This window comes from Capra hircus, chromosome 5 (genome assembly GCF_001704415.2).
Source record: "Capra hircus breed San Clemente chromosome 5, ASM170441v1, whole genome shotgun sequence".
NCBI lineage: Eukaryota > Metazoa > Chordata > Mammalia > Artiodactyla > Bovidae > Capra > Capra hircus.
Window position 1 is genome coordinate 76,729,566 of NC_030812.1, and position 144,179 is coordinate 76,873,744.

Sequence of the window (144,179 nt, forward strand, 5' to 3'; positions counted from 1 at the left end):
ATCCCTGCTTATTGGAGAACTCGATCAACTACTGTGAATGGGCTATCTTCCCTAAATCCTGTTTTTGAAATAACCCCTCAATTTGTGTGTATTGTAGCCAATGACGTAGAAATTACTTTTACATATTAGTTCAATTCAGTCACTCAGTCGTGTCTGATTCTTTGTGACCCCATGAACTGCAGCACACCAGGCCTCCCTGTCCATCACCAACTCCCGGAGTTCACCCAAACTCATCTCTATCGAGTCGGTGATGCCATCCAGCCATCTCATCCTCTGTCATTCCCTTCTCCTCCTGCCCCCAATCCCTCCAAGCATCAGAGTCTTTTCCAATGAGCCAACTCTTCGCATGAGGTGGCCAGAGTACTGGAGTTTCAGCCTCAGCATCATTCCTTCCAAAGAAATCCCAGGGCTGATCTCCTTCAGAATGGACTGGTTGGATCTCCTTGCAGTCCAAGGGACTCTCAAGAGTCTTCTCCAACACCACAGTTCAAAAGCATCAATTCTTCGGTGCTCAGCCTTCTTCACAGTCCAATTTCATATCCATACATGACTACTGGAAAAACCATAGCCTTGACTAGATGGACCTTAGTTGCCAAAGTAATGTCTCTGGTTTTGAATATACTATCTAGGTTGGTCATAACTTTTCTTCCAAGGAGTAAGCGTCTTTTAATTTCATGGCTGCAATCACCATCTGCAGTGATTTTGGAGCCCCTCCCAAAATAAAATCTGACACTGTTTCCACTGTTTCCCCATCTATTTCCCATGAAGTGATGGGACCAGATGCCATGATCTTCGTTTTCTGAATGTTGAGCTTTAAGCCAACTTTTACTCTCCTCTTTCACTTTCATCAAGAGGCTTTTTAGTTCCTCTTCACTTTCTGTCATAAGGGTGGTGTTATCTGCATATCTGAGGTTATTGATATTTCTCCCGGCAGTCTTGATCCCAGCTGTGCTTCTTCCAGCCCAGCGTTTCTCATGATGTATTCTGCATATAAGTTAAATAAGCAGGGTGACAATATACAGCCTTGAGGTACTCCTTTTCCTATTTGGAACCAGTCTGTTGTTCCATGTCCAGTTCTAACTGTTGTTTCCTGACCTGCATACAGATTTCTCAAGAGGCAGGTCAGGGGGTCTGGTATTCCCATCTCTTTCAGAATTTTCCACAGTTTATTGTGATCCACACAGTCAAAGGCTTTGGCATAGTCAATAAAGCAGAAATAGATGTTTCTCTGGAACTCTCTTCCTATTTCCATGATCCAGCAGATGTTGGCAATTTGTCTCTGGTTCCTCTGCCTTTTCTAAAACCAGCTGGAACATCAGGAAGTTCACGGTCATGTATTGCTGAAGGCTGGCTTGGAGAATTTGGAGCATTACTTTACTAGCATGTGAGATGAGTGCAACTGTGCAGTAGTTTGAGCATTCTTTGGCATTGCCTTTCTTAGGCATTGGAATGAAAACTGACCTTATCCAGTCCTGTGGCCACTGCTGAATTTTCCAAACTTGCTGGCATGTTGAGTGCAGCACTTTCATAGCATCCGCTTTCAGGATTTTAAATAGCTCTACTGGAATTCCATCACCGCTACTCGCTTTGTTCGTTGTGATGCTTTCTAAGGCCCACTTGACTTCACATTCCAGGATGTCTGGCTATAGGTGAGTGATCACACCATCATGATTATCTGGGTCATGAAGATTTGTTTTGTACAGTTCTTCTTGTATTCTTGCCACCCCTTTTTAATATCTTCTGCTTCTGTTAGGTCCATACCATTTCTGTCCTTTATCGAGCCCATCTTTGCATGAAATGTTCCCTTGGTATCTCTAATTTTCTTGAAGTGATCTCTAGTCTTTTCCATTCTGTTGTTTTCATCTATTTCTTTGCATTGATCACTGAAGAAGGCTTTCTTATCTCTCCTTGCTATTTTTTGGAACTCTGCATTCAGATGCTTATATCTTTCCTTTTCACCTTTGCTTTTTGCTTCTCTTCTTTTCACAACTATTTGTAAGGCCTACTCAGACAGCGATTTTGCTTTTTTGCCTTTCTTTTCCATGGGGATGGTCTTGATCCCTGTCTCCTGTACAACGTCATGAACCTCTGTCCATAGTTCGTCAGGTACTCTATCAGATCTAGGCCCTTAAATCTATTTCTCACTTCCACTGTATAATCATAAGGGATTTGATTTAGGTCATACCTGAATGGTCTAGCGGTTTTCCCTACTTTCTTCAATTTAAATCTGAATTTGGCATTAAGGAGTTCATGATCTGAGTCACAGTCAGCTCCTGGTCTTGTTTTCGTTGACTGTATAGAGCTTCTCCATCTTTGGCTGCAAAGAATAGAATCAATCTGATTTCGGTGTTGACCATCTGGTGATGTCTTCTCTTGTGTTATTGGAAGAGGGTGTTTGCTATGACCAGTGCGTTTTCTTGGCAAAACTCTATTAGTCTTTGCCCTGCTTCATTCCACATTCCAAGACCAAATTTGCCTGTTACTCCAGATGTTTCTTGACTTCCTACTTTTGCATTCCAGTCCTCTATAATGAAAAGGACATCTTTTTGGGTGTTAGTTCTAAAAGGCCTTGTAGGTCTTCATAGAACCCTTCAATATCAGCTTCTTCAGCGTTACTGGTTGGGGCATAGACTTGGATTACTGTGATATTGAATGGTTTGCCTTGCAAATAAACAGAGATCATTCTGTTATTTTAGGAACCCCTTTTCTCAGATGCCTAACACACGTTGATCATTTATATTGGAAGTGATAGTAGTGTGAAAGTGTTAGTCGCTCAGTCATGTCCAACTCTTCATGACCCCTCATGGACCATAGCTCTCCACACTCCTCTGTATGAAATTTCTCATGTAAGAATGCTGGAGTGGGTAGCCATTCCCTTCTCCAGGGAATCTTCCTGAGTTAGGGATCAAACCCAGGTCTCCTGCATTGCAGCGGATTCTTTACCATCTGAGCTACCAGGGAAGCCCTGATATTGGAAGGGTATCACCTATTTATTTTTTCTTATTCCCCCATGAGAACTCTGGTATTGTGAACTCAAATGTTATTCCCTACTCTTTCTGTTCCCAATATTAGCTTCTCCTTAAGTAAGATTTTGCAGGGAATCAAAGAGTCGCAAAATTTATTGATAAACATAATTGTATCTTGATAGAACATTCTGTTATTACTACTATTGCTGCAAATATGTTAATAGATGTAGGAGCTGATATACAAAAACAAATTTCTCTTTCATGGGATTTTTTCTTTACTAAATCCCCTATTGCTCAAAAATTGTTTTCTGCATTGTTTAACCCATACATGTTTCTTTGATCACTGTTTCTATTGACTATCTAGAACTGCTATTAATATTTGATTTATAGAATTAAGAAGACTGCTCATTTTATTTTGCTTCATTCCTGTGCTCTACAGCCTAAACAATTTTGAGGCTGACTGTTAGGAAATTAACATGGAGGAAGTTGTGTTCAGGCTTCAGAAGTAGGAAAGCAGGCCTCTGACCTGTCTGGACACTGCTGGGATTCTGTGTCTGCCTGCAAGCTCAGCAAGTCAGAAGGCATTTTAGATAAGAAAGGGAGTAGGTCTGGGAACTCTTGAGTCCCTGGAGGTCTGGCCAACACCACAGGGTCTAAGTTTTATAACTCACAAGTTCAAACAAATAACATTATAATGTTGTTTAAAGAAAGTAAAATCAATCCCTCCCCTACAATGGGCAGAAGCCAGAAGGCTGATAATTAAGATTCCCCAAACATCAGTCCAGAGAAGGCAATGGCAACCCACTCCAGTACTCTTGCCTGGAAAATCCCATGGGTGGAGGAGCCTGGTGGGCCACAGTCCAGGGGGTCGCGAAGAGTCAGACACGACTGAACAACTTCACTTTCACTTTTCACTTTCATGCATTGGAGAAGGAAATGGCAACCCACTCCAGTATTCTTGCCTGGAGAATCCCAGGGACGGGGGAGCCTGGCAGGATGCCATCTCTGGGGTCGTACAGAGTAGGACATGACTGAAGCGACTTAGCAGCAGCAAACATCAGTCATCCTGTTACCTCACCACTGACCAATCAGAAAAAATTTCCTCAAGCTGATCACACACCTGCTGCCCTCATCCTCTGTGGGGCCCTAAATGGGAAACCTTAAAAAAGATGGGTTAGCTTTGCTGTTGGAAACTAAGATGGCGCCTGGCGGAAGAGATAGGGGCGTGGTCTATGTTACAATTTTTGATTGGCTCTCTTGATTTCTGTGCATGTGGACAGCGTGTGAGCACCATAGACTCCTGTTATAATGAAGGCACATGACGATTTGACCTTTAACGTGATTGGTGCAACTATGGCATATTACGATTTGACCTTTAATGTGATTGGTGCAACTATGGAAAGTCCCTCGCAAAAACCCCCTTACTTGTCTATATAAACCAAGAGTTTGTGGCAATAAAGCGGAACTGCTTAGACTGAACGCCTGTCGTGTCTGATTGTCTCTTGCTCGCAGAGGGGCTGGGTTGGCGGACAGCAGGCTCACCTCTCCTCGGGACCCCTTGGCTTTGGTGAGGGAAGTTCCACTGCCTCTCTCTTTCTGTGGAGCGCCCCCCACAATCCTCTACTGTTGTTTAGTTGCCAAGTTGTGTCTGACTCTTTTGCGACCCCATGGGCTATAGCCCACTAGGCTACTCTGTCCATGGGATTTCCCAGGCAAGAATACTGGAATGGGTTGCCATTTCCTTCTCTAGGGGATCTCTTCAACCCAGGGATCAAATTCATGTCTTTGGCATTGGCGGCAGATTCTTCATCACTGAGCCACCTGGGAAGCCCACCCTCACCCTCAGGGTTGTCTTTAAGAACTCTTGCCTGAAAGCCATGAGGGAAATTCTGATGTTTGGCAAACCAGCTGCCTGCTTTCCTTGCTTGGAGCCTTGTACTTTCTCTCACCACAGTCCACTGTGGGTAGATTGGCTTGGCTTCAGGTAGGATGAGCAAGAGCCCAGTTCGATTCAGTGAGAAAGTATGTCCCACAAAAACAAAAATGTGTATACTATTAATATCTCACCCTTCATAGAAAAAGTTTGCCTATTTCTTCCTTTATACTTGCCTCTCACCACTCTCCATTGTAGCAACCCCAAACTGTTTGCAGTCCCTAACAGACTATGTTTTTCTCTCTGATCTGCTCTCCTCTCCCACCCCTCCAGGGTGTTTCAATAAAACTAACTCCATTTTAGCATTTAACAGTTATTTTGATTTCCCTTTTATTTGTCTGGTTCAAGTGTTCACCACTGAATTCTTAACACCCAGCACAATTCTTGCCCTCCTTCAGCACTGGTAAAAGTGTGGTGATTGAATAAGCAGCATCTTGAAGAAATGAACAATACTGTCTTCCAACTTCCAAAAGTCTGCAAAAGGAAGACATATAAATGACAAATTAATTTACAAAGAAGAATTGAAAAGTAGCAAGTACTCTGCAGTATAACCAAGTAGAGAGAATTCCACCAAGTGAAAGTTTCCCCTTTAGAATTCTTTCTGATTTGAACACAAGCCCCCTCTATGATGAAATTCTTACTGAGCTTTTTGCAGTCATGTGGTGTTCTCATCTGTAAAATAAAGCTAAATAATTCCAATTACCAAGGGAACATTTCTGCATAGATGGGCACAATAAAGGACAGAAATGGTGTGAACCTAACAGAAGCAGAACATATTAGGAAGAGGTGGCAAGAATACACAGAACTATACAAAAAAGATCTTCATGATGCAGATAACCACGATGGTGTGATCACTCAGCTAGAGCCAGACATCCTGGGGTGCAAAGTCAAGTGGGCTTTAAGAAGTATCACTACGAACAAAGCTAGTGGAGGTGATGGAATTCCAACTGAGCTATTTCAAATCCTAAAATATGATGCTGTGAGAGTGCTGCATTCAATATGCCAGCAAATTTGGAAAACTCAGCAATGGCCACAGGACTGGAAAAGGTCAGTTTTCATTTCAATCCCAAAGAAGGGCAATGGCAAGAATGTGCAAACTACTATACAATTGCACTCATTTCAAATGCTAGCAAGATCATGCTCATAATCCTTCAAGCCAGGCTTCAACAGTATGTGAACCAAGAACTTCCAGATGTACGTTAGATTTAGAAAAGGCAGAGGAATCAGAGATCAAATTGCCAATGTTTGCTGGATCATAGAAAAAGCAAGAGAATTCCAGGAAAACATCCCCTTCTGCTTCACTGACTATGCTAAAGCCTTTAACTGTGGATCACAACAAACTGTGGAAAACTCTTAAAGAGATGGGAATACCAGACCACCTTACCTGTCTCCTGAGAAATCTGTACGCAGGTCAAGAAGCAACGGTTATAACTGGACATGGAACAACAACTGGTTCAAAATCGGGAAAGAAGTACGTCAAGGCTGTATATTGTCATCCTGCTTATTTAACTTATATGCAGAGTACACGATATGAAATGCCCAGCTGGATGAACCACAAGGTGGAATCAAAATTGCATGGAATCAAAATTGCATCAATAATCTCAGATATGGAAATGACACCTCCCTTATGGAAGAAAAGGAAGAGGAGCTAAAGAGACTCTTGATGAAGGTGAAAGTGGAGAGTGAAAAAGCTAACTTAAAATCAGCATTCAAAAAACTAAGATCATGGCATCCAGCCCCATCACTTCATGGCAAATAGATGCGGAAAAAATGGAAACAGTTCAGTTCAGTTCAGCGGCTGAGTCACATCTGACTTTTTGTGACCCCATGGACTGCAGTACGCCAGGCTTCCCTGGCTGACTGGATTGACTGGTTTGATTTCTCTTGGGCTCCAAAATCACTGTGGACGGTGCTGGCAGCCATGAAATGAAGAGACACTTGCTCCTTGGAAGAAAAGCTATGACATACCTAGAGAGTGTATTAATAAGTAGAGACATCACTTTGCCCACAAACTTCCATACAGTCAAAGCTATGGTTTTTCCCGTAGTCATGTATGGATGTGAGAGTTGGACCATGAAGAAGGCTGAGCACCAAGGAGTTGATGCTTTCGACCTGTGGTGTTGGGAAAGACTCTTGAGAGTCCTTTGAACAGCAGCAGATCAAACCAGTCAATCCTAAAGGAAATCAATCCTGATTATTCATTGGAAGGACTGATGCTGAAGCTGAAGCTGAAGCTCCAATACTTTGGCCGCCTGATGCAAAGAGCCAACTCATTGGAAAAGACCTTGATGCTGGAAAGATAAAAGGCAGGAGAAGAAGGGGGCGAGAGAGGATGAGATGATTGGATGGCATCACCGATTCAATGGACATGAGTTTGAGCAAGCTCCGAGAGATGGTGAAGGACAGGGAAGCCTGGCGATCTGCAGTCCATGGGGTCGCAAAGAGTTGGACACAACTTGACTAACAGCAACAAATTCCGATTTCACAGGATTAAAAGAATATGGTTAATTTTTTATTATTTTTGGTTATGCTGGGTCTTTGTTGCTGCATGCAGGCTTTCACTAGTTGCAGTAGTGAGTAAGAGGCTACTCTTCCTTGTAGTGGCTTCTCTTCTGGAGCACAGGCTCTAGTAAAATAGACTTCAGTAGTTGTGGCTCACGGGTTTAGTTACTCTGACGCCTGTGGAATCCTCCTCGACCAAGGATTAAACCCATGCCCCCTGCATTGACAGGCTGATTCTTATCCACGGTACCATCAGGGACGACCAGAGTATGGTTAACTATTGAAAACAAGCAGTTCAGTGCTCACTTTCTTATAGGAAGTGCTCGACAAACGTCACTCTCCAGTCCTCTAAAACACGCCCTTTGACGGTCATGGTTTCTGTATCTAAGAGGGTCTCTGGTGTGCATCCAGTAACGCTGGGCCCAGCATGGAATGCACCCCTGTAGTAACAGCGGCCACGCGTAGAGCCGCGAGGTTCCAGGAGGTACTAGGAGAGGTCCGGCGCCGGGCTAGCCCACCAGGGGCTACCGCCCGAGCCGCGCCAGAGGGACTGCAGAATGACAGCTCACGCAGTCCTTCTCAGAGCCCAAGACTTCCCTCTGGTTTATCACACTGTCTCTCCGGCGCAGCGTCCAGGGTTCCGCCCAGAAGGGGCTACGCGATCCCTCTGTAGTCGCGAGCGCGCCGGCGCCCGTCACCGGAAGAGGCGGGTGACGTCACGAGGGACTACGCTTTGCGCTGGAGGCGGGAGTTGACAGGCGGTCTCTGGCTAAATCTCCGCGGCCCCGGGACCGTGGAAGAGGCTCCGAAGGGCGGCCGCGATGCCCAGCCCCCAGCGGGTCAGTCAGCTCCTGGATCTGTGAGTCCGCCCCGGCCTGCCTTCCTCTCGCCCCGCCCCGGCACAGCCCGCGCCCGCCACCCGTCACGGCACCCCATCCCCGCCCCCTTCCTGCCTCCCATCGAGGAGGTCCACAGGCTGTTTCTGCTCCTGGGTCCGTGATTTGTCCTATCCTGGCTGAGAAAAATCGTGCCAAGTGGGCTGCCCGGCAGGCTTGCCCCTCTGTCCCCCGATAGGTGTCCGAACTCAGCCTTGACAGCTCCTCGCCCAGGCGATTCCTGGCAGTGGCCTGTCTCTGGCGGGAGCTAAAAGCCTTAGTAAAAACAAAACACTGGATGGAGCTCTCAAAAGCCTTCAGCAGAGTTACACCCAGTTGCTGTAATGGGGATAATTATTGATTCTTGGACGCAGCGCTTAAATCCCTGATTGCGCTTGCTGGGTTCAGCACCCTGGTCTACCATTCTCCAGCTGTATGACTATGGGAGAGTAGCTTAACCTTACAAAGTTGGTATAATAACAGCTACCTGTCTGATGGCGTTATGTGCTGTGCTTAGTCGCTCAGTCGTGTCTGACTCTACGACCACATGGACTGTAGCCAGCCAGGCTCCTCTGTCCATGGGGATTTTCTATGCCTGTAAAATATTCGTATCAAGTTACGGTCTCTGAAATTTCTTTTACTACTAGGCAGTCTTCTAAGGATTTAGGTTTAAATTTACTCCTCCCTGTAACGCTATGGCCTGTAACTGCCTAGTATTAAAAGAAATCTCAGAGAGCTTAACTTGATATGAATATTTTATAGGCATGTCATTATAGGATGGCTTATAAAGTGAGCATAAGGAAGTTCTTTAACCTTTGCAATGGTTTAGGACATTAGGAGTTTACAGATGGTAGGAGATTGGTTTAAAGTGATTACTTTAGGCTATTTTAAGAAGACGATTTAAGTTGATTGTCAGAGGCATTTACAAGAAATAAGTTTCACTTATGTTCATGATATAAACTAGATTTGGTTTTGCTTATGTGACTTAACTGGTTTGGTCACCTTGAGGGATTTTTCAAGCCTCATCTCGATTTATTTTATTTTAAAAAAATCCCCAACTTTCAGTCATTCTCTCAGCAAGCTAAGCGTGAACCAATATAGTGTTACTCTCACTACTCCTTCAATGTAGGCATTGGGATGGATGGTTTTGTAATTGCCCTTACCGGCAGTTGCACAGTCACCCTGGACACTGGCAGTAGGATCTTTGTGTTCTTCCAGTTGTCTAACACTAATGGATAACATTTGATGTGTGAGTAGCCACTGAAGACATTTAGAACTCTAGAGAGGATACAATGCGTTAAGGAGGCTAAGATGATGACTATCCGGAGAATAATAGCCAGGTATTGAAAAGGATTCTCCAGAGCAGAGATTTCCAACTAAATAATCAAGAGAAGTGTGTGTGTGTTAAGTCACCTAAGTCATGTCTGACTCTTTGCGACCCTATGGACTGTAGCCTGCCAGGGTCCACTGTACATGGAGTTCTCAAGGCAAGAATACTGGAGTGGGTTGGCGTTTCCTTTTTCAGGAGATCTTCCTGATCCAGGGATTGAACCCGTATTTCAGAAGTGTTGCCAATTTGTTGAAAGATTGGCATCTAGTCTTTCAGATCTTTTTGGTATATTAACATAGAAACTTTTTTTTTTAAACCAGTTATGCTGTTAACGAATCACAAGTCCATGTGCCCAGTGAGGGCTATCAATACTAAAACATTAGAGTTTGAAACAGAGATTTATTATAGATTCATACAAGGAGATGGGTGGTTCATGCCCTAAGAATCCCAAAGTTACTGAAAGCTCTCAGCAAGCCCCTTTAAAAGTAAAAGGTGAGGGGGGACGGGGGTGTGGTTAGTTGTTACAAACATTTTGTGTAAGATCCTTTGCTCTTGAGGTCAGGTGATGGTCAGGTAACATTCCTGTAAATCTCCACCAAATGAATGTTATTCTGTGTCTTGACAAGAAAGGGCAGGATCCCAAAGCACAGCTTTCACCCTCCAAGAGCCCAGGAGGCAGATCTCAGTTGGCAGTTCTCTCAGGGCCAGGTTCCCACATCCTGCCCAGATGTCATCTCTGAGGGAGCCAGGCACTCAACCCCACTGACCCTCAGTCTCCTCAAGCCACCTAGATGGGGAGACCAGGTTCAAGGCCTGGGCCAAGGCTAGTGGAGGGCCTTAGTAAGGGCTCTGGAGCCCTATAGAATAACACAGTTCTTAGTGTGTTCCGTGGGCGCTCCAGCTCACCTGCTGGCCCAAGACTAAGTGAGCTGGAGGGCCTCCTTTCAGGAGAAGGCCTGAATCTGCCTCTTACCTCACTATTCACCTAATGACCACCACACCAATGACCTTTGGGTAAATCACTTCCCTAATGGTCCCTCATTGACAGTTACTTGTGGACAGGGCCCACTGGGGCACTGAGCAATGACTGAGCAAGACCTGTTGCCTAGTAACAGAGTGCAGAGTAGTGAGGCACAGCAATGGCTGCCTGCTAAGGGCTGTGCTCATCTTGCTGTCTTACAATAGTACATGTACCTCCATCTTGGGTAGTTAGGGTGTCTAAGGCTATGCAGTTGTCTAAAACAACTCTGGCTAAAGAATTTCTAGATTCTTGCTGTGATTATAGAGTTTTTCAGAGGATAAGGTCTCTCTTAGTGAGATTTAAGTGCAATTTTTTGTTGGTGTCTTTTCCAATAAACTGAGTCTCTAGATTTTAATATATGAGGCATTGTCTTGTTTAAGAAGCAGACCACAGAAAGCTTTATGGAGCTGGTGGAAATAAGCCTTTTAGTATTACATTAATGTCTTATAGTACTGAACTATGTCATGGTTACTTAGGATGGGATTAACATGAAGATGCCTTATTTTAGGAAGTGGTATGATAGGTAAGCTCCCATGTAAGTAAGCTTCCATATGGTATAAGCAATCAGTTAGTTAATAAGTATTACTGTGGAAACAAACGAAAGGCAAAGATTAAAGATTAGTTGGAGCAAAGTATAAGTGTAGTTGTTGAGCCTAGAGAGCAGCCAGTCAAGAAAATTTTTGGAGCTGAGCTTAGATTTTTAGATGGTGGAATGAAGATGGCAGTTTTAAACTGATAGATTTTCCTGGTTTGCGGTTTGAATGTCAGTGATGATGTCATCAGGTGTTCTGAAGTAAGTATGAAGGTTGTTTTTTTGTCTATGCATGATCCATTATGGTGAATTTTCTGAAGTCTATATTAAGACCTATAGCTTTATCTTGTAGGGTTTGAGGAAAAGAACAGTTTAAGTTTTAATTTCAAGTCAGAAGGGTGGGAGAAAGTTGAAAATATTAGTTTGGAGAGTTGTAATCAGATTTTAGAGAAAACCGCAAGAGTTCAGGATCCAGTCCAGTTTACAGTTAGAAAAAAAAACCCAAAGAAAATAAGCAGGACTAGAATTTGATTATGGGTATGCCAAAGTTTTCTGTTTAAACATAATTTTTCTTTCTATAGTCACTTTTACCAAAGTAATTTGTTTGTAAAATAAGTCTAGTCTCTTTAAACCTGACTTGTTATTTACATAAGTACAGCAAGAATAGATTTTATGTGCATTCTCAAATATGATATTCCAATCAAAGCTTTGGTAATATCCAAGGGCTTTTATTGACTCTATAGAGTTAACTTTAGGAACTTCTCTGGTGGTCCAGTGGTTAAGAATCCACCTTCCAATACAGTGGACCCAGATCCAGTCCCTGGTAAGGAAGTAAGATCCCACAGGCCCTAGGGCAAATAAGCCCCCATATACCACCACTGTGGAGCCTGCTATCTCTGGAGCCTGTGTGGCAACAAAAGCTCCCTCATGCCAACAAAAGATCCCTCGTGCGACGACTAAGACCCGTCACAGCCAAAAACAAACAAACAAACACATATATATATATATATATATATATATATATATTTTAAAGTCAACTTTAGATACTTAAAACTGACTTAACAAGGAAACTCAGGTTACATCTTTAAAAGCCTCTTTTTGCTAAGAAGCCAAGTGAAGGACTTAGCAGTTATGTCCTATTACAGGGAAAACAAATTCTTATTGAATTTATGCAAATATCTATTGCCATGAAAATAGGAATAGTCAATAACAGGGTTTTTAAATTTTGTTTTAATTCTGAAGGAATCAGATAAGGAGAGAAAGAAAAATGTTTCATTTTTGTTTATAGAAGTATACCAAATTGTAGGTTTAGATAATTTAGAAGGAGAGGGAAAAAAAAGATTTTTAAATCTGGAAAACAAGCATTAAATAACAACGTTTCAAGAAAGGTCATAAAAGTTAGTTATTTTCATCAGTTCATTTGGGCCCTTGGCATTAATCTTTATTTTCCCTAATCTTGGGTTAGCAGTTTTATGAATTAAGCAGTTTCTCCATTAGAGTTCTAGAAATTCTTACTCAGTTTACTGGTATGATCATAAAGTTATCAGAAAGCTATATTCTAGAGTACTTGTCAGGGTCCTTTCTGTGACTCTTCACAAAGACAAAGCATTCTGGCCTATCAGTTCAGTTCAGTCGCTCAGTCGTGTCCGACTCTTTGCGACCCCACGATTCGCAGCACGCCAGGCCTCCCTGTCCATCACCAACTCCCGGAGTTCACCCAGACTCATGTGCATCGAGTCGGTGATGCCATCCAGCCATCTCATCCTCTGTCGTCCCCTTCTCCTCGTGCCCCCAATCCCTCCCAGCATCAGGGTCTTTTCCAGTGAGTCAACTCTTTGCATGAGGTGGCCAAAGTACTGGAGTTTCAGCCTCAGCGTCAGTCCTTCCAATGAACACCCACGACTGATCTCCTTTAGAATGGACTGGTTGGACTTCCTTACAGTCCAAGGGACTCTCAAGAATCTTCTCCAACACAGTTCAAAAGCATCAATTCTTTGGTGCTCAGCTTTCTTCACATCCATACATGACGATCCAACTCTCACATCCATACATGACCACAGGAAAAACCATAGCCTTGACTAGACGGACCTTTGTTGGCAAAGTAATATCTCTGCTTTTGAATATGCCATCTAGATTGGTCATAACTTTCCTTCCAAGGAGTGTCTTTTAATTTCATGGCTGCAGTCACCATCTGCAGTGATTTTGGAGCCCCCCAAAATAAAGTGTGACACTCTTTCCACTGTTTCCCCATCTATTTCTCATGAAGCGATAGGACCAGATGCCATGATCTTCGTTTTCTGAATGTTGAGCTTTAAGCCAACTTTTTCACTCTCCTCTTTCACTTTCATCAAGAGGCTTTTTAGTTCCTCTTTACTTTCTGCCATAAGGATGGTGTCATCTGCATAACAGGTTATTGATATTTCTCCTGGAAATCTTGATTCCAGCTTGTGCTTCATCCAGCCCAGTGTTTCTCATGATGTATTCTGCATAGAAGTTAAATAAGCAGGGTGACAATATACAGCCTTGAGGTACTCCTTTTCCTATTTGGAACCAGTAGTTGTTCTGGCCTATAGTTGATTGTAAATGCTTTCCAAGAAGAATTAAGAGTAGAACAATAACTCTCTGTGAATGACAAAAGACTTAAAAATAGCCATGGTTAAAGACCTGATGAGAGTTCCCTATTTAAAAAAATGATAAAATTGTCAGATAAATTCAGTTATTTCTATGACGTACAATATTTTAAGATGACTGATAACATTATACTAGGATGGGTCAGATTTCTAAGAATTTCATGTAATTTCTGGAATACATATTAATAACATTTTGCTGTTGTTCAGTCACTCAGTTGTGTCTGACTCTGCAACCCATGGTCTGTAGCACACCAGGCTTCCCTGTCCATCAGCCATTCCTGGAGCTTGCTCAAACTCTTGTCCATCGAGTCGGTGATGGCATCCAACCATCTAATCCTCTGTTGTCCCCTTCTCCTCCCACCTTCAATCTTTCCCAGCATCAGGGTCTTTTCCAATGAGTTGACTCTGCATCAGGTGGCCAAACTATTGGAGCTACAGCTTCAGCATCAGTCCTTACAATGAATAATCAGGATTGGTTTCCTTTAGGATTGACTGGTTTGATCTCCTTGCAGTCCAAGGGATTCTCAAGAGTCTTCTCCAACCCCACAGTTCAAAAGCATAAATTCTTCTGTGCTCAGCCTTCTTTATGGTCCAACTCTCACATCCCATACATGACTACTGGAAAAACCATAGCTTTGATTAGACGGACCTTTGTCAGCAAAGTAATGTCTCTGCTTTTGAGTATGCTGTTTAGGTTGGTCATACCTTTTCTTCCAAGGAGCAAGTGTCTTTTAATTTTATGGTGGGAGTCATCATGTGCAGTGATTTTGGATCCCAAAAAAATTAAGTCTCACTGTTTCCATTGTTTCCCCATCTACTTGCCATGAAGTGATGGGATCAGATACCATGATCTTAGTTTTTTAAATGTTAAGTTTTAAGCCAAGTTTTTCACTCTCCTCTTTTATTTTCATCAAGAGGCTCTTTAGAGAACCCCATGAACCCCATGAACAGTATGAAAATTCAGACAAAAATTAGTGTAAAATAAATAATTTTTTTCTTTGTAAAACCAAAAAGCCTTACCTTTTGTAATGTTGCAAAGGTTCAGTTTTCCTAACTAATTACAGACCTGATAAAGATAACATGAAGCATAGGAAATTATTTTGCTAAGACACAGAATCTTTATTTTTTTTTACTATAAATTTATTTATTTTAATTGGAGGCTAATTACCTTACAATATTGTATTGGTTTTGCCATACATTGACATGAATCCACCACAGGTATACATGTGTTCCCCATCCTGAACCCCCCTCCCACCTCCCTCCCCATACCATCCCTCTGGGTCATCCTAATGCACCAGCCCCAAGCATCCTGTATCATGCATTGAACCTGGACTGGTGATTCGTTTCACATATGATATTATACATGTTTCAATGCCATTCTCCCAAATCATCCCACCCTTGCCCTCTCCCACAGAATCCAAAAGACTGTTCTATACATCTGTGTCTCTATTGCTGTCTTGCATACAGGGTTATCGTTACCATCTTTCTAAATTCCATATATACATTAGTATACTGTATTGGTGTTTTTCTTTCTGGCTTACTTCACTCTGTATAATAGGCTCCAGTTTCATCCACCTCCTTGGAACTGATTCCAATGTATTCTTTTTAACGGCTGAGTAATACTCCATTGTGTATATGTACCACAGCTTTCTTATCCATTCATCTGCTGATAGACATCTAGGTTGCTTCCATGTCCTGGCTATTATAAACAGTGCTGCGATGAACATTGGGGTACACGTGTCTCTTTCAATTCTGGTTTCCTCAGTGTGTATGCCCAGCAGTGGGATTGCTGGGTCATAATGCAGTTCTATTTGCAGTTTTTTAAGGAATCTCCACACTGTTCTCCATAGAGGCTGTACTAGTTTGCATTCCCACCAACAGTGTAATAGGGTTCCCTTTTCTCCACACCCTCTCCAGCATTTATTGCTAGTAGACTTTTGGATCACAACCATTCTGACTGGCGTGAAATGGTACCTCATTGTGGTTTTGATTTGCATTTCTCTGATAATGAGTGATGTTGAACATCTTTTCATGTGTTTGTTAGCCATCTGTATGACTTCTTTGGAGAAATGTCTGTTTAGTTTGTTGGCCCATTTTTTGACTATGTCATTTATTTTTCTGGAATTGAGCTGAAGGAGTTGCTTGTATATTTTTGAGATTAGTTGTTTATCAGTTGCTTCATTTGCTATTATTTTCTCCCATTCTGAAGGCTGTCTTTTCACCTTGCTTATAGTTTTCTTTGTTGTGCAGAAGCTTTTAATTTTAATGAGGTTCCATTTGTTTATTTTTGCTTTTATTTCCAATATTCTGGGAGGTGGGTCATAGAGGATCCTGCTGTGGTTTATGTCAGAGAGTGTTTTGCCTATGTTCTCCTCTAGGAGTTTTATAGTTTCTGGTCTTATGTTTAGATCTTTAATCCATTTTGAGTTTTTGTGTATGGTGTTAGGTAGTGTTTAGTTTCATTCTTTTACAAGTGGTTGACCAGCTTTCCCAGCACCACTTGTTAAAGAGATTGTCTTTTCTCCATTGTATATTCTTGCCTCCTTTGTCAAAGATAAGATGTCCATAGGTGCATGGATTTATCTCTGGGCTTTCTATTTTGTTCCATTGATCTATATTTCTGTCTTTGTGCCAGTACCATACTGTCTTGATGACTGTGGCTTTGTAGTAGAGCCTGAAGTCAGGCAGGTTGATTCTTCCAGTTCCATTCTTCTTTCTCAAGATTGCTTTGGCTATTCGAGGTTCTTTTTTATTTCCATACAAATTGTGGAGTTATTTGTTCTAGCTCTGTGAAAAATACCGTTGGTAGCTTGATAGGGATTGCATTGAATCTATAGATTGCTTTGGGTAGTATACTCATTTTCACTATATTGATTCTTCCGATCCATGAACATGGTATATTTCTTCATCTATTAGTGTCCTCTTTGATTTCTTCACCAGTGTTTTATAGTTTTCTATATATAGGTCTTTAGTTTCTTTAGGTCGATATATTCCTAAGTATTCTTTTCGTTGCAATGGTGAATGGAATTGTTTCCTTAATTTCTCTTTCTATTTTCTCATTATTATTGTATAGGAATGCAAGGGATTTCTGTGTGTTGATTTTATATCCTGAAACTTTACTATATTCATTGATTAGTTCTAGTAATTTTCTGGTGGAGTCTTTAGGGTTTTCTATGTAGAGGATCATGTCATCTGCAAACGGTGAGAGTTTTACTTCTTCTTTTCCAATTTGGATTCCTTTTATTTCTTTCTCTGCTCTGATTGCTATGGCCAAAACTTCCAAAACTATGTTGAATAGTAGTGGTGAAAGTGGGCACCCTTGTCTTGTTCCTGACTTTAGGGGAAATGCTTTCAATTTTTCACCATTGAGGATAATGTTTGCTGTGGGTTTGTCATATATAGCTTTTATTATGTTGAGGTATGTTCCTTCTATTCCTGCTTTCTGGAGAGTTTTTATCATAAATGATGTTGAATTTTGTCAAAGGCTTTCTCTGCATCTATTGAGATAATCATATGGCTTTCATTTTTTAGTTTGTTAATGTGGTGTATTACACTGATTGATTTGCGGATATTGAAGAATCCTTGCATCCTTGGGATAAAGCCCACTTGGTCATGGTGTATGATCTTTTTAATGTGTTGTTGGATTCTGATTGCTAGAATTTTGTTAAGGATTTTTCCATCTATGTTCATCAGTGATATTGGCCTGTAGTTTTCTTTTTTTGTGGCATCTTTGTCAGATTTTGGTATTAGGGTGATGGTGGCCTCATAGAATGTGTTTGGAAGTTTACCTTCCTCTGCAATTTTCTGGAAGAGTTTGAGTAGGATAGGTGTTAGCTCTTCTCGAAAGTTTTGGTAGAATTCAGCTGTGAAGCCATCTGGACCTGGGCTTTTGTTTGCTGGAAGATTTCTGATTACAGTCTCAATTTCCGTGCTTGTGATGGGTCTGTTAAGATTTTCTATTTCTTCCTGGTTCAGTTTTGGAAAGTTGTACTTTTCTAAGAATTTGTCCATTTCTTCCAAGTTGTCCATTTTATTGGCATATAATTGCTGATAGTAGTCTCTTACAATCCTTTGTATTTCTGTGTTGTCTGTTGTGATCTCTCCATTTTCATTTCTAATTTTATTGATTTGATTTTTCTCCCTTTGTTTCTTGATGAGTCTGGCTAATGGTTTGTCAATTTTATTTATCCTTTCAAAGAACCAGCTTTTGGCTTTGTTGATTTTTGCTGTGGTCTTTTTTGTTTCTTTTGCATTTATTTCTGCACTAATTTTTAAGATTTCTTTCCTTCTGCTAACTCTGGGGTTCTCCATTTCTTTTTTTTTTCTAGTTGCTTTAGGTGTAGAATTAGGTTATTTATTTGACTTTTTTCTTGTTTCTTGATGTATGCCTGTATTGCTATGAACCTTCCCCTTAGCACTGCTTTTACAGTGTCCCACAGGTTTTGGGTTGTTGTGTTTTCATTTTCATTCATTTCTATGCATATTTTGATTTCTTTTTTTATTTCTTCTGTGATTTGTTGGTTATTCAGTAGCATGTTGTTCAGCCTCCATATATTGGAATTTTTAATAGTTTTTCTCCTGTAATTGAGATCTAATCTTACTGCATCATGGTCAGAAAAGATGCTTGGAATGATTTCAGTTTTTTTGAATTTACCAAGGCTAGATTATGGCCCAGGATGTGATCTATCCTGGTGAAGGTTCTGTGTGTGCTTGAGAAAAAGGTGAAATTCATTGTTTTGGGGTGAAATGGCCTATAGATATCAATTGTATCATTTAAAGTTTGTGTTTCCTTGTTAATTTTCTGTTTAATTGATCTATCCATAGGTGTGAGTGGGGTTATTAAAGTCTCCCCCTATTATTGTGTTATTGTTAATTTCCCCTTTCATACTTGTTAGCATTTGTCTTACATATTGTGGTGCTCCTATGTTGAGTGCATATATATTTATAATTGTTATATCTTATTTTTGGATTGATCCTTTGATCATTATGTGGTGTCCTTCTTTGTCTCTTTTCACAGCCTTTGTTTTAAAGTCTATTTTCTCTGATATGAGTATTGCTACTCCTGTTTTCTTTTCGTCTCTATTTGCATGGAATATCTTTTTCCAGCCCTTCACTTGCAGTCTGTATGTGTCCCCTGTTTTGAGGTGGGTCTCTTGTAGACAACATATATAGGGGTCTTGTTTTTGTGTCCATTCGGCCAGTCTTTGTCTTTTGGTTGGGGCTCAACCCATTTAAGTTTAAGGTAATTATTGATAAGTATGATCCCGTTGCCATTTACTTTATTGTTTTGGGTTTGAGTTCATACATGCTTTTTGTGTTTCCTGTCTAGAGAAGATCCTTTAGCATTTGTTGGAGAGCTGGTTTGGTGGTGCTGATGAATTCTCTCAGTTTTTGCTTGTCTGTAAAGCTTTTGATTTCTCCTTCATATTTGAATGAGATCCTTGCTGGGTACAGTAATCTGGGCTGTAGTTTATTTTCTTTCATCACTTTAAGTATGTCCTGCCATTGCCTCCTGGCCTGAAGAGTTTCTATTGAAAGATCATCTCTTATCCTTATGGGAATCCCCTGTGTGTTTTTTGTTGTTTTTCCCTTGCTGCTTTTAATATTTGTTCTTTGTGTTTGATCTTTGTTAATTTGATTAATATGTGTCTTGGGGTGTTTCACCTTGGGTTTATCCTGTTTGGGACTCTCTGGGTTTCTTGGACTTGGTTGATTATATCCTTCCCCATTTTAGGGAAGTTTTCAACTATTATCTCCTCAAGTATTTTCTCATGGTCTTTGTTTTTGTCTTCTTCTGGGACTCCTATGATTTGAATGTTGGGGCATTTAACACTGTCCTGGAGGTCTCTGAGATTGTCCTCATTTCTTTTAACTTGGTTTTCTTTTTTCCTTTCTGATTCATTTATTTCTACTATTCTATCTTCTACTTCACTAATCCTATCTTCTGCCTCCGTTATTCTACTGTTTGTTCCCTCCAGAGTGTTTTTTATCTCATTTATTGCATTATTCATTATATACTGACTCTTTTTTATTTCTTCTAGGTCCTTGTTAAACCTTTCTTGCATCTTCTCAATCCTTGTCTCCAGACTATTTATCTGTGATTCTATTTTGGTTTCAAGATTTTGGATCATTTTCACTATCATTATTCAGAATTATTTATCAGGTAGATTCCCTATCTTTTCCTCTTTTGTTTGGTTTGGTGGGCATTTATCCTGTTCCTTTACCTGCTTGGTATTCCTTTGTCTCTTCATCCTGTTTATATTGCTGTTTGTGGGGTGGCCTTTCTGTATTCTGGCGGTGTGTGGGGTTCTCTTTATTGTGGTTTCCTCACTGCATGTGGCTTATCAAGGTTTCCTGGTTAGGGAAGCTTGTGTCAGTGTTCTGGTGGGTGGAGCTGGATTTCTTCTCTCTGGAGTGCAATGAAGTGTCCAGTAATGACTTATGAGATGCCAGTGGGTTTGGAGTGACTTTGGGCAGCCTGTATATTGAAGCTCAGGGCTGTGTTCCTGTGTTGCTGGAGAATTTGCATGGTATGTCTTGCTCTGGAACTTGTTGGCCCTTGGGTGGTACTTGGTTTCAGTGTAGGTGTGGAGGCATTTGATGAGCTCCTGTCAATTTATGTTCCCTGGAATCAGGAGTTTTCTTGTGTTCTCAGGATTTGGACTTAAGCCTCCTGCTTCTGGTTTTCAGTCTTATTTTTACAGTAACCTCTAGACCTCTCCATCTATACAGCACCCTTGATAAGACATCTAGGTTAAAGATGAAAAATTTCTCCACAGTGAGGGACACCCAGAGAGCTTCCCAGAGTTACATGGAGAAGAGAAGAAGGAGGAGGGAGATAGAGGTGACCAGGATGAGATGAGGTGGAATCCAAAGATGAGAGAGCAAGCTAGCCAGTAATTACTTCCTTATGTGTGCTCCACAGTCTGGACCACTCAGAGATGTTCATGGAGTTATACAGAGAAGAGAAGAGGGAGGAAGGAGACAGGTGGCCAGGAGGATAAAGGGGGGAATCAAAAGAAGAGAGACAGATCCAGCCAGTAATCAGTTCCCTAAGTGTTCTCCACTGTCTGGAACACACACAGAGATTCACAGAGTTGGGTAGAGAAGAGAAGGGGGAGGGAGGAGATAGAGGTGACCTGGTGGAGAAAAAGGAGAGTCCAAAGGGGGAGAGAGCAGTCAAGCCAGTAATCTCGCTCCCGAGTAAAAATGGGTACTGAAGATTGGGTTCTTAAAGGTACAAAATTGATAACAAATACCAAAAAGCAAAGATTAAAAATCTAGAGTAGAGGTTGGATTTTCAAAAATACAATATTAAAGGAAAGAAAAAAAGGAAAAAAAAGTCACAAAAATTATTAAAAAATATATATAAATGAAGTTTGCTTTAAAAAATAGGGTCTCTTTTTTTTTTGCGAAGTAATAGTAGGGTATAAAAATGAAAATTAAAGGAGTAATAGAGGACTTAAAAATTTTTAAAATAATGATAGTAAAAATATATCTAGGACTTTCTCTGGTGGTGTTGTGGGCAGTGTGGGGTCAGTTCATTTTTAGCTAGTTCCTTGATCCAGCTTATATTTCTCAAGATCTATAGGCCCCTTCCTATGTAGTCGGTACTAACTACAGGATTGTAATCTATTGCACCTGTCACTTCCAAGACATTTCCCTCTGTTTTAGCTTCTTCTGTTTGCTGGTCTCTTCAGTGTCTGATTTCCTCCCTGACACAGGGGGCCGTGGTGGACACTTTTTTAGGCTCACTTGTTCGGTCACACTGTGGGGAGGGAGGGACGCTGCAAACAAATAACACTGGCGTGTGCTCGCAATGTCTCAGCCACACTGGGCCTGCCCCCGCTCATGGCACGTGTGCCCTCCCTGCCCACACTGTTCAGGCTCTAGGTTGCTCCACTGGGAAGCATCCAAGGCCAGCCCTGGGCTGCATGCACCTCCCAGGTCTAAGCTGCTCAGGTTCACGCGCTGGGGTAGTCCTTAGAGGCACAGACTTGGTTGGGCTTGCGTTTTGTGCCCTCCCCAGGTCCGAGCAGCTCAGGTGATGAGGTGTTTAGCGAGCACGGTCGCTGTGACTTATCACCTCCCCCATCCCTGCCGCTGGGTTTTCCAGAGGTACAACCGGCACACCTTCTCAGGTGGATGTTGAAATCCAGAACCCCAAAAAGTCTTAGTTAGCAAAGAAGCCTGCTTGCAGTTTTGTAGATAATGTCTCTCTGGGGCTGTGATTGCCCCCTTCCAGCTCTGGCTGCTGGTCACCAAAGAGGGGTGGTCTGCAGCCAGCTGTCTCTGTTCAGTCCTTTGTTCTGTGAGTGGGCCTGACAGTGTGTTACATTAGGGCTTTCGCATGGTAGGTATCCCACAGTCTGGTTTGCTCGCCCAAGTTAGTTCCCTCAGATTGCCCTCAGGGCATTCAGGCCCGGTCCTTACTCTAAGCAATGCAGCCCGCACCTCCCTGCCCAGCCTCTGCTTGCTAGTGGTGGGTGCAGGCATCTGCGCTGCTTCTCTACTGGGGGGGAATTACCGTTGGGCACGTGATCTGTGGGTTTTAATTATTTATTTATTTTTCCTCCCAGTTATGTTGCCCTCTGTGGTTCCAAGGTTCGCCACAGACTCAGCAGTGAGAGTGTTTCCTGGTGTTTGGAAACTTCTCTCTTTTTAAGACTCCCTTCCCGGGACGGAGCTCCCATCCCTACCTCTTCTGTCTCTCTTTTTGTCTTTTATATTTTTTCCTACCTCCTTTCAAAGACAGTAGGTGCCTGATATCCTCTGCCGGCATTCAGAAGTTGTTTTGTGGAGTTCACTCAGCGTTTAAATATTCTTTTGATGAATTTGTTGGGGAGAAAGTGGTCTCCCCATCCTGTTCCTCCACCATCTTAGGACTGCCCCCCAGAATCTTTAGTTTCTAGATAGATTACACAAAAGGTAAAGAAAAACCTTTTATAATATTAAGAGTAGATGAGTAATCTACTTTTTAACACAGGGGGCAGGGTACCTCCAATTTGTATCAGTTTATTACTGAGCTCATTTTTAAAACTCTTATAAGTAAATCTATTTAAGTTTAGCTAAATTCCACCTTTCAACATAAAATTTATAAACAAGCAACTTTCTATATTCATTTAGACTTTGTATTAGTCCTTTTGCTCATTTTGGAGTAATCAGTAATTTTACTTTACAAAGTTACTGTATAAAATTACTCCCTTTCTTTCCATAACAAAAACACAACCTGTATTCTTTACATATTCTTCCCTGATAGCTCAGTTGGTAAAGAATCCACCTGTGATGGGGAGACCCCAGTTCAATTCCTGGGTCAGGAAGATGCCCTGGAGAAGGGATAGGCTACCTACTCCAGTCTTTTGGGGCTTCCCTGGTGGCTCCATTGGTAAAGAATCTGCCTGCAGTACAGGAGACTTGGGTTTGATTTCTTGGTCAGGAAGATCCCCTGGAGAAGGAAGCAGCTACCCACTCCAGTCTGGCCTGGAGAATTCCATGGACAGAGGAGCCTGGCAGGCCACCATCGGTGGGGTCTCAAAGAGTTGGACACAACTGATCGACTTTCACTTTCATATAGAAATACATCCCATTTCTCTCTCATACCTTGTATACAAAGTTGTTTTCTTTCATTTTTGTTTCTAGTATTTATTTTTATATATGATTATAAAATTTAACTTTTATTAACATTTATTTTCCAGTGGAAACTCAGAAGCATGCAGTTGTTGAACTGTCTATCATATAGCAGCATCCTGTAGTAGATTAGCAAATTCATGAATACATAATTACAAAACATATTTTTAGAGACATGTTTTTTTTACAGTACAACTTTTTCTCACAGTTTCATTGAGAAATAATTGACATGCAGCACTGTGTAAGTTTAAAATATACTGCATAATGACTTGACTGACATATACAGTAAGTTCAGTGAATTATCTGTCATCTTATATAGATACAAAATAAAATAGAAAAAAAAACATTTTTCTCATGATGAGAATTCTTAGGAATTATTCTCATAACAACTTTTATATGTGACATACAGTGTTAATTGTATTTGCCATGTTGTACATTCCATCCCTAGCACCTATTTGTCCTATAACTGCAAGTTTGTACCTTAAAGATTAATGCCTTCATTCAATTCCCCCTGCTTCTGGTAATCACAAATCTGATATCTTTCTATAAATTTGTTTTTTGTTTTTAAATTATACTTGTCCTACAACACTGTATTAGTTCCTGTTACACAAAATAGTGATTCAGTATTTCTACACAGTTCAAAGTAATAACCACAATAAATCTAGTTATAATATCTTACCATATAAAGATATTTTATAGTTATTGATTATATTCTATACACTATGTATTTCATACCCATGACTCATTTATTTTTCAACTAGAAGTTTATACCTCTTAATCCCCCTCATCTATTTCTTCCTCACCCCATCCCCTCCCCTCTGGCAGCCATCTGTTTGTTCTCTATATCTGTAGCTATAACTGTTTTGTTATGTTCAGTTTTGTTTTTTAGATTTCACATATAAGTGAAATTACATAGTATTTGTCTTTGTCTGACTTATCTCACTTAAGCATCATGCCTTCTAGGCCCATTCATATTGTCGCAAATGGCTATATTTCATTCTTTTTAATGGCTGAGTAATAGTCCATTTTGTAATATATATCACATTTTTATCCATTCATCTCTTGATGAGTGCTTAGATTGCATCCATATCTTTATTATAAGTAATGCTGCATTGAATGTAGTGTAGTATATATCTTTTTAGTTTTTGTTTTCTAAAGATAAATACTTAGGAGTGGGATTGCTGGATCACATGGTGGTTCTATTTTTAACATTTTGAGGAATCTCCATACTGTTTTCTATAGTGGCTGCACCAATTTACATTCTCACCAGCAGTGCACAGGGCTTCCCTTTTCTTCACATCCTTGTCAACACTTGTTACTTCTCTTTTTGATAATGTCCATTCTAACAGGTGTGAGTTGATATCTCATGGTTTTGATTCGTATTTCCTTGATAATTAGTGAAATGATCATCTCTTCAGGTGCCTCTTGGCCATCTGTGTGTCTTCTTTGGGAATGTATCTATTCCGGTCCTCTGCTCATTTTTTAAGTTGTTTGTTTTTTAATGTTGAAATGGATGAATTCTTTATATATTTTGGATATTAACCCCTTATCAGTTATATTGTTTGCAAATATCTTTATATTCACTAGGTGGCCTTTTGTTTTGTTGATAGTTTCCTTCACTCTGCAAAACCTTATTAGTTTAATTTAGTCTCATTTGTTTATGTTTGCTTTTGTTTCCCTTGCCTGAGGAGAAATAACCCTACAAGTACTGCTAGGACCAGTGTCAGAGAGCTTAACTACCTATGTTTTATTCTAGGATTTTTATGGTTTCAGGCCTTTCATCAAAGTCTTTAACCCAGTTTGAGTTTATTTTTATATATGGTATGAGAAATGTTCTAATTTTATTTCTTTAAATGTAACTGTTTAATTTTCCCAGGAATGCTTATTGAAGAGACAGTCTTTTCCTCACTGTATATTCTTGCCCCTATGTCATAGTTTAACTGACCAAAAATGTTTATTTCTGGACTTTGTATTCTGTTCCATTTAACCTAATGTGTCTGCTTTTGTGCCAATACAATACTGTTTTGATTTCTGTAGCTTTGTAGTACAGTATGAAATCAGGAAGCATGATGCTTCCATCTGTGTCCTTCTTACTCAAGGTTGTTTTGGCTGTTGAGGGGTCTTTTGTGTTTCCATACAGATTGTCAGATTATTTTTTGTAGTTCTCTGTAAAATGCCAGTGGTGTTTTGATAGGAATTGCATAGAATCTGTAGATGGCCTTGAGTAGTATGATCATTGCAACAATATTAATTCTTTCAGTTCATGAAAACAGTATATCTTTTCATCTATTTGTATCATCTTCAATTTCTTTCATCAGTGCTTTATAGTTTTCTAAGTACAAATCTTTTACCTCCTTAGTTATATTTATTCCTAGGTATTTTATTCTTTTTGATGTAGTTGAACATGGGATTTTTTTTTTAATTCCTCTGTCTGGTAGTTCATTGTTAATATACAGAAATGCAACAGATTTCTGTATATCGTATCCTGCAAGTTTACTGAATTCACTGATCAAATATGGTGTTTTAGATGGTGGCTTTGGGATTTTCTATGTATAGTACCATGTCATCTGCAAACAATGATGGTTTTAATTCTTCCCTTCTTATGTTGATTCCTTTTATTTCTTTTTCTTTTATTCTTTTTATTTATTCTTTTTATTCTTTTTTATTTATTTCTTTTATTTCTTTTTCTTTTCTTTTCTGCTGTGGCTTGGACTTACAATACTACATTGAATAGAATTGGTGAGAGTGGTATCCTTGTCTTGTTCCTTGTTTTAGAGGAATTGCCTTCAACTTTTCACTGTTAAATATGATGTTAGATGTGGGCTTGTCATATATGGCCTTTATTATGTTATGGTACATTACTTCTATACCAACTTTGTTGAGAGTTTTTATCATAAATAGATGTTGAATTTTGTCAAAAGTTTTTATACATTTATTGAGATGATGATATTTTTCTTCAGTATGTTAATGTGGTATAACTCATTAATTTCTTTGTGGATATTGAACTATTCAAGGATGAGATTGATTCATCCCATCCCTGATGACTCTTTTAATGTACTGTTGAATTCAGCTTGCTAATATTTTGATGAGGATTTTCACATTTATGTTCATCAGTGATGTTGGCCTGTAATTTTCTTTTTTGTGATATGTTTGTCTGGTTTGGGTATCAGATTGATGATATTCACTCACAGAATGAGTTTGGAAGTGTTCCTTGGTCTGCAATTTTCTGGATTTATTTGGGAGGAACAAATAAACTTATTAACCTTTTTCCTAAATTTCTGGTAGAATTCACTTATAAAGCCATCTGGTCCTGAAGTTTTGTTTGTTGGGGGATTTTTAAATTACTGATTCAATTTAATTCAGATTTATAACTGGCCTGTTCACATTTTCTATTGTGTAATTTTTTTAATCTGCAAGAGGCATGTTTATTACTCAACCTCAGTAGAGACTTCTCCAGTTGTCCAGTGGTTAAGAATCTGCCTCCCAATTCAGGGGAGTTGAGTTCAATCCCTTGTTGGGAAACTAAGATTCCACGTGCTGCAGGGAAATTGATCTTGCACACCACAACTAGAGAGAAGCCCTCACACTGCAATGAAGAGCCTTTGTGCCACCAGCAAGATCCCAAGTATTGCAACTAAGATCCAACATAACTAAAAATAATATAATAATAATAAATATTTTTTTAAAATTAAAAAAGAAAGCAATTGTAAAAATTAAAAAGCCAAAAGTAGGTAAAAATTAATGTTTCAGTATATTATCATATTTAGAATTGGTCTAGAAAAGCTATGATAGGTAATGAATATCCATCATTTAATTTAACTTAGTATAAACTTTTATCTTGCATCTATTTAATCTACTTGTTTTTAATAAGTATGCTTGGCCTTAAACATTAAACAGCTAATAATCATCTTATATTGTTTTTCTTGCTGACAAATTTTGTAGCATAGAAATAGCACAAACTTCTTTGACTATTACCTTGGTAGAAATGGTTGTGTGTTTACATTATATTTCATATTGACAACCCTGAGGACAAGCCTGTTTTATTAAACTGATACATTTAAGTTGGCTTTTATTTAGCAAAGTTTATTCCAGATAATACAAACTTGAAAAACATGTGGGTTAGTCTCTATAATTTACATAAGTGCTTATTTTCCTTTAAGTAGATTAAATAGAGCTCTTTAAAAATTTTCACATAACATACATGAATTTGTGTATACATGCATCTATATGCATAAATAGACACAGATCATATAACTTTCATTTTAAAAATTTAGCCATGCATCAGGTACAATAATATAAAGCTTAAAAAAAAAATAGCTGAATCCAAATTGTTTCTGACAGATGGAATAAATTAAGGTTACCTGCTTATGGCCAGAGTTTTACCAAAATTTTTCTGTCTGTGTGCTGTAATGATTCTTTTAGGGAAGCTATTTTTGGGGTCATTTTGTCTTTTAGAAGTTTTTGCCTACCATTGTCTCTGAGAAGTTTGGGATATTCTTTTTTTAAGGGTGTCACTAAGATGAACTATCATATCTAAATTAAAGATTCCCCAAAGTGGCTACTGCAAATCCAGTTATCCTTCATAAAGTTCACCTATTTTTTCAAAAAGTCTCAAGATCTTGGTCTGTGATTTGGACCAGGTAGAACCCATCTTCACCTTAGATTCTCTAGGACATCTTAACTCTGAAGGGTACGGTTTTTGAACAGCTGTTCTGAAACCAGGGGATTACTCCTCCCAACCCCCCACTTTTTGATCAGGGTTGGGTACTTACCAAAAAGTTTCAGTAACAGTTCTTAGTAAAATTGGAGAGCTCAACACAAAAGGTAGTGATGCTTGGATCCAAGAGAGATTTACCATGAAACTCCATGGTCAGTGAGAAAATAGTGAGCATAATGAACTCTATTAGTACTGGCACTTGTTTACTCACCACGCCCTTGACTAATTAGGGGTTGTCTATAGGTCCCACTTCTGACACCAAAAACTGTCAGAACAAAATAAAGAGAGATTTATTTGTTATGAATATTTTTTTGAATGAGGAAGAAGCTATTCATGAACAGAGACTTCAACTGAAAGTGGTTAGAAGTTGAGTTATGTAGTTACAGGATGGTTTATAAAGTGAGAATGAGGAAGTCATTTAACATTTACAATGATTGGCTATTACAGTGGAAGTTTACAGATGACAGGAATTTGGTTAAAAATGTTTATCTTATACTATTTTGGAAGATGATTTAAGTTTTACCTATTGTTATCAGAAGCATATATAAGAAACAGTCTAAGTTAACTTTTGCTTAAGTTCATGAAATAATCTAGTTTCACTTATGTAGCCTAGCTGGTTTTGTTTTCTTGGAGGATTTTCAAGCTTAGTTTCCATTTTATTTTAACACTAGCAAGTAATATATCGGAGAAGGTGATGGCACCCCACTCCAGTACTCTTGCCTGGAAAATCCCATGGGCGGAGGAGCCTGGTAGGCTGCAGTCCATGGGGTCGCCAAGAATCGGACAGGACTGAGTGACTTCACTTTCACTTTTCACTTTCATGCATTGGAGAAGGAAATGACAATCCACTCCAGTGTTCTTGCCTGGAGAATCCCAGGGACGGGGGAGCCTGGTGGGCTGCCGTCCATGGGGTCGCACAGAGTCAGACACGACTGAAGCGACTTAAGCAGCAGTAGCAGCAGCAAGTAATATATACTAAATGCTAGTTATTGTTACTATTAATTATTTTACACCAGAAATTGTGCTGGAAATTGCAGTTGTAAAGGAAATTGTTTATCTCCAGGAGCTTTCAGTCTGTTAATATTGCCACAAAAAAAGTTAAGATTGAGAAGAACAATTGCTTTAATCTACCAAATGCCTTCTAAAAGAGTAGGATTTGACATTTATGTTATACCTCATAAACTTCTGGCCCTCAGTCCACAGTCACTTTTCATAAAAGAAAAATCTATTGATTCTCCTTTATGTAGACTCAGACTTGCATAGAGTCCTGAATAAAGTATCTTGGTTTAGTTCTTGGCATAGTTTTTATACTTCATCCAAACAGAGTATCTTTTCTGTCAGTAAAGACAGAGTGGTTCGGCATCTGAGCAAGCCAAGCAGCCATGACCCATCAAAGGGTTCTTGGGGCACTTCAGAGGTTTCCCAAGGCCCATGGAGGTGGCAGAGGTCTCCTCCACCCACCAGTGCCTCAGCCTTCGTCCATGGCATCAGCCTCAGGCTTCACAAAAGTAAAAACAAGCCAGGAGTAAGACAAAACCAGTACAAATAAATCCACAAGTCAAAACAGCTACAGTCAAGTTCAAGGAAAGCAAAGAACTTGATAAGCAAAAGCTACCAGAAAGATGGCAGAGTAAAAGGACATGCACTCATCTTCTCCTACGAGAACTCCAAAGTTGCAGCTAATAGCTGAACAACCATTGACAGAAGAATGTTGGATCCCACCAAAAAAAGATACCGCATGTCCAGGGGCAAAGGATAAGCCCCAACAAGACAGTAGGAGGGGCGAAATCATGTTTTGAATCAAACCCCATACCCACCAGAGAGCTCAGAGGGCTCAAACAAAACATTCGCATCAGGACCCAGGGACCCCAGAAGAGACTGAGCCAGACCTGCCTTTGAGTGTTTGTCACCTGTGGGGGCATGGGTCAGCAGTGGCCTCCTGCGAGGACAGGGACTCTGGCTGCAGCAGACCTGGGAGGGATGGCGTGTGAGCCCCACCATAGAACCACTGAGTAGATAACCCGCAAACAGGAGAACAGTTACACCAAAGAATTCCTCACACTGCTGCAAAAGTTCTAGGGCCACAACATATTTCCCAACTGGGGATCCAGTAGAGGGACTGAGAACCCCCAGGGAATTTGACTTTGAAGTCCAGTGGGATTTGATTACAGAACTTCCACAGGACGGGGGCAACACTCTTGGAGGGCACAAACAAAACCTAGTGTGCACCAGGACCCAGAAGAAAGGAGCAGTGACCCAAATAGAGACTGAGCCAAACTTGCCTGTGAGTGTCCAGGAGTCTCCGGGGGAGACATGGATCAACAGTGGCCGGCCATGGGGTAAGGAGCACTAAATACAACAGTCCTGGCATAAGCCTTTTTGAAGAAGGTCACCATCCCCATACCATAGTTTGGCCTAAGACCAAACTACAGGGAGGAAACACAGCCCCACCCATCAACAGAAAATTGGATTAAAGACTTATTGAGCATAGCCCATCAGAGCAAGACCCACATTCCCCCACAGCCAGGTCCTCCCATCAGGAAGCTTCACAAGCCTCTTATCTTTATCCTTCAGAGGGCAGACAAAATGGAAACCACAATTACAGAAAACTAACCAAACTGATCACTTGGATCATAGTCCTGTCTAACTCAGTGAAAGTGAGCCATGATGTGTAGGGCCACCCAAGACGGATGGGTCATGGGGGAGAATTCTGACAAGACGTGGTCCACTCGAGAAAGGCATGGCAAACTACTTCAGTATTCTTGCCTTGAGAACCCCATGAACAGTATGAAAAGGCAAAAAGATATGACATGGAAAGATGAGCTCCCCAGGTCAGTCCAATATTCTACTGGAGAAGAGTGGAGAAATAGCTCCAGAAAGAATGAACAGGCTGAGGCAAAGTGAAAACAATGCCCAGTTTATACAATTATAATTATATGTGGAAGTGGCAAATAGATTCAAGAGATTAGATCTGGTAGATAGAGTGCCTAAAGAACTATGGATGAAGGTTTGTATCCTTGTACCAGAGGCTATGATCAAAATCATCCCCAAGAAAAAGAAATGCAAAAAGGCAAAATGGTAGTCTGATAAGGCCTTACAAATAGCTGGGAAAAGAAGAGAATCGAAAGACAAAGGAGAAGAGGAAAGATATATCCATCTGAATGCAGAATTTCAAAGAATAGCAAGGAGATTAAGAAAGCCTTCTTAAGTGATCAATATGAAGAAATAGAGGAAAACAATAGATTGGGAAAGACTAGAAATCTCTTCAAGAAAATTAGAGATAACAAGGGAACATTGCATGCAAAGATAGGCTCAATGAAGGAGAGAAAGAGCAAGGGCTTAACAGAAGCAGAACATATTAAAAAGAGGTGGCAAAAATACACAGAAGAACTATACAAAAAAAGATCTTCATGACTCAGATAACCATGATGGTGTGGTCGCTAACCTAGAGCCAGACATCCTGGAGTGCAAAGTCAAAAGGGCCTTAGGAAGCATTACTATGGACAAAGCTAGTGGAGGTGGTGAAATTCCAGCTGAACTATTTCAAATCCTAAAAGATGATACTGTGAAAGTGCTACACTTAATATGCAAGCAAATATGGATAACTCAGCAATGGCCATAGGACTGGAAAAGGTCAGTTTTCATTCTAATCCCAAAGGAAGGCAATGCCAAAGAATGTTCAAACTACTGCACAATTGTACTCATCTCACACACTAGCTAAGTAATGCTCAAAATTCTCCATGCTAGGCTTCAGCAGTATGTGAACTGAGAACTTCCAGATGTTCAAGCTGGATTTGGGAAAGTCAGAGGAACCAGAGATCAAATTGCCAACATCCATTGCATCATAGAAAAAGCAAGAGAATTCTAGAACATCTACTTCTGCTTCATTGACTACACTAAAGCCTTTGACTGTTTGGATCACAGCAAACTGGAAAATTCTTCAAGTGATAGGAATATCAGACCACTTTATCTGCCTCCTGAGAAATCTGTATGCAGGTCAAGAAGCAACAATTAGAACCAGATATGGAACAATGGACTGTTTCGAGTTGGGAAAGGAGTACATCAAGGCTGTATATTTTCACTTTGCTTATTTAACTTCTGTGCAGAGTGTATCATGTGAAATGCTGGACTGGATGAAACACAAGCTAAAATCAGGATTGTTGGGAGAAATATCAATAACCTCAGATATACAGATGATATCACCCTTATGGCAGAAAGTGAAGAAGAACTTAAAAGCCTTTTGATGAAAGTGAAAGAGGAGAGTGAAAAAGCTGGCTTAAAACAACATTCATAGAACTAAGATCATGGCATCTGGTCCTATCACTTTATGGCTAATAGACAGGGAAACAATGGAAACAATGACAAACTTTATTTTTGGTGGCTCTAAAATCACTGCAGATGGTGACTGCAGCCATGAAATGAAAAGATGCTTGCGTCTTGGAAGGAAAGCTGTGGCCAACCTAGACAGCATATTAAAAAGTGGAGATATTCCTTTACTGACAAAGGTCAGTGTACTCTAAACTATGGTTTTTCCAGTAGTCATGTATGGATGTGAAAGCTGGACTATAAAGAAAGCTGAGCGCTGAAGAATTGATGCTTTTGAACTGTGGTGTTGGAGAAGACTCTTGAGAGTCCCTTGGACAACAAAGAGATCAAACCAGTCAATCCTAAAGGAAATCAGGCCTGAATATTCATTGGAAGGATTTGTGCTGGAGCTGAAACTCCAATACTTTGGCCACCTGATTCAAAGAACAGTGAGCCTTCATTGGAAAAGACCCTGATGCTCAGAAAGATTAAAGGCAGGACGAGAGAGGATGTGATGATTGGATGGCATCACTGACTTGATGGACGTGAGTTTGAGCAAGCTGCGGGAGTTGGTGAAGGACAGGGAAGCCTGGCATGCTGCAGTCTACAGGGTCATTAATAGTTGGATACAACTTAGTGACTGAACTGAACTGAACTGAAAGGCACAGTAGGTTAAGAGTAGAAGTTAGGAAAACAGACTACCTGGGTTCTATACATACACTTAACATTTACTAGTTATACAGTCTTATGCAAATGATATAACTTGTCTGAATTTCAGTTTTCTCATCTGTAAATGAAAGATCATGGTAATATTACCTGCCTTATTGAACTGCTATGAAGATTAAAAGCCAGTACATGTAAATTCCATGAAATAGTGGTTGGCACATAGTAAGTATTCATTTATATTAGTTATTAATCTTATTTCATACCTACCATGGAAAGCAGTGTAACAAGGGCTTTGTTACCTAAGGCCAGACCTTTTTCTCCTAAGATGTGACTTAATTCCTATCTCTTAGTTCTGAACTCTATTCTAAGGTCCCTTGAGGGTTCCATGCAAATGATCCTCTGAACCTCTGTGGGCAGATTCAAGTCTTCCATCTCTTTGTACCCATTGTTTTTTATTTTTAGGAGTTACTATTCAGGTAAGCACCCTCTTCCAACAACACAAGAGATGACTCTACACATGACCAATGTGTAGATGGTCACCAGATGATCAATACCAAAATCAGATTGATTATATTCTTTGTAGTCAAAGATGGAGAAGCTATATACAGTTAGCAAAAACAAGACCAGGAGCTGACTATGGATCAGATCATGAACTCCTTATTACAAAATTCAGACTTAAATTGAAGAAAGTAGGGAAAACCACTAGACCATTCAGGTATGACCTAAGTAAATCCCTAAAGATTATACAGTGGAAGTGACTAACAGATTCAAGGGATTAAATCTGATAGACAGAGTGCCTGAAGAACAATAGATGGAGGTTCCTAACATTGTACAGGAGGTGGCTACCAGAACCACCCCCCCCCCAAAAAAAAAGAAATGCAAGAAGGCAAAGTGGTTGTCTGAGCAGGCCTTAGAAATAGCTGAGAAAAGAAGAGAAGTGAAAGGCAAAGGAAAAAGGGAAAGATAAACCCAACTGAATGCAGAGTTCCAGAGAATAGCAAGGATAGATAAGAAAGCCTTCTTAAGTGAACAGTGAATGCAAAGAAATAGAGGAAAACACTAGAATGGGAAAGACTAGAGATCTCTTCAAGAAAACCAGAGATACCAAGGGAAACTTTCATGCAAAGATGGGCACAATAAAGGAGAGAAACAGCAATGACCTCACAGAAGCAGAAAAGATTAAAAAGAGGTATAAGAATACACAAAAGAACTATACAAAAAAGGTCTTAACAACATGGATAACCACAATGGTGTGGTCACTACCTACAGTCAGACATCCTGGAGTAAGAAGTCAAGTGGGCTTTAGGAAGCATTACTGCAAACAAAGCTAGTGGGGATGATGGAATTCCAGCTGAGATATTTCAGTTCCTAAAAGATGATGCTGTGAAAGTGCTGCACTCAATATGCCAGCAAATTTGGGAAAAACTCAAAAGTCACCACAGGACTAGAATAGGTCAGTTTTCATTCCAATCTCAAAGAAAGGCAATGCCAAAGAATGTTCAAACTACGCCACAGTTACACTCATTTCACATGCTAGCAAGGTAATGCTCAAAATCCTTCAAACTAGGCTTCAACAGCATGTGCACTGAGAACTTCCAGATGTACAAGTTATATTTAGAAAAGGCAGAGGAACCAGAGATCAAATTGCCAAACATCTTTTGGATCATAGAAAAAGCAAGAGGGTTCCAGAAAAATATTTACTTCTGCTTCACTGACTACACCAAAACCTTTGACTCTGTGGATCACAACAAACTGTGGAAAATTCTTAAAGAGATAGAAATACCAGATCACCTTACCTGCCTCCAAGAAACTTGTATGCAGGACAAGAAGCAACAGCTAGAACTGGACATGGGACAACAGACTGTTTCAAAATTGCCAAATGAGTATGTCAAGGCTGTAGTCACTGTGCTCATTTAACTGATGTGGAGAGTACATCATTGAAATGCCAAGCTGGATGAAGCACAAGCTGGAATCACGATTATGGGAAGAAATATCAATAACCTCAGATATGCAGATGACACTATCCTAATGGCAGAAAGTGAAGAACTAAAGAATCTCTTGAAGGTGAAAGAGGAGAGTGAAAAAGCTGGCTTAAAACTCAACATTCAAAAAACTAAGATCATGGCATCCAGTCCCATTGTGCATACAGCTAAGTTGCTTCAGTCATGTCTGACTCTTTGTGACCCTATGGACTGTAGCCTGTCAGGGTCTTTTGTCCACCGGATTCTCCAGGCAAGAATATTGGAGTAGGTTGCTGTACCCTCCTCCAGGGGATCGAACCCAGCCAAGGATCGAACCCATATCTCTTGCAGCTCCTGCATTGCAAATGGATTCTTTACTGCTGAGCCACCAAGGAAGCCCCCAGTCACATCACTTCATGGCAGGTAGATGGGAAAACAGTGGAAGCAATGACAGACTATACTTTCTTGGGTTCCAAAATCACTGTGGACGGTGACTGCAGCCATGAAATTAAAAGATGCTTGCTCCTTGGAAGAAAAGCTATGACAAATATAGACAGCATATTAAAAAGCAGAGATACCACTTTGCTGACAAATGTCCGTATAGTCAAAGCTATGGTTTTTCCCATGTTCATATATGGATGTGAGAGTTGGACCATAAAGAAGGGTGAGCACCAGAGAATTGATGCTTTAGAACTATGGTGCTGGGGAAGACCCTTGAGAGTGCCTTTGACAAAAAGGTCATCAAACCAGTCACTCCTAAAGGAAATCAACCCAAAGTATTCATAGTGGAGATAATGAAGGACAGGGAAGCCTGGCATGCTGCAGTTCATGGGCTTGCAAAGAATCAGACATAACTGAATGACTGAACAGCAACAGATTCAGTTAAGTATGCATTTAAAAAACACACGTGGCATATGAACCACTATGCCAATGATGGTTGGAAATAACTAGCATGAAAGAGGTATAGTCTTATGGGACTAGCACAAGTATATAGATAACTATAATATAGGTGGAGTAATGACAAAAAGAGGGATTAACAAATGGAAGTACATTCAAGAGAAAGTAAAAAGAACAAAGTCTGACAAACAGGAAAGTTAGAAATATGTGAGAAGACAGTACGTAGTATTTCTGTCTGGCTGGAAAATACAGTAGTGGAATAGTAAGACATAAAGCCAGGTAATTAGGAGCAGAATGTTGGCCACGAGAATGAAATGAGTGTTTAATTTATGTAGCAGTGGGAAGTTATTGAAGGTTTTGGAACTATGCTGGGAGCAGAGAGAGAGTCGAATTAGGGAGCAGCTAAGAATAAGGGGACAGGAAACTGTTTTAAAATTTTGGAAAGGGGTAGAAAGAGCCCAAACTGAGAGACATATGTGATGATGGTCATTGCAAAATTCATTCTGGTAAAAGAGAGTTGGAATGTCCATCACTGGTAGAGGTGCCAGTATGCAGTTGCTAGGAGAGTAAAGAATAGATGTGTATGTGTTCACTTGGATGGAACTTGAAAACATAGAGCTTAGTGAAAAAAGATGAAAAGAGAACATATGAAGAAAAATTATCCAAAACTTTGAATTAAAACAAAAAGACTGACTACATGACCTTCATTGTCATATTGGAGTATTGTTTCCCATGTTAAGGCCCATATTTTCAGATAATACTTTGTAACCTTTTGGAGTCAAAATATGTTCAGAGTAGTTGTTCAGCAAGCTATTTCTGGAGTTACCTTGGTTTTTGTTACCTTCTAACAAGGTAAGGAACTTGATCCAGAATAGCAGTCAGCTGATACTAAGTGCACTGTTTAGTCCAGAGGAATGGGACTTCTCCATGATGTAAACTGCTTGGTTTACATCTTGCCTAAGTTCATAATCTCTTCACTGGGCCAGCATTTTAATAGCACTGCCTCTGGCTCTGAGATATGGTGAACAGTTTTGAATAAAAGGAACAAAGAAAGACAGAAGTTAAAAATTACTCTGAAGTTTTTAACTTTGTTGACCAGGAATATTGTGATATCGTTAGATAATTATGGAGGAGTGTCTTATCAGGAAAATTAATCAGAACATCCAGTTGAAATAACAAATAGCAGTTAGAAATATAATTTTTAAAAGTTTTAATTCAATTTATTTAAACTAAAAAAAGCCAAACAGTTCAGCTATTTCTCCCCAACCCCTACCCCTAGCCTCCACCTCCAAGAACCACCAGTCTGTTTTCTGCATCTATGAACTTTTGTTTAGGTTTTCTGTTTTGTTTTGTTTTCATACTCCACAAATAAGAGAAGTCATATGGTATCTGACTTTCTCTGTCTGACATCTCACTTACTATAATGCTCTCTAGGTCTATCCATGTTGCTGCAAATGACAGGATATAATTCTTTTTTATGACTGAGTGATATTCTATTGTATATATGCCACATATTATTTTATACATTTATTCATTGATGGACACTTAGGTTATTTCCATATCTTAATATTGTAAATAAAGTTGCAATGAACATGGTAGTGGAAATAACTTTTCAAATTATTATTTTCATTTCTTTGTGTCAGTTCAGTTCAGTCAGTCGTGTTTGACTGCGACCCCATGGACTGCATCACACCAGGCTTCCCTGTCCATCACCAACTCCCAGAGCTTGCTCAAACTCATATCCATCGAGACAGTGATGCCATCCAACCATCTCATCCTCTGTCATCCCCTTCTCCTCCTGATTTCAGTCTTTCCCAGCATCAGGGTCTTTTCCAGCCTGATGGGCTGCTGTATGGGGTCTTACAGAGTTGGACACGACTGAAGCGACTCAGTAGCAGCAGTAGATGGATGCACAACTCTGTAGAATCACTAAAACCCACTGTTATGTCAGTTATATCTTAATAAAGCAGTTACTCCACAAATGATCCTTTTTTGCTAAGCTTTTAACTTTTAGAATAAATGACATAAATTTCTGTTAATGGTAGAGCATCTGATTTCAACATCATAACAGAGTTGAAGAGAATGAGAGCTGAGAATGTCTAAACTTGTCACCCTTCTTATTCCTTCAGTTCAATTCAGTTGCTCAGTCATGTCCGACTCTTTGCGACCCCATGAATCACAGCACGCCAGGCCTCCCTGTCCATCACCAACTCCTGGAGTTCACTCAAACTCACGTCCATCAAGTCGGTGATGCCATCCAAGCCATCTCATCCTGTCGTCCCCTTCTCCTCCTGCCCCCAATCCCTCCCAGCATCAGTCTTTTTCAATGAGTCTTATTCCTTGCAGTCTATTAAATATGAATTACTTAAAATGTACAAACCTAATGATACATAGTTTTGGTAAGTGAGAGTGATATCCATGGAGATGTGTTACCCAGATCACCCTTCAAGGAAGGACTTTCTGCCCACCTTCAGAATCTACCTCTGCTGACTCTGCAGTCACCTCTCTTCAAGTCACACTCTTCCAAGAGCAGCCTACATTGATGGCAAGGATATAAAATCCCAGTCAAAACTAGAATTCCTGTTTAAAACCTAGTGTCTCATGCCTTTATTATGCACAGGTATATGGTCTGAATTTTCACTATTAATATCCTCAGATGGAAAAATACCATTTAACTATGCTTTGGAATTTGTTAATATTCATTAGGCCCTATTATGGTCTAAATGTTTTTGTATCATATGTTGCAATCCTACCCATAAAGGTGATGCCTTTAGTAACTGGAGCCTTTGGGAGGTGTTTAAATCATGAGGGTGGAGCTGTTACCAAAAAGTGTGGGGTCTGGCTGCTCACCACCCAAAATCCAGTAAGCAGGCCGGGTTGGTGAAAAGAAACGTTTGCTTTATTTCAGATGCTGGCAACTGGTGGGGAGGTTGAACATATGTCCAAAGGCCAACTCCCCACCCCAAGAAGCAGAGAGTAAGAGCTTTTATACACAGAGTCAGGACTGGGGGATGCTACACGGAGAAACGGAAGTCATCTCTGACAGTCATCCTCAAATTGGTCATTAGTGGTCTGACCAGTGTCATCTTGGTTGTTTTCAGTTCAGTTCAGTCCAGTCGCTCAGTCATGTCTGACTCTTGTGACCCCATGGACTGCAGCATGCCAGGCTTCCCTGTCCATCACCAACTCCTGAAGCTTGCTCAAATTCATGTCCATCGAGTCAGTGATGCCATCTAATCATCTCATTCTCTGTTGTCCCCTTCTCCTCCTGCCTTCAATCTTTCCCAGTATCAGGGTCTTCTCTAATAAGTCAATTCTTTACATCAGGTGGTCAAAGTATCAGAGTTTCAGCTTCAGCATCAGTCCTTCCAATGAATATTCAGGACTGATTTCCTTTTGGATAGACTGGTTGGACCTTCTTGTAGCCCAAGGGACTCTCAAGAGTCTTCTCCAGCACCACAGTTCAAAAGCATCAATTCTTTGGCACTCAACTTTCTTTATGGTCCAATTCTCACATCCATACGTGACTCCTGAAAAAACATAGCTTTGAATATATGGACCTTAGTTGGCAAAGTAATATCTCTGCTTTTTAATATGTTGTCTAGGTTTGTCATTGGAGAAGGCAATGGCATCCCACTCCAGTACTCTTGCCTGGAAAATCCTATGGACAGAGGAGCCTGGTAGGTTGCAGTCCATGGGGCTGCTAAGAATCGGACACGACTGAGCGACTTCAGTTTCACTTTTCACTTTCATGCATTGGAGAAGGAAATGGCAACCCACTCCAGTGTTCTTGCCTGGAGAATCCCAGGGACAGGAGAGCATGGTGGGCTGCCGTCTATGGGGTCGCAGAATCAGACACGACTGAAGCGACTTAGCAGCAGCAGCAGCAGCAGGTTTGTCATAGCTTTTCTTCCAAGGAGCAAGTGTCTTTTAATTGGTTTTAATTGGTTGTTTTATGTACGGTTAATCTTCAGTTCCAAAATCCATTTGTTACCGTTTCTTTGAGGCCAGTTCTAGGAACTGTGACAGCTCATTTCATGGGTACAGTCTGGTCATTATGTAGTTAACTTCTTCACCCCTGTGTTTTAATATCTATAAAACAGTTCACAGGATATGGCTCAGAATATTATCTGTAGCCTTGAGAAAGAACTAAAGGTCCTTGACTATGCTTAATGCCTACATTATTATTTGGTCTCTTTTGACTGTTTTTCTTTGTTTTCCACATTTCTCACTTCTCTGATTAAACTTTCTCTTTGACTAAAGTTTTCCACAGACAAAAAGCAGACAGAGGACATGGGGTAGGGGTTAGGATGACAGGGTCCTGCTCCATTTCAAAATCTTACAAATTGGATTAGTGTCTTTACAAAGAAGCTCCAGAGAAATCCCTAGCCCCTTCTACCATAAGAGGACACATAGAGAAGGTGCCAGCTGTGAGTCAGGAAGAGAGCCCTAACTCAACCATGCTGGTACTTTGATCTTAGCCTTCTAGCATCCAGAACTGTGAAAATTAAAGTTCTTTTGTCTAACAGATCTATCCAATCTATGGCATTTTGTTATTGCAATTCAACCAGACAAAGACAGTGTCCTTAAGTGGAGGAAAACTCAGACTTTCACCATGAGGTTTGCTTTCACAACACCAAGAACACAGGATTCTCACGCAAAACTACTTCTGCCAAAGAAGCATTAACAGTCAAAATTTACAAAGTACCTAAAGAACAAAATAGCATGAAAGAGACTCAACAGAAAATAGGACAATTGACACTTTATTAACTTCGGACAGTAGAATAACCTGAAAGATATTTTAAAACAAATATATTGGAAATGTTCCAAAACAAAGGAACAGTTATTCTTAAGAGATGAATATAGATAAAATAACAGATAAATTTTAAAAAATTAAAAGCCCTAAGAAAGAAAAATGTAGTCATTGAAATAACCACCTAGATTCCCTTGTATCTTTCATAAGAGGTGATAGACTGGACTTTGACCACATCCTGTGTGTTGAAAATAACACCTACTGGTTAACCTTCCCCCACGCCACACTTTTTCACAGTTAGCTGAATCTGGGGCCCAGCGGTTACTTTTGAGGTTGTTACTGCAGGTTGGCCTTATCCTGCTACTTGGAGTACTACTGATATGTCAGGGGACATTCAACTTTAAGGAATCAACTTAAAGGAATTGTTTTCTTCCTTTGTGTGCTGTTTCTCAAGGGCCCTCTGTTCCTTATCAGTTCCTGGAAAACAAATGAACAGAGCTGCACGCAGTTCTTAGGACTGAGATCATGAGACAGAGCACATACATGGATTCCCTTCAGTGACCTTTTACTTTAAACTATTCAGTCACGTCCCTGTTACTCAGATATGGATTGTCTTTTGGCCCTGTGACGATTGTTATTCACCTGGTTCTGTTTTTGCTCAACTTCATTTTTGCTGCCTAAAGCTTCCTTGTATGGGGATATATAAGCACACTCTGCCACAAATAAAGCACCCTTGTTTCACTCGAGACTTGGGTCCCCTGCGTCCCTCTTTTCGTGGTCTCCAGTCCCCAGGTCCCAGTCTATAAAGACCATGACATTGATAGTTGTTCACTCACTAAGTCATATATCCAACTCTTTGTGACCCTGTGGACTGTAGCACACCAGGCTCCTCTGTCCTCCACTATCTCTGACAGTTTGCCCAGTTTCATGTCCATTGAGTCAGTGATGCTATCTAACTACCTCATCCTCTGCCATCCCTTTCTCCTTTGCTTTCAGTATTTCCTTGGATCAGGGTCTTTTCCAATGAGTTGGCTATTGATAATAGCTTTAATTAAGTGCTTTAAGAGACAAATTGAACAGATTAGGTTTTAGCCTCTGTTGGTCAAATTAAAGTAGCTGATAGAATGGCATACTTCCATGAATATTTGAATTAAGCCGAGAACTTACTGGGGTGGATTGTTGGAAGAGGCAACACCATGGACCTGCACATTCTTGCTGGGTATACCAAGAATGCAGGGCCTTGATTACCTAGGCCATTTCTCAAGGTTGCATTTGTAGTAAACAGCCTTGAGAGATGAAGTATTTTCTCCTTCCAAAAACAGCAGTCTTGCTTCCGGTTGCTATAAAAATGGTGAACCCCCTCAAGCTCAGTGCTTCTGTCTTGTAATACAACCCACTACATGAGTAAACATCTATCTGGACTGACTTTCCTACATTATACTGTAGGACCTGGGGCATGGATAACCAACACAAACATGAAGCTCCAGCTACTACTCTTTTTCTTTTTTTTAATTTATTTATTTTTGACTGAGCTGGGTCTTTGTTGCTGCCCATGGGATTTCTCTAGTTGCAGCGACCAGGGGTTACTCTGCTCATTGCTGTGGCTTCTCCTGTTGTGGAGCACAAGCTCTAGGGTGCACAGGCTTGTGGTTGTGAAGTATGGGGTTAAGTTGCTTAGCAGCATGTGGGTTCTTAGTTCCTGGACCAGGGTTCGAACCCCAGTCCCCTGCATTGGCAGGCAGATTCTTAACCACGGAAGAATCCTGGGAAGTTCCCTGGCTACTGCTCTTATCCTGAGTAATAAAGTCGTTTTTCACTGACCCAGCATTCTTCTGCCAGCATTCATAAAATGATAATAAAGCTAACTCATAAACTGGTAAGTAGGATCAACTCTCAGATTCTGCGCAACTCTTGACAGTTATAAAAATCAATTACAAGAGAATTTTTAAGCAAAAAATGAAAGGTAAGGGACTTCCCTGTGGTCCAGTGGTTAAGACTCCATGTTCTTACTGCAAGCAGCATGGCTTCCATCCCTGGTCAGGGAACTAAGATCCCACATGATGCAACTAAGACCCAGCACAGCCAAATAAATAACTATTTTTTAAAAAGTACAAGTATTGCAAACTAAGAATTCTACAGATTTAATAGAAAGAATAAGAACATAGAAGAATTAAATGATACTAATCAATGAATAATCACATACACAGTGGCTCAGATGGTAAAGAACCTGTCTATAATACCGGAGGCCTGGGTTCAATCCATGGGTTGGGAAGATCCCTTGCAGAAGGAAATGTATTCTTCCCTGAAAAATCCCATGGACTGAAGAGTCTGGTAGGCTACAGTCCATCGGGTTGCAAAGTGTTGGACACGACTGAGAGATTAACACTAACACACATAATATATTTATGTGCACATACATGTACATACATGGAAAGAGATATTTAGGCACGCATATATAAAACACAGAAAGAGAACATTACCACTCTCAGATAGAAAATACACATTTTCCGAATATTTATAGAGCACATACAAAATCAGTCATGTATTTGACCACAAAAATAGCTCATAAATTTAAGTAAAAAACATAGCAAAATAGATAAAAGATATGAATAGATTATTTTGAGGAAAGAATATCTAGATAGCCAGCAACTTTATAAAAAGATGTTAAACTTACTAGCAATTAGAGAAATAAGAATTAAATTAGTAATGAGATACTAGTTTTCGCCCATGATATCTGTCAACATTTAAGAGTAAGAAAAATAGTGCTCAGTGAAAAACTAAACAAATCTATGACAAATACCACACGCACAAATTAGAAATACATCCATAGAACAATCATGTTAAAAGGATACATACAACAAAAGGATACACATTAGACATTAAAATGATTTCCTAGAGCCGGGGGATGAGATTGGGAAATGGACATAATGAAAATAAATGGAAAAATAAATAAATAAAATGAACAATAACATATATTGCTTAGCGATGTAGAGGAAAAGGAACTCTCCAACACTGCTGATGGAAATATGAAGAAAATAATCTGACAACATATGTTATACCCTAGAAACAGTAGAGTGCTCCTCAATAGGGGATGACTAAGTCATCTACACTATGAAATACAATATTTAGCCACTAAAGGAGAATTAAAACTATACTTGATGCTTTAAAGAATTATTATTAAATGAAAGAGTTTGTAGAAAAGTGAGTATACACTGATGCCATTCTAAGAAACAGTAATCTCTCCCCACCCCCACCCTAACTTTTAAAAGTATGTGTGAGAACATAGATACATGTGTGAGTGAATGTGTGTGTGTGTGTGTGTGTGTGTGTGTACAAGCACAGAGGAAAAATAAGAATATACAAGGAATAGCATGAGGAACTAAACTAATGGAAGGGGGAAAGATAGGAGAAAGAAAGGCAGAGGCAACCAAAAGAAGAAAAGAAAAAGAAAAAGACCACACTAACAAAATTCAAGTGTGTATATGTGAAAGTATTTGTAGGCAGAAACTAAGAAAGATTTGTATTTATTTAACATACAAGTATCTCAGATAGTTGGACTTTCAGGCCACATATTAATATGAAGCATGTTGGTTGTACGGGTCTTGGTTGTTGCCTGCCTTAATGACTGTGATATATAATACTGGCACTAAGTTTATTATCTCTGATTTGTACTATTTATGGAATCTTTGTGGTTACAGTTTTGTCTTGGTTCTTATACCTGTACAATTTTTAGGAAAAATAGTGAAAGCAAGTTTGTTGGATTAACACATAAAATTTGTCAATTAATAGGCCCTAGTTTAATGTTTACTTAGGAATGTATGTGAATAAAAGCTTGGTAGTAACTGTGTATCTTAGGAATTGGAGAGACTGACTTAAGAAAGATTCTGTGTCATTCAGAATGCATTTTAGTAAGTGATGGATGCTGAGAAAAAGTTGTAGAGGAAAAGGGCAACTTGTTCATAACTGAGGCTTTTGAATCTTACCAAGCTTAAGTTGTAAATATTCATATAAAATGTGCAGTCATTTTTTCTTTCTTGTTTATGAAAGAACTAAGTGCTAACAAATGCATTAAACAAATATTAGGAGTCAATACCTGTATAGTGTAATTTACCATATTGTATTTGTATTTCAGATGCCTTTGGTGCTTCATGAAGAATATTTCTAGATATATCACAGACATTAAGCCTTTGCCACCCAACATAAAAGATAGACTCATCAAAATTATGAGCGTGCAGGGGCAGATAACAGATTCAAACATAAGTGAGGTAAGAAGATATACAACTGTAAAGCAAGCTTATTATATTTTACTGTTGAGCTATCGTTTCAGATTTTTGGAACAATGTTTTATATTAGGATGAGTAATTTTAGAATATACTAAAGTTCTTTTTTTCTCCAGATAACCATAATGTCCTTGTGTAATAGCTTCTAAAATAATCTCCCATTGACTTCCCTGGGGGTCCAGAGGTTAAGACTCAATGCTTCCGATGCAGGGGGTGCAGATTTCATTCCTGGTTGGGGAGCTAAGATCCCACATGCTGAGCAGCCAAAAAACAAAATAAAAATTAAAAATCTTCTCCCACTGTTCCAGTTATTCCCCTTGTCTTCATGGTACCAACATCCATGAACTACCTGTTTTCAAGAAATGTTAAACGTTTTGGTTAAGTATACCTTAATAAATCTGGAAAAAATTAAAATGCAGAGCGAAAAAATGAATGGAAAAAAAGACCCACAAGAAGAAATATGAATGTTACGTTGTGACTCTAGGACACAAACCACACCTACGTGTAACTGTACAGTGTGCAGTACACTTGGATATTTTCTATTTTATTCTAGTATGTCTTATTTCAATTAAAAAATGTTGATCATAGCCTACTAGATTGATTTTATCCATTCAAGGATAACAATCAGTTAAAAATCATTCTTCTAAACTCTTCTCATTCTTCTTCTGGCCACCTCACTCCATCTAACTTATACTTACTCCCTTTCCCTTTATATATGTTAGTTGCTCAGTCATGTCTGACTCTTTGCAACCCCCATGGACTGCAGCCCACTAGACTCCTCTGTCCATGGGATTCTCCAAGCAAGAATACTGAGTGGGTTGCCATGCCCTTCTCCAAGGGATCTTCCGTATCCAGGGACTGAACCCAGGTCTCCCACATTATAGGCAGATCTTTACCAACTGAGCTTCCTAGGAAGCCCTTTTCCCTAATTAAGCTAAAATTAACAATTCTATAAGGGAGAATGTATAGTAAAGCTTCTGGCTTGAATAAAAATACCAGCCTTGCCACTATTTCTGACACTGAACCTCAGTTCTCTTAATTGTAAAATGGGTTTGCAACTATCATCACTCACTGCCTACAGAGATTAAAGACTTGTACCTGCTGAGCAAAGAGGCACATAGCTAGACTCTCTCATGATAGTCAGAAACTACTGGAAGAGGATAAGCACCCCACTACCTTGGTTCTGCTTCCATATCTAATGGGTTCTTATTCTGTACCAACTGTCTCAGTAGAGCTCTGTGTCCCAGCAAGACTTTGAGGACACTATAAGCTGCACCTTCAGTTGGAAGTAGACTTGGTTTTTTCTGCTTTTTGTATCTGTCTTCACGCAAATGCATTTCTGTATTCTTTGCTATAGTTTTCACCTGCCATTTCTCTGTTATGACCATCAAAACACTGAATATGGAATAAATATATATGTCTGTAGGAAATTTTAATTTTTCAAAATAATGTATGTATTATAGATTTTACATCCTGAAGTCCAAACTCTAGATCTACGAAGCTGTGATATTTCAGATACTGCTCTCCTGCACCTATGTAACTGCAGAAAACTGAAGAAATTAAATTTAAATTCCTCAAAAGAAAACAGAATTTCCATAACTTCAAAAGGTATGTTTATTAACACTACCAATTACGAACAAATTGGTAGAGAACTATTCACCATAGTTTTGGAGCAGAGAAGGGGAAGATATGTTAAAAGATAGTATGAAGATGTCAGTCAGTCAGTTCAGTTGCTCAGTCGTGTCCAACTCTTTGCTACCCCATGGAATACAGCGCTCCAGGCTTCCCTGTCCCTCACCAGCTCCCAGAGCTTGCTCAAACTCATGTCCATTGAGTCGGTGATGCCATCCAACCACCCCATCCTCAGTCATCCCCTTCTCTTCCCGCCTTCAATCTTTCCCAGCATCAGGGTCTTTTCCAATGAGTCAGTTCTGAGAACCCCATGAACAGTATGAAGGTGTCAAAGAAATAGAAACTATATTTATCAATAAAAATATTCAAAATAAGCTAGAGAATCCTAATTAGAATTCTTGCTTATAATCAGTGCTGAAAGTTAGGAAATACGTTGTCACTATTTAAATTTTAAACATATTTAAAATAAACATGGCTAGATAAATATTTTAAATATTTGCCTAGTATAGTGAAATAAGAAATGACCAGTTCATAACTTTGTTAAGACTTTTTTGTTGTAATATTACAACAGAAAGTTAAATCGTTAGCAAATATTTACTAGGTTCTCTCCTATCAGCCTGTATAACACATAGTTTTGTAGCCAGAACTGCCTCATTTTGAACTGCACAAAACTTGAAATGTGTATTTTCAAGTTGCCCCATTTTGAGCTGCACAAAACTTGAAACATGTATTTTCTACTCCTGCTAACCTAAGCATGCCTCAAAACAGTTTTAGACAATGACTAATTGACTAAGAAAGAACTAATCTTGCTTGCTTAATTCCAGATACCAACTTCAAGGACATTGGCAGGGAAGCTGAAATAATTTAGACTATAAGCCAAGTCACATAGCAAAATCACCAAACGCCCAGTTCTCTGAAAGCTATAAGGATCTAACACACACTCCTAAGTTGTTTTCACAGGAAGCAGACCAGATGAAAACTGCTGACTGCAAGCATGTAGACCCCAGACCAGTTGAAACCAGAAGACTGGTGATGTTTGAAACTTCACCTTGATTCCAACCAATCTGAGAACTGTGTATGAACTGCTTGTGTACCTTGCAGCCCCCTCCCTCACATATGCTTTAGAACCTTTATCTCCCAACTGGCAACTTGGAGATGCTCTTAAGGACGTCAGTCTACCATCTTCCCAGTTTGCCAGCTTCCTGACTAAAGCAACTTTAAGATTTCCACCAACTCTTGTCTCTTGAGTATTGACCTTCCGAGTGGCAGGAAGCCGAAATTGGGTTTGGTACCGACCTTGTCCAGTTACAGTGTTTTATAACCAGGCAGACTGCATGTATCAGTGTGACTGTTACATGAATTAATGGATTTTTACCATTTTTTAAAAATATAAAATTTTTACTCTTTTCAATATAAGAAAGAGGGAGTTATTTGGCTACCTAGGTTTCTAGAAAATTTTTTAGGTAGTTGGCTCTATTTTACAATTAGCTTGGTTAGCAAGTTAGAACATTCATAATATTGCAAGGAAGCATAAGTTTTAAAATGTTTACACAAATACTGACTCTCTAAAAAGAACTTTCATGCTGAACACTAATGAATAAAGTAAGAGTTCTTTCAGTTCAGTTCAGTTCAGTTCAGTTCAGTCGCTCAGTCGTATCTGACTCTTTGCGACCCCATGAATCGCAGCAAGACATAGTAAACAATAAAAATGACCTACACACGAATTTACCATCTTCCATTTTGTGTATTTTGCCCATAAAGGTGTCTTTTAACAGTGCTATAATGTTTGTCCATGACTGAAGGGCCCAGGATTCCTTCAGTACTCTTTTTATTTATATGGCACATCATCACATACCTGTCACCAAAGTGCTTTTACATCAGTTTCATTGGATTTAAGGGCCTCTCTTTTCTTGACCCTCGGTAAAATTTAAGATTCATCCAGGCTAACAGAAGGAGCATGGTGGTAGGAAAGGGTAGAATCAAAGAGGGAGGGGAAAACACAGAAACATGGGTATGATTTCTAAGGATAAGCATGAAAGCTATTACTTAAGACATTTGCGGCATTTAACTTTTGATTTCTTTTCAGAGTCTACAAGAAAATTAACTTTATTACTTTAAGACTTTTAACAAAAGGGAGATTCATTACTATTTAAATTACCTAATTTGGTTCTGAATGATATTTGGTCATTTCTTAAAAGCAAATCTAATCATAAAAACGCATGTCATTAATTGCAGATATTCTGAAGACTGTACTACAGAGAATATAGAGAATTCTTGAAACATTCTAAAAGAGTTTTAAATAATGACAGCATCACTGGAAAAATAGTATGTTCCCCATATGAGCTACTTCGGAAAAGGCTAATTGGGTGTATCAGTACTGGTGATTACTAATATAAAAATCAGTCACATTTCTCATATATAAACATCTATAGTTCATTGATATGGAATTATATTTTCCCTCAGGAATAAAAGCTGTGGCTTCATCTTGTTCTTACCTGCATGAAGCTTCTTTGAAAAGATGCTGCAATCTCACTGATGAAGGAGTCCTTGCTCTTGCACTCAATTGCCGGCTGTTAAAGATCATTGATTTAGGAGGCTGCTTAGGTATTACTGATGTGTCCTTGCAGGCATTAGGAGAAAACTGCGCATTTTTGCAGTGTGTTGATTTTTCAGCTACTCAGGTAAATGAAATAAAACTTGAAATGTGGAGACTGTATGTATTTACTTGCCCAGTATATTTCCATAACTCATCAGAACACAATATTTTTGTTGTTGCTGAAATCATTGACTTCATATTTTGATAGTTAAATAATTGCAGTATAATTTGGCACCCTCTCCTCAATTGTTTTAAGTAAGGGTAGAAGGTATGTGGTGGCTAAAACACGTTTGCTAAATGGGAGGAAATAAAACAATATCTAAATAATAATTTTTAGAAAAATATGCTTCCATCATCTCCATTTATGTGCTGTGTTCTTTTTCCCTTTGCTTAGGTATCTGACCATGGTGTGGTTGCGCTTGTTAGTGGACCTTGTGCCGAGAAATTAGAGGTAATTTAAAAATATCTATAAAGATGATGATAACTGAATTTATATTATCCTCAGAAATTCTTTATTAAACCTAGAAGACAACCAGTGCCTTATTCTCAATTACGTATTTCCAAGGACTTTTTTCCCCTCCACCTCTTTATTCCAGAGTGAAAAAAAAACTGGTAAAGTTAGGAGATAAAGTATGCTTTATAAAAACCCATTTTACTTCCAATAAATGTTCTTATTTTCCAAAGGTTTTAACTTCTACTACATTTAAGGATAGTCTTACTATGGATAAAGATAATGAAAATTCATCAATGTAAAATGACATCCTTTAGAATTTTCATGTCTGACTGATATTTTTACCAGGACTACTTATGCTCTTGCCAGTGTATTTTTCTTGACATCATATTTATTCTCTCTTGATCATCTTTTTCTGAATCTATGAAGGCATCCAGAGTATACCACTGTGGCATAAAGATTATTCTGAGCTGAAGATGTTTAAAAAACCACAGAGGTTAAAAAAAAGACTGTCTGAACCGCCTCCCATCCCCCCTCTCTGCCTAAAAGCAGACACTTCCAAAAGAATTCAAATGCCTCAAATCCTTTTTAAGGGAGATTTTCAGATGAGAAATTGCATTAAACAGGCATTGTCAAAAGATTATCATAACTCCCATCTATTTTCCTAAAGGTCCATTTTGTCTTCCCTAAAAGTCATTTGTATGACTGTTAAGTATCCTTTCTCCTCCTCCTCTTCCCCTATTAAGATGGTATATAAACTAAATTCTAGCCATTTCTTTGAACCACGACCTTTGTGAGCTTGTGAATAAATTTTGCCTTTCCTCTTGTTAATCTTATTGTCAGTTTAATTTAAAGGCTCCCAAAGACAAATATAAGCAGATAGAGAAAAGGTTTTTCCTCCCCCAGAAGCCACATTGTGCAGCTGTTTAAAAAGATCTTAGTGTTCCTCCTTTGTATTCAATGACAGATGTGGCACCTATAACCTGTTTCTAAATATTAAGAAGTCTTTTGTCCCAAGATTTTTATTTTTTTTCCTTTCCCAGTTTACAGTGTTTTAGTTTGTTTTTACTCTTAATTAAAAGCTGTGCTTTTCAACAAAAAGTCACATCAAATCCTTTTTGGAAGTAAGCAGCCTGTAAATGAATTATACATGTTAGTAACCACTATTAGAATGGTGATACCATGTTTTTGCCAAAATATTTCTGCTTGATTTATTGCCCAAAGAATTTTTTGTGTGATGTTTATATATCTGCATCCTGCTTATATGTATATATATGTGTTTGCATATATAAAATAGCATATATACTTTTATGAATTTTTTCATTAAGAAATTTTGTTTTTAATGAAGTTTCAAATTCCAGATTGCATTCTAACTGTAGGTGCAATAAACTGCCAAAACTTTTACTGTTTTAAATACAAATATTTGTTGAGCACTCAATATGCTATCCTCCATGCTACTGCCTTATATTCATTAGGTTATTTTATTTTTACAGCATTATCCTATAATCACCATCAATTTTATCAAAGCTATCCAACATTTAACCTAGTTTATCACTTCCTAATAAAACCACCAGGAAATTAGTTGTTGTGCAGTGGTAGGGAATATACCTACATATTTACTTTAGCTTTATAAAATAAAGAGTACCTAGGCAGACTGAGGAAAAAATCCAACCACCAGTGCACTGGTCATTGTAATGTTATTGAATTTGTCATTTTTTCAGTTTTCCAAAGCTTATTTCTGTAAGTATCAAAGTATTTTAATGAAAATCTTTCTAAAATTTGTTAGAACTTAATTCCTTCCTTAAACAAAGGAACATATTTTAACATTTGACTCATTGCATCTTTGTGACCACAATTTCTGACAAATAGAAATGCAAACACCTTCATTTTTTTTAACTGATTCTTCTCTTTTGGGTAATATATATACCTACATTTTCAGAAACCTCATTTTTAACCTGTTGCTTTTAATTTGTTCAGTTCCTGAGAGTTAGGGGCTTCCCTCATAGCTCAAGTGGTAAAGAATCCACCTGCAATGCAGGAGACCTAGGTTCAATTCTTGGGTCAAGAAGATCCCCTGGAGAAGCAATAGGCTACCCATTCCAGTATTCTTGGGCTTCTCTTGTGGCTCAGCTGGTTAAGAATACACCTGCAATGCCGGAGACCTGGGTTTGGTCCCTGAGTTAGGAAGATCCCCTGGAGAAGGAAAAGGTTATTCACTCCAGCATTCTGGCCTGGAGAATTCCACGGACTGCATAGTCCATGGGGTCTCAAAGAGTTGAACACGACTGAGTGACTTTCACTTTCATTTTCTGGGAAGTTAAATATCAAGGTTGCTAAATAGTTTATAATTTGAAAATATATTTGATTAAAAGTCTAAGAACCTCTCCTAAAGATTGCCATTTAGTAAAAACATATGTTACAGCATTTATGGGCTTCCCTGGTGGCTCAGATGACAAAGAATCTGCCTGCAATGTGGGAGACCTGGGTGTGATCCCTGGGTTGGGAGGATCCCCTGGCAAAGGAAACGGCTACCCACTCCAGTATTCTTTCCTGGAGAATTCCATGGACAGAGGAGCCTGGCAGTCTACAGCCCATGGTATCACAAACAGTTGGACACAACTAAGCACCTTTCACACACACACAGCATTAATTGAATGTCAGTATTGACTCTGAAATCTTTATTGGTCTGAGTTCTCAGTGAGAGCAGATCATTTTGTTCATCACTCGGTCATCATTCTATACCTAGGTTTTACTACAGTGCCAGTCACACAGTAGTACCTCAATAAATGCTGTCATATTTTAAACTTTATATCACAATCATTTTATAGCTTTCTACAATCTTAATGGTTAAACTTTAATTTGCTGTGAAAGAATTATTCATTTATTAAACAAATATTTATTGAGTATCTGCTAAGTTCTAGGCACTGTCATATCAGAGAACAAAATCTGTCCTTGTTATGTATCACTTTTCCTTAATGGTTTTTCTGATGTTGGTACTTCAGCTTATTTACAGCTTTTATCTATTAGAAATAATCATGTGTTGGGACATATCACTTTTTCTTCCTTTACTATAATTAAGTCCCTAAAACAAGACAAGTGGATCAATTCTACATCATTGTCTGTTGTTCTTCAGTCTCTTAAGTCATGTCCCATTCTTTGTGACCCCATACCATAGCACAGCAGGCTCATCTGTCCTCCACCACCTGATACAGTTTGTTCAGATTCATGTCCATTCTGCTTTATTGACTATGCCAAAGCCTTTGACTGTGTGGATCACAGTAAGCTATGGAAAATTCTGAAAGAGATGGGAATACCAGACCACCTGACCTGCCTCTTGAGAAATCTGTATGCAGGTCAGGAAGCAACAGTTAGAACTGGGCATGGAACAACAGACTGGTTCCAAATAGGAAAAGGAGTACGTCAAGGCTGTATATTGTCACCCTACCTATTTAACTTATATGCAGAGTATATCATGAGAAACGCTGGACTGGAAGAAACACAAGCTGGAATCAAGATTGCCGGGAGAAATATCAATAACCTCAGATATGCAGATGACACCACTCTTATGGCAGAAAGTGAAGAGGAGCTAAAAAGCCTCTTGATGAAAGTGAAAGAGGAGAGTGAAAAAGTTGTCCTAAAGCTCAACATTCAGAAAACGAAGATCATGGCATCTGGTCCCATCACTTCATGGGAAATAGATGGGGAAACAGTGGAAACAGTGTCAGACTTTATTTTTTTGGGCTCCAGAATCACTGCAGATGGTGACTGCGGCCATGAAATTAAAAGACGCTTGCTCCTTGGAAGAAAAGTTATGACCAACCTAGATAGTATATTCAAAAGCAGAGACATTACTTTGCTGACTAAGGTCCGTCTAGTCAAGGCTATGGTTTTTCCTGTGGTCATGTATGGATGTGAGAGTTGGACTGTGAAGAAGGCTGAGCGCTGAAGAATTGATCCTTTGAAGTGTGGTGTTGGAGAAGACTCTTGAGAGTCCCTTGGACTGCAAGGAGATCCAACCAGTCCATTCTGAAGGAGATCAACCCTGGGATTTTTTTGGAAGGAATGATGCTAAAGCTGAAGCTCCAGTACTTTGGCCACCTCATGAGAAGAGTTGACTCATTGGAAAAAACTCTGATGCTGGGAGGGATTGGGGGCAGGAGGAGAAGGGGACGACCGAGGATGAGATGGCTGGATGGCATCACGGACTCGATGGATGTGAGTCTGAGTGAACTCCGGGAGATGGTGATGAACAGGAAGGCCTGGCGTGCTGCGATTCATGGGGTCGCAAAGAGTCGGACATGACTGAGCGACTAAACTGAACTGAACTGGATTGGTGATGCTATCTAACCATCTTGTCCTCTGCTAGCCCCTTCTCCTTTTGCCTTCAATCTTTCCCAGCACCAGAGTCTTTTCCAATGAGTCAACTCTTCATATTAGGTGGCCAAAGTACTGGGGCTTCAGCTTCAGCATTTGTCCTTCCAAAGAATATTCAGGGTTGATTTCCTTTAGGAACGACTGGTTTGATCTTGCATTTCAAGGGACTGTCACGAGTCTTCTCCAACACCACAATTTGAAAGCATCGATTCTTCAGCACTCAGCCTTTCTTGTGAGGACAGAGAAGCCTGGTGTGCTACAGAATGGGGTCAAAAAGTGTTGGACACAACTTAGCAACTGAACAACAATAACATACAATGAGAACAACAGATGGAAGGAACAGTGTTCAGCTCAGGTTTCATTTAAAGTATGTTAAGGGCTTCCCTGGTGGCTCAGAGGTTAAAGCATCTGCCTCCAGTGCGGGAGACCTGGGTTCGATCCCTGGGTCAGGAAGATCCCTTGGAGAAGGGAATGGCAACCCACTCCAGTATTCTTGCCTAGAGAATCCCGTGGACAGAGAAGCCTGGTAGGCTACAGTCCACAGGGTCGCAAAGAGTTGGACACAACTGAGCAACTTCACTTTCACTTTCACTTGAAAGGCATTTGAAAAAAGAAAATACTCAATTCTGGCAAATACAGGTCCTAGCAAAAATTTCAAATTCACAATATAAACTTCATGGGAAACAATATAGCAATGTGAATTTAGGACCTTTTAAAAAACTCTCACATCTATACATGACTACTGGAAAAACCATAGCTTTGACTATAAGAACCTTTGTCAGCAAAGTGAAGTCTCTGCTTTTAATACACTGTCTAGGTTTGTCATCCCTTTCCTTCCAAGCAGCAAGCATCTTTTCATTACATGGCTGCAGTCACCATTCACAGTGATTTTGGAGCCCAGGAAAATATAACCTGTCACTTCTCCCATTTTTTGCCTCCTGTCACTGCTTCCACTTTTTGCCATTAAGTGATGGCACCAGATGCCATGATCTTGTGTTTTTTGAATGTTGAGTTTCAAGGCAGCTTTTTCACTCTCCTCTTTGACCGTCATCAAGAGGCTCTTCAGTTCCTCTTCACTTTGTGCCATTAGAGTGTTATCATCTGCACATCTGAGGTTGTTGATATTTCTCCCAGCAGTCTTGTACTCCAGCTTGTGCTTCATCTAGCCTGGCATTTTGCGTGATGTACCCTGCATATAAGTGAAATAAGCAAGGTGACAATATACAGCCTTGTTGTACTCCTTTCCTAATTTGGACGAACCCATTATTCCATGTCCGTTTCTAACTGTTGTTTCTGGCCTGCACACAGGTTTCTCAGGAGACAGGTAAGGTGGTCTGCTACTCTCATCTCTTTAATATTTTTCCACAGTTTGTTGTGATCCACACAGTCAAAGGCTTTAGCACAGTTGATGAGGCAGAAGTAGATTTTTTTTGGAACTCCCTTGCCTTCCCCATGATCCAAAGAATGTTGCCAATTTGATCTCTGGTTCCTCTGCCTTTTCTAAACCCAGCCTGTACATCTGAAGTTTCTTTGTTCACGTACTGCTAAAGCCTAGCTTGAAGAATTTTGAACACTGCCTTGATAGTATGTGAAATGAGTGCAATTGTATGGTAGTTGGAATATTCTTTAGCAATGCCCTTCTGTGGGATTGAAATGAAAACTGAACTTTTCCAGGCCTGTGGCCACTACTGAGTTTTCCAAATTTGCTGGCATATTGAGTGCAGCACTTTCACAGCATCATCTTTTAGACTTTGAAATAGCTCAGCTAGAATTCCATCACTTCAACTTGCTTTGTTCATAATATGCTTCCTAAGGCCCACTTGACTTCTCACTCCAGGATGTCCAACACTAGGTGAGTGACCGCACCATCATTGTTATCTGGGTCATTAAGGCCTTTCTTGTATAGTTCTGTGTATTTTTGCACCTCTTCTTAATATCTTCTGCTTCTGTTAGGTCCTTACCATTTCTGTCCTTTATCATGCCCATCCTTGACTGAAACGTTCCCTTGATATCTCCCGTTTTCTTGAAGAGATCTCTAGCCTTTCTCATTCCATTGTTTTCCTCTGTTTCTCTCTATTGTTCATTTAAGAAAGCTTTCTTATCTCTCTTTGCTATTCTCTGGAACTCTGCATCAGTGCATGTATCTTCTCCCTTGCCTTTTGTTCCTCTTCTGTCCTCAGCTGTTTGTAAAGCCTCTTCAAATAACCACTTTGCCTTCTTGCATTTCTTTTTCTTTGGGATGGATTTTGGTCACTGCCTCCTGTACAATGTTATAAACCTCATTTAATAATAATCTCATATAAATGTCCATAGTTCTTGAGGCCCTCTATCAGATCTAATCTCTTGAATCTATTCATCACCTCTACAGTATAACCATAAGGTATTTTATTTAGGTCATACCTGAACGGCCTAGTTGATTTCTCTGTTTCTTTCAGTTTAAGCCTGAATTTTGCAATAAGGAGCTCATGATCTGAGCCACACTCAGCTCTGGCTCTAGGTATAGAGCTTCTCCATCCTCAGCTTAAAGAATATAATCAGTCTGACTTTGGTATTGACCATCTGGTTATGTCCATGTATAGAGTCATCTCTTGTGTTTTTGGAAAAGGGTGTTTGCTATGACTAGTGTGTTCTCTTGACAAAACTCTGCTAGCCTTTGCCCTACTTTATTTGGTACACCAAGGCCAAACTTGCCTGTTATTCCTGGAATCTCTTGACTTATCTACTTTTGTATTCCAGTCCCCAAGGATGAAAAGGACATCTTTTTTGGTGTTAGCTCCAGAAGGTGTTGTAGGTCTTCATAAAATCGGTCAGCTTCAGTTTCTTCAGCATCAGTGTTTGGGCATAGACTTGGATTACTCTGATGTTGAATGGTTTGCCTTGGAAATGAACCAAGATCTTTCTGTCATTTTTGAGGACGCACCCAAGTACTGCATTGTGGACTCTTTCATTGACTGTGAGGGCTACTCCACTTCTTCTAAGGGAGTCTTGCCCACAGTAGTAGACATTACAGTTATCTGAATTAAATTTGCCCATTCCCATCCATTTTAGTTCACTGATTCCTGTCAATGTTCACTCTTGCCATCTCCTTCTTGTCCACATCTAATTTACCTTGATTCATGGACTTTGCATTCCAGGTTCTTATGCAACATTGTTTTTTACATCATCAGACTTTACTTTCACCACCAGATACTTCATCCACAGGTGAGTGTAGTTCTCCCTTTGACCCAGCCACTTCATTCTTTCTGGAGCTATTCGTAATTGCCCTCCACTCTTCCCCAGTAGCATACTGGACACCTTCCTACCTAGGGGGGGCTCATTTTCTGGTGTCATATCTTTTTGCCTTTTCATACTGTCCATTGGTTTCTCCAGGCAAGAATATTGGAGTGAGTTGCCAACCCCTCCTCCTGTGGACCACGTTTTGTCAGAACTCTTCAGTATGACCTGTCTGTCTTGGGTGGCCCTGCATGGCATGACTCATAGATTCAATGAGTTATGCAAGTCCCTGCCCCACAACAAGGCTGTGATCCATGAAAGGGTTCATTGTCTGTCACCTTGCCAATTCATATCATAGGATGCCTTTTCCATGTAGAATATGATGCTTTCTCCTCAGTTTTCATGAATTTTCAATATATTCAAGTTTCCTTTATTTTAAGACATGATTAATTATAATAATATGTACACCAACATAATATCAGCTTTGCAATAGAAAAGAAAAACTACTACCATAAGTATACATATCAATTATTAGTTGAATCTTACTTTCAGAATTGTTAAAAAGTTCTTGATGTTGGCAAATATACATAAAATTTACTATTTTAACCATTTTTAGGGTACAATTCAGTGGATTTAAGTACATTCACATCATTGTGCAGCAAATAGAAATTCTTTGCCCTTTAAACAATAACTCCCCATTATCCTTTCCCCCAGCTTCTGACAACCTCTGTTCTATCTTCTGTCTTTATGAATTCACCATTATAGTGACATTTTTAAAAACCATTCATCCACTGATATGGTTCCACCTTTTGCCTTCTGTGAATCTCTCTACTATGAACATAGCTGTATAGACATCTATTTATATCCCTGCATGCAGTTCTTTGGAGTATATCCCTAGAAGTGAAATGGCTAGATAATATTCTAATTCTATATATAATTTTTTGAGGAACTGCCATACTGTTTCCATAGCAACCATACCCTTTTACGTTTTCACTAGCAATGAGAAAGTATTTCAAATTAGAACATTAAACAAAAGATTGATAATATTTCAAATATATGAAAATGTATGGAAATTTTTATAACAGAGACCTGTGAGCCAACCACTTGAATTGTCTGCATTTATTCCAGCCAATTATATTTTTAAAAAATTATTAAATGTGATATCTAAAGCTCCCTCCCCTCATTTATTCCCCTTCTTCTGTCAGAGGTAACCATTCTTATGAAGATGCCTGTGTATCTTTCCTTCCATGTTTGACTATTTCCTCTGTCTTTCTACATATGTGTGTGTTTATCTGTGACTGTTGTTGTTCAGTTACTCAGTTATATCTGACCCTGCAGTCCTATGGGACTGCAGCATGCCAGGCTTCCCTGTCCTTCACCATCTCCCAGAGCTTGATCAAACTCATGTCCATTGAGTCAGTGATGCCATCCAACCATCTCATCCTTTGTTGTCCCCTTCTCCTCCTGCCCTCAGTCTTTCCCAGCATCAGGGTCTTATCTAACGAGTCAGCCCTTCACATCTGGTGGCCAAAGTATTGCAGCTTCAGCTTCAACATAAGTCCTTCTAATGAATATTCAGGACTGATTCCCTTTAGAATCAACTGGTTTGATCTCCTTGCAGTCCAAGGGATTCTCAAGAGTCTTCTCCAACACCATAGTTCAAAAGCATCAATTCTTTGGCGTTCAGCCTTCTTTACGCTCCAACTCTCACATCCATGCGTGACTACTGGAAAAACCATAGCTTTGACTATACAGACCTTTGTTGGCAAAGTAATGTATCTGGTCTTTAATATGCTGTTTCGGTTTGTCATAGTTTTTCTTCCAAGGAGCCAATGTCCTTTAATTTTGTGGCTGCAGTCACCATCTGCAGTGATTTTGGAGCCGACGAAAATAAAGCCTCTCACTTTTTCTGTTGTTTCCCCATCTACTTGCCATAAAGTGATGGGGCCGGATGCCATGATCTTCTTTTTTGAATGTTGAGGTTTAAGCCAGCTTTTTAACTCTCCTCTTTCACCTTCATTACGAGGCTTTTTAGTTCCTCTTTGCTTTCTGCCCTAAAGGTAGTGTCATCTGCATATCTGAGGTTATTAATATTTCTCCCAGCAATCTTGATTTCAGCTTGTGCTTCATCATTTGTGATCAGTTCAGTCACTCAGTCGTGTCCAACTCTTTGCGACCCGATGGACTGCAGCACACCAGGCCTCCCTGTCCATCACCAACTCCCGGAATTTATTCAGACTCATGTCCATTGAGACGGTGATACCATCCAACCATCTCATCTCTGTCATCCCCTTCTCCACTGCCTTCATTGTGATATATTCATAAATAAGACATTATATTATGTGTTTTTCAGTTCAGTTCAGTCACTCAGTCATGTCTGACTTTTTGCGACCCCATGGACTGCAGCACACCAGGCCTCCCTGACCATCACCAACTCCTGGAGTTTACTCAAACTCATGTCCATTGAGTCGGTGATGCCATCCAACCATCTCATCCTCTGTCGTCCCCTTCTCCTGCCTTCAATCTTTTCCAGCATCAGGGTCTTTTCAAATGAGTCATGTGTTTTTAAATAGTGCATAATAGTTTCATATCATATATGTTGTTTTACAATTTGATTTTTTATTCAAAATCATGTTTTAAAATTTTTTTCAAGCTTTATTGGAGTTTTATTTACATACAATAAAATTCACCTATTTTAAATGTACAGTTTGATGAATGTTCGTAATTGTTTTACAATCTTATAACCACTACCACAATTAGGTACAGAATATTTCCATCACCCCAGGAGGTTTTCTCCCATCTCTTTTCAGTCAATACTCTGCTGTAGCCTTCCCCCAAGTAACCACTCATTTGTCAATATAGTTTTGCTTTTTTCTATAATATTTTATATGAAAGAAATCATGCAGTATATCATCTTGTGGCTTTTTACTATTTTCTTTACTTCTTTCATTTGGCATAATATTTTTGAGATTCATCCATGTTGTTAAATATGTTAATATTTCATCCCTTTTTTTGGCCAAGTAGTATTCCATAGTCTGGGTATAACACAGCATGCTCATATATTCACCTTTCGGTTATTCCAATTTTAGACTATTATAAATACTGCTGTGGACATTTGCATACAAGTCTTTGTGTAGACATATGATTTCATTTTGGGGGGTAATGACTAGAATGGAAGTGCTGTGTCATACAGTAAGTACATGTTTAGCTTTATAAAATGCTACAACACTGTTTTGCAAAGTGTCTGAACTAACATTATGTTTAAGATTTATGTCTATTATACAAGTAAATATTTTTCTTTGTAACTGTTTTATCTTATTACAATATATTAATGAACCACCATTTACTTACCCTATCTCCATTTATCTACTATTACAAGTAATATTTCAGTTGACATATTTATAAGTTGTTTCCTTACACACATGTACAAGCATTTCTCTATATATAGTGGACATCTGCTGTTCGAATTAATTGCTGGGTTCTGGAGGATACTTATTGTCAGTTTTAATAGATACTGCCAAATTGCCTTATAAAGTGGTTGGGCATTTAACTTTTAAAGCTGCTATACCTTCCAAATTACTATAGACTTTCATTGGTCCTTCCTATAGTTTTTCGTAGGTATTGAGGGTTTTGTTATCAGAGTACAGTATTTCCCAAGCATTTCACACTGTTCTTATTGTCCTGTTTTTTCTTTTGATTATACTTTCTTTATTTTTAAACAGGAGATTCATATGGGGCATTGTGTGAATCTGACTGATGAGGCTGTAGAAGCTGTCCTTACTTGCTGTCCTCAGATATGTATATTACTCTTCCATGGATGCCCTCTAATAACAGGTTAGTATAACGCTGTGTGTGTGTATATGTCAGTTGAGCAATCATGTCTGAGTCTTTGCGACTCCATGGACTGTCTGTGGAATTCTCCAGGCAAGAATACTGGAGTGGGTTGCCATTCCCTTCTCCAGGTGTGTGTGTGGGCTAAGTTGCTTCAGTTGTGTCTGACTCTTTGCAACCCTATGGACTGTAGCTTGTCAGGGTCCTCTGTCCATTTGGATTCTCCAGGCCAGAATACTGGAGTGGGTTGCCATGCCCTCCTCCAGGCGATCTTCCCAACCCAGGGATCGAACTCATGTCTTGTGAAGTTCCTGCATTGTAGGTGGATTCTTAACTACTGAGCCACCAGGGAAGCCCCTTCTTCTTCAGGGGATCTTCCCAACCCAGGGATTGAACCCAGATCTCCTGCATTGCAGGCAGATTCTTTATACCATCTGATCCACCAGGGTAAGTATGAGGCTGCTTGGGTTCAAATCTTGGTTTCATCTTTTAATAACTGTGTAACTTGGGTAAATTACTTAACCCATTCCATTATTCAGTTTCCTCATCTGAAGGTGAGTATAATCACAGTACCTACCTTATAAACTTGATCACGACAAACATTTTTTGGTGCCTAGCACATACTGAGGGCTCAGTAAATGTTAATCGTGATGATGATGGTGATGGTGATGGTGGTGATGGCCGAGGCTCAATAAATGCTAACTGTGCTGATAAGGATGATGGTGGCAGTAGTAGTGGTCATGATATTAAACATGATGCCTTATGTAGTTGTTCATATAATTACATCTATCAAATATGCTAAATGACCTGTTAACTGTAATCACACCAAGCTGTAGCCATTGAGATTCAGAATCATTCGGCTAACGTGGCACTTCACTTAATTAGTCACAGCCTTTGGCTTGTATAAGAGCCATGACACCTCTTTCACATTATTCCTACACATGGGTCCCCTACCACAATATAACCTGGTTCTCACTTGTAAGTCTGTACTTAATGCCCTGCCCTTCCAGCTTATTTTCCTAATTATAGTTTAATAGTTACTGTCCTTTTGACAACTTCCACTTTTTCTGTTTGAACTGCCAATCTAAACTAAGCCTGTAATGGGTTATATTTGGTTATTGAAGACATCTGTAATGAAGATTAAAATCTTATTTTAGGTAGACATTTTTCAGAACGCTAACGCCAAAATTTTAGTTGGAAACTATTACCAGTGGGTACTTCTGGGGAAGGTTGTGGAGAGACAAGAGTAGGAAAAAGCCTTCATCATATACTCTTTTGTCCTTTTGAATTTTGTACCATGTGAATGATTTTACCTGTTAAAAATTAATAATCATAATTTTAAGAAAATAATTTAGAACCAGAAAAATTCCTGTGACTGAGTACAGGGAATCAGTTAATGTGAACACTATTCTGAGGGTTGTGAGAGGCAAGCAGAGGCTCTCTAGTCATCAAACAAGGCAGAAAATTATATTTTAACAAGAAGGCTATTATTGTAAGGTGGAAGAGTCCACAATATGTGAAATGTAATTGCAGCCATTTTTGATAATAGGTCTTTTCAGAATACCAACTAAAAGTGTGTAAATCTACTCAGTGAGGTATATGTGTGTTTAATCAATACACTGAACAAGAAAGTGGTATTCATAAAGTGACTCCATTTTCCTCTCACTATATTAATTACAAATTTGCTCTACAGGAGTTAATTTTTCCCAAACCCAAATGAAAATCTCAAACATGTGCCACTGACTTTTCTTATCATTCCCATGTAATACTCCAAATGAGTTCAAATTAAAGATTTTCATTCCTCCAGTTAGCTCAGGTTTGCTGTAGGTGGAAAGGCTGCTGTGTTAAGGGAACATTGTTTGTTTCCCTGTTTTCCCTCCTGATTCTCCTCCTCCTTTCCTAACTCACCCACCATAGTTTCTGACCTCAGCAGTGTTAGTGCAGGGTAGGACTGCGATGAGCAGGAGGGCAGGTAAGGGAAAGAAAAGTCTTACCTGAGCACTACCTCTGTGATCTAGTGGCAGCACCATGGGCTCAGTGGGTGAGCTGATCCTGATCCATACTCTCACAAAAGTGGGGCACTGTTGACCTTCTTCAGAGTCCACTTTCTGCCATTCCCCTCCTCACTGCGTGTATCTCCTATCTACAGTTCTCTTGCTTCAAGCAAATGTGTCTCGTGGCTAGTAGCAAGCATTTTCTTCCTCTGCCCTCATGCCTGTAGCAGCATACCTTCAGTTTCTTTCTGTTGAGGTTGCCTCGACCATCTAGGTTGCTTTCATGAGCAAAATACAAGGCAACCCATGCTAGCCCACATCTATCCACAGGGAACACAGTACTTTAGATGGTGAGAGTACAGATATTTCCCCACTTCAGTCCTCTATTTGGGTGCATGGACTCTTAACATAGCCTGCTTTTTAGTTTTCTTAGGTCTGATGTGTACTGTTTGTGATGTGTATTGTGTTCCCCAAGCTCCAAGGGACGTATCAGATTCTCCAACTGATCCCCTTGGAGCCCTCTCTCACTAGGCTTGAAGGGAAGAGCAAGCACCTGCAGCCCTCTTTCTAGAACTCAAATCACAACTGTCTTAAAGAAATCCTTTCTTTAATTTCCAATTTTCCATCACTTCCCATTTTTACATTTTTATATCTTTGAATGGATAAGGCACCAAAGATTCCAAAATCAGTTTTCAGCCAAGCATTTGCAAGTCATGTACAAGTGGTCTGGTATCTCATTTTGGAATGAGAGAGTAGCTGATACCTCTAGTCCTAGAACCTTAGCTGGAATAATTCTGGTTTAATGTTCTATTTGTCTCAGATCAGCTTGACTACCTAACATGTTATAAACTCAACATTTGTTATTACCTTGATCATCTTTCTGGTTACAATTTGGAAATAGTTAATTTGGCATTTCGTCTCACTTTTAATAGAAATGAAAACAGACTATACACGGTCAACCGGAAAAGCTTCTCCTTAGGCAAACTGCTTAAAACAATTATCAAAGACCTTATAGGTAATGAAATATTTAGAAGATACAACCAAAAACTGAAAATTTGAGTACAAGACCAATATTAAAATGCTTAAATGTGCCTGTATTAATTTAGACATGACTAATGAATATGAATTGAAAATATGTTTTCTGATTAGTCTGATTTTTAAAGCAAAAAGACAGTTTTGAGATAAATTATATAATTACTGAGATCACTGGAAACTAAAGATATATTATCAGCTGGTGAATTAAAGAGAAATGCCTATCTGGTATGATTATATAACACTGAATATAGACTACTGGAGTGTGTTGCTGTTTCCTTCTCCAGGAGATCTCCTTGACCCAGCGATCAAACCCAGGTCTCCTGCATTGTAGGCAGATTCTTTACTGATGCACCACTGGGGAAACCCCTGACTGTAGACTCTTTTCCCATCCATATCATGACTCAAAATACTGAATTTACCAACTCTCATGTGACCTAGAATGGAATGACAAATAACCTCCCTCCTCAGTCTCCTGGGAGTCCCGTTACCTTACTTCCTTTCCGAGACTCATACACACACCCCTTTGGAAGTTTTTCTGTTGTGTGGGACTCCCCTTCCCTGCAAACCTAGAAAAGGGCTGCCCAAGTAAATCTCTTTGTATGCTACTGCTACCTTGTGGTCATATCTTTTTTCTTGTTCTACCACTCAATCCCTTGCTCAAGGTATGCAGCATAAAACAAAATATGTTTATTATGTCCAAAAAGTTTAGGAAATATATCACTGTAATGAATATTCATTTTTCAAAGGCTCTAAGAAATACTATAGCTAAGAAACTTTTTTTATCCGAATGTCAAGGAGTTAGAAATTTTCCTCTACCCTTTTAGATTCTTCTGGCTTATCTAAGAATTAAATTGACAGAAGGCAGGTAAAGAGGAGAAAATCAGAATTTACATACATGGGAGAGACCCAAGAGAACTGAGTAACTAGCCAAAGTGTCTGAAACATCTTCAGCAGCTAAAGAGGACATGCAGGGGTAGACATCTGGAACTTCATAGGAGATGAAGGCAATTCACATGGAGATAAAAAAGCAAATGCTTGGTAAACAAATATTTGTTGGGCCATGCAGAGACCGTGGAACATAAAGGTTCTCTGAACTCTAGCCCCCTCACTGAATTTCCCCCACCATACCTAGCCCAGATTCTTGGCAGATAATCTCTGATGGGGATAGGAGGACTTATCTATACTTCCTTTGGGCAGTAAGGGGAAAGGGCAAAGTTTCTTCTGGAGTCTTTTGGGCCTTGATTGTTTTTGGCTTGAAATAATCCTGATGCCAGACACTTTGGGATGACTACAAAGTTTTGCTCCCCTGAACAAGCATTTCTCAAATTTTTTTTAACACAGGATAATTTATGTGTTGTTGTTTTTTTAATCCCTGCTTTCCCAGAATAGGAAAGTGAGAAACTGAAATGGTACTTGCCCATTGTGACAGAGTTTTTAATAATAGTGCTAAGATTAAACAAAAATCTCAAGATGAAGTGAAATGAGCACCAGTCCTCAGTGTAGGCCACACATAGGCACTTGCCATGAGGGCCTGCCGTCTGCCTCTGCAGGGATTTAATCTTGTGCTGCTGTAGTTGCTGACCTTCAACACCCCCTGAAAGGAGTTCAGGGTGGAGAAATGAGGCACTCTGTGCTGGTGGGGAGGGGGAAACTGGCAGGTCAGGTCTTCAGATAGTTGGATATAAAATTTTATATCCCCAATTCTTGTATCTCCTCATCTGTAGAAAAGTGCTAAAGTCCTTCATGGAGATGATTGTTTCTCGTGACCAGCAGAAAGCTTCACGAGGCTTGAGGCAACTTTCTGGGAAAATGTGTGCTTGATTGCATATACTCTCCCTTCCTCAAAATCACATGTATCCTGACCTTTCCCCCTACATCTTTGGAGCAGTTTCTTTGAGGTGCTTTCTCCTGGGCTGCAGTTCTCATTTTGCCCCCAAATAAAATTTATCTCGTAACTCTCACATTATGCATTTTTTTAAGTCAACATTGGTCTTCTCAGTTCAGTTGAGTTCAGTCGCTCATTCATGTCCGACTCTTTGCGACCCCATGGACTGCAGCTCGCCAGGCCTCCCTGTCCATCACCAACTCCCAGAGTCCACCCACACCCGTGTCCATTGAGTCGGCAATGCCATCCAACCATCTCATCCTCTGTTGTCCCCTTCTCCTTCTGCCTTCAATCTTTCCCAGCATCAGGGTCTTTTCCAGTGAATCAGTTCTTCGCATCAGGTGGCCAAAGTATTGGAATTTCAACTTCAACATTAGTCCTTCCAATGAATACTCAGGACTGATTTACTTTGGGATGGATTGGTTGGATCTCCTTGCAGTCCAAGGGACTCTCAAGAGTCTTCTCCAGCACCACAGCTCAAAACCTTCAATTCTTCAGTGCTCAGCTTACTTCACAGTCCAACTCTCACATCCATACATGACCACTGGAAAAACCATAGCCTTGTTGACAAAGGTCTCTGCTTTTTAATATGCCATCTAAGTTGGTCATAACTTTTCTTCCAAGGAGTAAGCATCTTTTAATTTCATGGCTGTAATCACCATTTGCAGTGATTTTGGAGCCCAAAAATATAAAGTCTCTCACTGTTTCCACTGTTTGCCCATCTATTTCCCATGAAGTGATGGGATCAGATGCCATGATCTTAGTTTTCTGAATGTTGAGCTTTAAGCCAACTTTTTCACTCTCCTCTTTCACTTTCATCAAGAAGCTCTTTAGTTCATTTTCAGCCATAAGAGTGGTATCATCTGCATATCTGAGGTTATTGATATTTCTCCCAGCAATCTTGATTCCAGCTTGTGCTTCTTCCAGCCCAGAGTTTCTCATGATGTACTCTGCATGTAAGTTAAATAAACAGGATGACAATATACAGTTTTGACGTACTCCTTTCTCAATTTGGAACCAGTCTTGTTGTTCCATGTCCAGTTCTAACAGTTGCTTCCTGACCTGCATACAAATTTCCCAAGAGTCAGGTCAGGTGGTCTGGTATTCCTGTCTCTTTAAGAATTTTCCAGTTTGTGGTGATCCGCACAGTCAAAGGCTTTGGCATAGTCAATAAAGCAGAAGTAGATGTTTTTCTAGAACTCTCTTCTCTCCAAAACACTGAATAACTTAACTTTATGGACCTCAGCTTTCCCTTATGTATAACTGTCAGTCATAAAATTGGGTGATCTGATAAATACAGAAGTTCCTATACAATGGTTTTTATCATTAAAGTTTTCTTAAAGAGAAAAAAGCTGAAGTTTTTCAACTACCCAGATCATCTCTACTCTTCACTCTTTCCTGTCAGCACTGCACCATTGTATATTTTTGCTACCATCATTGAATAAAAATAAATCAGTTCAGTTGCTCATCATGTCCAGCTCTTTGTGACCCCATGGACTGAAGCACGCCAGGCCTCCCTGTCCATCACCAACTCCTAGAGTTTACTCAAACTCATGTCCATTGAGTTGGTGATGCCATCCAACCATCTCATCCTCTTTTGTCCCCTTCTCCTGCCTTCAACCTTTCCCAGCATCGGGGTCTTTTCTAGTGGGTCAGTTCTTTGCATCAGGTGGCCAAAGTATTGGAGTTTCAGCTTCAGCATCAGTCCCTCCAATGAATATTCAGGACTGATTTCCTTTAGGATGGACTGCTTGATCTCCTTGCAGTCCAAGGGACTCTCAAGAGTCTTCTCCAACACCACAGTTCAATAAAAATAAAATGAGTTAATATATTCACCTTATGTTTATTAATTTCTTTTTTCTCCAAAGAAGACAAATGCTTTTTTTTTTGAAAGCTTTTTTTTAAACCTGATAAATGAAAGTTCTTTCTTCATTCCTATCCTAACGCTTTATATGCTTCCTCTTTTATATTCATGTGATTTGTCACATCTGACTAGATAAAACAATATGATTTATATTCTGTAAAAAGAAGGTATGTATAGGACTTCCCTGGCAGTCCAGTGGTTAAGACTTCACCTTCCAATGGAGGGGTGTGGGTTTGATCCCTGGTGGGGGTTTCCTTGTAGCTCAGTTGGTAAAGAATCTGCCTGCAATGCAGGAGACCTGGGTTCAATTCCTGGGTCAGTAAGATCCCCTGGAGAAGGAAATGGCAACCCACTCCAGTACTCTTGCCTGGAAAATCCCATAGACGGAGAAGCCTGGCAGGCTACAGTCCATGGGGTCGCAAGAGTCAGACACGACTTAGTGACTAAACCTCCTCCTCCTCAGAGAGCTAAGATCCCACGTCCCTCTAGGACAAAAAACCAAAACATGAAACAGAAGCAATCTTGTAACAAATTCAATAAAGACTTTAAAAATGGTCCACTTAAAAAAAAGAATTTATGTATATACATATGTTTGTGCAATTCTAGTATTATATTATTCTCAAAGCAACCTGACCCCCAGATTGGCAGTTACTCATCTGATTCCCTGAATTAATAAGTTTATCTTCTTCTCTGTGTTTCTAAGTTTTTATAAAATTTCTTAACATTACAATCAGACTGTAAGGAAAACAACACATTATAAATTAGGTATTGAAACTATTAGAAGCACTCTGATTTTATATCTGCAGAAGAGACAAAAAATTAAGTTGCTGTTTAAAATATTGTAAATCATAGACATTACAGAAAATAGGAAAATAATTTTAAAATGTATTATTTTAAATTCAATTATGTCTGCTATGATTTTCAGTAATATCAACTCACATAGTTTTGTTAATCTCCTTAATTGGACATGCATTTCTATTTCTAACCATTATCTAAACATGTTTCACAGTATTCACAGCCATCTAGGTTTAGATTTTAGAAGGGCAATAAAGCAATTAGCACAAACATCCTAATGTTTATATTGAAAGGCAGGAAAACCCAGCAGGAAATCTGGCACTTTGGGTTGACTTGACTCAAATTTTAGTGGTATCTGAGGATTTGTTTCAGCTTCATTACTTAACAAGCAAGTTCTCTAGATTCCTGGATAATAAATATGTCAACATTTACCACATTGAGCCAAGTGGTTTGTTTCAGAGTTTTCTGTAATTAAAGCTGATTCCTTGCTTCAAGGACAACTACTTTTTAAATTTCGTATATTTCATTTTCTATATCCTATATTATTCTGTTTCTTCATCGTTCTTTAGTTATCTGTTGCTAATCCAGCATGACAGAACTTCTTTATGCCATACACTGTAACGGCGTAATAGAAAAAATGTGTGCAGCCTCACTTATTTGCCTGTGTATTTTTTTTAAATGTGTTAATTACATTCCCCTTGATCATTTGAAAAACTTAGTTTGTTAATTTATATTCCCTTAGTTTCTTCTTTTTCTTGGGGCTTCAACAGCTCCCATAGTGAATCTCTTTCAAAAAGTGGTCTCCATCTACATTAGTCATAGATTTTTAAAATGATGGTAAAGTAAAAGATTCCTCAGAAGTAATCTACACAGTTTCTTTGTTTGAAAGATAAGGGAACAGAAATACAGTGAATTTAGGTGGCTTATCCCAGATATTAGAAATAGGTACTAATAGAACTGGAAGTAAAAAACCTAAATCACCTAATCTACAATCTCCACTTCTTTTTCCAATAGAGGAATTTCCTAAGCCTTTGGTGTCAAGTGGCTTAACTACTAGTAGAGAAGGGAAGGAAGTAGGAGAGTGATATCAAGCATCAGTAATGTGATTGGTATAAATGACCTTTAGAGTCTTTTTCAGTCCCAAGTCTGCTTTTGATGAGTAGCAGAATTGTTATTTAGTTGCTTAGTCATGTCTGACTGCCAGGCTCCTCTATCCGTGGGATTTCCTGGCAAGAATGCTGCAGTGGGTTGCCATTTTCTTCTCTGGAGGATCTTTCAGACCCAGGGATCGAACGCAGGTCTTCTGAATTGGCAGGTGGGTTCTTGAGCCACCAGAGAAGCCCAAGTAGCAGAATAAGCCACCCCAAATATGCCTCTTTGGCATAAGGATTATTTCAAGCTATTTTTCCTGAGAATCAGCAGACACTGGAGGAGCTCTGAAAAGAGTAGAAGTTACCCTTTTGTGAAGAGAGTTTACATTTTTAAAGAAAATCTTCATTTGTAAAATGTCTCCCTCTGTGTCTCCCTCTCTGTGCTAAGAGGAGAGTGAAAGTGAGAAGAGAGGGTGACTCTAAATCAGAATCATATTCAGTGGATAAGGCACTTTAAATCTTCATAGTGAATCTTACTGTTACCAAACTGAAATCGGGTCTCTTCATCTCATGTGCAGCAAAGCCAATCTTCTGACACCAAGTTGTGGTGAGGGAAAGTGCAGGGTGCCAAGCAAGCAGCATGGGCAGCTGATTCTCAAAAGGCGGGAACTCCCTGATGGCTTTCAGCCAAGGGGTTTTTAAAGGCAACATAAGTGATGAGGGTCACAGGGTGCATGATCAACTCATGCATGTTTTTCTGATTGGTTGGTGGTGAAATAGTTGATGTTTTGGGAATCTCAATCATCAATCTGGTTTCAGCCAGTCTGGGGTCAGCCAGAATGCTGGTGGTCATCATGTAGTCAACATCTTCCACTTGGTGAAGGGGGTGTTAGTTTCTGCAGAAAAACTCAAAAATATGCATCAGATTGTTATCTGTATCCCTTCAGGAGGAACTAGGAGTCCTGTGACTCTATTGTTCAAGCTATTATTACTTTTCTTGCTTGATTGCTTTCTTTGTTTCTGCATTTTCTATTTCTCTAATCATTAACTGTTGAAGTCTGTTCTTTGGAACTCAGTGAAGGCCTAGTAGACAACAAGGCTTTTCTATAAATAAGAAGTGGGAGACATGGAGGGGCTTATACCTAGGAGGGCCTGGCAGAGTTTGGTTTCATTACCCTTGTTAATTGTACTTTTACTGGTAACTTTCCATAACCAGTTTCCCAACAATCCCAACATCTCTCAATTGTCTTTAGCTAAAAATGGTGGTAACTTGGGCCATCTCAAGGAATTTACTCATTTTTCCTGATTATCTCCCATATATACACGAAGTATTCTTGTTGATAAACTTCTGTTTGTTTTTCTTTTGTTAATTCGTCTTTGGTTACAAGGGGATCTCAGCCAAGAGCTCAGAAGGGTAAAGAATTTTTTTCCTCTTCCACAGTTTCTACAAAATATTCTGGCAAGAGATCATGAAATACTTAGAGACGCCACAGCTTCTCCCTATAGCATAAGAAACTTACAGGCATTAAATATTCCTACTATTGACTCACTGCCCTAAGTACTCTATATATTTATGAGGAAAAGCTGCCTGATTAGACTGAGTAATGTAAATCTGGAAAAGACAGAGGGCAGAAAGAGATGAGGGCATCAGAGGATGAGATGGCTGGATGTCATCACAATGCAATGGACATGAACTTGGGCAGACTCCAGGAAATGGTGAGGGACAGGGAAGCCTGGCATGCTATAGTCCATAGGGTTGCAAAGAGTCAGACACAACGAGGCAACTGCCTTCTAGCATCAGAATTTGTAATTACATTAATATACACTGTATCCTCAGAGCTAGAGGGAAAAGTGTTTTTCTATATATATATGTGTGTGTAATAATAGATTCCTACAGAAGAATGACACACATATATAATCAGAAGTTAAATATTTACATATATTTGATAATAAATTCATAATTAGTAAAAATGCCAAAATAGTCTTAGAAACACCAACTAAAGTATATCAGTAAGTATATGTTTCCCATTTTGTTCTTTTTCAAAACCGTATTGACTGTTCTGATTCCCTTAAATTCCTGTGTAACTACTAGGATTGTTTTGTCAATTTCTTTTTAAAAAATTAGGTGGCATTTTGCTAAGGATGGTATTGAATCTATAGATCAGTTTGGGGAGTACTGCCATCTTAACGAAAACTTCTGATCTATGAAAAAATGGATAATGATCCATGAATCATTTATTCTGACCTTTGAATAAATGGACATCTTCCCATTTATTAGACCTACTTTCATTTCTTTCAACAGTCTTTTGTAGTTTTCAGAGTATAAGTTTTTACTTATTTTGTTAAACTTATTCCTAAGTATTCTTTTTGATGGTAATATAAATGAAATATTTTCTTAATTTCATTTTTTAACCAAACCCAGATTTGGCTGCTTGCCTCTCACATGCCAGTAATTCAAGAGACAAGTGTCATTAGAAGAGAAAGTGCTTTAATCAGAAAGCTTGGAGAAATTCCCTGGCATTCCAGAGGTTAGGACTCCATGCTTTCACTGCTGAGGGCCTGGGTTTGATCCCTGCTGAGAGAACTAAGATCCTGCAAGCTGCCTGGTATGGCCAAAATAATATAATAATAATGAAGGAGAGTCTTCTCTTGTGTTGTTGGAAGAGGATATTTGCTACAACCAGTGCGTTCTCTTGGCATAACTCTAGTAGCCTTTGCCCTGCTTCATTCTGTACTCCAAGACCAAATTTGCCTGTTATTCTTTTTTATCCAGCAAAAGAATCAACAGGTTAAACAAACCACAATGTGCACTCAGGAGAACATAAGTCAGGTGTTCATTTCAATTGCTTACTGATTTCATTTCTATAATTAGTTCTTTTACGATTAGAGGGGAACAGAAATGGGCAAACACGAAAGGAGCAAAGAGCTACTTTCAATTTTTGGATTGTTCATTGCATAGAAATAAATTTATTTTTGTATATTGATCTTATGCACTGCAACGTTTCTGAACTGATTTATTAATTCTAATTTTTAGTAGATTCCTTAGAAAATTCTATAAACTGTATTATGTAACTACAATTAAAAAAAAAAAAAGTTTTACTTTTTCCTTTCCAACATGAATGGTTTTTCTTTTTCTTCCATAATTTCCATGGTTAGAACCTCCAGTGCACGGTAGTATAGAAATGACAAAAGCAGAAATCCTTGTATTTGTTCCTGATCTTAGGAGGAAAGTATTTAGTCTCTCACCAGGAAGGATGACATTAGTGGCAGCTTTTTCATAGATGCCCTTTATCAGGTTGAAGAAGTTCCTTTCTGTTTCTAATATGCTAAATGTTTTTTATCATGAATGTTGGATTTTATCAAATGTCTTTTCTGTGTCTTTTATAATGATAATGTCGTTTTTATCCTTTATTCTATTAAGATAGTATAGCCATAAGCAAAATAATGTCCCCACCCAAAAACGTCCATGTTCTGATGGTTAGAACCTACAAATATACTGGCCTTACAATGGGAAGATGATCCTGAGTTACCCAGGTCAGCCCAATGCAATCATTGTTGTTCAGTTGCTAAGTCATGTCCAACTCTTTGCCATGCCATGGACTGCAGCACACCAAATTCCCTGTCCTTCACTATCTCCCAGAGTTTACTCAAATTCATGTCCATTGAGTTGGTGATGACATCAAACCATCTGGTCTTCTGTCATCCCCTTCTCCTCTCGCCCTCAATCTGTCCCAACATCAGGATCTTTTCCAGTGGGTCAGCTCCTCCTATCACGTGGCCAGAGTATTGGAGCTTTGGCTTCAGCCTCAATCCTTCCAATGAATATTCAGGATTGATTTCCTATAGGATTGACTGGTTTGATCTCTCTTGCTGTCCAAGGGACTCTCAGGAGTCTTCTCTAGCACCACAATCTGAAAGCAACAAATCTTCAGCAATCAGCTCTCTTTATGGTCCAACTCTCACAACCATACATGTTGTTGTTTTTCAGTCACTCAGTCATGTCCAACTCTTTGCAACCCCATGGACTGTAGCATACCAGGCTTCCCTGTCTTTCACTGTCTCCCAGAGTTTGCTCAGATTCATGTCCATTGAGTTGGTGATGCCATCCAACCATCTCATCCTCTCTCACCCTCTTCTACTCCTGCCTTCAATCTTTCCCAGCATCAGGGTCTTTTCTAGTGAGTTGGCTTTTCCCATCAGGTGGCCAAAGTATTGGAGCTTCAGCTTTAGCATCAGTCCTTCCCATTCAAGGTTGATTTTGTTCAGGAATGACTGGTTTGATCTCCTTGCAGTCCAAGAGACTCTCAAGAGTCTTCTCCAGCACCACAGTTCGAAAGCATCAATTCTTTGGAGATCAGCCTTCTTTATGGTCCACCTCTCACATCTGTACATGACTCCTGGAAAAACCATAGCTTTGACTATATGGACCTTTGTTGGCAAAGTGAAGTCTCTGGTTTTTAATATGCTGTCTAGGTTTGTCATCGCTTTCCTTCCACAGAGCAAGTGTCTTTTAATGTCATGGCTGCAGTCAGTGTCCACAATGATTTTGGAGCCTGAGAAAGTAAAATCTGCCACTGCTTCCACTTTTCCCCTTCTATTTGCTATGAAATGGTAGGATCAGATGCCATGATCTTAGTTTTTTTCAATGTTGAGTTTCAAGCCAACTTTTTCACACTCCTCTTTCATGTTCATCAAGAGGCACCATAGTTCCTCTTTATTTTCTGACATTAAAGTGGTATCATCTGCATATCTCAGGTTATTGATATTTCCCCCAGCAAGCTTGATTCCAGCATTTTACATGAGATACTTTGCATAGAAGTTAAATAAGCAAGGAGACAATATACAACTTTGGCATACCACTTTCCCAATTTTTAACCAATTATTCGATGTCAGTTCTAACTGTGGCTTCTTGACTCATACAGGTTTCAAAGGAGGCAGGTAAGGTGAGTTGGTATTCCAACGTCTTTAAGAATTTTCCACAGTTTGTTGTGATCCACACAACCAAAGACTTTAACATAGTCAATGAAGCAGAAGTAGATGTCTTTTCTGGAATTCCCTTGTTTTCTCCATGATCCAACGAATGTTGCCAATTTGGTCTCTGGTTCCTCTGCCTTTTCTAAACCCAGCTTGTATATCTAACAATTCTCAGTTCATGTAGTGCTGAAGCCTAGCTTGACAGATTTAGAGCATAACCTTGCTAGGATGTGAAACGATTGCAATTGTATGGTAGTTTGAACATTCTTTGGCATTGCCCTTCTTTGATATTGGAATGAAAACTGACCTGTTCCAGTTTCTGTGGCCCCTGCTGATTTTTCCAAACTTGCTGACATATTGAGTGCAGTGCTTTAACAGCATCATCTTTTAGGATTTTAAATAATTCAGCTGGAATTCCATCACTTCCACTATCTTTGTTCGTATTAACAGTAATGCTTTCTAGTGAAAGTTGCTCAGTCGTGTCTAACTCTTTGTGACCCCATGGAATTCTCCAGGCCAGAATACTGGAGTGGGCAGCCTTTCCCTTCTCTGGGGAGTCTTCCCAACCCAGAGATTGAAGGCAGGTTTCCCGCATTGCAGGTGGATTCTTTACCAGCTGAGCTACAGGGAAGCCCAAGAATACTGGAATGGGTAGCCTATCCCTTCTCCAGCCAATTGTCCCAACCCAGGAATTGAACCGGGGTTTCCTGCATTGCAGGTGGATTCTTTACCAGCTGAGCTACCAGGGAAGCCCTCTAAAGGTTTGGCCTGCTTTAATTTAAGGTTCCAATTCTCACATAATCCAGTGAATACATCCCATTCACTAGCTAACGAGCAATAGGATGAATCTTCCCACCTAGGAATAAAAACTTCATCAACCTTAATCTCTTTCTTTCTTAAAGAGTGGCATTTTGTCTCACAAATCCTGCTCACAGCACCAGTTAGTGTTTTGCCTAAAGTTTTCACTTTCATCTCAGGTTCAAAGGATTTGTTAACAAAATAAGCCACTCATTATATACAAATAAATAATAGATATTTATTAGAGAACTATCTACCTTACTTTCAATATAATAACATTAAAAGAAAAGAGAAATAGAAAGAGCAGTGAGTACATCACCAAATAGGGTTTTGACCAACATCCAGACTTAAACAGTTCTAGAAAGTCCCGTGTCACAGCACATCTGGAGTCCCAGTTGGGAAAGGGTCCCAGGCAGCACATCTGCTCCATGGGTGGCACTTCCAATGCTTCCTAATGCCCACTTGACTTCACGCTCCAGAATGTCTGGCTCTAGCTGAGCACCCCCACCATTGTGGTTATCTGGGTCTTTAAGACCTTTCTTGTACAGTTCTTCTGTGTATTCTTGCCACCTCTTCTTAATCTCTTCTTCTTCTGTTAGGTCCTTACCATTTCTGTCCTTTATCGTGTCCATCCTTGCATGAAATATTCCCTTAATATCTCCAGTTTACTTGAAGAGATTTCTAGTCTTTCTCATTCTGTTGTTTTCCTCTGTTTCTTTGCATTATTCATTTAAGAAGGCCTTCTTAATTCTTCCTTGCTATTCTCTGGAATTCTGCATTCAGTTGGGTATATTTTCCCCCTTTCTTCCTTACCTTTCACTTCTCTTCTTTCCTCAGCTATTTGTAAAGCCTCCTCAAACAACCACTTTGCTTTCTTGGATTTCTTTTCCTTTGGGATGGTTTTGGTCACTGCCTCCTGTTCAGTTTTACAAACTTCTGTACATAGTTCTTGAGGCACTCTGTCTATCAGATCTAACCCCTTGAATCTATCTGTCACCTCACTGTATAAGGGATTCGATTTGGGTCATACCTGAATGGTCTACTGGTTTTCCCTACTTTCTTCAATTTAAGCCTGAATTTTTCAATAAGGAGCTCATGATATGAGCCACAATCAGCTCCAGGTCTTCTTTTTACTGACTATATAGAGCTTCTCCATCTGTGGCTGCAAAGAACATAATCAATTTGATTTCAGTATTGACCACCTGGTGATGTCCATGTATAGAGTCATATCTTGTGTTGTTGGAAAAGGGTGTTTGCTATGATCAGTGTGTTTTCTTGACAAAACTCTGTTAGCTTCTGTCCTGCTTCATTTTGTACTCCAGAGCCAAACTTGCCTGTTACTCCAAGTATCTCTTGACTTCCTACTTTTGTATTTCAGTCCCCAAGGATAAAAAAGACATCTTTCTTGGTGTTCTAGAAGGTGTTGTAGGTCTTCATAGAACCAGTCAGCTTCGGTTTCTTCAGCATCAGTGTTTGGGCATAGACTTGGATTACTCTGATGTTGAATGGTTTGCCTTGGAAATGAACCAAGATCTTTCTGTCATTTTTGAGGACGCACCCAAGTACTGCATTGTGGACTCTTTCATTGACTGTGAGGGCTACTCCACTTCTTCTAAGGGAGTCTTGCCCACAGTAGTAGACATTACAGTTATCTGAATTAAATTTGCCCATTCCCATCAATTTTAGTTCACTGATTCCTAAGATTTCAATGTTCACTCTTGCCATCTCCTTCGTGTCCACATCTAATTTACCTTGATTCATAGACCTTACATTCCAGGTTCTTATGCAATATTGTTTTTTACATCGTCAGACTTTACTTTCACCACCAGATACATCCACAGGTGAGTGCTGCTCCTGTTTTGACCTAGCCGCTTCATTCTTTCTGGAACTATTCGTAACTGCCCTCCACTCTTCCCCAGTAGCATACTGGACACCTTCCTACCTAGGGGGGGCTCATCTTCTGGTGTCATATCTTTTTGCCTTTTCATACTGTCCATTGGGTTCTCCAGGCAAGAATATTGGAGTGAGTTGCCAACCCCTCCTCCTGTGGACCACGTTTTGTCAGAACTCTTCAGTATGACCTGTCTGTCTTGGGTGGCCCTGCATGGCATGGCTCATAGATTCAGTGAGTTATGCAAGCCCCTGCCCCACAACAAGGCTGTGATCCATGAAGGAGTTTATTGTCTGTCACCTTGCCAATTCATATCATAGGATGCCTTGTCCAATGTAAAATATATGATGTGTTTTCACCTCAGTTTTCATGAATTTTCAATATATTCAAGTTTCCTTTAAGATATGATCAATTATAATAATATGTACACCAACATAATATCAACTTTTAGATAGAAAACTACTACCATAGGTATACATATCAATTATTAGATGAATCTTACTTTCAGAATTGTTAAAAAAATTGATATTGGCAAATATACAGAAAATTTACTATTTTAACCATTTTTAGGACAGAATTCAATGGATTTAAGTACATTCATATCATTGTGCAGCCATCACCATTAACTATCCCCAGAACTTCTTCCTCATCCCAAACAGAAACTCTTTACCCTTTAAACAATAACTCCGCATTATCCTTTCCCCCAGCCTCTGGCAACCTCTGTTCTATCTTCTGTCTTTATGAATTTGCCATTTTAATCAGATTTTTTAATGTGACAATTAATGTGTCCTGTCACCACAACAAGACTGTCCATGAAGGGGAAAATAGTGTTCTACATTAATTAATTCCCAAATGTTACGCTAACCTTGCATTCCTAAGATAAATCCCAGCTGATCATGTCATATAATCCTTTTTCTGTGTTGCTAGATTTGGTTTGGTCTTGTCTTATTGAGGATCTTTGAATATATGTTCATAAAAAATATTGACCTGTTGTTCTTTTTCTCTGTGTGTGTAATGTCTTTGTCTGGCTTTTGTGTAAAGGTAATACTGTCCTCATAGAATAAACTAGAAGGTGTTCCTCCCTCTCATATTATAGATAAGGTATAAACTTCTATACATAGTTTTGTTGCTGTCTTTATCCATCCTTTTACTTTCAACCTATTTGAAATCTGCCATTAATCTAAATTTCCTGTAATAATAGACCTCCTCTGTAATAACTAATGATACTTTTAAAACAATGAAAACTCCATTTGTTGTATTTTTAGGCACTTAACAAAATTAGCTGCCAATGTAAACCTTGATTTCACAACTATAATTTCTTGTTTCCAGACACTCTGTGGTTCTCTTTCTTATACTAAATCTTAATGTTTGACTTATTTTTGTTTTACTTAAAATAAAATCTAGTAACCATATGTTGGGCCCTCTTTTTTTCCTTGTTGTTGCTGTTGTTTAGTCATGTCTGACTCAGCGACCCCATGGACTGCACCGTGCCAGTCTTCCCTGTCCTTCACTATCTCCCAGAATTTGCTCAAACTCATGTCCACTGAGTCGGTGATGCCATCCAACCATCTCATCCTGTTACCCACTTCTCCTCCTGCCCTCAATCCTTCCCAGCATCAAGGTCTTTTCCAGTGAGTCGGCTCTTTGCATCAAACGACCAAAGTATTGGAGCTTCAGCTTCAGTATGTGTCCTTCCAATGAGTATTCAGGGTTGCTTTCCTTTAGGATTTACTGGTTTGATCTCCTTGCAGTCTAAGGGACTCACAAGAGTCTTCTCCAACACCACAGTTCGAAAGCATCAGTTCTTCAGCACTCAGCCTTCTTCTTTATGATCCAACTCTCACATCCATACGTGACTACTGGAAAAACCATAGCTTTGACTATACGGACCTTTGTCAGCAAAGTGATGTCTCTGCTTTTTAATATGCTGTCTAGGTTTGTCAGCTTTTCTTCCAAGGAGCAAGTGTCTTTTCATTTCATGGCTGTAGTCATCTTCTGCAATGATTTTGGAGCCCCCCAAAAATAAAGTCAGCCACTGTTTCCATTTTTCCCCCTTCTGCTTGCCATGAAGTGATGGGACCAGATACTATAGTCTTAGTTTTTCCAGTGTTAAGTTTCAAACCAGCTTTTTCACTCTCCTCTTTCACCTTCATCAAGAGGCTCTTTAGTTCCTCTTTTCTTTCTGCCATTAGGGTGGTGTCATCTGCATATCTGAGGTTATTGATATTTCTCCCAGCAATCTTGATTCCAGCTTGTGCTTCATCCAGCCCAGTTAAATAACCATGGTGACAATATACAGCCTTGATGTACTCCTTTACCAATTTTGAACCGGTCCATGTCTGGTTCTAACTGCTGCTTCTTGACCCACATACAGGTTTCCCAGGAGGCAGGTAAGGTGGTCTGGTATTCCCATCTCTTTAAGAATTTTCCACAGCTTGCTGTGATCCACACACTCAAAGGATTTAGCATAGTCTCTTTAAGTCTGAGAACCACTAAGACTAGGTTGAAAGCGAAAGTGAAGTCGCTCAGTCGTATCCAACTTTCTGCGACCCCATGGACTGTAGCCTACCAGGCTCCGCCGTCCATGAGATTTTCCAGGCAATAGTCCTGGAGTGGGATGCCATTTCCTTCTCCAGAAGACTAGGTTAGAGATATGTTATACATACAACATAGATTGTTAATTGCTTTACAATGTTTTGTTGGTTTCTGCCAAACATCCAATAACCAGCCATAGGTTTACATATGTCCCCTCCCTCTTAAGCCTTCCTCACACCTCCCACACCTCTGGGTTGTCACAGAGCACTGCTTGAACTACCTATGTCATACAGCAAATTCCCACTGGCTATGGCAATGTATGTTTCAATGCTACTCTCTCAATTTGTCCCACCTTCTCCTTCTCCTGCTGTGTCCACAAGTCTGTTCTCTATGTCTGTGTCTCTATTGCTGCCCTGAAAATAGGTTCATCAGTATCATTTTTCTAGATTCCATATATATGTGATAATATACGATATTTGTTTTTCTGACTTACTTACAGACTCTAGGTTCATCGACCTCACTAGAACCAACCAAATTCGTTCCTTTTTATGGCCGAAACTCCTGAATAATTTTTTAACTAATTTATTTTAATTGGAGGCTAACTATAATGTGATAGTGGTTTTTGCCATACATTGACATGAATCAGCCATGGGTGTATATGTGTCCCCCATCCTGAACCCCTCTCCCACCTTCCTCCCAATCCCATCCCTCAGGGTTGTCCCAGTGCACTGGCTTTGAGTGCCATTTCATGCATCGAACTTACTGGTCATCTATTTCACATATGGTAATACACGTTTCAATGCTATTATCTCAAATTATCACACCCTTGCCTTCTCCCAGAGTCCAAAAGTTTGTTCTTTACATCAGTGTATCTTTTGCTATCTTGCTTATGGGGTCATCATTACCATCTTTCTAAAATCCATGTATATGCATTAATATACTGTATTGGTCTTTTCCTTTCTGACTTACTTCATTGTATAATAGGCTCCAGTTTCATCCATCTCATTAGAACTGATTCAAATGCGTTCTTTTTAATAGCTGAGTAATACTCCATTGTGTATATATACCACAGCTTTCTTATCCATTCGTCTGCCAATAGACATCTAGGTTGCTTCCATGTCCTAGATACTGTAAACAGTAGTTCAGTTCAGTTCAGTTCAGTCGCTCAGTCGTGTCCCCATGAACTGCAGCACACCAGGCCTCCCTGTCCATCACCAACTCCCAGAGTTCACTCAAACTCACGTCCATCGAGTCGGTGATGCCATCCAGCCATCTCATCCTCTGTCATCCCCTTTTCCTCCTGCCCCTGATCCCTCCCAGCATCAGAGTCTTTTCCAATGAGTCACCTCTTTGCATGGGGTGGCCAAAGTACTGGAGTTTCAGCTTTAGCATCATTCCTTCCAAAGAAATCCCAGGGCTGATCTCCTTCAGAATGGACTGGTTGGATCTCCTTGCAATCCAAGGGACTCTCAAGAGTCTTCTCCAACACCACAGTTCAAAAGCATCAATTCTTCGGCACTCAGCCCTCTTCACAGTACAACTCTCACATCCATACATGACCACAGGAAAAACCATAGCCTTGACTAGACGGATCTTAGTTGGCAAAGTAATGTCTCTGCTTTTGAATATGCTATCTAGGTTGGTCATAACTTTTCTTCCAAGGAGTAAGCGTCTTTTAATTTCATGGCTGCAGTCACCATCTGCAGTGATTTTGGAGCCCAGAAAAATAAAGTCTGACACTGTTTCCACTGTTTCCCCATCTGTTTCCCATGAAGTGATGGGACCAGATGCCATGATCTTCGTTTTCTGAATGTTGAGCTTTAAGCCAACTTTTTTACTCTCCTGTTTCACTTTCATCAAGAGGCTTTTTAGCTCCTCTTCACTTTCTGCCACAAGGGTGGTGTCATCTGCATACCTGAGATTATTGATATTTCTCCCGGCAATCTTGATTCCAGTCTGTGCTTCTTTCAGCCCAGTGTTGCTCATGATGTACTCTGCATATAAGTTAAATAAGCAGGGTGACAATATACAGCCTTGATGTACTTCTTAAACAGTAGTGCGATGAACATTGACCCCAGTGTTCTCTTGGGGAGACCCCAATGTGTCTCTTTCAGTTCTGATTTCCTCATTGTGTATGCCCAGCTGTGTGATTGCTGGGTCGTATGGCAGTTCTATTTCCAGTTTTTTAAGGAATCTCCACACTGTTCTCCATAGTAGCTGTACTAGTTTGCATTCCCACCAACAGTGTAAGAAGGTTCCCTTTTCTCCACATCCTCTCCAGCATTTATCCTGAATAAGTTTTAAAGTAATAAAATTGTAGCAGTATTTTTACATTAGAAGATATTATAAAACTGACTTTGTAAAATCACTCCTATATATTGTGATAACTGAAAACCATCTAAATGTCTATCATATACATTGGTTAAATTACAAGGAATTCATATAATAGTTATCTATTTAAAATCATGTTTTGTAAGTATATGACATGGAACATGTTCAACAGTTGGTTAAGTTGTCCTGTTCTGATAACTACTCTGGAGAAGGTAATGGCACCCCACTCCAATACTCTTGCCTGGAAAATCCCATGGACGGAGGAGCCAGGTGGGCTGCAGTCCATGGGGTCGCTGAGAGTTGGGCACGACTCAGTGACTTCACTTTCACTTTTCACTTTCATGCATTGGAGAAGGAAATGGCAACCCACTCCAGTGTTCTTGCCTGGAGAATCCTAGGGACGGCGGAGCCTGGTGAGCTGCCATCTATGGGATTGCAGAGTCGGACACAACTGAAGTGACTTAGCAGTAACTACTCTCTCCCCTAACTTTTTTCAGCATTTTGCAGGTTCCCAAGGTGTTTTACCGTACCTGCTGGCTTCCTTTAATCATACTTTCTTTAATCACTCCTTTGTAAATAGTCACTTCATTAACCGCTGTTCAAACATACTACTTTAGTGTGTCATCTAATTCCTGGAAGGACCCTGAGAAAGTTTAACCCTGTTACTCTCTGTTTGGTGTAATTAAGATAAAATTACAGGACTTCCTTGGCAGTCTAGTGGATAAGAATCCAGCTGCCAAAGCAGGGGACATGGTTCAAACCCTGGTCAGGGAAGATCCCAGATGCTGCAGAGCAACTAAGCCCATGTACTACAACTACCGAGCCCATGCTCTAGGCCCTGTGAGCCACAACTACTGAGCCCTTGTGCCTAGAGCCTGTGAGAAGCTACCACAAGGAGAAGCTCACTCACTGCAAAGAAGAGTAGCCCCCACTCACCACAATGAGAGAAAGCCTCTGAGCAACAATGAAGACCCAGCACAGCCAAAAAAAAAAAAAAAAGATGAGATTACCGAGAAAATAAGAAATGCCTGTTTTTTCAAAGTGTTACTATGTTTACTGCAGCTGTGTTAGTCTCTCAGTCACGTCTGACTCTTTGCAACCCCATGGACTGTAACCCACCAGGCTTCTCTGTCCATGGAATTTTTCAAGCAATACTGGAGTGGATTGCCATGCCCTCCTCTAGGAGATCTTCCGAGCCCAGGGATCAAACCCGGGTCTCCTACATTGCAGCCATATTCTTTACCATCTGAACTACCAGCAGGGAAGTCCAATAACAGTGATGGCTACCATTAATTAAATGTATTTTTAGTTTATACTATGCTTTGTATATCATCTAAGTCTTTTAACCCTATGAGGTGTAATAATCATCATCCCCAGTTTATACATGAGGATGCATTCAATATCGTTGACTACTGTGTATTAATATATTGTCATTGTTTTCTTTTGTAGATCATTCACGAGAAGTCTTGGAGCAATTAGTAGGCCCGAACAAACTAAAGCAAGTGACGTGGACTGTGTATTGAAGCTCACTGAAGCTTATCAAATCTATGATCTTCATACTACTTTCCCTGGAAACAATGGTCTCAGAGATTGGCTTTCCAATAGTATGATTTATGCTTTGAAGTTAACCTGGCTTTTATACATTTTAACAGTGCTTTTATTTCTATATATAAGTTCATTGGTGAGTGAGTGTTCTTGAAATGGCAGTTATAGCATGCCCTCTGATATATTGGGGGAGGGTATTGTTTTTTTTCTCAAATAAGAATGTTTTAAGTTACCTGTTTACCCTGGAAATTTCCTTCTCCTAACTAGATATTTGAGCTGCTATAAGAGATATTTATCACTGTGGATAAATAGGAGAATTCTAAGTTATTTGTAAAAGCATAGTTACCTTCCCAGCTGTTTTCTGGCTACTGCCTTCCAAAGTATTTAAATGTCCACTGGCCAAAAAGCAAAGCCTCAATATCAGGCCTGTATATTCTTCACAAAAAATTATTATTTCAATGAAACAAAGAAATGTAATAGTTTAATGTCATAATCTCAGATATCATACCTTAGACATTTAGCATATGAGTGATACTGAGCCCTTTGCCCAGCCACTTATTACATTGATTTTTATGGCTACTTTCCCCCAATACATGCTATTCATCCACAAACTTTCTTCCTTAAAAACTGCATTCAAGAATGTGTAAGAATGAGTAAATATGAAATAGCATCACAGAGGCTATATCCTGAAGCTCTACTGGTTTCACATTGTAAAATAAACAGCAGAGGTCTGTTTTCAAATGAAATGTATTACTATCTATAATCACAAAATTCTCTGAAATATACCATGCTTAAACTACCCCCAAATTCACCATATTCCCTGTGCCAAAAGCCTTTGTCAGTGGGACCTTCTTAAAGACTTCCTACTTTAACTGTGATACAGTGAATAACAGGGAAAGTATGGTATGGTAGATTACTTGGACATACATAGAGGGACAGGTCTACATATTCAACTCTACTTCTTCTCCTTACTATTAACTACTTTATAAATGTGCTATGTTTGTAGTGTATAGTGTACATTATAGTGTATTGCCACTGCAAAGGTGGTACACATGTGTGTATGTATAAAATGGGTAAGGCCTCTTCCATCTATGAAATTTCTCTAAAGACAAATTCAGTAAGATTTAACATTGAACACCTAACCAAGTCACTACCCTTTTCCCCTTTTAAAGAAACTAGTTTCAAGACCTAAAGTGTCAGATTTTGGGGGTCTATAAAGGACTTATCATCCTAAAGCAGCTTGTGGCTTGATCTTTTTTATATCCCTGGTTGTATCAGCTATTTTTCAGCACCCTGCTTAAAAGTCTGGTCTCCCATCCCTATCCTACCTATAACTGTCACCCTTACCTGTCATTCTGAACTCTATTTTTCCCCTATCCATCTTTTACCATCTGACATCTTATTTTTTATTTATTATCTGTCTGTCCACCCTAGTATATAAGCTTCATGAAGACAGACATTATTTCTCTTTTTTCACTGCTGTATCTCCAGTACCTAGAACAGTATCTGGTATATAATAAGCACCCAAATATTTGTTGAATAAATAGACAAGAAAATAAATAAAAGTAATACCCATACTTCAAGTTTCTGGTCTGTGATATGTACAGAGATTGGAAGTTATCACTCCTGTCCCCACAAGATAAAAGCTGAACAAACTGAAAATCATGAAGCAGTACAGCATTGTTTGAAAGTAGAGTTGTATTAGTTGTAGATGTGCACTGCAAACTGCAAACTCTAGGGCAACCAGTAAAATAAATTTTAATAAATATGATTGATGTCCTAAGGGAGGGGAGATGAAACCATATAAAATGCTCAGTTACACCAGAAAAGGGGGCTTCCCTGGTGGCTCAGTGGTAAAGAATCCGCCTGCCAATGCAGGAGACACGAGCTTGATCTCTGGTCTGGGAAGATCTCACAAGCCAGTGAACGTCAACTATTGAGTCTGTGCTCAGGAGTCCAAGAGCTGCAACTATGGAAGCTAATGCACCCTTGAGCCCATGCTCCACAAGAAGAGAAGTCATGGCAATGAGGAACCCACACACCACAACTTCAGAAAGCCTAAGCAGCAACAAAGACCCAGCACAGCCAAAAAACAAAAAAAGATAAAGGAGAATTCCCCAGTGGTCCAGTGGCTAAGGACTCTGCACTTTCACTGACAAGAGCCTGGGTTCTATTCCTGGTCCAGGAACTAAGATCCCACAAGACTTGCATTGCAGCCCCACCCCCCACCCCCACCCTGCAAAAAAAGATAAAATCAGAAAAGGAAGAAAAAGTAGAACACAAAAAAGAAAGAACAAAGGCAAGGAATAGGAAATAGCTATAAGGATGGTAGAAATTAATCCAACTATATCAATAATGTCTTTAAATGTTTAAATGTGAACAATTTATTTGTTAAAAGGTTTTTTATTTACTTAAGGTTTTGGCTGTGGTGGGTCTTTGTTACTGCATGCAGGCTTTTCTCTAGCTGTGATGAGTGCGGGCTACTCTGATACAGCGTTCAGACTACTCTTGTTGCAGAGCACAGGCTCTACTCACTTGAGCTTCAGTAGTTTCAGCAAGTGCACTCTAGAGCTCAGGCTTAGTGTTGTTGCATCACACAAATTTAGTTGCTCTGCGGCATGTGCGTTATTCCCAGAGCACAGATTGAGCCAGTTTCTCCTGCATTGGCAGGATCTCTGAAGAAGATTTAGCTTCAGGGCCAGGAACCAGGCTTGATCACTCAAGAGCTTTTGTGTAGCAGTTTTGTTAAAGTATAAGAGGGGACAAAGAAAGCTTCTAACATAGACATCACAAGGGGAATGGACACCACCCCACTTGCTACTCTTAGCAAGGGAGCTATATACTTTTTAATTGGGTATAACAACAAATCAAAAGAATGTCTCACGGTTACAAAGATCCTACTAGATCCACTCCCACAATTTACATTTTCAGATGACACTTCAGTTCAGTTGCTCAGTCGTGTCCAACTCTTTGCAACCCCATGCACTGCAGCACACCTGGCCTCCCTGTCCATCACCAACTCCCAGAGTTCGCCCAAACTCATGTCCATTGAGTCGGTGATGCCATCCAACTATCTCATCCTCTGTCGTCCCCTTCTCCTGCCCTCAATCTTTCCCAGCATCAGGGTCTTTTCAAATGAGTCTGCTCTCGCGTTAGGTGACACAAGTACTGGAGTTTCAGCTTTAACATCAGTCCTTCCAATGAACACCCAGACTGATCTCCTTTAGGATAGACTGGTTGGATCTCCTTGCAGTCCAGGGGACTCTCAAGAGTCTTCCCTAACACGGTTCAAAAGCATCAATTCTTTGGTGCTCAGCTTTCTTTATAGTCCCAACTCTCACAGTCATACATGACAACTGGATGTATGACTACCATAGCTTTGACTAGACGGACCTTTGTTGGCAAAGTAATGTCTCTGTTTTTTAATATGCTGTCTAGGTTGGTCATAACTTTCCTTCCAAGGAATAAGCATCTTTTAATTTCATGGCTGCAGTCACCATCTGCAGTGATTTTGGAGCCCCAAAAAATAAAGTCTGACACTGTTTCCACTGTTTCCCCATCTATTTGCCATGAGGTGATGGGACTGGATGCCATGATCTTCGTTTTCTGAATGTTGAGCTTTAAGCCAACTTTTTCACTCTCCTCTTTCACTTTCATCAAGAGGCTCTTTAGTTTCTCTTCACTTTCTGCCATAAGGGTGGTGTCACCTGCATATCTGAGGTTATTGATATTTCTCCCGGCATTCTTGATTCCAGCTTGTGTTTCTTCCAGTCCAGCGTTTCTCATGATGTACTCTGCATATAAGTTAAATAAGCAGGGTGACAACATACAGCCTTGACATACTCCTTTTCCTATTTGGAACCAGTCTGTTGTTCCATGTCCAGTTCTAACTGTTGCTTCCTGACTTGCACACAGGTTTCTCAAAAGGCAGGTCAGGTGGTCTAGTATTCCCATCTCTTTCAGAATTTTCCACAGTTTATTGTGATCCACACAGTCAAAGGCTTTGGCATAGTCAATAAAGCAGAAATAGATGTTTTTCCTGGAACTCTCTTGCTTTTTCCATGATCCAGCGGATGTTGGCAATTTGATCACTGGTTCCTCTGCCTTTTCTAAAACCAGCTTGAACATCTGGAAGTTCATGGTTCACGTACTGTTGAAGCCTGGCTTGGAGAATTTTGAGCATTATTGTACTAGCATGTGAGATGAATACAATTATGCGGTAGTTTGAGCATTCTTTGGCATTGCCTTTCTTTGGGATTGGAATGAACACTGACCTTTCCCAGTCTTGTGGCCACTGCTGAGTTTCCCAAATTTGCTGGCATCTTGAGTGCAGCATTTTCACAGCATCATCTTTCAGGATTTGAAAAAGCTCAACTGGAATTCCATCACCTCCACTAGCTTTGTTCATAGAATTGCTTCCTAAGGCCCACTTGACTTCGCATTCCAGGATATCTAGCTCTAGGTGAGTGATCATACCATTGTGATTATCTGGGTCATGATCTTTTTTGTATAGTTCTTCTGTGTATTTTTGCCACCTCTCAATACCTTCTGCTTCTGTTAGGTTCATACCATTTCTGTCCTTTATTGAGCCCATCTTTGCATGGAATGTTCCCTTGGTATCTCTGATTTTCTTGAAGAGATCTCTAGTCTTTCCCATTCTATTGTTTTCCTCTATTTCTTTGCACTGATGTCTGAGGAAGGCTTTCTTATCTCTCCTTGCTATTCTTTGGAACTCTGCATTCAGATGGGTATATCTTTCCTTTTCTCCTTTGTTTTTCACTTCTCTTTGTTTCACAGTTATTTGTAAAGCCTACTCAGACAGCCATTTTGCTTTTTTGCATTTTTTTTTCTTGGGGATGGTCTTGATCTCTGTTTCCTGTACAGTGTCATGAACCTCCATCCATAGTTCATCAGGCACTCTGTCAGATCTAATCCCTTAAATCTATTTCTCACTTCCACTGTATAACCATAAGGGACTTGATTTAGGTCATACCTGAATGGTCTAGTGGTTTTCCCCACTTTCTTCAATTTAAGTCTGAATTTGGCAATAAGGAGTTCATGATCTGAGCCACAGTCAGCTCCCAGTCTTTTTTTGCTGACTATATGGAACTTCTACATCTTTGGCTGCAAAGAATATAATCAGTCTGATTTCGGTATTGACCATCTGGTGATGTCCACGTGTAGAGTCTTCTCTTATGTTGTTGGAAGAGGGTGTTTGCTATGACCAGTGCGTTCTTTTGGCAAAATTCTATTAGCCTTTGCCCTGCTTCACTCTGTACTCCAAGACCAAATTTGCCTGTTACTCCAGGTGTTTCTTGACTTCCTGCTTTTGCATTCCAGTCCCCTATAATGAAAAGGACATCTTTTGGGGTGTTAGTTCTAGAAGGTCTTGTAGGTCTTCATAGAACCATTCAACTTCAGCTTCTTCAGTATTACTGGTCAGGGCATAGACTTCTATTACCGTGATACTCAATGGTTTGCCTTGGAAACAAACAGAGATAATTCTGTCGTTTTTGAGATTGCAACTAGGTACTGCATTTCGGACTCTTTTGTTGACTGTGAGCTACTCCATTTCTTCTAAAGATTATTCAGAAGGTTCTTAGGGAGGAGAAATATGTCACTGAGCAGGATACACTGTTTATATAGTCATTGGTACAGAGTTTAAGGAAAAACATATCCTTTAGCAAGATGAGTTGTTTTGTTGTGCAATCATCAGCTCTTGATTTAAAGAAAAAAACATTTATCCTTTTATCCTCCTTGAGAACTCCATACTCCTATCTTCTTCTCGGAGACCCTGGACTTCTCATCAGCCTTCCTAGGAATTGACTCTCAGATTCTCAACCACTGCACCACCAGGGAAGTTCATATGTGAACCGTCTTAATGCAACCTGTTTGTTAGCTATTAAGTCATTTCAAGGATCACTGTTATATATACATGGGAGATTTAAAATATTTTAAGTAATATTTGAATATCTCAAACACCTTCTTGTACCCACCTCATAAATAATTAAGATAACAGAAACAGGGTTGTAGATATTTAAAATTAAATCTACTCTTGGCCTCTTCAAGTCAATGTCCAACAGTGCTCCAGAGTATAATTCCCTTTAATTTTCTCCTTCTTATCCTGCTGAGAAAGACACTACCCAGCAGAATATCCTGAATTTTCAAAGAATGTGTCGTCAAAATTCTTTCTCCCCAAATACCATCCAATACCACTGTAGCCTATAATTTCCATTAATGTTTACCAACGCAGAATCAAACTTTTGAGTTTATAATTTATCCCCAGTAGATCAATGGAAATTGGGTATAAGAATTGATTTATTGGGTTATAATAATCTCTGCTAAATTCAGGAATCAGAAGGTCCTCTGTTGACCCCAGCTCCAAAACTCCCATGTAATGATCCTGTTTTCCTATCTAAGCAACAACTTGCTCCTAACTGCTTTCTCTACATTTCTGTTGAGTGACTGTAACTATGATCACATCTCCCTGGTATCCTAATCCCATTGGCATGTGTGTATTATTAGAAAGCACATAATGCAGGTGTCATAACCAATCCCTAAGTAGTATGTAAGAACAAGAGAGTACAGTTGACCCTTGAACAACATGGGTGTGAACTGCACTTTATGTGTTTTTGTTTGGTTGGTTTTCAATAAATACTACAGTATTATGCAGTCCATCCTTGGATGCAGAAACTTGGATTTGTAATGTAAAGTTATACGTAGATTTTCAATTTTAAGGGAAGGGGGTGGTTGGCGATTGTCAGCACCCTAACCCCCATGTGTGTACAAAGTTGCGTTTTATACACACGTGTAATATGTATTGTGGTCATGTTTTGTTTTAAATTGAAGAATAGGAAATATAGTACATAAAATCAGTACAAAATTATAAGACCCCAAAGTAAAGCTAGGTCTCCCTCCCACCCTCATCCATCAGCCATCTGGTACCCTTTCTGAACACAACCACTCTGACCAGTTTCTTACTTACCTTTCCGAAGACATGTCTACTGCAAGTAAATATGTATCCTTTACACATACATTCATATGTAGGTATATACACATCTTTTTTTTTTCATAAATAGTAGTATACTATACATATAATCCTTCACATTGTTTCTCATTTATGTCCTAACATTCTTATTGATATATAAGATCCTGACAACCTGGGGCACTGGTGGTATAACAAATTGTCACTGACCTTAATAAACCATAAAAATGCATCATAAGGTATCACAGTACTGAGTATGTTGTTGTTGTTGAGTCACTCAGTCCTGTCCGACTCTTTTTGAGACCCCATGGACTGCAGCACATCAGGCTTCCCTGTCCTTCACCAATTCCCAGAGCTTGCTCAAGCTCATGTCCACTGAGTCGGTGATGCTATCCAACCATCTTATCCTCTGTTGTTCCCTTCGCCTCCTGCCCTCAATCTTTCCCAGCATCGCAGTCTTTTCTAATGACTCACTTCTTCCCACCAGGTGACATATCGGCCCTTCCAATGAATATTCAGGGTTGATTTCTTTAGGACTGACTGGTTTGATCTCCTTGCAGTCAAAGGGGCTCTCAAGTGTCTTCTCCAACACAACTCAAAAGCATCAGTTCTTCAGCGCTCAGCTTTCTTTATGCTCCAACTCTCAAAACATCTGTAAATTACTACTGGAAAAACCATAGCTTTGACTACATGGACCTTTGTTGGCAGAGTAATGTCTCTGCTTTTGAATATGCTGTCTAGGTTGGTCATAACTTTTCTTCCAGGAGCAAATGTCTTTTAACTTCATGGCTGCAGTCATCATCTGCAGTGATTTTGGAGCCCAAGAAAATAAAGTCTGACACTGTATCCATTGTTTCTCCATCTATTTGCCATGAAGTGATGGGACCAGATGCCATGATATTCATTTTTGAATGTTGAGTTTTAAGCTAGTTTTTTCACTCTCCTCTTACACCTTCATCAAGAGGCTCTTTAGTTCCTCTTTGCTTTCTGCCATTAGAGTGGTGTCATCTGCATATCTGAGGTTATTGATATTTCTCCCAGAAATCTTGATTCCAGCTTCTGATTCTTCCAGCCCAGCATTTCCCATGATGTACCCTGCATAGAAGTTAAAATAAGCATGGTGATAATATACAGCTTTGGTGTACTCCTTTCCCAATTTTTAACCAGTCCATTGTTTCATGTCTGGTTGTAACTTGCTTTTTGACCTGCATACAGGTTTCTCAGGAGGCAGGTCAGGTGGTCTGGTATTCCCATCTTTTGAAGAATTTTCCAGTTTTTTGTGATACACACAGTCAAAGGCTTTAGCATAGTCAATAAAGCAGAAGCAGATGGTTTTCTGGAATTCTCTTGCTTTTTCTATTATTCAGTGGATGTTGGCAATTTGATCTCTGGTTCTTCTGTCTTTTCTAAATCCAGCTTGTATATCTGGAAGTTCTTGGTTCACGTACTGTTGATGCCTAGCTTGGAGGAATTTGAGCATTAGCTGCCTAGCATGTGAAATGTGTACAGTTTTGCAGTAGTCTGAACATTCTTTGGCTTGCCCTTCTTTGGGATTGGAATGAAAATTGACCTTTTCCAGTCCTCTGGCCACTGCTGAGTTTTCTAAATTTGCTGGCAGCAAATTTTCTAAATTTGAGTGCAGCACTTTAATAGCATCATCTTTTATGATTTCAAATAGCTCAGCTGGAATTTCATCACCTCCACTAGCTTTGTTCATAGTAATGCTTCCTAAGGCCCACTTGACTTCACACTCCAGGATGTCTGGCTGTAGGTGAATGTTGGCAATTTGATCTCTGGTTCCTCTGTCTTTTCTAAATCCATCTTGTATATCTGGAAGTTCTTGGTTCACATACTGTTGATGCCTATAGCTACACCATAGTAGTTATCTGGGTCATGAAGATCTTTTTTGTATAGTTCTTCTGTGTATTCTTGCCACCTCTTAATATTTTCTGCTTCTGTTAGGTCCATACTGTTTCTGTCCTTTATTGTGCCCATCTTTGCATGAAATGTTCCCTTGGTATCTCTAATTTTCTTGAAGAGATCTCTAGTCTTTCCCATTCTATTGTTTTCCTCTTTTACTTTACATTGTTCACTTAGGAAGGCTTTCTCATCTCTCTTTGCTATTCTTGAGAACTCTGCTTTTAAATGGGTATATATTTCCTTTTCTCCTTTGCCTTCTGATTCTCTTCTTTTCTCGGCTATTTGTCAGGCCTCCTCAGACAACCATTTTGCCTTTTTTCACTTCTTTTTCTTGGGGATGGTTTTGATCACTGTCTCTTGTACAATATTACAAACCTTCTAAACTCTTTATTTTTATCTATGTTTCTTAATTGATGCCCTATTATGTACTAACCTATACTAGGCACTTTATACTTTCATTTAATACAATAACCTTTTGAAGTACAGTACAAATTTATTACTATTAACATGAGCCCATGTACTTAATCCCATACTAACTGCATCTCTGATATTTACAGGTAATTTTTTTAATATAGTATTCTTCTGTATTTTTTATTTTAATTCAAAGATACACTGTAGTTGTTCTCAACTATAGAAACAGACTCTGTGAAAACATCTAATTCCAAAAAACTTTTAAAAATCGAATTCCTCTCTTCTACTTCAATTACATGTCGTTACTATTGGATACTGCCTTGTATAATTATATTTCTATAGCAGGATGAAGGTATGGCAACCTGCTCCAATATTCTTGCCTGGAGAATCCCTATGGACAGAAGAGCCTGTTGGGCTACAGTCCATGGACTGCAAAGAGTTTGACATAACAGAACAACTAAGCATAGCAGTAAAACTAGAAAAAAAAAATTACAGATAAGAGATTTCTGCATTTGGCTTACTGTAGAACAAGTTATGTGACAAAGGCTGACAAAATTTTAACCTTCATATTTTCAAAGCAAGATTTACCATTTAACACAAATCACCTTCTTTGAACCAGAGAGTCTTTTCAGGTTAAACCCAAACATAGCTATATCCCCTACTGGAGGAACTTCAACAGCTCAAGGCTGAAACTGCCACACTGTGCTTGTTGTCAGTCCATTGTTATCCTGCCTTGTAGGCTCTGGAAGTGAATATTCTGCTACTTTGTGCAGTTGATGCTGAATGCTATGTCCACTGAATTGGGGTCGCCCAGGGTCACCAATCAGTACTTGAGTTCTGTGGGTCTCAAAGCAGTTCTTCAGCCATTGAAGCAGACTGTCTGCAAGGTCTTCATCATAAAACATATCTCCAAGCACAACAAGGTCCCACTTATCTTGTTCCAAATCCAAAATGTTTTTGATTAAAATGGGAAAAGGATTCAGTTGGTTCAACTCACAATTTAGTGTAATAGCCATTCCTGCAACTTTAAAAAGAGGACATGGTGAATTGGTATATGCTAGGTTATTTTAATTTCCTACTGATTAATTTAAATAATTTAGAGAATCTCCAAAAGGTTTTTTCCCCTTTCTGTTGAAAGCTGTTTTTTTAGGTAAAGAAGCCTAAACTATATGCCAATATAAGCTATTTCCTCCAATGCTCAAATATATGACTATTCTGAAAACAAAGCAAACAATACCACACACCTGGAAAAGCAGAAGTTTTAAGGAATATTTGCTTATCTCAACAAGACCACTTAGAACTAACACCAAAAAAAGATGTCCTTGTCAACCTAGTGGGGTGGAATGTAAAACTAGAAGTCAAGAGATACCTAGAGTAACAGGCAAGTATGGCCTTGGAGTACAAAATGAAGCAAGGCAATGGCTAACAGAGTTTTGTCAAGAGAACACACTGGTCACAACAAACACCCTTTTCCAACAACACAAGAGACAACTCTATACATGGATATCACCAGATCATCATCATCATCACCAACATCAAAATCAGATTGATTATATTCTTTGCAGCTGAAGACTGAGAAGCTCTATACAGTCAGTAAAATCAAGACCTGGATCTGACTGTGGCTCAGATCATGAGCTCCTTATTGCAAAATTCAGGCTTAAATTGAAGAAAGTAGGGAAAACCACTGGGTCATTCAGGTATGACCTAAGTCAAGTCCCTTATAAATATATAGTGGAGTTGATGAATAGATTCAAGAGATGAGATCTGATAGACAGAGTGCCTGAAGAACTACAGACAGAAGTTTGAAACATTGTACAGGAGGTAGTGACGAAAAGCAAAAGAAATGCAAGAAAGCAAAGTGGTTGTCTGAGAAAGTCTTACAAAAGATTGAGGAAAGAAGAAAAGCAAAAGGCAAGGGAGGAAGGGAATGATAAACCCAACTGAACGCCGAGTTCCAGAGAATAGCCAAGAGAGATAGGAAGGTCTTCTTAAATGAACAATGTAAATAGAGGGAAACAACAGAATAGAAAGACTGGAGATCTCAAGAAAAATTTGAGACATTAAGGGAACATTTCATGCAAGGATGGGCGTGACAAAGGACAGAAATGGTAAGGACCTAACAAAAGCAGAAGAGATTAAGAAGTGGCAAGAACACACCAAAGAACTATACAAAAAAGGCCCGAATGACTCAGACAATGACGATGGTGTGGTCACTCACCTAGAGCCAGACATCTTAGAGTGTAAAGTCAAGTGGGCCTTAGAAAACATCACTATGAACAAAGCTAGTAGAGGTGATAGAATTCCAGCTGAGCTATTTCAAATCCTAAAAGATGATGTGGTTAAAGTGCTGCATTCAGTGTGTCAGCAAATTTCGAAAACTCAGCAGTAGTCACAGGACTGGAAAGGGTCAGTTTTCATTCCAACCCCAAAGAAGGGCAATGTCAAAGAATGTTCAAACTACTGTACAATTGCACTCATTTCACATGCTAATAAGATTATGTTCAAAATCCTTCAAGCTAGGCTTCAGGAGTCACTGAATGGAAAAATTATAGATGAACAAGCTGGATTTAGAAAAGGCAGAGGAACCAGAGATCAAATTTCCAACATCCATTGGGTCATAGAAAAAGCAAGGGAATTCCAGAAAAACATTTACTTCTGCTTTATTGGCTATGCTAAAGCTTTAAACTCTGTGAATCACAAAAAACTGTGGAAAATTCTTAAAGAAACAGGAATACCAAACCATCTTCCCTGTCTCCTGAGAAATCTGTATGTGGGTCACGAAGCAGTAGTTAGAACTGGACATGGAACAATGGACTGGTTCAAAATTGGGAAAGGAGTACACCAAAGCTGTATATTATCACCTTGCTTATTTAACTTCTCTGCAGGATACATCCTGTGAAATGCTGGGCTGGATGAAGCACAAGCTGGAATCAAGATTACTGGGGGAAATATCAATAACCTCAGAACAAAGCTAGTGGAGGTGACAGAATTCCAGTTGAGCTATTTCAAATCCTGAAAGATAAGGCTATGAAAGTGCTGCACTCAATATGCCAGCAAATTTGAAAAACTCAGCAGTGGCCACAGGACTGGAAAAGGTCAGTTTTCATTCCAATCCCAAAGAAAGGCAATGCCAAAAAATGCTCAAACTACCGCACGACTGCACTCATCTCACATGCTAGTAAAGTAGTGCTCAAAATTCTCCAAGCCAGGCTTCAGCAATACGTGAACCATGAACTTCCAGATGTTCAAGCTGGTTTTAGAAAAGGCAGAGGAACCAGAGATCAAACTGCCAACATCCACTGGATCATGGAAAAAGCAAGAGAGTTCCAGAAACACATCTATTTCTGCTTGATTGACTATGCCAAAGCCTTTGACTGTGTGGATCACAATAAACTGTGGAAAATTCTGAAAGAGATGGGAATAGCAGACCACCTGACCTGCCTCTTGAGAAACCTATATGCAGATCAGGAAGCAACAGTTAGAACTGGACATGGGACAACAGACTGCTTCCAAATAGGAAAAGGAGTAGTCGAGGCTGTATATTGTCACCCTGCTTATTTAACTTATATGCAGAGTACACCATGAGAAACGCTGGGCTGGAAGAAACACAAGCTGGAATCAAGACTGCCGGGAGAAGTATAAATAACCTCAGATATGCAGATGACACCACCCTTGTGGCAGAAAGTGAAGAGTAACTAAAAAGCCTCTTGATGAAAGTGAAAGTGGAGAGTGAAAAAGTTGGCCTAAAGCTCAACATTCAGAAAACGAAGATCATGGCATCTGGTCCCATCACTTCATGGGAAATAGATGGGGAAACAGTGGAAACAGGGCCAGACTATATTTTTTGGGGGCTCCAAAATCACTGCAGACGGTGATTGCAGCCATGAAATTAAAAGACGCTTACTCCTTGGAAGGAAAGTTATGACCAACCTAGATAACATATTAAAAAGCAGAGACATTACTTTGCCAACAAAGATTCGTCTAGTCAAGGCTATGGTTTTTCCTGCGGTCATGTATGGATGTGAGAGTTGGGACTGTGAAGAAAGCTGAGCACCAAAGAATTGATGCTTTTGAGCTGTGGTGTTGGAGAAGACTCTTGAGAGTCCCTTGGACTGCAAGGAAATCCAACCAGTCCATTCTAAAGGAGATCAGTCCTGGGTGTTCACTGGAAGGACTGGTGCTAAAGCTGAAACTCCGATAGTTTGGCCACCTGATGCAAAGAGTTGACTCATTCGAAAAGACTCTGATGCTGAGAGGGATTGAGGGCAGGAGGAGAAGGGGACGACAGTGGATGAGATGGTTGGATGGCATTACCGACTCAATGGACATGAGTTTGAGTAAACTCTGGGAGTCAGTGATGGACAGGGAGGCCTGGCGTGCTGCAATTCATGAGATCACAAAGAGTCGGACATGACTGTGCAACTGAACTGACTGACTGACCACTCCAATGGCAGAAAGTAAAGAATGAAGAGCCTCCTAATAAGGTTGAAAGAAGACAGTTAAAAATACTGGCGTAAAACTCAACATTCAAAAAACTAAGATCATAGCATCTGGTCCCATCACTTCATGTCAAACAGAGGGTGAAAGTGGAAGCGGTGACAGGTTTTATTTTCCTGGGCTCCAAGGTCACTGCTGATGGAGACTGCAGCCATGAAAATTTTAAAAATGCTTACTCCTTGGAAGGAAAGCTATAACAAACCTAGACAGTGTATTAAAAAGCAGAGACATCACAAAGCCAACAAAGGTCCATATAGTCAAAGCTATGGTTTTTCCAGTAGTCATGTATGAATGTGAGAGTTGGACTTTAAAGAAGGCTGAGCACTGAAGAATTGATGATTTTGAACTGTGGTGTTGGAGAAGACTCTTTAAAGTCCCTTGGACTGCAAGAAGATCAAACCAGTCAATCCAAAAGGAAATAAACCCTGAATATTCATTGGAAGGACTGATGCTGAGGCCCCAATATTTTGGCCACCTGATAGGAAAAGCCAACTCATTGGAAAAGACCTGGTGCTGGGAAAGATTGAAGGCAAAAGAAGAAGGGGCAGCAGAGGATGAGATGGTTAGACAGCATCACTGACTCAACAGCCATAAATCTGAGCAAACTCTGGGAGACAGTGAAGGACAGGCGAGCCTGGTGGGCTGCAGTCCATTGGGTCACAAAGAGTTGGATAACAGTGAAGACTTTTGGTTTGTCACGGCTGTACAAGAGACAGGGAAACAAGGCTTATGTTTGAGCAGGATGACAACTTGGAACTGAGAGTCCTATTTATAATAAGGCTCCTCAAGGGCTAGATCCTCAACGAAAGGGAAGACTAGAGAAAATCAGGTAAAATTAACACTTACCTCTCTCAGCTTGGGTTCGAATGGAATAAAACCTCCCTCAAACGCCCAGGTCTATCTTCACTTGGGTTTTGGTCAAATAAACACTACCTACATATTTCAGGAAATCCCTAGCCCAGAGATGACCAACAATAACTTTTCCCAGGTTGGTATCACTTTGGGATATCTGCCAGACACAAATAAAAGTCCTCCTGTCAAAAATGCACCATCAACTCAGGCCTTACAGGGTTCCCACAGACAATGTCACACTGAGTTCACCATATTAGATTATGAAATACAACATGGAAATGGCTTATGGTGTTGGAGCAACTGTAGACATTTATCCTGGAGGAAAAAAATAGATGAGTTCAAAATATTCAAAAATATGACAGTCTTACTAGGGTCTATGTCATTGGCCAAGATCCTTAAGGCTCCACTCATCTTAGCAGCAATGGCTGTAGCTCCACATCCACTCCCAATATCTAACACAGATCTTCCTCTGACAACATCAGGATTATCCAAAAGATACCTAAATTAGAAAAGGGAAAATATAATCTAAGACAGATGGGAGGTCAGTAAGAGGTGTCCAGTATTTTTTCTTTGGATTGATTGGACAAGGAAATAGTGAAACTTAGCAGAAGAATTCAGTCTGACATTGGCAAGTTTGGCCTGAATAGAGTGAGAAAAAAATGTCAGTTTTAAGAGCTGGGCAGAGAGAGGACCTAGTCATTTTAGTCTGTTACTTTACCAAATGTGAAGAGCAGTTCCATACAACTGACTAATCATGCTTTTAAAGTCAACTTTTTAAAGTATTGACCATTTACTACGAATCAGAAAGTACCAACCACCAAAAATACAGACTGACAAAATACTGTTATAATCAGGACTCAGTAAGTTAGATCCAAAATTCACTCTCTCCTTTTCATTGTTCATCAGAAAGTGGCTTTACCTACAGCTTGAATGGTATAAAAATGACCTCTCTAGAAAAGTACCATCAAAGTCCAGTTCAACCAAAGAATGTGGACCTGGGTTAAGCAGTTACCAAACAAGTGAAGATGAATGGGCAAACACTGAAATAATAAGTGTCAACTGACACTTGACCTCAGTACTGGAAAAATAAAGAGCAGAGGAAATTCCCTGGTGGTCCAGTGGTTAGGACTCCACATTTTCACTGCCAAGGGCCTATCCCTGAGATCCTGCAATCCAAAGACAGACTAAGGAACAATGGCAAGGCAGGGGTGTAGTGCCCCATCTAAAGGGACAGCTGTTACCCATCTTGAGGTAACAGTTGCCACAACAGAAATTAGGTGTAAGCAGAGATTTAAATCTGATGTTAGCAGAGATTTTTTTTTTTTTTTTTTGCCATGTGTTTTGGCTTGCAGGATCTTAGTTCCCTGAAAGGGATTGAAATTGGACCAGGCAGTGAAAGTGCCAAGTAACTCCCCAGAGATTCTTATTTTTCAATTGAAGTAAATTTTTACATGCTTCAAGTTTTAAATGATAGCAACTGATTGTTTTAAAGTTTATAAGTAAAACAAGTTTAAAAGTTTACAAAAACATATCCATTTTTTTAAAACAGAAAACACATCTGTGGATCACCAATTTGTGACCTCTGATTCAGTCTCCTAAGGAATCTGATTGCCCTTATATTTGGAGTTGATACATAACAGTTCGCATAGGTGTCACTTGCAAAGATATCACTTATTTTTTTTTAATGATACAAGTAAATATAGGAAAATTTGGCAACACAACAGCCAGAAAATTGGAATTGATACCACCTGGAAAGTTTTCCAGAACTCAGGGTTTTCCAAAAAGCTCTATGTTTGCATTTATTTATTTTGCATTTAAAACTATGTACAAACTGGACTTCACTGGCAGTCCAGTGGTTAAAACTCCATGCTTCCAATACAGGGGATGCAGGTTCGATCCCTGGTCGGGGAACTAAGACCACACACACCATATAGCGTGGCCAAAGAAATAAATTTTAAAAACTAAATACAATCTGAGTTCTACTAGACCATACCATTCCTGTGAAAGAGAAATTCTTATACATTTCCTTTCACAGTTTTGTAACATCAAGGCATTAAAAAATTAAATTATTTACCAATCTAAGAGCAAAGATTAGATTAAAATGCTGAAAGTTCTTGCATTTGTTTCAGTGACTGTTTTAATAAAAAGCTTTGTGTGTATATGTGAGCAAATGTCCTAAAGAAGACCTTTGCAGTATGGGGAGTTGAAAGGGGGGACCTTAAAAATGCAGATTCAAGTCCACCCGAGTGATGTCCCAATCACTCGTATCCCTCATTCTTTGGGTGCTTGGGAAAAGGCAGTGGTAGAGGGAGCAACATTTACAGAATTAAACCAGGAGAAGGAGTGGGGGGCTTTAAGTTCCACCAAGGATCTGCATGGGCATCACAAACCATGAACCTGATAATAGTGTGAGATTTCTGGATCATTACCAGTTCCCTAGGGTCTTGACAGCTGACCTAGGATTTCTCTGTTCCTAAACTCTAATAAAAGGATTTGGGGTTTTTCTGAGGAGCAGGGAGAATGTGGAGTTGGAAGGGACAGAAAAGAGAGAGGTGGTGAGGAGGTTCTTGCTTCACGTAAGGCCATACGTACCTAGATAGGGCTTGGCCCCCTGGCCAGTAGATTGCCCAGTAAGGATCCCTGAGGGGCCACAGGTCAGCTCTCTCCCACCAGAACTTGCATCTGGGGGTCAAAAGCCGCAACTGGATTTCAGGGGTGAGGGTGCCACTGCTGGTGACTTCAGTGTTCTCTTCCAGGAAAGCTTTCATCTTAGGGTCCAAAAGGCTTCCAGTTCCTCTCCAGGGGCAGTGACCCCAAGGAAACAAGAGGAAGCCACTGCTTCTCACAGCCTTCCAGAGGACAACATAGTGGTTCATGGAAAATGATGCAAACACTCTCCAGCCTGGGCTCAAAGCCATCAGTCTGGTTCCAAAGCACAGGTATGCTGGTGTTGCTCTTGCTAAGAGCTGCTTCTCCTGGGGAAAGAGTCTGGTTGCCAAACTGATCTCAGCTGGAGTCACTGGACCTCTAAAAACATAATAATGAAAACTCTAACATTTCCAAATCCTATCACATAGTAAGAAAATATTAGTGTTACCTCTGTAGCAGATGATGCACAAGTGCAAGTTCACTTTAGATGAAAAGTTTTTGTGTGTTAATTTAGGAAAATCCAATCTTCTAAAACATGCCTTTTCATTCTTTGTGAACAACAGAATCCGTTTAATAATTTAGAAAACCAAATATACAAGCATTTGATTTTGATAGAATCCTCAGGAACATCCCTGTTATATAAAATAAGGTATACACTTAACATTCTTTCATTCATTTAATAAATCATTCTCCTTTAAGCAGACACTGTGCTTGATAACCGTGAACAAAATAAACAAAAGTCCCCATCTTCAGGAAACTTAGATTCTAGTGATAGAATAGAGCAGGTAATCAGGGCAAACACAGTTCTTGCCTTTATGGAGTCTAGCCAAGAGTTGTGCAGATTATCAAACTGTAGCTGTGGTTAGAGATATATAAATTATACAGATCGGTCAATAAAGATAACCCTAGCATATGGGGACTTTCCTGGTGGTCCAGTGGTTAAGAATCCACCTTTCAATGCAACAGATTCAATCCCTGGTCTGGAACTAAGACCGCTTATCACAATTACTGAGTCCTCATGTTCTACAGTCAGTGCACCACAGCTAGAGAAGCCTGTCCACTGCAACAAAGACCCAGCCCAACCAAAAATAAAAAATAGCCCTCGCATAAAACAGCAATGTAATTAAGATTGTTTTTTTCCTAAAACAAACAAAAAATACTATGGATTTAATTGTAATAAAAGAATACCAAATCACTTTCTGTAAATACCTCTGATGAGTCATCTTCATGAAACCTAGACTTAATAGACATTTTGATTAAGAATAAGTAGGAATGAGGAAGAGAAGTTTAAACACAAATTATACACCAAGTTGTTTGGAACCTTTGGTCTGTTCTGCATAAATATTTTAAATAGTCTTAAATTCACCCAAATATTTAGAATTGTTCAGTTGCTAAGTCAAGTCCGACTCTTGCAACACCATGAACTGCAGCGCTTCCAGGCTTCCATGTCCTCCAGAGTTTGCTCAAACTCATGACCCTTGAGTCAGTGATGCCATCCAACCATCTCATCCTCTGTCACCCCCTTCTCCTCCTGCCCTCAATCTTTCCCAGCATCAGGGTTTTCTCCAATAAGTCAGCTCTCCCCACCAGGTGGCCAAAGTACTGAAACTTCAGCTTCAGCATCAGCATGAGTCCTTCCAATGAATATTCAGGTTTGATTTCCTTCAGGATTGACTGGTTTGATCTCCTTGCTGTCCAAGGGTAGGGGCCCCAAACTCAAATGTCTACCTGGAGCCAGACTGGTGATAAATGAGTGATGCAGACTGGTTGCTGATAACAGAGAGGCTGTGGCAAACTAGAAAGTGTTTCAAAACAGTCCAACGGAGCCAGCAAGCTGCAGCCTGTCCTGGGACATATGGCCAGATCTTTCCATTTTTCGAGATAATCCACAGACTTCCCCGGCAGTCCAGAGGCCAAGACTCCCAACAAAGGGGGCACAATCCCCGCTCCTGGAACTAAGATCCCATCTGCTGCAAGTCCCCACCCGAAAAATAACAATAAAATTCCCACTTTTAAACGCGGGAAATTAATTAAAATGTCAAGACAGAAGGAGGGTCAAAATGCCTGTCAGGCCACTAGTCTGTGAACTCGGGATAGATTTTAAGTGGATGTCAGCCCACATTTATGCCCTTATAATCACATGCTCTCTTAACAGCCTGACCTCACTGGACTAATTGTGTAGGAAGGATTGGGTCAGCCCTTGAGTCTAAGGTTTAAAAAGAAAGCAGAGCAAATACGAGACGATTTTGGCGATGCCGCCCCCTCCCACGCCAAGCACCAATGAAGCATCTGTTATGAATATGTGATTAAGCGGGGGACACTGGGTATTTGGATTAATGAGTAAGAAGACAGATTTAAAAGTGCAAGCTCCAAAAGCGTTAGCACGTTCTTTTCCTCCGAGGAGGACGGGAGTCAGCCTTAAAGGGGCAGGCACAGTCTTCCTTTTCTCCTTACCTGTCTGTGCTAACACCACCCTGAGGAGCAAAGCACAGGGCAAGCCTGTCACTTTGCCTTTGCGCCTCTTTTGACGCTTTCTTTACAACTGCACTCGGGATCCAGAGTTCCCGGCGTAGCCTGCTACCAGCGCCCTTGTCCCCGCCCCTCCTGACCTCCTGCTCCGCCTTCCTTCCCGGCAGCGCTCTCTCCCTTCACCCGGGCTTCTTAAAGGGACAGAATGTGAAACCAGAGGGTGCCGTGACCTCGCTTGGAAAATAAGGGAATGTCAAATACTGACTTCCAAAAAATATGCTCTGAAGCCGTGGATGTGCTCTCCCCATCAGGTGGCCACCTGATTAGCACATCTGCTTTGTGCTAATCACACTTCTAGGTACTGGGCATAGGGTGGTGAGGCAAATAGACACAGTAGAAACCCTTAATGACACATTCAACTGAGATTAAATCATAATATGTCCTCCCTATTATAATAATTTTCATGCACGTACAATATTTTTTGTTTCTTTAATTGTAACTTGTCATTTCAATTAATGCTCACTGATTCTATTGTTAGTCATAATTCCTAATAGATGTTCAAGATCTAGAGACTTCCCTGGCAGTCCAGTGGTTAAGACTCTCATTATCCCAATGGGCATGATCCCTTGTCTGAAAACTAAGATCCCACATGCCACACTGTGTGGCAAAAAAAAAAAAAAATCCAGATCGGTTTGTCTCAGGATTTTAGTTTTTAACCAGCTAATGTATTCTATCACACAGACAGTTTTCAAATCGATCTTCTTTCCATTCCTCTTGCCTTGCCCTTAGTTCTGCCTTGTGATTGCTCGCCTGAATTCCAGCAACTGGTCTCTCTGCAATCCTGCCTTTTCTATCCCATTCACTATTGTGCAATTTAAATGTTTTTTTTTTCCTGAAACTTTCATTCCATAGTCCAAAATAAAAGGATTCCTACAAGATAAGCTAAGCAGATAAGCCAAGAGAAACAGACTGTTAGCCGTGAGAAGCAAACCTGGACTTTCTTCTCTATTGTTTGCTGTTGATTTTTTATTTTTATTTATGTATTTATTTTTGTCAAGGGGCAAAATCTTAGTTCCTTGATCAGGGATTGAACCTGTGCTCCCTGCAGTGGAAGCCTGGAGTCTTTACCGCAGGACAGCCAGGGAAGTCTCTTTTGTTCTTTTTAACTGAGAGAAAGAATTGTCTCTCTTTTATCAACATTGACCCAAATGCAACCAAGCAGACCTGTCAATTGTTTGGTAACAACTGAGCTATCATCTGACCTTGTGATTTTTGCCTTTAAATATCTGCCTGCATCTTTGTACACGTTCCAATTCCCTAATAACTGGACACTCTTGCAAGTTAAAAAAAATATATTTCATACTCAAATTTGTCTTTCAAGGTTTTTTTGAACAAGTTATTTAAGTATATTTATTAGCTGTGTGACCTTGGGCACATTATTAAACTTTCCTAATGAATGGGGATCAGGATATGCCGCTGTAGCACAGGAATTGTTTTGAGTGAAAGAGATTTGAGTTTCTGAAATCTCTTATCTGCCTAAAGCAGACTCTCCCCAAAGAACTCAATTGTCATAAAACCCCTCCTTGAGAACACTCTTAATCTTCTTGGACTTGGAAAGTGGACACCACACCCAAACAGACATTGTCTCAAGATTATCATATCTCTTATCTATTCTCCTAGAAAAACACTGATCTTTCCGAAATGTCATTCCTATAAGCTCTTTCCCGATCACCTATTATGGAATAAAATGTATGTTTTTTAAGGCAGGACAAGAAAATTTAAGCATAACACATGCCCTCCCAGATAGGGCTCTCCCCAATGTGCAATGTGCTTCTTCATTATACATTAACCAGACCTCTTCAAACACAGAAATGTCTGCTCAACCATAAAGTTCGTTTTTCCCTTCTTCTGACGCCAGCAATGTGACTCCTTAGAAGATAACATTCCTTTCCTAATCCTGTAAGGGGTCATGGTGACCTGCTGCTCCCTTCCTACATGTAGGTCTGGACTTCATGTCTCTGCTGAACTGTAAAATGTCAGTGTACCGGTTTGATGAATGATCCTTTGTCTCAAAAATATATAAATGTGCTTTTGACTTCTAACCAAGGGGAACAATCTGCAGAGTTATCTGACTGTCTCTACTGTTATAGCCTTCAGGTTGGCTAGGGGAAAAAAAAAAAAAACACCTCTATTTCTTTTTTAGATCTACTATTGATTAATTTTTCATCAACACCAACTGAGTTAGATATATAAACACAAAAATTTAGCCACTCCCTATGAGCTGCTCATCACTGAATCTCCTGTGTGTATGGTATGTGTTGCATATGTAAACTTGGGTTTTTTTTTTCACCTGTTAATCTGTCTTTTGTGAGTTTAATTTACAGATCCCAGACAGTGAACATAAGAAGGTAAAGAAATGCTTTACCTTCCCTACACTAAGTATCAGTGTTCTCATCTGTAAAATAATGATGATGATAATAACAATGTATTGAGAAGATTTAATGAGATAGAAAGTAAAGCGCTTGGCATAGTTCCTGACATATCTGAACAGTGTGATTATCGTTACTGAAACTATGGAGTTGGTGTTGGTATTAATAAGACACAAAACTGGAAGATGAAGATCAAGTTTTCAGTGAAGAATGACGGGATCAGATTTGAGTTTTAGAAAACAGTTTTAAACTGTGGGTATCAAACAAAGAGGTTGGACTGGAGACATCAGTAGAAGAACCTGGTGGTAACCCAAGCGAGAATTAATGAAGGCATGGGATGAAATGGACATATCTGAGTGTGACTCAGCAAAAGCCATTGGCAGGACTTGGAGACCAATTAAATATGCTTGCTTAACCATGTGCGTGTGTGTGCTTAGTTACTTAGTGGTGTACAACTTTGTGACCCCATGGACTGCACTCCGCCAGACTTCTCTGTCAGTGGGATTCTCCAGAAAAGATACTTAAGTGGGTTGCCATTCCCTTCTCCAGGGGATCTTCCCAACCCCGGGATCAAACCCAGCCTCCCTCATTGCAGGCAGATTCTTTACCGTCTGAGCCACTATGGTTAAGCTAGCTATGCTTAACCATAATGATAGAAAATCCAAGGACAAAATGTCATTTTTTTCTTTATCAGCTTGACCTGGGCTCTTAATCACCATGCTATCTGATCTCATTCTTCCCTGCTTGAAATCCTGTCTGACTTCCCAAGCAGTCAATATCAGAGCCAAATTGCTGATCAGTTCCTAAGCTCTTAGTAATCAGTTCCTGCTTACCCATCTTGTCTTTAGAAAACCCTTTCTCTCCTACAGTTTGTTTTCTTGTAGCAAGCCCTTGTCCTCTCACTTCATGCCTTGTTTCCAACAAAGTTACCGGGCCTACCACACATACATCCCCTCCTCACTGTCCCTAACCACCTCCTCATTTTTCAGAATGAAGATTCTCCAGGCAAGAATACTGCAGTGGGTTGCCATGCCCTCCTCCAGGGGATCTTCCCAACCCAGGGATCAAGCCTAGGTCTCACGCATTGCAGGTGGATTCTTTACTGACTGAGCCATCACAGAAGCCCATTCTTATACATACATATAATTTATTTTTAGCTGCACTTGGCCTTTGTTGCTGCATGGACTTTTCTCTGTTTGCTACAAGTGGGCACTATTCTCTAGTTTTGGTGCACAGGATTCTCATAGTGGTGGCTTCTCTTCTTGCAGAGTACGGGCTCTAGGGCAAACAGGCTCAGTAGTTGTGGCTCCCAGGCAATAGTGTACATGCTTAATAATTGTGGTGCACGGACCCAGTTGCTCTGTAGCGTGTGAAATCTTCCTGGACCAGGGACAGAATCTGTGTCTCCTATATTGGCACCAGATTCTTTACTACTGGGCCAACAGGGAAGCCCTCTACATATACTTAACTCAGTACACAAGCTCTGGCTTCTCAACACATTCCACATCCTCATCCACACTTCTTTCTTTCTGATTATAGACGTCCTAGGAGGCATGAAGTGCTAGTTCATCATGGTTTTAATTTGCATTTCCTCAAAGACTAACAATGTCTCAACATCCAAATTGTTGCTTTATTTTTCTGATCTTTCATAATTTGGGCACGTTAAAAATAGGCATTTTTTATCTATGTTTTTCCTCAGTGCTGGAAGAATAGTTCAATAAAGCTAGTGGAATTAGCTGGAATTATGAGAGAAAAATAACCTTTCTTAGAGAATTTATTTATAAATATAACACAATTAATTGGCAGATGTTTATAAATACTAATTCTAAATAAATTTGTAAATATAGCTATTTTTAAATTATTTTGTTTATTGATTTATTTTTGGCTGCATTTGGTCTTTGTTGCTGTACATAGGCTTTCTCTAGTTGTTGTGAGGTGGGGTTTGCAGTGCACGGGCTTCTCATTGCTGTGGCTTCTCTTGTTGTGTAGCACAGGCTCTTGAGTGCAGGCTCAGTATTTAGTTATTCCCCAGTGTGTGGGATCTTCCCTGACCAGGGATCAAAGCTGTGTCCCCTGTATTGGCAGGTAGATTCTTAACCACTGGACCATCAGGTAAATGCTTGTAAATATATTTCTAATATATTTCAATCGGCCTTGAGATGTGAACAACAGATAAATTGTACTCAGGAAAGTGTGATTTGCCTCTGCCATCCCAGAATGTGTTTCTTGGCATACTTTTAAGTGAAGTTTGAGGTTTTGGCTTAGAGGTTAGAGCTTTGGCTTCCTCTTTTCTCCGTCAAACTGCCCTTGCAAAAAGTCCATAGCACCATGTCATTTTTAGGCTTCCTTTTCTCAGTTCCTTATCTGCATTTGCAGTCTTCAGTTGGTCACTTGGCAAGCTTTTATTTTATTTATTTTATTTATTTTTGGCTGCACCTCACAGTGCATGAGATCTTATTTCCTTGATCAGGGATCAAACCCACACCCCTTGCAGTAGAGGCATAGAGTCTTAACCACTGGACCACCAGGGCAATCTCTAGACAAACTTTGAACACCTGTCACTAAATCTTGCCTAAAAATCCTGACATCTGGCCCTTTAAGACCAGTCTGTTATAAAAAAAAAGATTGTGGGCCCACAGAGATGTAAAATCCTCAACCAACTAAATCCATAGTGCCATCTGGTGGTAATTTAGGTGTCTCTGAGCAAAAATGGTAAAAACTTAAAAACGATACACATGATTCTCACCCACAATTTGACCACACACTGGTATATGTGTTTAGTTGTAAGATGCAGCAGAAATACTTATCACTGCTTAAAGTGAAGGCCTAAAATTTATGAAAGAATTGGTATCACTCATGATTCTATCTCTGTCTCACACAAACACACGGGCACACACTCCACAACTAATCCATCAGGAAATCCGTAGGTTTTACCTTCAAAATTTACTAGAATCTGAGTTCTCTTCACCACCTGCAGTGCTTCCCTCCAGTACAGCCACTGGCAGTTGATTATTGTGATGGTCTCTGAACCAACCCCTAGATTTCTGCCCTTCTTCTCCCAGTGGTCTATTAACAAAAAAAGCTAAAGTGAGAGCTTTTTTTTTGAGAAGGAAGTGAAGTTATTAGCACTTCACTGGAGCCCTCTGACAATGCCCTATTGTTCCTTCCTGGCATGTCCAGCCCAGCTCCTTCTCTTGACTTCCACTCCGACTGCTTTCCCCCGTTTTGACGACCTTTCATACACACTCGACCAACTTCTACTGTTTTGTTTTTTGTTTGGCCGTGGTGTGTGGCTTGTGAAATCTTTTTTTAAAATTACTTTTTAAATGTGTTTTTGGCTATCCTGAGTCTTCGTTGCTGTATGAGCTCCTCTTGAGTTGCGGCGCACTGGCTTCTCATTGCAGTAACTTCTCTTGTTGTGGAGCATGGGCTCTAGGGCAGTGGGCTTCAGTAGTTGTGGCTCCCCTGCTCTAAAGCACAGGCTCCGCTGATGTGGCACAGGGGCTTAGCTGCTCCACGGCATGTGGGATCTTCCCAGATTGAACCCATGTCTCCTGCATTGGCAGGCAGAGTCCTTACTACTGAGCCACCAAGGAAGCCCAGCTTGTAAGATCTTAGTTCCCCAACCAGGGATTGAACCCCCGTCCCTTGGCAGTGAAAGCGTGTAATCCTAACCACTGGATGGTCAGGGAGTTCCTTCAACAATTGTTTAAGTGTTTTGTTTTGGTTTTGGCTATGCTGGGTGTTCATCGCTGCAGGCGGGCTTTTTTCTGGTTGTGGTGTGCGGACTTCTCTTTCCTATGGCTTCTCTTGTAGCACAGCATGCGCTCTAGAGCTCTCAGGCTTCAGTAGTTGTGTCATGTGGGCTCTAGAGCAAGGGCTCAATAGTCATGGCACATGGGCTTAGCTGCCCCTAGGCATGTGGAATCTTCCCAGACCAGGGATTGAACCTGTGTTCCCTGCACTGGCAAGCGAATTCTTAACCACTGGACCACCAGGGAAGTCTAGATTAACTTTACCTATTCTAGAGTTTTACATAAATGAAACTACACAGTTTTTTGTATCTGGGCTTCTTTTGCTCGGCATAATGTTTTTGAGATTCAGCTACACTGTTGTTTGTATTGTTGATCCTTCACTCTTCTTTCTTGTTCAGTAGCATTCCACTATGTGAACATACATCAGCTTGTTTCTTTTTCCGATTATTGACAATTGTATTATTTCCAGTTTGAGGCCATTATTAATAAAGTATCTATGAATATTCTTCTAGAATTCTTCTTGCGGGCATATGTTTTCATTTCTCTTGGGTAAATATCTAGAAGGGGAATTACTGGACTATAAGATAGGTATATGTTTAACTTTATAAGAAACTACCAAACAGTTTTCCAAAATGGTTATAACATTTTAAGATTCTCACCAGCTGTAAGAGGTCTACATCATGGACTGTGGTCCATTTCAATTTTAGCCATTCTACTGGCAGTAGGGTAGTATTTCATTGTGGTTTTTAACTTGTGTTTTTCTGTAGCTGAATTTCCACATGCTTATTGAAGGCTGGGATTTTGTCCATTTTATTTATTGCTTTATTATCTGACCATTAGTGCAAGCAGAGAAGGCAATGGCACCCCACTCCAGTACCTTTGCCTGGAAAATCCCATGGATAGAGAAGCCTAGTGGGCTACAGTCCATGGGGTCACCAAGAGTCGAACACGACTGAGTGACTTCAGTTTCAATTTTCACTTTCATGCATTGGAGAAGGAAATGGCACCCACTCCAATGTTCTTGCCTGGAGAATCCCAGGGACGGGGAAGCCTGGTGGGCTGCCATCTCTGGGGTCGCACAGAGTCGGACACGACTGAAGCAACTTAGCAGCAGCAACAGTAGCAGCATTAGTGCAAGGTGGAACTCACATTAGGAGATAAATAAATATCTACCACAGTGCTTTAGTTCCCTAAAAGGTTGTTTAAATTAAAAAAAAATTATTTTATGCCTATGGTGGTGGGAAATGTGAGAACTATTAATAAAATCTACGTAACTGAAAGGGCTTCCCCCATGGCTCAGTGGTGAAGAATTCACCTGCAATGTAGGAGATGTAGGCTTGATCCCTGGGTTGAGAAAGATCCCCTGGAGGAGGGCATGGCAACCCACTCTAGTATTCTCTCCTGGAGAATCTCATGAACAGAAGAGCCTAGTGGGCTACAGCCCAATGAGTCACAAAGCACTGGACATGACTGAAGCAGCTGAGCACACACACACAACTGATTGAAAATTATCCTTGGATTTTTAACTGATATGCTCAGAATTCTTAAAGTGTTGTTCTTCAGTTGCTAAGTCATGCCCTACACTCTGCAACCCCATGGACTACAGCATGCCAGGATTACCTGTCCTTCACTGTCTCCCAGAGTTTGCTCAGATTCATGTCCATTGAATAGATGATGCCATCAAACCATCTCATCCTCTGCCATCCCTTCTCCTTTTACTTTCAATCTTCTCAGCATCAGGGTCTTTTCCAATGAGTCAGCTCTTGACATCAGGTGACCAAAGTATTGGAGCTTCAGCTTTAGTATCAGCCCTTCCAATGCGTATTCAGGGATGATTTCCTTTAGGATTGACTGGTTTGATCTTGCTGTCCAAGGGACTCTCCAGAGTCTTCTCCAGCATCACAGTTAGAAAGCATCAATTCTTCAGTGCTCAGTCTTCTTTTTGGTCCAACTCTTGTATCTGTACATGATTACTGGAAAAACCGTAGCTTTGATTATCCTGACCTTTGTTGGTAAAGTGATGTCTTTGTTTTTTAATATGCTGTCTAGGTTTGTCATAGCTTTCCTTCCAAGGAGCAAGTGTCTTTTAATTTCATAGCTGCAGTCATCATCGGCAGTATTTTGGAGCTCAAGAAAGTAAAATCTGTCTCTGCTTCCACTGCTTCCCCTTCTACTTGCCATGAAGTGATGGGACCGGATGCCTCAATCATCGTTAATATAGAATTGTAAGCCAGATTTTTTTTTTAAGATTTGAGGAAAGTCCTTTAACCAATAGTATTCCATCTGTAGCTTGTTTTTACTATGTTTTCATTGATTACATTTTAAACTTCTCAAAATCCAACTATAAAAATGGATTATAGCAAAAAAAATAGTATCACTAAATCATTAATTCATAATGTTGTAATCAATAATGTAACCTTGAAATGATTAAAATATGCTTTGCTGTACTTAGAGCTTTTGAAGAAAGTAATCTTTTTAAAAATTTTTTTAAATTTTATCTTTAATTGGAGGATAATTACTTTACAATATATGATGGTTTCTGCCATACATCAACCTGAATGAGCCACAGGTATACATATGTCCCCTCCCTCTTAAACCTCCTTCACAACTCCGTCCCCAGCCCACCCCTCTAGGTTGTCATGGAGCACTGGTTTTGGGTTCCCTGTGTCATACAGCAAATTCCTATTGGCTATCTAATTTACATATGATAATATATTTGTTTCATTGCTACTCTTTCAAATAATCCCACCTTCTCTCTCCCCCACTGTGTCCAAAAATCTGTTTTCTGTGTCTGCATCTCTATTGCTGCCCTATAGATAGGTTCATTAGTACCATCTTTCTAGATTCCATGTATATGCATTAATATATGATATTTGTCTTTCTCTTTCTGACTTACTTCATTTTGTATAATAGACTTTATATTTGTCCACTTCATTAGAACCTTTTTGAATTCCTTTTAATAGCTTAGTAATATTCCATTGTGTGTATGTACCACAATTTCTTTATCCATTCATCTGTCGATGGACATCTAAGTTTCTTCCATGTCCTGGCTATTGTAAATAGTTCTGCAATGAATACTTGGGTACATGTGTCTTTTTCAGTTATGATTTCCTCAGAGTGTTTGCCCAGTAGTGGGATTTCTGGCTCATATAGTAGCTTTATTCCTAGTTTTTTTATAAGGACTCTCCATACTGTTCTCCGTAGTGGGTGTATCAATTTGCATTCCCACCAACAGTGGAAGAGGTTTCCCTTTTCTCAACATCCTCGTTAGCATTTACTGTTTGTAGACTTTTTGATGATGGCCATTCTGACCAGTGTGAGATGATACCTATTGTAATTTTGACTTGCATTTCTCTAATAACGATTGATGTTGAGCATCTTTTCATATGTTTATTAACCATCTGTATGGAGAAATGTCTCATCCTTGGAGAAATGTCTGCTTAAATCTTCTGCCCACTTTTTGATAGGGTTGTTTGTTTTTCTGGTATTGACCTGAACAAACTGGTTGTGTATTATAGGGATGTTTCTTTTGCTATTATTTCCTCCAATTCTGAGGGCTGTCTCTTTTTTATTTATTTATTTTTAATTGAAGAATAATTGCTTTACAGTATTTGCGGGTTTCTGCCAAACATCAACATGAATCAGCAATAGGTATACATATGTCCTCTCCCTGAAGGTTGTCTTTTATTCTTATTTATTGTTTCCTTTGCTGTGCATAAGCTTTTAAGTTTAATTAGATCCATTTGTTTATTTTTGTTTTTATTTCCATTACTGAGGAGGTGGGTCAGAGAGGATCAAGCAATAGTTTATGCCAAAGAGTGTTCTATGTTTCCCTCTAAGAGTTTTATAGTTCTTGGTCTTACATTTACATCTTTAGTTCATTTGAGATTTTTTTGTGTATGGTATTAGTATGTCCTTTTCATCCTAGGGGACTGAAATGCAAAAGTAGGAGTCCAGGGATATGTAGGGTAACAGGCAAGTTTGGCATTGGAGTGAAAAATGAAGCAGGGCAAAGGCTAACAGAGTTTTGCCAAGAGAACATGCTGGTCATAGCAAACATCCTCTTCCAACAACCCAAGAGACAACTCTACACAGGGACAAGAGTTCAGTTCAGTTCAGTCACTCAGTTGTGTCCAACTCTTTGCGACCCCATGAATCGCAGGACACCAGGCCTCCCTGTCCATCACCAACTCCTGGAGTTCACTCAGACTCATGTTCATCGAGTCAGTGATGCCATCCAGCCATCTCATCCTCTGTCGTCCCCTTCTCCTCCTGCCCCCAATCCCTCCCAGCATCACAGTCTTTCCCAATGACTAAACTCTTTGCATGAGGTGGCCTAAGTACTGGAGTTTCAGCTTTAGCATCAGTCCTTCCAAAGAAATCCCAGGGCTGATCTCCTTTAGAATGGACTAGTTGGATCTGTTGCAGTCTAAGGGACTCTCAAGAGTCTTCTCCAACACCACAGTTCAAAAGCATCAATTCTTCGGCGCTCACCCTTCTTCACAGTCCAACTCTCACATCCATACATGACCACAAGAGAAACCACAGCCTTGACTAGATGGACCTTAGTTGGCAAAGTAATGTCTCTGCTTTTGAATATGCTATCTAGGTTGATCATAACTTTTCTTCCAAGGAGTAAGCGTCTTTTAATTTCATGGCTGCAGTCACCATCTGCAGTGATTTTGGAGACCCAAAAAATAAAGTCTGACGCTGTTTCTACTGTTTCCCGATCTATTTCACATGAAGTGATGGGACCAGATGCCATGATCTTTGTTTTCCGAATGTTGAGCTTTAGGCCAACTTTTTCACTCTCTTCTTTCACTGTCATCAAGAGGCTTTTTAGTTCCTCTTCACTTTCTGCCATGAGGGTAGTGTCATCTGCATATCTGAGGTTATTGATATTTCTCCTGGCAATCTTGATTCCAGCTTGTGCTTCTTCCAGTCCAGTGATTCTCATGATGCACTCTGCAAAGAAGTTAAATAAGCAGGGTGACAATATACAGCCTTGATGCACTCCTTTTCCTATTTGGAACCAGTCTGTTGTTCCATGTCCAGTTCTAACTACTGCTTCCTGACCTGCATACAGATTTCTCAAGAGACAGGTCAGGTGGTCTGGTATTCCCATCTCTTTCAGAATTTTCCACAGTTTATTGTGATCCACACAGTCAGAGGCTTTGGCATAGTCAATAAAGCAGAAATAGATGTTTTTCTGGAACTCTCTTGCTCTTTTGATGATGCAGTGGATGTTGGCAATTTGATCTCTGGTTCCTCTGCCTTTTCTAAAACCAGCTTGAACATCAGGAAGTTCACGGTTAGGGTATTGCTGAAGCCTGGCTTGGAGAATTTTGAGCATTACTTTACTAGCATGTGAGATGAGTGCAATTGTGCGGTAGTTTAAGCATTTTTTGACATTGCCTTTCTTTGGGACTGCAGTGAAAACTGACCTTTTCCAGTCTTGTGGCCACTGGTGAGTTTTCCAAATGTGCTGGCATCTTGAGTGCAGCACTTTCACAGCATCATCTTTCAGGATTTGAAACAGCTCAAATGGAATTCCATCACCTCCATTAGCTTTGTTGGTAGCAATGCTTTCCAAGGCCCACTTGACTTCACATTCCAGGATGTCTGGCTCTAGATGAGTGATCACACCATCATGATTATCTGGGTCATGAAGATTTTTTTTGTACAGTTCTTCTGTGTATTCTTGCCACCTCTTCTTAATATCTTCTGCTTCTGTTAGGTCCATACCATTTCTGTCCTTTCTCGAGCCCATCTTTGCATGAAATGTTCCCTTGGTATCTCTAATTTTCTCTTAGAGATCTCTAGTGTTTCCCATTCTGTTCTTTTCCTCTATTTCTTTAATTGATTGCTGAAGAAGGCTTTCTTTCTCTTCTTGCTATTCTCTGGAACTCTGCATTCAGAAGCTTATATCTTTCCTTTTCTCCTTGGCTTTTCACTTCTCTTTTCACAGCTATTTGTAAGGCCTCCCCAGACAGCCGTTTTGCTTTTTTGCATTTCTTTTCCATGGGGATGGTCTTGATCCCTGTCTCCTGTACAATGTCACGAACCTCCATCCATAGTTCATCAGGCACTTTATGTATCAGATCTAGTCCCTTAAATCTATTTCTCACTTCCACTGTATAATCATAAGGGATTTGATTTAGGTCATACCTGATTGGTCTAGTGTTTTTCCCTACTTTCTTCAATTTGAGTCTGAATTTGGTAATAAGGAGTTAATGAACTGAGCTACAGGCAGCTCCTGGTCTTGTTTTTGTTGACTGTATAGAGCTTCTCCATCTTTGGCTGCAAAGAATATAATCAATATGATTTTGGTGTTGACCATCTGGTGATGTCCATATGTAGAGCCTTCTCATGTGTTGTTGGAAGAGTGTGTTTGCTATGACCAGTGCATTTTCTTGGCAAAACTCTATTTTCTTGCCCTGCTTCATTCCACATTCCAAGGCCAAATTTTGCTGTTATTCCAGGTGTTTCTTGACTTCCTACTTTTGCATTCCAGTCCCCTATAATGAAAAGGACATCTTTTCTGAGTGTTAGTTCTAAAAGGTCTTGTAGGTCTTCATAGAACCGTTCAACTTCAACTGCTTCAGCATTACTGGTTTGCGCATAGACTTGGATAACGGTGATATTGAATGGTTTGCCTTGGAGACGAACAGAGATCATTCTGTCATTTTTGAGATTGCATCCAAGTACTGCATTTCGGACTCTGTTGTTGACCATGATGTCTATTCCATTTCTTCTGAGGGATTCCTGCCCACAGTAGTAGATATAATGGTCATCTGAGTTAAATTCACCCATTCCAGTCCATTTTAGTTCACTGATTCCTAGGATGTCGACGTTCACCCTTGCCATCTCTTGTTTGACCACTTCCAATTTGCCTTGATTCATGGACCTGACATTCCAGGTTCCTATGCAATATTGCTCTTTACAGAATCAGACCTTGCTTCTATCACCAGTCACATCCACAGCTGGGTATTGTTTTTGCTTTGGCTTCATCCCTTCATTCTTTCTGGAGTTATTTCTCCACTGACCTCCAGTAGCATATTGGGCACCTACTGACCTGAGGAGTTCATCTTTCAGTATCCTATCATTTTGCCTTTTCACACAGTTCATGGGGTTCTCAAGGCAAGAATACTGAAGTGGTTTGCTATTCCCTTCTCCAGTGGACCACATTCTGTCAGACCTCTCCACCATGATCCGCCCGTCTCGGGTTGCTGCATGGGCATGGCTTGGTTTCATTGAGTTAGACAAGGCTGTGGTCCTAGTGATAGTAAATACCAAAATCAGATTGATCATATTCTTTGAAGCTGAAGATGGAGAAGCTCTATACAGTCAGCAAAAACAAGACTGGGAGCCAACTGTGGCTCTAATCATTAATTCCTTATTGCAAAATTCAGACTTAAATTGAAGTCAGGAAAACCACTAGATCATTCAGGTATGACCTAAATCAAATCCCCTATGATTATACAGTGGAAACGGCAAATAGATTAAAGGGATTCGATCTGATAGAGTGCCTGAAGACCTATGGGCAGAGGTTTGTAACACTGGACTAGAGGCCGTGATCAAAACCATTCCCAAGAAAAATAAATGAAAAAAGGAAAATGGTTGTTTGAGGAGGACTTACAAATAACTGAGAAAACAAGAGAAGCAAAAGGCAAAGGAGAAAATGAAAGATATATCCATTTGAATGCAGAGTTCCAAAGAATAGCAAGGAGAGATGAGAAAGCCATTCTCAGTGATCAGTGCAAAGAAATAGAGGAAAACAATAGAATGGGAAAGGCTAGAGATCTCTTCAAGAAAATTAGAGATACCAAGGGAACATTTCATGCAAAGATGGGCTCAGTAAAGGACAGAATGGTATGGACCTAACAGAAAAGAAGGTATTAAGAAGAGATGGCAAGAATACACAGAAGAACTATACAAAAAAATCTTAATGATCCAAGAAACCACAATGGTGTGATCACTCACCTAGAGCCAGACATCCTGGAGTATGAAGTCAAGTGGGCCTTAGGAAGCAATTCTACGAACAAAGCTAGTGGAGGTGATGAAATTCCAGTTGAGCTATTTCAAATCCTCAAAGATGATGCTGTGAAAGTGCTGCACTCAATATGCCAGCAAATTTGGAAAACTCAGCAGTGGCCAAAGGACTGGAATAAATCAGTTTTCACTGTAATCCCAAAGAAAGGTAATACCAAAGAATGTTCAAACTACTGCACAATTGTACTCATCTCACACACTAGCAAAGTAATGCTCAAAATTTTCCACACCAGGCTTCAACAGTACTTGAACCATGAACTTCCAGATGTTCAAGCTGGATTTAGTAAAGGCAGAGGAACCAGAGATCAAACTGCCAACATCCATTGGACCATCAAAAAAGCAAGAGAATTCCAGAAAAACATCTACTTCTTCTTTATTGACTACACCAAAGCCTGTGACTGTGTGGATCAAAACAAACTGTGGAAAATTCTTAAAGAGATGGGAATACCAGACCACCTGACCTGCCTCCTGAGAAACCTGTATGCAGGCCAAGAAGCAACCATTAGAACTGGACATGGAACAACAGACTGGTTCCAAATTGGGAAAGGAGTACATCAAGGCTCTATATCGTCACCTTGCTTACTTAACTTATATGCAGAGTACATCATTCGAAATGCTGGGCTGGATGAATCACAAGCTGGAATCAAGATTGCCGGGAGAAATATCAATAACCTCAGATATGCAGATGACACCACCTTATGGCAGAAAGTGAAGAGGAACTAAAATGCCTCTTGATGAAAGTGAAAGAAGAAAGTGAAAAAGTTGGCTTAAAGCTCACCATTCAGAAAATGAAGATAATGGCATCTGGTCCCATCACTTCATGGCAAATAGATGGGGAAACATGGAAACAGGGTCAGACTTTATTTCTCGGCTTCCAAATCACTGCAGATGGTGTTTGCTGCCATGAAATTAAAAGATGCTTACTCCTTGAAAGGAAAGTTATGACCAACCTAGATAGCATATTCATAAAGCAGAGACATTACTTTGCCAACTAAGGTCCGTCTAGTCAAGGCTATGGTTTTTCCAGTAGTGATGTATGGATGTGCGAGTTGGACTGTGAAGAAGGGTGAGCGCCGAAGAATTGATGCTTTTGAACTGTGGTGTTGGAGAAGACTCTTAAGAGTCCCTTGGACTGCAAGGAGATCCAACCAGTCCATTCTGAAGGAGATCAGCCCTGGGATTTCTTTGGAAGGACTGATGCTAAAGCTGAAACTCCAATATTTTGGCCACCTCATGTGAAGAGTTGACTCATTGGAAAAGACTGTGATGCTGGGAGGGATTGGGGGCAGGAGGAGAAGGGGAGGACAGAGGATGAAATGGCTGTATGGCATCACCGACTCGATGTAGATGAGTTTGCATAAACTCTGAGAGTTGGTGATGGACAGGGTGGCCTGGCGTGCTGCAATTCATGGGGTCACAAAGAGTCGGACACAATTGAGCGACTGAACTAGAACTGGATCTTCCCAGTTTTCCCAGCACCACTTCTTTTTTGTTGTTGTTGGCACAAGGATACGTGTGCTTTATTGCTTACGCTGCACGTTCAAGTGAATACAGTAAACCCCCTTTAAAAAGTAAGGCACGTGAGTGGCCTTCTGTGCAAGTTCCATATTATTTAAAGTTCCTATTGGCTAATGAAGTATTTCCACTCCAGAACTAGAGCTATCTGAAAAAGCACATAAGTTTTTTGCAAGCAGAATACCTGAAACATTATTGTATGTTACCTCATGGCACAATTAAACAGCCTCGTATCAAATGTCTTTATCTAAGGAAAGATATAACTATTGTTACAACTGGGAAACGTTAACCAGCTTATCCACATATATACAGTTGGATCCCCAAATAGTAGTTATACAAAATCTAAAGAAAGAGCAGTGTCTAACTGCACTGGTGCTTGTTTCATTAAAGGTAAGAGATTTGGCATTTTCAGTCTTTTTTTCCGTAAGTCATGCTGGTATTTGCAGAAAGGCAGGGTCATACGATGCTGACGACCATGGACAGATACTGTTCATATGACACTTGGATCCAGCCGTCCTGGTCTGTATCGTAGCGTCTGAATATATCTGTCAACCTCTGCAGCACGATGCAGCCCTGGATGAAGTCGTCAAAGGCGATCTGCCCCTGGCCTTGTTGGTTGAACTTCCGAATGAGGATGTCGTGAAACTGATCAGAGAGCCGGTACCCGAAACCTGAGAGGGCTTGCTTGAGCTCGTTCTTGTCATGCCTGAGTTGTCCTTGTCGTATGTGCGGAAGACGTTCTGCCAGTCTGTGATGTGTTTCCAGACGCCAGTGAACTCACTGAAGTTCACGCCGGCCTTGTTCTCTCTGTCAAACATGAATATGATCGATCGGACAGTCACTGGGTTAAACGGAGTCCAGGTGCCATTGGACAGTGCTTGCTGAAGCTCTTTGTCAGAAATCACACCACTCTTGTCCTTATCAAGCCTCTGGTAGACATTCCACAGGAAGCTCTGGTCGGGCAGCATGGCGCCTGCGGCAGGGCGGTTGCCAGGCCCCGGCGGTAAGGGTAGGCGGCCATGGGCCGAGGCGCAGCCGGGTTGAGGTGCAGCTGAGGGGCCCCCAGCACCACTTCTTGAAGAGACTGTCTTTTTTCCATTGTACATTTTTGCCTACTTTGTCAAAGATAAATTGCCCATATGTGGGTGGATTTGTCTCCAGGCTTTCTATTTTGTTCCGTTTTTCTATGTTTCTATTTTTGTGCCTGGAGAAGGCAATGGCACCCCACTCCAGTACTCTTGCCTGGAAAATCCCATGGACTGAGGAGCCTGGTAGGCTGCAGTCCATGGGGTCACGAAGAGTCGGAAATGGCTGAGTGACTTCACTTTCACTTTTCACTTTCACACATTGGAGAAGGAAATGGCAACTCACTCCAGTGTTCTTGCCTGGAGAATCCCAGGGATGGGGGAGCCTGGTGGGCTGCAGTCTATGGGGTCACACAGAGTTGGACACGACTGAAGCAACTTAGCAGCAGCAACAGCATTTTTGTGCCAGTACCATACTGTCTTGATGACTGTAGCTTTACAGTAAAGCCTGAAGTCAGGGAGGTTGATTCTTCCAGCTCCATTCTTCCTTCTCAAGATTGCTTTGGCTATTCAGGGTCTTTTGTGTTTCCATACAAATTGTGGAATTATTTGTTCTACTTCTTTGAAAAATACCATTGGTAGTTTGATAGGGATTGCACTGAATCTATAGATTGCTTTGAGTAGTATAATCATTTTCACAATATTGATTCTTCCAATCCAAGAACAATTTATATCTCTCCATCTGTTAATTAATTTCTTTCATAAGCATCTTACAGTTTTCTGCAAACAGGTCTTTTGTCTCTTTAGATAAGTTACTCCTAAGTATTTTATTCATTTTGCTGCAATGGTGAATGGGATTGTTTCCTTAATTTCTCTTTCTAATTTTTCATTGTTAGTGTATAGGAATACAAAGGAGTTCTGTGTGTTGATTTTATATCCTGTGACTTTACTATTTTCATTGGTTAGCATTAGTAATTTTCTGGTGGAATCTTTAGGGTTTCTATATAGAGAAACATATCATGTGCAAACAGTGTGAGTTTTACTTCTTTTCCAATCTGGATTACTTTTATTTCTTTTTCTTCCCTGATTACTGTGGCTAAGAATTCCAAAATTATGTTCAATGATAGTGGCAAGAGTGGGCACCCTTGCCTTGTTCCTGCTCTTAAAGGAAATGCTTTCAATTTTTTTTATCATTGAGAATAATGTTAGCTGTGGGTTTGTTGTGCTGTGCATGCTAAGTTGCTTCAGTTGTGTCTGACTCTTTGCTGACTCTGATCCTAAGGACTGTAGCCTGCCAGGCTCCTCTGTTCATGGAATTCTCCAGGCAAGAATATTGGAGTGGGTTGCCATTTCCTCCTCCAGGGCATCTTCCTGACCCAGAGATCGAAACCACATCTCTTATATCTCCTGTATTGGCACGTGGGTTCTTTACCACTAGTGCCACCTGGGAAGCCTGGGTTTGTTGTCTATGGCCTTTATTATGTTGAGGTATGTTCTTTCTATACCTACTCTCTGGAGAGTTTTTATAATAAATGGGTATTGAATTTTATCAAAAGCTTTTCTGAATCTATTGAGATGATCATATGGTATTTATCTTTTAATTTGTTGATATGGTGTGTCACATTGATTGACTTGTGTATATTAAAGAATCCTTGCATCCCTAGGGTGAAGCCCATTTGATCATGATGTATGATCTTTTTAATGTGTTGTTGGATTCTGTTTGCTAGAATTTTGTTGAGGATTTCTGCATCTGTGTTCATCAGTGATATTGGCCTATAATTTTGTGTGGGGGTGGTATCTTTGTCTGGTTTGGTATCAGGGTAATGGTGGTCTTGTAGAATGAGTTTGGGAGTTTTCCTTCCTCTGCAATTTTCTGAAAGAGTTTAAGCACAAAAGGTGTTAGCTATTCTCTAAACTTTTGGTAAAAACAGCCTGTGAAGCCACCTGGCCTTGGGCTGTTGTTTGTTGGAAGATTTTTTATTACAGTTTTGATTTCCATGTTTGTGGTTGTTCTGTTCATGTTTTCTATTTCTTCCTGGTTCAGTTTTGGAAGGTTTTACTTTTCTAAGAATCTGTCCATTTCTTCCAGATTGCCCATTTTATTGGCATAGGGTTGCTCATAGTACTCTCTTATGATCCTTCATATTTCTGTGTTGTTTGCTGTGTCTCCTTTTTGATTTCTAATTTTATTGATTTGAGTCTTCTTTTATTTTTGATGAATTTGTCAACTTTGTTTATTTTCTCAAAGAATCAACATTTAGTTTTGTTCATCTTTGTTATTGCCTCCTTCCTTATTTTTTTTTCATTTATTTTTAATCTGATCCTTACAATTTCATCCATTCTACCTATTTTTGTGGGGTTTTTTGTTCTTTTTTTCTAGTTGCTTTAGTCATAAGCTTAGGTTGTTTATTTGATGTCTGTTGATTCAATTTTGCATTGCTATAAAATTCCCTCTTAGCATTGCTTTTACTACAACCTGTAGGTTTTGAATTGTCGTGTTTTTATCATCATTTGTTTCTAGGCATAATTTGATTTCCTGTTTGATTTATTCAGTGATCTGTTGGTTAGTAAGAACCATAGCTTCCATGTTTTTGTGTTTTTTATAGTTTTTTTTTTTCTGTTGTTGATGTCTAATCTTGCAGCATTGTGGTCAGAGAAGATGCTTGAAATGATTTCAATTTTTAAAAACTTACCAAGGCTTAATTTGTGGCCCAAGATGTGATCTATTCTGGTTCCATGTGCACTTGAGAAAAAAACGTGAAATCTATTGTTTTTGGATGAAATGCCATGTAGATCTCAATCAGGTCCAACTGGTCCAATGTATCATTCAAAGCCTATGTTTTCCTGTTAATTTTCAGTGTGGATGATCTGTCCATTGCTGTGAGTGGGGTATTAAAGTCTCCCACTATTGTTGTGTTATTGTCAATTTCCCCCTTAATAGGCATTAGCATTTGCTTTTGGAGAAGGCAATGGCACCCCACTCCAGTACTCTTGCCTGGAAAATCCCATGGACAGAGGAGCCTGGTAGGCTGCAGTCCATGGGGTCGCTAGGAGTCGGACATGACTGAGCGACTTCACTTTCACTTTTCACTTTCATGCATTGGAGAAGGAAGTGGCAACTCACTCCGGTGTTCTTGCCTGGAGAATCCCAGGGACCAAGGAGCCTGGTGGGCTGCTGTCTATGGGGTCGCACAGAGTCAGACAAGACTGAAGCAATTTAGCAGCAGCAGCATCTGCCTCAGTTTCTGTTAAATGAGCACAGATATGGGCATAGATCAATGGATTGTGGTGGGAAAAGAGAAAATAGGTTAGTTTTGTATAGGTGTGGGTCTCTTCCTGGTGGTAGTTTCATGTTAACTTCTGAATTATCTTTTCCAGGGTTTGATAAACTCTATTTCTTCATCTTCACCATAATCAGACTTTCAGATAATGATTGTGAAAGGACTGTAGGCATCTCCCAGGCATTTGAAAAATTTTAATTATTATCTATGGAGGAAAAAGTGAACTGCAGAATCTAAACTTTTTTTTTTTAGAATATCTGGCATGAGAAATCTCAAGAGGAGCAGTCAATTTAGGGGAAAGAGTAGAATGTTTTATGGGACTTTAGCAAGCAGAGTGTATCAAAGTTCAGATTGTTCTGAGAATAGAGAAAAATTATTCTTGAGGATTAGCAGCCATATCTTTAGTAATCTGCAGTTTGCATGCAGTGCTGGGAAAGAACAGATATAAGTCCTGTGCCCGAAGTTTGGGCAGAAGAACTGTTGGGACAAACACCTGCCAGGTTCTCAGTGGAAAGTTTCTAGTCTTTCTTTTCTAGTCTTGCAGTCCCTCATTTTGGTTGATGGGGATACTGAGTCTCATATCTAGGTCTTACTACATCTTGGCTTGTTTAATTCACTAGATCTATGTTGCCCCTGAAGACTTGGTGAAACACAGACATTCAGGATTCCCATGACTTTTGCCTTTGTAACTCCAGTCACCTGATGAATGAGTGGTTGCCTAGAGGAGAAAATAGTAAATGACTGTCAACTGTCATGGACTGCCCATTTACATCTCCCCACCACCACCACCCAAATTCAGATTTGAAACCATAATCCCCAGTGTGATGGAATTTAGAGATGGGACCTTTGGGAAGTGATTATGTCATATGGGTAGGGCAATCATGATGGAATTAGTGCCCTTATAAGAAGAGACAGGAAAGAGCTTGTTCTTTCTGCTCAGCACTATGTGAAGATGTAGCTAGAAGATGGCTGTGTGGAAATGGGAAAAGGGTCCTCATCAAGAGCCCAACCTGCTGGCCCCTGAATCTATAGAGAAATAAGATTCTATATTAATGTATTTCTGTAACACTCTCTTTGCTCATCCTTCTCATTTTCCCAAAGTAACAAACATCAAGGGAAGAAACTTTAAGAATTTCATTTTAGCAATAAGAGCTTTAAATTAACACAGAGAGAAGAGATAGCCAAGCAAAAGAAAAGAAAGAGACAAAGAAGAGTGTGGCAGTCACTGACATCAAGTACACCTGGATCCTGATTCCCAGGTCTTGGGTAGAAGATATCCACAGCTATCCACCTGCTGTATAGTCTGAGGCTCTTGGGAAAATGGTTTCCTTCATGATGCTTCTGTCTCTGATAAATTTCCTCCCAGTGATGCTCAAGACAGTCTTACACTGTTATGATTTTCAATAAGCCAAACTCTCTTGGATGAAGGTTATGCAGAGGTTTACCTTTTAGAAAACTTGCTGAACTCATTTTATAAACTGGGAAATTTTGCATTCACCCTCACCTTTTGCAATATTGGACTGTACAAGAGCAGCCTCAAGGGTAAGGGTGAGATCCACAGATACTGAAGAGTTCAGTGAGTAGCTTACATGGGGATTGTCTATGAATTCTTTTTGGAGTGACCCTAAAGGCCAGGAGAGCCTTTGACTGCAGTAACTGGAGTTCCTTTGATAGTTTAATAAATTACCATTTATTCAATTTTTTTCTGAGAACTAATGGTGATAAGGCAGCAAAGCTTATGTGTGATGGAGCCCTAGAGAGTTCCTTAACTATTTCAGTGAATTGTGTTCCTCCATCACTAGACAAATTAGGTGGATTTTCTCCAAGTGGGAACATAAGAACTAAAAAAATTTTGCTACCATCAGAGCAGTTGCTTTACAAGAGAAGGCTTCTACCCAACCAGAAAACAGAGACAGAGTAGTAAGAACACATATAGAATTCCATGAGAACGAAGCTGAGTTAAATCCATCTGTAGAAGTTTAAAAGACATAAAGGGTTTTGGCTCACTTAAATGTTCCTTCTTTAAAAGGTTTCCTGGGAATATGGTTTGGATGGATGGATCGTATTCCAGAGATATCCTCTGAAATCTTATGGAAGATTTCCTAAAAGCTTATAAAAGACTGTGATATCATAAGATATATATATTTGGTCGTTGTTCCTGGTACAGGTTGTACCTTCACCCTATCTGACAAAATTTGGGTTAACAGTGAGGCAGCTATATTACCTAGTGATAGAAATAGCTCACTAATCTTATAACCCTTTCCTATATGAATCAGGGTGAACTGAAGGGAGATTCCTGTTAGACTGGTTTTGCTGCCTGCAGACTAAACCACCAGTGTAGCCAAACCCAATGTCCTTCCAAAGGTGGAAAAGTTTGGGTATAAGTAGAGAGGAGGAATAGCAGTATAGGAATGAATAAATGAGTTGTTAAATAAGGGAATCCCAATATTACATTAATACTCAAAAGAGATTCAGAGCAAGAGATGACATTGTCTCTTAGCTCAATTTATCAGATGCCTGAAAGGATGAAGCCAGGTACTGCTGGCAGTGCTCCTGCTTTTAGAACCTGACAAGATGAAATGGAAGTTTGCAAACCTGAGTTACTTTCCCTGGAGAAATTTTTCCTTGGAGACATTTTTGTACAGTAAGGATTCCAGTCCAGAATAATTATTAACGACTGAGTCGGTTCTAGTCGTGTGCCACATCTCTTAACTGTTAGGATCCTCAGACCTATGGCATATTTAAAAATATGTATTTGATCTTTGTCCCCAGGTCCTGGCACAAAGCTTCTAAAACCCTTGGAATTTCCTGTTATAGGAACATCTTTTATTACTCATAATAAGCCCTTTTCAACCAACCCTGAGTTTAAGTTGATGAACTGACTCTTGGTAAACCTTTAGACAGCTTCAGGATGAGGGCTGCTCATCAGAGGAACAAGCCTTATGACTGGAGGGCTGGAACATTCAACCCCACTTCCAGAACTCAGGGGAGCAGAGACAGACTGGAGATGGAGCTAATTACCAATAGCCAATAATTTAATTGATCTTGTCTACCTAATGGAACCTCCATAAAAGCCCCTAAATGAAGGGGTTTCAGAGAACTTCTGGGTTGGGAGACACATCTAGATTGTGGAAGGATTGTACTCCTGGAGAGGGCATGAAAGCTCTGCCCTCCTTCCCTCTTCAGTACCTTCTACTATATATTTTTCCATTTGACTATTCCTCAGTTGTAACTAGTGCTGTGCTGTGCTCAGTTGTGTATGATCCTTTGCAACCCCATGGACTGTAGCCCATCAGGCTTCTCTGTCCATGGGATTTTTCAGGCAAGAATACTGAAGTGGGATGCCATTTCCTCCTCCAGGGAAACTTTCCAATCCAGGGATAGATTGCACATCTCCTGCACTGGCAGGCAAATTCTTTACCACTGAGCCACCTGGGAATCCCGACAAGGTAAATCACTTTCTTGAGTTCTGTGGGTTGTAGTGATTTACTGAAACTGAAAAAGGGGTTGTGGGAAGCTCTGACTTTGTAGTCAAGTTGGACAGAATTGTTGGTAACCTGAGGACTCGATCCCGGTGACTGGTGTTTGCAGTGAGGGCAGTCTTGTGGGAATGAGCCCTTGGACCTGTGGAATTTGATGCTAACTACAAATGGATGGTGTCAGAATATCCCAAGATTCATCTGTCACTGATTCTTATTTCATTCCATTGGAATTCGAGAGCACACTTTGTATGATTTCAATACTTTTGATATCATTGAGACTCACTGATATCATTTTTCACACAGCATATCGTCCATCCTGGAGAACTTTCCATGTGTACTTGAGAAGGATATATATTCTACTGTTATTGTCTGTAGTGTCTATTGCTGTTAAGTAGCTAAGTCTATCCAACTCTTTGTGATCCCATGAACTGCAGCACACTGGGCCTCCCTGTCCTTCACTGTCTCCCAGAGTTTGCTCAAGCTCATGTCCATTGAGTTTGTGATGCCATCCCACCATCTCATCCTCTGCCAGCCTCTTCTCCTTTTGCCCTGTCTTTCGCAGCATCAGGGTGTTTTCCAGTGAGTCAGTTCTTTGCATCAGGTGGCCAAAATATTGGTGCTTCAGCTTCAGCACCAGTCCTTCCAATGAATATTCAGGGTTTGATTTCCTTTAGGATTGACTTGTTTGATCTCCTTGCTGTCCAAGGAACTTTCAAGAGTCTTCTCCACCACCACAGTTCGAAAGCATCAGTTCCTTGGTGCTCAGCCTTCTTTATGCTCCAACTCTCACATCTATATATGACTACTGGAAAAACCATAGCTTTAACTATATGGACCTTTATTGGCAAAGTGACATCTCTGCTTTTGGATACATTGTCTAATCTGTCATAGCTTTTCTTCCAAAGAGCAACTTTTTCTTTTTTTTAATTGGAGGCTAATTACTTTATAATATTGTAGTGGTTTTCACCATACATCAACATGAATCAGCCATGGATGTACATGTGTCCCCTCATCGTGAATCCCCCTCCGTCCTCCCTCCCCACCCCATCCTTCTGATTGTCCCAGAGCACTGGCTTTGAGTGCCATGCTTCATGCATCAGATTTGCACTGGTCATCTGTTTTACGTATGGCAAAATACATGTTTCAATGCTATTCTCTCAAATCATCCCACCCTTGCCTTCTCCCACAGAGTCCAAAAGTCTGTTCTTTATGTCAGAGTCTCTTTTGCTGTTATGCATATAGGGTCATTGTTACTGTCTTTCTAAATTCCATATATATGCATTGTGTGAGTGTGAGTGTGTGAAGACGCTCAGTCGAGTCCGGCTCTTTGCAACCCCATAGACTGTAGCCTACCAGGCTTCTCCGTCCATGGGATTCTCCAGGCAAGAATACTGGAGTGGGTTACCATTTCCTTCTCCAGGGGATCTTCCCAACCCAGGGATCGAACCCGGGTCTCCCACATTGGAGGCAGACATTTAACCTCTGAGCCACCAGGGAAGACAATATATGCATTAACATACTGTATTGGTGTTTCTATTTCTGCCTTACATCACTCTGTGTAATAGGCTCCAGTTTCATCCACCTCATTAAAACTTACTCAAAAGTGTTCTTTTTTATAGCTGAGTAATATTCCATTGGGTTTATGTACCAACTTTCTTATCCACTCATCTGCCAATGGACATCTAGGTCGCTTCCGTGTCCTAGCTGTTGTAAACAGTGCTGCAATAAACACTGGGATACATGTGTCTCTTTCAATTCTGGTTTTCTCAGCGTGTATGCTCAGCAATGGGGTTGCTGGGTCATATGGCAGTTCTATTTCCAGGTTTTTAAGGAATCTCCACACTGTTCTCAAAAGTGTCTGTACCAGTTTGCATTCCCACCAACAGCGTAAGAGTGTTCCCTTTTCTCCACACCCTTTCCAGCATATATTGTTTATAGACATTTTGATGGCAGCCATTCTGAACTATGTGAGATAGTACCTCATTGTGGTTTTGATTTGCATTTCTCTGATAATGAGTGATGTTGAGCATCTTTTCATGTGTTTGTTAGCCATCTGTTTGTCTTCTTTGGAGAAATGCCTGTTTAGTTCTTTAACCCACTTTTTGATTGGGTCATTTATTTTTCTGGTATGGAGCTGCATGAGCTCCTTGTATATTTTGGAGATTAATTCTTTGTCAGTTATTTCATCTGTTATTATTTTCTCCCATTCTGTAGGCTGCTATTCTTTTCACCTTACTTATAGTTTCCTTTACTGTGTAAAAGCTTTTAAGTTTAATTAGGTCCCATTTGTTTATTTTCGTTTTTATTTCCATTACTCTGGGAGGTGGATCATAGAGGATCTTGCTGTGATTTATGTCAGAGTGTGTTCTGCCTATGTTTTCCTCTAAGAGTTTTATAGTTTCTGCTCTTACATTTAGCTCTTTAGTCCATTTTGAGTTTATTTTTGCGTACGGTGTTAGAAAGTGTTCTAGTTTCATTCTTTTACAAGTGGTTGACCAGTTTTCCCAGCATCACTTGATAAAGAGATTGTCTTTTCTCCATTGTATATTTTTTTCCTTCTTTGTCAAAGATAAGGTACCCATAGGTGCGTGAATTTATCTCTGGGCTTTGTATTTTGTTCCATTGATCTATATTTCTGTCTTTGTGCCAGGGCCATGCTGTCTTGATGACTGTACCTTTGTAGTATAGTCTGAAGTCAGGCAGGTTGATTCCTCCAGTTCCATTCTTCTTTCTCAAAATTGCTTTGGCTATTCGAGGTTTTTTGTATTTCCAAACAGATTGTGAAATTATTTGCTCTATTTCTGTGAAAAATACTGTTGGTAGCTTGATAGGGATTTCATTGAATCTATAGATTGCTACTCATTTTCACTATATTGATTCTTCCAATCCATGAACATGGTATATTTCTTCATCTAATGTGTCATCTTTGATTTCTTTCATCAGTGATTTATTCTTTTCTATATAGAGCTCTTTTGTTTCTTTAGGTAAATTTTTTCCTAGGCATTTTATTCTTTTTGTTGCAAAGGTGAATGTGATTGTTTCCTTAATTTCTCTTTCTGTTTTCTCATTGTTAGTGAATAAGAATGCAAGAGATTTCTGTGCATTAATTTTATATCCCACAACTTTACTATATTCGTTGATTAGCTCTAGTAATTTTCTGGTGGTGTTTTTAGGGTTTTCTATGTAGAGGATCATGTCATCTGCAAACAGTGAGGGTTTTACTTCTTTTCCAGTCTGGATTCCTTTTATATCTTTTTCTTCTCTGATTGCTTTGGCTAGGAATTCGAAAACTATGTTGGATAGTGGTGGTGAGAGTGGGCACCCTTGTCTTGTTCCTGATTTTAGAGGAAAAATGTTTTCAATTTTTCACCATTAAGGATTGTTTGCTGTGGGTTTGTCATATATGACTTTAATTATGTTGAGGTATGTTCCTTCTATGCCTGCTTTCTGGAGAGTTTTGATTATAACTGGGTGTTGAATTTTCTCAAACGCTTTCTCTGCATCTATTGAGATAATCATATGGTTTTTATCTTTCAGTTTGTTAACATTGTGCATCACATTGATTGATTTGCAAATATTGAAGGATCCTTGCATCCCTGGGATAAAGCACACTTGGTCATGATGTATGATCTTTTTAATATGTTGTTGGGGTCTGTTTGCTAGAATTTTGTTGAGGATTTTTGCATTTATGTTCATCAGTGATGTTGCCCTGTAGTTTTCATTTTTTGTGGCATCTTTTTCTGGTTTTGGTATTAGGGTGCTGGTGGCCTCACAGAATGAGTTGGGTGTATAAGAGGAAGGAGTTTACCTTCTTCTGCAATTTTCTGAAAGAGTCTGAGTAGGAAAGGTGTTAGCTCTTCTCTGAATTTTTGGTAGAATTCACCTGTGAAGCCATCTGGTGCTGAGCATTTGTTTGTTGGAAGATTTTTTTTTTTATTACAGTTTCGATTTCTGTGCTTGTGATGTCTCTGTTAAGATTTTATATTTCTTCCTGGTTCAGTTTTGGAAGGCTATACTTTTCTAAGAATTTGTCCATTTCTTCCAAGTTGTCCACTTTATTGGCATATAATTGCTCATAGCAATCTCTTGTGATCTTTTTTATTTCTGTGTTGTCTGTTGTGATTTCTCCATTTTCATTTCTAATTTTATTGATTCTTCTCTCTTTTTTTTCTTGATAAGTCTGGCTAGTGGTTGGCCTATTTTATTTATGTTCTCAAAGAACCAGCTTTTAGTTGTGTTGATTTTTGCTATAGTCTCCTTCATTTCTTTTTTATTTATTTCTGCTCTGATTTTTATGATTTATTTCCTTCTACTAACTTTGGGGTTTTTGTTTTTTTCTGTTTCTAGTTGTTTTAGGTATAAAGTTAGGTTGTTTATTTGTTGTTTCTCTTGATTCTTGAAGTAGGCTTGTTTTGCTATGAACTTCCCTCTTAGCACTGCTTTTACTGAGTCCCATAGTTTTTGGGTTTTCATGTTTGCATTTTCATTTGCTTCTATGGTTTCCTTTGGTTTCCTTTTTTATTTCTTCTGTGATCTGTTGGTTATTCAGAAGCGTGTGGCTTAGCCTCCATATGTTTTAATTTTTAATAGTTTTTTTTTTCCTGTAGTTGACATCTAATCTTACTTCACTGTGATCAGAAAAGATGCTTGAAATGATTCAATTTTTTCAAATTTCCCAAGGCTAGATTTATGGCCCAGGATGTAATCTATCCTGGAGAGTGTTCCATGTGCACTTGAGAAAAAGGTGAACTCCATTGTTTTGGAGTGAAATGCCTATAGATATCAATTAGGTCTAACTGGTCCATTGCATCATTTAAAGCTTGTGTTTCCTTGCTAATTTTCTGTTTGGTTGCTCTAACCATAGGTGTGAATGGGGTATTAAAGTCCCCCACTACTATTGTGTTACTGTTAATTTCCCCTTTCATACTTGCTAGCATTTGCCTTATGTATTGAAGTGCTCCTGTGTTGGGTGCATGTATATTTACAGTTGTTATATCTTCTCTGATTGGTCCTTTGATCATTATGTAATGTCCTTCTTTGTCTCTTAGCATGGTCTTCATTTCAAAGTCTATTTTATCTGATATGAGCATTGCTACTCCTGCTTTCTTTTGGTCTCCATTTGCATGAAATATCTTTTTCCAGCCCTTCACTTTCAGTCTGTATGTATTCCTAGGTTTGAGGTGTGTTACTTGTAGACAGTATAAATAAGGCTCTTGTTTTTGTATCCATTCAGCCAGTCTTTGTCTTTTGGTTGGAGCACTTAGTCCACTTACATTTAAGGTAATCATTGATAAGTATGATCCCATTACCATTTATTTTGTTGTTTGGGGTTCATTTTTATAAACCTTGTCTGTGTTTCCTTTCTAGAGAAGATCCTTTAGCATTTGTTGAAGAGCTGGTTTGGTGGTGATGAATTCTCTCAGCTTTTGCTTGTCTGTAGAGCTTTTGATTTCTCCTTCATATCTGAATGAGATCCTTGCTGGTTAGAGTAATCTTGGTTATAGGTTTTTCTCTTTCATCACTTTAAATATGTCCTGCCATTCCCTTCTGGCCTGAAGACTTGCTATTGAAAGATCAGCTGTTATCCTTACGGGGATCTTCTTATGTCTTATTTGTTGCCTTTCCCTTCCTGCTTTTAATATTTGTTCTTTGTGTTGATCTTTGTTAGTTTGATTAATATGTGTCTTGGGGTGTTTTGCCTTGGGTTTACCCTGTTTGGGACTCTCTGGGTTTCTTGGAATTGGGTGGCTATTTTCTTCCCATTTTAGGGAAGTTTTTGACAATTATCTCCTTAATTATTTTCTCATACTCTTTCTTTTTGTCTTCTTCTTCTGGAACACCTATGATTTGTATGTTGGGGCATGTAACATTGTCCCAGAGGTCTCTAAGGTTGTCTTTTAATTCTTTTTCTTTTTTCTTGTCTGCTTCATTTATTTCCACCATTCTATCTTCCACCTCATTTATCCTTTCTTCTGCCTCAGTTATTCTACTGTTGGTTCCTTCCAGAGTGCTTTTGATCTCAGTTATTGCATTGTTCAACATGGATTAACTCTTCTTTATTTCTTCTAGGTCCTTGTTAAACATTTCTTGAATCATCTTAATCCTTGTCTCTAGTCTGTAACTCCGTTTTGTTTTCAAGATTTTGGATGATCTATACTATCAGTATTCTGAATTCATTTTCAGGTAGACTCCCTAACTACTCCTTTTTTGTTTGGTTTGGTGGGTTTTTATCATGTTCCTTTACCAGCTGAATATTTCTCTGCCTTTTCATTTTGTCTATACTTCTGTGTTTGGGATGCCTTTTCTGCAGGCTCGAAGTTCATGGTTCCTCTTAATTGTGGAGTTTTCCCTGTGGGTGGAGTTGGACTAGTGGCTTGTCAAGATTTCCTGGCTGGGGGAGCTTGCATCCGTGTTCTGCTAAGTTTAGCTGGATCTATTCTCTCTGGAGTGCAATGAAGTGTCCAGTAGTGAGTTTCGGAGCGTTTATGGGTTTGGCATAACTTTGGGCAGCCCGTCTTTTAATGTTCAGGATTGTGTTCCTGTTTTACTGGAGAATTAGCATGGCATGTCTTTCACTGGAACTTGTTGGCTCTTGGGTGGAGCTTGATTTCAGTGTAGGTATGGAGACTTTTGCGTGAGATCACAATAAACTGTGGAAAATTCTGTAAGAGATGGGAATACCAGACCACCTGACCTGCCTCTTAAGAAACCTGTATGCAGGTCAGGAAGCAACAGTTAGAACTGGACATGGAACAACAGACTAGTTCCAAATAGGAAAAGGAGTGTGTCAAGGCTGTATATTGTCACCCTGCTTATTTAACTTATATGCAGAGTACATCAAGAGAAATGCTGGGCTGGAGGAAGCACAGGCTGAAATCAAGATTCCCAGGAGAAATATCAATAACCTCAGATATGCAAAAGTTGGTCACCCAGAACAATAATTTTCCCTTAAAGTGTTTCTTCTTAAATGCCAAGCCTGTGTCACTCTTAAAGTAGAGTCACATTTTTATGGAGCAAAGATTTAGTGGGTTACAGCAAGGAAAGAATTTATTAGCTCAAAGTCTAATGTTACTAATGCTAAGGCTACTGCTTGTTTTTTCTACATCCTGACTATATGCACTCCCAGGAACACAATGGATAAGGGATGTGGGAATTTGGCAGCAAGCATTGGCTCAACAGTGTTGCAAGAGTCTGGATAAACCTGCCAAGTAAGCTAGAATGCTAACAGGGGTTTGAAATACTCCTTTCATGCCCAGGAGATTTATCAAGTAGAGTCCTAAGTTAATTTTTTCCAGAAAAAGGTGGTCGGGGATAGCCCCCTGTTAATGTCAGAAGAGTTGGTGAGAGGCATAAAATAGTAAGACAGACAGATTCTGGTTTGGGGGTAGATACTCGAGCAGGTCCTGGGGGTCCCTCAAGTCCTGATCCGCCTTGCTCATCAGATCTCTCCACATGACCTTGTCATGGGTGGGATCGGCCCAGAGAGTCCCTCAAATCCTGAAGCCTTGCTTGTCAGGTCTCCTTGTCATGAGTGGGGTCTCCCGTGCTGGCTCCCGGCAATCACCAACTCAATGGACATGGGTTTGGGTGAACTCTGAGAGTTGGTGATGGACAGGGAGACCTGGCGTGCTGCAGTTCATGGGGTCATGGGGAGTTGGACACGACTGAGTGACTGAACTGAACTGAACTTGTCTATTAAAGTTACCTGGAGTCAGGAGTTCTCTGATGTTCTAAAGTTTTGGAGTTAAGCCTCCTGCCTCTGGCTTTTGGTCCTTCTCTTACAGTAGCCTCTAGATTTCTCTGTCCATATAGCACAGAAGATAAAACCCCTAGGTTAATGGTGAAACAATTCTCCATAGCCAGGAACACCCAGAGAGATTCACAGGTTTATATAGAGAAGAGAAGAGCAAGGAGGGAGGGAGAGGTGACCAGGAGGAGAAAAGGGAGAGTCAAAAGGGGAGAGAGAAATCTAGCCAGTAATCAAATCCCTAAGTGCTCTCCACAGCCCAGAACACCCAGAGAGATTCACAAAGTTATGCAGAGAAGAGAAGAGGGAGGAAGGAGATAGAGGTGACCTGGTAGAGAAAAAGAAGAGTTAAAAGGGGAGAGAGCAATCAAGCCAGTAATTAAATGCTAAGTGAAAATGGATACTGATTAGTTTCTTAAAGGTAAAAAATTGGTAACAAATATCATAAAGCAAAGATTAAAAAGCTAGAATAGAGGTTCAGTTCAGTTTAGTCACTCAGTCGTGTCCAACTCTTTGTGACCCCATGAAGTGCAGAATGCCAGGCTTCCCTGTCCATCATCAACTCCTGGAGTATACCCAAACCCATGTCCATTGAGTCGGTGATGCCATCCAACCATCTCATCCTCTGTCATCCACTTCTCCTCCTGCCCTCAATCTTTCCCAGCATAGAATAGAGGTTAGACTCTCAAAAATACATTATAAAAAATACAAAACAAAATCAATCACAGAAATTAAAATATATATATAAGGAATTTGTTTTTTAAAAAATAGGGTTTTTTTGGAAAGGTAATAGTAGGGTATAAAAAATGAAAGTTAAAGGGGAAATAAAGAACTAAATTTTTTTAAATTAAAAGTGGTAATAGTAAAAATGTATCTAGGAATTTCTCTGGAGCTGTTGTGGGCAATGTGGTGTCAGTTCAGTGTCCAATAGTCCCTTGTTCTGGCTTGTACTTGTTCTTAAGTTCTATAGGTGTCCCTCAAATGCACAGTCTTATTATTAATTGCTGGATTTTAATCTGTTGCACCCGTCACTTCCAGAGTGGTTCCCCTTTCTTTGTTTATTTTGGCTTCCTCAGTTTGCAAGTCTTTTCAGTATCTAATTTCCACCCTGACACAAGGATGAAGGTGGCCACTTATTTAGGCTCACTTGTTCAGTTGTGTTGTGGGGAGAGAGAGACACTGCAAACAAATCCTGCTGTCATGTGTGGGGAGTGCTCTCAGTGGATGGACCACACTGGATTTGCCACAACCCAAGCCAGCATGTACTTCCCAGGTCTCCACTGCTCAGGCTCCAGGGTGCTCTGTAAGGGCACTGTCCCAAATGAGCCCTGCATTTTGGGCACTTGCCAGGTCTAAGCTGCTTAGGTTCTTGGGTGCTCAGCAGGGGCACAGACCCAGATGGGCTGTGTGTTTTGTGCCCATCCCAGATCCAAGCAGCTCAGTCAACTGGATGCTTGGTGAGTGTGCTGTCCCAGGTGGTCTGTGCATCTTATTCACCTCCCTGGTCCCGGCTGCTTGGTTTCCCAGGTGTGCCACAAGAGCACAGTCCCAGGTGTGCCATGTGTCTCTTCTGGGGAGCTGATCTTAGGCTGTGACACTCCTGGCAGATGTCAACCATCCAGGATCCCAGGAAGACATGGTTAGCAACTGGGAACCTCCTCACAGTCTGATGGAAGATGCGGTCTCTGGGGCCGAAGTTGAAGCAGCCCCTTGCCTTCCAGCTCTGGCTGCCACATGTCTGCCTCTCTGTCTCTTGGGAAGGAGGGCCCTATAAGGCAGCCAGTTTGCTCTCCCTTGGTATTCGCTCAATTCTTTGTTCTGTGAGTGCCAGGGGTCACTGTGCAGCATTAGAGCCTTCATGGGAAAGGTCTTTTTTTTCTTCTCTCTCTGGTAATGCCACAGTTTGTGTTGAAATCTCACATAAGCTCCCTCAGATTGTCCTCAGGGTATTTAGACCCAGTCCTTATCCTAAGGACTTATCCTACGATGCAGCCCGCACATCCCTGCCCAGCCCCCACTCACCGGTGGCAGATGCGAATATCTGTGCCACTTCTTGGTCTTCGCTTGTAGTTGCAGTTAGACACATATTCTGTGTTTTGTTTTGTTTTTAATTCCCCTCCTGGTTATGTTGCCCTCTGAGATTCCAAAATTCCCCACAGACACGCCTGTGAGAGGGTTTCCTACTGTGTGGAAACTTCTCCTCTTTCATGATTCCCTCCCCCAGAGGGGTCTCTGTCCCTAAATCTTTTGTCTATTTTTGTCTTTTATATTTTGTCTTACCTCCTTTTGAAGAGATTGGGCTGCCTTTCAGGGATTTCCTGATGTCCTCATCAGGACGCCTGAGGTCCTTCACCTGTGTTTAGAAGTTGTTTTGTGGGAATTGCTCAACATTGAAATGATCCTTTGATGAATTTGTAGGGGAGAAAGTAGTCTCCCTGTCCTATTCCTCTGCCATCTTGGGACCACCCCCTTAAAGAGCAACCGTCTTAATTTCATGGCTGCAGTGGCTGTCCTCCATGATTTTGGAGCCCAAGAAAATAAAATTGGTTACTGTTTCCATTTTTTCCCATCTATTTGCCATAAAGTGATGGGACAGGATCCCTTGATCTTCATTTTTTGAATGTTTAGTTTTAAGCCAGCCTTTTCATTCTTCTCTTTCACCTTTTATCAAGAGGCTCTTTAGCTCCTCTCCACTTTCTGCCATTTAAGTGGTATTATCTGCATATCTGAGGTCGTTGATATTCCTCCTAGCAATCTTGATTTCCACTTGTGACTCATCTAGCCTGGCATTTTGCATAAATAAACAGGGTGACAATATACAGCCTTGATGTACTCCTTTCCCAATTTGGAACCAGGCTGTTGTTCCTTGTCTGATTCTAACTGTTGCTTCTTGTCCTGCATACAGATTTCTCAGGAGATAAGTAAGGTGGTCTGGTATTCCTATCTCTTTAAGAATTTTCCATATTTTGTTGTGATGCACACAGTCAAAGGCTCTAGCTTAGTCAATGAAGCAGATGTTTTTCTCAAATTCCTTTGCTTTTTCTATGATCCAATGCATATTGACAATTTGATCTCTGGTTCCTCTGCCTTTTGTAAATCTAACTTGTACATTTGGAAGTTCTTGGTTCAGATACTCCTGAAGTCTAGCTTGAAGGATTTTGAGCATGTGAAATGAGTGCAATTTTATGGTAATTTGAACATCCTTTGGCATTGCCTTTCTTTGGGATTGGAATGAAAACTGACCTTTTCCAGTCTTGTGGCCACTGCTGAGTTTTCCAAATTTGCTGACTCATTGAGTGCAGCACTTTAACAGCATCATCTTTTAGGATTTGAAATAGCTCAGTTGGAATTCCATCACCTCCACTAGCGTTGTTCATAGTAATGCTTCCTAAGGCCCACTTGACTTCACACTCCAGATGTCTGGCTCTAGGTGAGGGACCACTCCATTGTGGTTATCCAGGTCATTAAGATCTTTTTTGTATAGTTCTACTGTGTATTCTTGCCACCTCTTCTTAATCTCTTCTGCTTCTGTTAGATCCAAACCATTTCTGTTCTTTATTTTGCCCATCTTCAGATGAAATATTCCCTTGGTATCTCTAATTTTCTTGAAAAAATCTCTAGTCTTTCCCACTCTATTGTTTTCCTCAGTTTATTTGTATTGTTCACTAATGACTTTCTTAGCTCTCCTTGCTTTTCTCTGGAATTCTGCATTCAGTTGGGTGTATCTTCCCATTTTTCCTTTGCCTTTCATTTCTCTTCTTTTCTCAGCTATTTGTAAGCCCTCCTCAAACAACCAATTTGCCTTCTTGCATTCTTTCTCTTGGGGATGGTTTTGGTAACCACCTCCTATACAGTGTTACAGACTTCCATCTACCAGATCTAATCCCGTGAACATATTCATCACTTCCACTGTATAATAAGGGATATGATGTAGGTCATGTCTGAATGGCCTAGTGGTTTTCCCTCCTTTCTTCAATTTGAGCCTGAATTTCTAGATGCTTATTGAAAGGTCAGGGCGAGGTCAGGATGAAGGGTCAGGGCAAGGTCAGGATGAAAGGTCAGGGCGAGGTCAGGATGAAGGGTCAGGGCGAGGTCAGGATGAGAGGTCAGGGCAAGGTCAGGCGTGTTGAGGCATGCCTGGGCATGCCCGGGCATGTCGGGACATGTCCTGGCAGAGAGCACTGCAGACAAGCCCCAGAGACGGGCCGGCAACCAAGCCGACCAATCAGGAGCCGACACGAAGCCCTCGCCGTCCAATCAGGAATCGACACGGAGCCCTTGGACACCAATCACCGCTGAGCCTGCGTTTTCTTCCTTATATGGGAGCCCCTGCCCAGGCTATAAAACCCTTCCCCACCCTCGCAGACTCCGCAGACTCCCTTTACCCCGCAGACTCCCTTTGCTTCACAGACCCCCCTCGCTCCCTTGCTCACCCGCCCCCGGGAGTTCTGCCCGAGAGCGACCGCCCAATAAAAGGCCCTGATCAACGGTCTATAGGGGTGGCTCCTTCTTCCCGCGGCGTTTCTTACACTTAATAGGTCTAGTTGGCTTGTAACGTAGTTTGTCTTCTATTTCTTCATTGATCTTCTGTCTATTTGTTCTGGTTATTGTTGAAACTGAGTTATCCCCTCTTATTACTAAATTTTCTATTTCTTTTAGTTCTGTCAGTTTTTGCTTCATCTATTTTAGGGCTCAATTATTAGATGTGTATATGTTTGTAATATTAACATATTTTTGATGGATTGGCTATTTGTCATCATATACTGTCCTTCTTTGTTTTTTGTAACTATTTTTTGTCTTAATTGTCTGTCTAATATTATTATAGCCACTCTTTGCTTATTCTTTTCATGGAATATCTTTTTCCATTCTTTTACTTTCTTTTATATCTTTAAATGTAAAGCAAATCTCTTCTGGACAGCATATAGTTAAATCATGACCTTTAAAAAATTCATTATGCCAATTTCTGCCTTTTAATTGGCATTTTAATCCATTTAAGTGTATACTGCTAAAGCCAGACTTACTTCTGCCATTTTGCTACTTGTTTTCGCTGTCTCATGGTTTTGTTTTGTTTTGTTTTGTTTTTTTCTGTCTTTGTTCTTCCATTACTGCCTTCCTTTCTGTTAAGCAGATCTTTTCTGGTGTACTGTTTTAATTCTGTTGTTGTTTGTTCTGGTATTCATTTTTGAGTTATTTTCTTAGTGGTTGCTCTTGGATTACAATTAATATATTAACTTATAAAACCAGTTCAGATTAATACCAACTTAATTCCAATAGTATCCAAAATTTTTGCTCTTCATTCCTCCCCCTCTCTTTTGTGCCATTAATGCCATACATATTACATCTTCATACAGTCTATGCCCACTCTGTCCATGAAGTTCTCCAGGCAAGAATACTGGAGTGGGTTGCCATTCCCTATTCCAGGGAATCTTCCCAACCCAGGAATCAAACCCAGGTCTTCTGCATTACAGGTGGATTCTTTACTGTCTGAGCCACCAAGAAGCCTTTCTATGCCCATTAGCATAAATTTATATTTATTGCTTTCTGTAGTTGCCTTTTAAATCATATAGAACAAGAAAAAAGTGTCACAACAAAAAACATATTTCTAGTGTCCTTTTAATTCAACCCCGAAAGATTTATTTTACTATTCATTTACTGTAAACAAATTCTCTTGGTTTTTGTTTATCTGGAAATATCTTTATTTCTCTGACATTAACAAATTTGAACTTTCCTGGGTGATGCAGTGGTTAAGAGTCCACCTGACAATGTGGAGTACATGGGTTCCATCCCTGGTCTGGGAAGATTCCACATGCTCCAGGGCAACTAAGTCCATGTGCCACAAGTACTGAGCCTCAGTTCTAGACTCCATGAGCCACAGCTACTGAACCCGCATGTTGCAACTACTGAAGCCCTTGGGCCCTAGAGCCCATGCTCCCCAACAAGAGAAGACACCCAACAATGCTCACACACTGCAACTAGAGAATAGCCCCCACTCGCTGCCACTAGAGAAAGCCATGAGCAGCAACAAAGACCTAGCACAGTCATTAATAAATAAATAAATAAAATCTTTTCTAAAATAAATAAATACAATAAAATAGATAAGTTCCCTCAGCTCACAACCCACCTTCTTGGTAACCACCTTTCCTTCAGGCCATAGAAGGGCCCATGCTCTGTTCTAGAGGGCTGTCTCCTCCAGCTTGTCTGCACTGTGACCCTGCCTCCTGATTCAGATGGCATGGCCTAAGGGAGGAAATGACTGAATTTGGACTTGGAACTAAGAAGACTCCTTCGAACCACCTGACTCCTAGGAGCTGTCAGAATATATTTCCCACCAAGCAAAATGAACACTAGATATACTGATAGATAAAGTCATGCATGGAGAGGTATAGTGTAACCAGGGCCTATGGAAGATACAAAGAACTATTAAACACTGTTCTTATCTTCAAGCAAGGGACAGGAAAGATAAATTGAGCAAGACGGAGTTCATATTGTGCCCAGGTCATAAGGTAGTTCCTAAAAGTCAATGATAAAATTAATCAAAGTCCTCAGGAAACTTATCATCTTATGGAGAAAATTACCGGAAGGACAATCACAGTTTGATCAATTCTAGCACTAAGTATAGGGTGCTGGAAGCACTCAGAAGCGATCTTCCTAATCCAAATTCAGAGCCAGGGAAGAAGCTTCTTTAAGAAAAGCCTAAGCTAATTCTTGGTATAATAGTAGTTAGCATTATTAACAGATCATTGTCTCATTTAATCTTCTCTATAACATTATGTGGCTTTCCAGGTGACCAAGGGGTAAAGAATCTTCCTGCCAATGCAGGAGACGCAGGAGACACAGATTCAGTCCTTGGGATGGGAAGATCCCCAGGAGGAGGAAATGGCAACCCACTCCATTATTCATGCCTGGGAAATCCCATGGACAGAAGAGCCTGACAGTCTACTGTCGATGGGGTGGAAAAGAGTCGGACGCGACTTAGCAGCTGAGCACATGCACAACACTACATGGTAAGGACAAATATTCTGTCCAACTTAAAGATGAGGAAGCTGAGCTTCGGTGACGTTCAGGGACCTGTTAAAGGTCACACAGCTCTGCAGTGGTAATGCTGAGCAGCTCTAACCAGGCATAATGAGTTTAACCACCCATACTCATAACCACTGTGCTGCTACAGCTCTCTAGCAGTTCATGGGGCTGGATTGGGAAAGGGGAACTTTCGGTCAAGGGAGTCGGGAGGAGAAAGGTGGATGGGTGAGAGTGCAGAATGTGTTCTGCAACTGAAGCAGTTCAGAGTGGCTAGATTGAGAGAGTAAAGGGGGAAAGAGCAGGAACAGTAGGTTGCAGGAGGAACTCAAAAAGAGAACCACTGATGATTTTAAGCATCAAGAACTAAGATAAGATGTTGAAAGTATGCAGAATGGATCATGGAAAGTGTACGACTAGAGTCAAGGAAATCAGATAAGAGATGATTGCTTAATTCCAGCAAAAATGATGACCTTATGAAGACTGCAGCAGGAATGGAGAGAAAGAACAGATTCAAGAGACACAGAAACATACTCAGAAATGTGGCAGTCAGCTGTTTTTCTACCTGAGCAATACACTCTAAGAGACCTTTTCAGATTCTTGGTAGAATCTGGAAATTTTGTGGAGAACTAAGGCAAATGCACTGCAGGCTTTTTTCCTTTGATGATAACACCCATCATTCTGACTTGAAGAACTGTATGTGCGCCTAGTTGTGCTTACTCGCTCAGTCATGTCCGACTCTTTGTGACCCCATGGACTATTGCCCGCCAGGCCTCTCTGTCCATGGGGATTCTCCAGACAAGAATATTGGAGTAGGTTGCCATGCCCTCCTCCAGGGGATCTTCCCAACCCAGGGATTGAACTGAGGTCTCCTGCACAAACCCAGGTCTCCCGCATTATAGGCAGATTCTTTACCATCAACAATGGGAAGTGGCAATACTTCCCTAAGTAGAGAAGTCCAAGAAAAAATTTTGTATGGAATATATAAATTCAGTTTGAGTTCATCTTGAGTTAGGTAACTGAGGGAATCTGAGATTAAGGGATATTCTAGAGGCAGCTGAATATATTTCTGGAGTTCTAGAGAGTTCTGGTTTGGATGTGGTGTAGAAGGTCACCAGTCTGCAAGGTGACCAGGTGCCCAGACCCAAGAGGTATCCTGGAACATGGGATTTTCAGTGCTAAAACCAGGACAGTTGCAGGCAGAGCAAGACAGCTAGTCACCCTAGGAAAAGTCTGGGACCCCAGAGAGAAAACTGAGTTAGAAACATATATGTAGGCAGCACCAGTCTATAAGTGACAGCCAGGAAGGAATGGAATCACCCAAGAAAGATATTTGTGATATAAAGAAAAAACTGCCAAGGAACGAATCTTGAGGATTGCTAACACTAAATGAAAAGGTAGAGAAGTTAAAAACTGGCTCTCTGTTGGTTGTTTACCCAATAGCCATTCTCCTTTCTTTAATTTTGGGCCACAATGTACTCAGCTGAGGGTGAGCGGTGGACCGTCCAAGCCAGTTAACAGCAATCGTCTCCCCTTTTCCAGGGATGGGTTTAAGGGTGGGCATGTGACCCAGTTCTGATAAATGAGAGTCATTGGTCCCTTCAGCAAGCAAGGACTGATTGCCTACCAGGCACCAAAGCTCCGGGGATATAGTTGAGATGAAACTCCTTAACTTCACAGAGTCTACTTTTTCATGGATAAGAAAGAAAGGCGTATGTCGGCTATTGATAATCGCTAAGAAGAAAAGGCAGCATAAGGGGAATAGGTTAAAGTGGGTTGAAGTAAACCAAAATTTTATATGGAGGAATGGAAAGCCTCAGTGGTAAAATGATATGAAATACATGGGACACTGTCCCGGTGGCAGTTACCTACCAGAGATTTCAGCACCACCTGGTGACCACAGAGGGAGATACCACTGAATGAAGTCTACGGGAAAGAGCCTGGATTCTTAATGACATCACTGAGTAGCCAAACAGGGGTGGGAAAGGAAAGAAGGAAAAGGAGGGAAGAAAGTCATAAAGCTTTGTGTCCTAGAAACTAAGGAGAAGGAACGCTAACAGTTCCAAATGCTACAGGGAGGCTAAGGAAGATAAATGTTTGAAAAGTATCTAATGGTGACCTTGATCAGGGCCATTTCAGCAGAGCTATGATCACATGATCACACATTTTTCGGGACCCTGGTGTGGAAATGGAAGGTGAGGAAAGGACACAACTGCCAGATGAGGGATATAAACCAGAGGACGAAACTCATAAATCCATAACT

At 40.0% G+C, this 144,179-nt stretch overlaps 2 protein-coding genes and 1 pseudogene across 3 annotated transcripts; 1 reads left to right on the top strand and 2 right to left on the bottom strand.

Moving 5' to 3' along the window:
* On the top strand, nucleotides 8,117–85,405 carry AMN1 (antagonist of mitotic exit network 1 homolog). 2 transcript variants are annotated; one of them, XM_018048340.1, is made up of 7 exons: nucleotides 8,117–8,260; nucleotides 44,848–44,980; nucleotides 46,459–46,603; nucleotides 49,091–49,308; nucleotides 49,618–49,674; nucleotides 60,984–61,095; nucleotides 83,735–85,405. In XM_018048340.1, exons 1-7 carry the CDS (start codon nucleotides 8,223–8,225, stop codon nucleotides 83,806–83,808), a joined length of 777 nt encoding a protein of 258 aa, XP_017903829.1. In that variant the 5' UTR covers nucleotides 8,117–8,222; the 3' UTR covers nucleotides 83,809–85,405. The 2 variants fall into 2 exon arrangements, with proteins under 2 accessions (XP_017903829.1, XP_017903830.1); XM_018048341.1 differs by having other exon boundaries at nucleotides 8,139–8,240.
* On the bottom strand, nucleotides 93,699–103,859 carry ETFBKMT (electron transfer flavoprotein beta subunit lysine methyltransferase). The gene is made up of 4 exons (XM_005680696.3): nucleotides 103,599–103,859; nucleotides 101,088–101,522; nucleotides 98,864–98,994; nucleotides 93,699–94,170 (listed from the first exon to the last, which is right to left on the bottom strand). The coding sequence occupies exons 2-4, from the start codon at nucleotides 101,411–101,413 to the stop codon at nucleotides 93,827–93,829; spliced, it is 801 nt and encodes a 266-aa protein (XP_005680753.1). The 5' UTR covers nucleotides 101,414–101,522; nucleotides 103,599–103,859; the 3' UTR covers nucleotides 93,699–93,826.
* On the bottom strand, nucleotides 119,621–120,385 carry LOC102183577 (annotated as a pseudogene).

What these genes read in the sequence shown, in the direction of transcription:
- AMN1 (XM_018048340.1), top strand. Translation starts at nt 8,223, where the DNA reads ATGCCCAGCCCCCAGCGGGTCAGTCAGCTCCTGGATCT. An exon ending in GTCAGTCAGCTCCTGGATCT is followed by an intron (nt 8,261 to 44,847) that starts GTGAGTCCGCCC and finishes TTTGTATTTCAG; the next exon opens with ATGCCTTTGGTGCTTCATGA. An exon ending in TTGATTTTTCAGCTACTCAG is followed by an intron (nt 49,309 to 49,617) that starts GTAAATGAAATA and finishes CCCTTTGCTTAG; the next exon opens with GTATCTGACCATGGTGTGGT.
- ETFBKMT (XM_005680696.3), bottom strand. Translation starts at nt 101,413, where the DNA reads ATGGCTTTGAGCCCAGGCTGGAGAGTGTTTGCATCATTTTCCATGAAC. An exon ending in GGGGGCCAAGCCCTATCTAG is followed by an intron (nt 98,995 to 101,087) that starts GTACGTATGGCC and finishes TTTCTAATTTAG; the next exon opens with GTATCTTTTGGATAATCCTG. An exon ending in GGCCAATGACATAGACCCTA is followed by an intron (nt 94,171 to 98,863) that starts GTAAGACTGTCA and finishes CTCTTTTTAAAG; the next exon opens with TTGCAGGAATGGCTATTACA.